This window comes from Poecilia mexicana, unplaced genomic scaffold (assembly GCF_051168715.1).
Source record: "Poecilia mexicana isolate PSO_F unplaced genomic scaffold, ASM5116871v1 scaffold_8, whole genome shotgun sequence".
Lineage (NCBI taxonomy): Eukaryota > Metazoa > Chordata > Actinopteri > Cyprinodontiformes > Poeciliidae > Poecilia > Poecilia mexicana.
The window spans coordinates 11,267,277-11,408,398 of NW_028263377.1; the positions used below are offsets into that span (position 1 = coordinate 11,267,277).

The following is a 141,122-nucleotide window of genomic DNA, read 5'->3' on the forward strand; positions in this document are numbered from 1 at the left end:
GTTGATGACTGTGACATGCTTCAGGGCGTCGACAATTAACATCCTTCAGCTAGTGAAAAGAAGAAAAAAAAAATTGTTTCATTTGTCACCGACCAGTTAGACACTTATTTTCCCAAGCATTTTCCTGTTTGTTCAAAACCATCCACAATGAAAACTTATGATCCTGTCAGTCCAAAGTGACGTAATGACGACTTGTCAGAACGTATCCTAATTGACGGAGTCAGTTTAACTCATGAATCCACAGACACATCTGTCCTAAAGACAGGAAAAGTGCTGGCAGATGTTTTGAATGGGTGTGTAAACAGGTTCTGAGGGTAAACTACAGAAAACACAATCACCACATACAAGTAAATGACATGTAGGTCTTACTGTGATTTGCCTCCAAGCAGTCTTTTGTAGAAAGACTCAAAATGCAAATTGTAAAACCTACAGTAAAAAGCCCAGGCTAAACGATTTAATACATTGAACATGCATGATTTATTTATTTATTTTCTGTTTTGAGATGTCCAATCACAAAAATCACAAGTTGCATCTATTTTCCACATGTAACATAGTTTATCATACTCATGAGAAGTGAACATGCAATTTCCGCATGCTTTTATTAAAAAGGAAAAAAATAAAATAAAATAAATAAATAAATAAATAAAATAAATAAATAAATAAATAAATAAATAAATAAATAAATAAATAAATCTACTCACCAGAAATGCTGACCGCTAAGGTGAACCAGAAAATAGAAACCCAGACAACACCAAGACGAGTCCATGGAGCACGGGAGGGTCTCATTGCCTTCAGTCGAATGCAAATCAGCATTTATCGCGTTAAAAGGAGCAACAACGACTGGATCTGAAACAGAACAAAGTTGTGGCTCTCTTCACAATTCAGCAGTTTTTTCGCTATGAGTAACTCAGCCTCACTAAAGGTACCAGAGCTCGAGAGGAAGGGCTAAACTGAGCCCAGCATCAGCCGCTTTGCAGACCTAAAAGAAACTTTTAGTCTGCGTGGAGTGCTATCGGGTTTTTGACTGAACATGAGCAGGCATGCCCTGGAATGGATGAGCGCAGGCAAAAACAATGAGACGGAGGGTTTCTTTCAGCTGAATGAAACACTAGCACTTCACTAAATGTTTCTGCTGAGATCCATGGATCATCTAGCAACTAGTTCTTTATGATTATCATGTTCTAACATAAATACACAATAGTCAATGAAATATTTTTTGTAGTTCTACTCTACAGTTCTTTCTTTGCAACAAATTGTTGTGTTTAAAATAAAATAGGGTTGGTGTTACTTGCTACATTATATCATGTGTCTAATGTGAACTGAAGCCAAGTTAAAAACATTTTTTTTAAAAATGTGAATATCAACTTTCTCTTCAATCAAACGTAGATTTTTTTTTTCTTTATATTGCAAAAGTATTTCCATCCCTTGAGCTATTTTATGTTTTGTCGTGTGAAAACCTCTGAATTCAATAAATTGTATTGGGATTTGGGAATATTTCACCACTGGTTCACTGCTACATAATCTGGGAAGCCGGATAACTGACATGGAAACCAAATGTGAAGAATCGAGAGCTGCCAGGCAAGACATGACAGAGGGGAAGTTTCCCCTTCAGCAGAACGGTACCAAAACATATCTAAATTCATTTGACGATCCCAGCAAAACCTTAAATGTAGATGCTCTCCATCCAGTCTGTATTTAAGCTATTTTGTGACGAAGCATTGCAAGCATTGCTGATGAAGGCACACCTGAAAAACTGTCCCCTGTAATTTGACGAGTTAAAACGTGTAAAATGTACCTCTCGACGTAACTTTTCGTGGCACCGTGGTTAATATTTTGATTTAAAAAAAAAAAAACTCTAAATGTTTGATTACGAATACAAAATAGTTTCCAACCAAAATCCCCCAAAATTGTTGCGTTGTATGATTTATATTTTTAGAGTCATTTTTATTGTCCTTAATAAATATGTTTTTTTTTATTAGTCTATTCTCTCTTGATTTCTTAAAACCCACAAAAATGACCGATGTAGCGTAACTGTTTGAGATTAGTTGGACATTTTTCACAAAACCTCGACAGGTTTGACTCACATTTATTCATAAGGACGTTATTGTCGTTTGCCAACTTGTTTTTATAGATCATCAAGTTGTATTGTGAAATCTTTTTTACGTTTTATAAGCTGTCACAGCGTGGCCCGGCATGTCGCTGCAATGAGACAGTGGAAAGAACTGCAGGCTGCAAGTAAACCAGAACAAAAACACAAAACCAATATTAACACTAAAACATCTGAGTCTGAACAGATTTGCACATTGTTCTGGAAACACATATTTATACAAATTATATTAAAACACAACTCTGTGCTATTTATAAAAAGATATACTGAAAATAGGATATAAAGTTACTGACAGAATTAAATAAATAGAATGTAATGATGCTGTCATTTCAGGCTCCAATGTTTGAAATAACGGATTCAGACGTTTTGCAGAATGAAGTAATACTATTCTGTTTTATTGCTGTATTGTAAAACCAAAAGTGAATTTCACATTGTTCGCATGTTCAAATATGAAAACACCAAGAGAAGAGAAGAGGAGACGAAAGAAAGTAAAGAACGGAAAAGAAAAGAAGAGAGAGAAGGATGAAGGAAAATCATTCTCCAATTCCAGGTTTACCTCTTCGTCATCTTTCTGCCTTTTCTCTCAGTTGTTTCTCTCCCACACTGTCTGCCTGTCACTCTATTTCAAAGTCTGTGTTGGCATTGTTGCTGCATTTGGCGCTGTAAAATTTTTGCCACTTTATGCATTAATTCACCCTGCAATTTCTGTCCAACTTGTGTTTCCTTATACTTTCTGAGACTTAAACTTTTATTTTTTTCTGCAATTTGTTTTCCACATCAAAACCACAAACTTCAAAGTCTGTCACACTAAGTTAGTAGCAGTGTGACAGACAGACTAACAGAAAGCAGCACTTAATTTTGAAGTGGAAGAAAAAGGAAAGAGATACATCCCCAAAAATGACATTACCATGAAAAGGTTTGTCATTCAGTTCAGAATGTGAAACTCATATATTCTATGTATGCCTTTTACATAAGCCGAAGCATGTCAACCCTTTGTTTCTTGTAATTTTGACGATTATTGCAGAAAATAAAAATCCAAAACTGAGTATCTCAGTTTAGGAAACGTGGGAAACAGGAAACTTTACATAGAAATGTCAGGCGTCTTTCTTTTCCCTCAATACTTGGACTTCCTTCTGCATGCATTTCTGCATCAGTGCGGCCTTGGCATGGAGTTGGGTCTGCTGGGATGTGATGGAAGCCCAGGTTGCTTTGATAGCACTCTTCAGCTCTTTTGTATTTGAGCCCCAAAGCAATGGATTTGTCAGCCAGAAATCTCTATAACTTTCTGCAGAAAATCTCCCCATCCATGATCTGGTTTCGTGGTGAGATCAATCATTTAATGTTTAATGCATTCTGAGTCCCTAATGAAAACGATTTAACTTCAGTTGTGCAGAATGCCCCTGTAGAAATAAACATGCCTCATCCTGCAGAAATAAAAAACAAAACACTCAATTAAAATGTCAGCCTTTCACAAAAACTTTGACACTATCTGCCAGATGTTCAAAGACTCTGCAGGAACAGATAGATAAACATGCTGAAACAGGCAAAAAGCAGCAGTAGCAGCCCTCCATACACTGCTAAAAAAAACCACTTCCCTTTTCCTGAGTTTTCATCACTGATTGGAGTGTGGAAGAAGAAGAGGACCAAATAAAGAATTTAATGAAGCACTGGGCTGGAACATTTTACTTGTCCACGACACATTAAAAAAAAAGCAGCTTAACATAAAAGTTACCTTGGAGAAAACTCGGAGGAATGAAAAACACTCAAAGTAACAGTTACTGGAAGAACGGGAAGACAACAGGAAGGTTAGGCAAAACAATCAAGTTCAGGTTAGTCATCAGCTGGGAGTGAAAAAATAACAATAGACCCAGCCGGGGATGATAAAGACGGATCACAGAACAAAGAAAACAACGAAGCGGATGATGTGGTACATCACATACTGTGTGAAGTGCACACTGGGGACACCTAGTGGATATGAGATGAAGAGCACATGTGAACGTGAACACTTTACAAACCAGGATTTTAAGAAGCATTTAAAAGCTAATAGGTGTCCAATGATGCTTAGAGTTTAATCAAAACATTTACATGTTGATGTCCAAGAATGTACAATGTCTAAATTAACACCAAAAATCCAGCTGATTTTGTAGCTTTCATCTCTCAGCATAGTCAATATAAACAATCGTGACCCGACAAATGTCACTTTTTTAATGTGTGCAATTAGGTGGCATAGTGCTGCAATAAAGCAGCTGCTCATTTAAAGCACAGGGGCAAAAGTAAAGGTAATAAGACGGCACGGTGATTGAATATTTCACCAGAAGACAAGGACAGCTGACAGTGTTGAGAATAAATTTAGAAATGGGGATTTTCACAAAGTCGGTCATTCAAGGTGAACACATAAAAATAAGTCAGTTCATGATGAACATAAAGGCTTCATGGTTGAAAGAGTTTAGTCATTGTAAAAAGATTGTCAAATAGATCACAGCTCCATAAAAAGCCAAGATTTTCAAGAAGTGGCTTCTTGAAGTCTTTTTTTAGCTAATGAAAAAAAGATTTAAAAAAAGTATTTTCTTCCTTTCTTTATTTTTTTCATTAGCTAACTACTTGATGTGAGAGTTTGCGGGGAGAGAGCCACTCATCAAATATCTCTGCGTCTTACTCAGTCTTCCAGCCACGACAGATGGAACAAACAAAGGCCTCAGCCTGCAGGTAGACAATATAATAAGAACATTCTGATACAATAACCCAGTTCTTTGAGATTTTCACTGAGAATCTGCACAGTTTGATGTATGGACGTTTTGTTGTTTTTTTCACTGCATGCTTTCAGAACCATTAACAAAGGGAATCTGCAAAACCTTGACAGCTGACACGCTTGCGATTCACTGGCTTGAACAGGAAATGTACATATTTTAAACACCGAGCCAAACTCAAGACTCTCCTCTGGGCTACGAAAGTTTGACAGGCTGTTCTAACTTGCAGCTGCCGCACAATAATAAAAAAAAAAAAAACTTGCTCCTAACCGAACCTCTGTTAAGAAAGCCAACTCATCTGAGTGATTGAGAGTCTTTTTGTGTTTGGTCATACGGGGTTTTGTATTATTGCTTTTCAATTGTTGCGGCACGAGGAGAACTCTTGGACCTCCGTTTTCATAAATTAAAATCTGAGAAGCCTGCCATTCATTTATATCCAGCCCCCTGATGAATTTCAAAGAGCTTCCAGTTCAACGTATTACTTTCAGAACAGTGGTGGGCGATTCAATCTCAGTATAAAAGCAACTGTTGTGCAAAGGCCTTGTGGGTTTGGTAGAGAACTTGCAGCGTCATAAAGACCAATGAACGCCACAGACAGATCAGGGAGAAAGTTGTAGAGAGGTTTGGAGCTGTGTTTGGTTATGAATCAATATTTCACAATTTTTTTATTTATTTTTTTGCTCTCCTTTGGTTTGTTTTGGGATGTGGAAAATAGATAAAATATCTAACATTTTTCTTCCTTCATACTCCTACACGCTCTTTTTTGTGTTGGTCTATAAACAAATGCTTTTTGTTTATAGACTTTTTGTTTGTTTGACTTGAAAATGTTACAAGACACTCTACGCTTTCTATGATTTGTATGTTTTTCAGTCATGAAAATAGACACAGAAGCCTGGTAAGTGATTTCTGTGCGATGACAAATAATGGCCCGAGTAGAGAAAGACACACAGCCACAAAAAGAGGGGGAATCAAAAGTGAATCTACAAAACATCATTCTGCAGTGGGTAGTGTCCTTGGTTCCACAGCCGTCAGACGTTTATATTATTTTTCTCTTTTATTTAAAAGGTTCAAAATTCTCTCCTCAGACTTGTGTTCAATAAACCAATTTCGACTGATGTCTCTGATAACAGTCAAGGAAGGTTCAGTGATGAATAATTTAGAGATTTCTTTTTGAAAAAAACAAACAAAACAAAGGTAAGCTGCTTGAGAAGCTACAAAAAAAGTGTTCCCTCAAGGAAAACACTCAAGGACAGTGAAGATATTTAATGTATTCTTTGCAAAGGTTAATTTTTCAACATCAAATTTTTCATGCAAAAAAAATGTGAGGGATTAATCTGAGTGTTTTTAACATTTTCCAAAGTTCTCCCAGAGGACCGGTGGAAAAGATGGCAGTAATCATCAGCTGCGTGGAATCAGTTTTAATAAACATGGCTTAGATTTCCTTCTGTTCTCGTTTCTACTTACTTGATTAAAGGCCAGGGGCTTTTTTCTTATTATTTCACAGCATGATGTTTTCTGTTCTTGGGATTTTCTTTTATTATAAAAAGAAGATATTTCAAACATTAAGAGACCTCTTCTTTTGTTGGCAATTCTTCTGAGACAGTTTCTGCCTCCGCTATGTTCACATCTTGAAGTTTTCAGATCCCTAAGTGAAAATCTGTTGTTCTGAACATAAAGTCACATCGTCACTTTACAATAGGGTAAGATAAAGTGAATAACATTATCACTACTATAAAAAAATTAAGTTACATTATTTATGACCGTGTGCCTCTTTGCAGATTACGACCATTCTATAATTAAAACAATGACTCCACATTTCTGTTGGGTTGCTATCATTGCAAGAGTACCTATGAAGTAGAAAGTTGTGCTTTCAGACGAGTGAGTCAGGACCCAGCACAGCAAAAAAACAAAAAACAAAAACTGTTTCCATGGTGAAGAAAGATACTGCTGCTCTCATGTTATTGTGCCAATGTTTTATTTAGCTCTTCAGGATTATCTTAGGGGTTGTTTTCTCTTTCTCTGTTGACTTCATTGTGTTTACCCTTCATCCCTACATACACAGGTTTAAGCACTGCAGTGAGAAACAAGGCTTTTTAGCAGAATTCATTAAATTAATGTAGATGAGTGAGCATGATGAGTGGCTAAGTGGAGCTGTTTTTTTTATTGCATGATTATAAGCAAATATTACTACAACTTTCAAATGACATACTTAATTTTTTTTTTTGCTTGAAATCTGTATTTATTTATTTATTTTAATTTTATTTATTGTTTTACATCTTTATTCCAAGATCCCTGTGAGAATAAACCCTGACATTATGGCTGCACAATTATTTTGGCGTTTCAATTTAAAAAGATATCAAATAGCATCCGTGGAGGTTGTTAAACTATTATTATACGTTTTTATGTTTCTAGAATTAAAATGAAACATCCACAGAAGCAATCAAATAAACAAACAACAAAAGGGGCATTTTTTTTCTACTCCAATGCTGAATCTCATTTGTCTGCCACTGTGTGTCGCTGCTGAGCTACATTCTGTTTTTCAACTTGGAGCTATCCACGGTGCTGAAGTGTCTCCGAAAGTTTAACCACACACCTAATTTGCTATACAGACATAATAATAGTAATAATAATAATAATAATAATAATAATAATAATAATAATAATAATAATAATAATAATAATAAACACGGAAGTCTGTTGAAGAGGTAAAAGTTATTGTTGAAGAACTAAAAATACACATATCTAAAACTTCTTTATACAAAAACAAAAATTTTACATGCAAAAGCGCCATTTTTTTTAATTTTCTTTTGTCAAAGACCAATGTTTTCCACGTAGAGTGATCATCTCTTTCAGTCCCTATCTCTGCTGCTGTGGTCTGTCTTTTTTTCCTGAGTCATTCTAGTGGCCAGCATCTTGTGGGACTTTGCTCAATAAAACAGCACCCACCGCAGCATCATGTTGTGGGAACATCCAGTGGGCACTAATCTCCTTTTCATCGAAAGGACATTCAATTCAGCATCTGAGTGCGTTCGACCATTTCTGTCCATTACAAGGCCATCCAAACAAAACCTCCAGCTGACGTCCCCGCAGTGCGGCAGTTTCATTTAAAACCCCTTTAATCATGTTTTTCCGGTTAGTGGAAGTGCCTCGCAGGGTAACATCGTATCCATTCGCCTCTGCTTAAAGGCCACTCGCAACAGGACTTTGTTCCACGCCGTTACATAAAAGATGACTCTGTGGGCACTTTGTCTTAATATACCGATAACTGAAGCAGCAATTACAGGGCTTCGATATGATTCACTCAGTTGTGTAGGCAATTGTAAAGCCATTATACTGCGGTTAGTCTTCCTTAGTACAGTTTTTTTTTGTCCTTCTGCTTCCAGTGATTGATAAGATCTTATCTGAGGAAGTAGTCTCCTGGATGCAGAGATATCAAACAACAATCAACTCAATCTCCTATTGTCCTGTTATCGTTTTGTTTCCTACAGAGTTAGAAAGTTTTCGTCCTCATAAATCTTATGTCAATATTGGACTTCTTATTCATTTATATATTTGTTTTTGCAAAATGGGTTGTTTGGGAGAGCAGGAGCGATACTTGTAGATTCAAAACGTGTTTTATTGCGGGGGGGGGGGGGGAGTATATTACTGTTTTAAAATGTCCGACTGTGTGACGCTAGTTGGGGAAACTTACTGTTGACGGTGGTGCTTGTTATGAGAAGTGATGGCCTTTGGTCGCCAGCGCTGACCGTTAGGTGGCGCTGTCAGTAAATGAACCGCAGCTGTTCTCTTTACAAAGACAGTAAAAGTCGGGGCTCCATCCACTCTGAGGATACACTGAACTCAGCAGCCTGCCCTCGCTGCGCTCCGAGCTGCTTCAGTCGCCAGGGAATTTGACTCGGACAACCCCTGAATATTTTTCAGCAGTCTACCCTGCCGTCTGCTGGCTGGAAGCCGCGGGAATCTCAACTGAAGTTACGGTACGTACGGGCGGCGGACCGCCGCGTCCCCCCTTGCGAGGTGAGGCAGGAAGTGTCTGAACGCGCTCTCCGCAGATTCGTAACGAGCGCGGCTGGGAACTCATGCTTTTTGACGCGACTTGAAGCGCAGATGAGCGGGATGTCAGTCGGACCCGACGCTGTGTTCACGGGTGGAAAATGACTGCAAGCGTCGGCGAGCTTTCCACGATGGTGAGGAGATGCCCTGTCACTTTCAAACCGTTCAGGTGAGATCACGCTGTTTTGTGGGTCAGAACCAAACTAGCAGCAAATCATTCCCAGGCGTTAACTAAGCTGGTCATATTAGATGGGTTTCAGTGAAATTAAACTTTTAAGAGATTTCTTTTTTCTTTTGTGGAAGAGTTGTTAAAAACAAAAATTATGAAAATTTCCACGCATTTTTTTTCTGGGTTAATTAAAGAGGAGGACTGGGATATGTATTAACTATAAAAAATGATTCCTTTTTAGCATGATCACGACAATAAACTGTAAATACAACACAAATTGCATATGATTTCTCAAATTGAAAAGGAATCACCTGTCAGTGCATGTCTTTGCATATTCTGAGCAGATTCTGCAAGACACGATGTTAGTGCGCTGCACGCTGCATTTTAAATTAGTGATGATTTATTCTTTTCAGTGGAGCAAATCTTGCAAGTTCAGACCATTTGGATTAATTGGGACGACAGGGCACAGCCTGCTCCACAATTAAGGTTTGCTTACTCAGCTCCAGAGTCTTTCACTCTCCCGGCTGCTGCATGGGGAATGAGTGAGAGCCAAACAAGCAGACACATCATTAAAACCACTGAGCCCAACAAGATGTCCCAAACTTTGTGGCTTGCAGCTTTGCATATTGAACAATCCAGGGACAATGCCTGTGGGAATTCAACTTTTCTGTATGTTTTTATTTTATTTTTTTCTGTCCAAAACGAGAGACATTAAACCTGCAATGCCCTGGATTTCAGAAAAACAAAGCAGTAGCTCACATACACTAAGCTTTTATATTATATCATATGTTATATTTTGGCTTATAATGATTTGTTTAAAACATTGTACTTGACAGGTGATAAGACAAAAGAAAGAAGTTCAGTGGATCTTAAAAATAACAGTCGGGTGAAGATTTTATTCTGAATTTTTGCTTATCCACGCAGGGCCATTCTTAAACTTGCAGATTGAAATCCATAAATTCTCCCTCACTACTTGAATCAATAAATGACAGAAACCACAAGATTTTTGTAACCAACAATGAGATCCTGACATTGTTCTTGCCAGATGTTTGATCATTCTTCCCTTCCAGATGCTTCACGTTACCTTGCTTTATTCGTTTTTTTTTTTTTTTTAAGATCTGCGCTTCAGATCCTTGTTCCAGTTGAACGCTTAATTTTGTCAAAGTTTCAAACATCTACCTGCTAATTTAAGAAGAAATTAATTTGGAACAATTGGTAGGAACTTTCTTCACATTGCACAAAGAACAGCCCCCAAGCATGACGCCACCACCACCATGCTTGACAGTGTTCTTTAGTTTGAAAGCCTCACCTTGATTTGTCTAATTATTTTTCTTATTATTGTGGCCACATGTCTAAATCTTTGTCTCCTCTCTCTGTAGAGCTTTTCTCCAGAAGGCTTTCTGCTTGTTTATGTAGGCAGGTGGAACTTCCAGTCAAACTCAATCGTGTCTGTTTCGGAGCAGCCGCGTTTTTTTCAGTCGGCATCATCCTCAAAAGTCCATGACCACATTAAACTCTCTGTGCTGACATTGCACCATGTCTCCAGTTTACAATAGACTTGAGACTTCTCAGTAATTTCCTTTTGATTTGACAAGGACCTTTTGGGTAAGAAGCAGTTTGATATAAACCAGTTTTGAAATTGATGAAGTGGGCAAAATTGGAAGATTCTGAATGTGGACCTGAATTCAACCCCACTGGAAATGAATGGACTATGCTTTCAAAGTCAAATATAATCCAATTTAAATCAGTCAATTTAAATTAGCTCTGGGCAGAAGCATGTTGAAGGCAACATAAAACATGTGGGTTTACAGTAATTTCACTAGAGAGAAGATATATGTTTGAGTCTGGGTGGATAAGAAACCCAATTCCTCTTATCAAAATTACTTGGAAGTTGTTTGTTTTGCCATTTTACCACTCTTAAAAATGAGAGCAGTGGCAGCCTAATAAGAGTATTTGATTCCTAACCAGGACAGATGTGTGTAAACTTTTGACCAGCTCATTGCCTCTGATTTAATTCAAACAAACGTCAAATTCTAAAGTTCAGTGGAAGGTGCACGCGGTTGCATCTTTAATCACTAATATGAGCGTTCATGTGTGAGTTTTTCCAGCATTTTAATGCAGATATTAGTTATGCTCTGCCTGGCTGACTTGTGCCCTCTCTTGTGTGAGGTTTCTGCCATGTGAGAAAAACTAAATAAATTTAAAAAAAAAGCAGACTGTTAGAGGAATGAGGTCTGCAGCAAAAAAAAAAGTGTGACAATCCATCCCGCAGCTTTGCCTCATGAAGGAATTGCTTCCAAACCTTTTCCCAGCACGACATTCGCCGGAGCATTCCAACGACTCAGTTTTTTTTTTGTTTTTTTTTCGGGAAAATTACTCCAAAGCGCGCGAGAAGTAGGCAAATGTTTGCCGCTTTCTATAAAACGCCGCACACATCCGTCTTCAGATGAATGTTTTTATTTCGTGCCGTCGCCCACTGAGCGCAGTGTGATGCTGGAAATCTGTCCACATAATGGTTCATTTCAAATGACACAGCCAGGCGAGTACACAATGCTTCCTTGCCGCTTTGGTCGGTACAATATGAAGCTTGAGAAATGCGTCCGTGCTTTGTAAATCCACACACACACACACACACACACACGCATACACGCACACGTCAGATATTTCACTCAACGCTCCACTTGAGCTTTTCAGCCGCAGAAATCATCTCCTGCCCCCATTTCTTGTTGTTTTTTCTTCCCCCCGCTCTCCCCTTGTAAATCGCTCGTTTTGTAAATTGATCAGCCTTCTTGCCTGTTTCCTGCAGGATCTTCGTAGTCGGGGTCGGCTTCTTCAGCCTGTGCTTTCTAATGACCTCTCTCGGGGGCCAGTTCTCGGCGAAGCGGCTCGGAGACTCCCCGTTCACCACGCGAGCTGAAGGTAAGTCACACATCAGTGCAGCCTGGTAGCCCGGTGGCTCCAGCCGAGCTGTGTCCTGGGCCGGTAATGAGCAGGCTGGAAACACGCTGACAGATCCGTGGAGCTGCCTTGATTGCTGCCAGCCGACTGACAGACCTGTTCACTTTTCCCATCAGGGGGGCACCGTGGGGGCACATTGCCCTGAGAGGCCTTTTTCTTTCCTCATCAAACCTTTTATCTTTTTTTTTTTTTTTCTTCAGTTTCATGTCGTGACCATGCTCTTGCCCATTTGGAATCATTTTGTCTGCAGCTGAAGACTGGATGTCTTGAGACCTTTAATGTATTTTATTGAGCGTCTGTGTCACAGAATGAAGTGAAAGATATATATTTTGTTACATTTTGTAAATACAAATCTGAAAAGCCCACCGAAGTCATCAAATTTTGAAATGGAGATGTGGAGATTATTAGCTAAAGAAGCAACCAGGTGACTCTGGAGGAGCTGTAGATATCTACAACTCAGTTTGAAGATTTTATACATGGTTGGGGGGTAGGGGAAGATTACCTTTGCACCCCACTAAACAAACCTTTGAGAAAAAGTGACTAGATAAGCAGTGTTGGAAGTCCGGTTTCAAGTTTATCGCATGTGGAAGAAGGATGAGTTCAAAATGTCCTACAAGCAAACACTGTTTAAAGGAAAACTAGCACTGCACTTTACTGTGAATTGACCATATGCACTGTGAATTTTAGTGATGGTAGGATAATGCAGTGGCGATACGTTTCTTCAGGGGTATAGATGAGTTCAGGTGTCTTAGAAGAAAAAAGTTTATGAGTGTAATCTGCCAAAACTAAAATTAGTCTCCCAGTGAGGAGTCGAGATGGTAATATGTATAATTATAGACCAAAAGTATAGATCTTGGAAGCCAGTGTGATAAAAGTGGAATACATTTTTTCCCTTGAAAGCTGCGTATTTCCGACTTGTCAGCTGCGGTTGAAAAGTAATACGGAAATAGATTCTCCTGCCCTCTCCGACATCAACAAATGAGAGACTCAACAAAGAGAAGTCAGAGTTGTTGACAACCCGTCCCCGAGAGAAACCCGACTTTCTTGGCACGTTCTTCGTGTTTACGCTTTGTGCCTCTGCACACAAACTGCTGGAGCTTGTGCCACTTAGTGGAGTCGCTGTTGGTTCTTGGACTGTTGTCTCCCACCTTTTTATCGCTGCTCGACACAATAGTGACATTAAGGGTCAATCTGTGTAACGGATCCCAGCTGGCGAGAGAGAGAGAGAGAGAGAGAGACTGTGCACCGCCTCTATCCAACATCACTCATCCAAGGACAGCAGTTGTTGGCAGCTTGTTGCACCGTTGTCGGTTTATTTATGTATAAATGCGGAGGCAGTGATTACCACAGACCTACTCAATGATGCCGTTTGTCCTCAGAACCGCTGGTGGCTTTTGATGACCGTGATATGGCTGCGTGGCGACATCCTCGCTTGATTCGTTTTTTTTTTTGTTTGTTTTTCTTTTAAAGACGAGAAGAAGCGGAGCTGTTGAGTTGTCGCACTGCTGCGTTGTTGACAAAGTCGACTAATAAGGGCCGCCCGTCGGCCCGGGCGTCTGCACTCTGTTTTGAAGAAGGGTGCCTTTTAATTGAATGATATGTGTGAAAAAAAAATTGGGGTACTTGACTTAGGAAGAAAAAAAAAAACAGAATCAAAACCATACAAATAGTTTGTGAAAATAACACAAACTGCTCAATTTTACTGGCTAAAGAAGCAAGAGGACGCATTTGTTTTCATTTGGGATGCAAGTAAAGGATTATTTCACAGGTTTTTAATGAGCCTCAACTCTTTGATCCTCTGATAAGACTGTTCAAGTGTAAACTAGAAGACTTTACGCTTCTCGGAGATTCTTTAAAGTTTGAGTTTTACGAAACATTTATTCTATTTGCGGAAAACAAGAAAAAGAGCATGTATGTCTATGTGACTACGTGGACTGGGTGCTACTTTTCTGCACTGCTTTAGCTGTTGTTTGTGTATATATTTCTCACAATGTCATCATTACGAGTAAGATGCCAGAAACATTGCCCAGTGATCGATTCCTCCTGATACTGGCTATTGCAGTGAAAAATAGGAAGGTACCAGCTGAATTCACCCAATTTGTGCACATATTTAAGTACTGATTCTCAAAAACTGTACTTTCCGGTCATTTTACCATACAGTACTACAGTAAATTTTCTTTGCTACTGCCCACCTCTGGCATCCACCAGGTCTCACAGATCATCAGAGACGATCCATTACAATCCTAATTCTTGAATTGACGGGTTCACACTGCATCGAGTGGCCCCAGAAGTTCACAACACAAAAACAAAGTTTTTTTTCTAAGTGTACTTCTCCCAAAAAATTTTTTTTTTTTGTGAAATCTTGCATCCCCATATGTTTAGAATAGATTTCCCATCATCGCGTCATGCTGCTGTGTGTTTGCTTATCAGTAAAAGATGCGAAAGAGCGAGTTAAAATGGCGACCCGGTGCCGTGGATAGTCGCTGTGGTATTTAAAGATATCATTTTTAGCTCCTTGTTTAAAGCACCAACCTCAGCTAAAACTCGCGCAGCTCTAGAACAGAGGTGTTGGCAGCCATGAAATGTTGCGAAGTGCATCAGGTGTCGTCACGGGAGGCAATTTAAAAGGTCTCACCTATTTATACGCTGCTGCAGGGTGAATGGAGGGAGGAGGCATTGTGGGGGGGGGGGGTAGGGGGGGAGTGGGTGTTAGACAGGAGAGCTGTCTGATTAATTAACCACTCACAGCCTGCAGTCAGGGGAAGGCATCCTGCCTGAAGCTCATTAAACACCGCCACGATGCTAACCTGAGCCAGGTTTGCTATGGAAATGCTCATCCTCCGTGTGGGTGTTTGTCCACACACCAACATGTTTGTAGCTGAGGATTAGTAGCATTAAAGCCGCTGTAATGAACGAGATGAAACGAGTCGTTCAGCGGAGCGGCACTTTGATGACGCTCGCCGAGCAGAGCAGAGCAGAGCCGAGGCTCGGCTTTGCCGCTGAAAGCTGTGAAGTGCTGCAGGATACATCAGTGCCGGTGTTGTCTGATGACATAACGTTCATGCTAAAAGTGTGAAGTTTTCATAAGAGCTTTTAGAAGTTCTAGAGCTCTGACAGTTTCTTTTTCTTTTTTCGGTGTTGTTGTTCTGGGAGGGAAAAGAAAGAATCAGAGATCGCCTGTGATTTTACTGATTGATGAAAGTGGGAAAAGTGAGCAGAGCATTCCCGTTTTTTTTGTTTTTTTTTCTTTACGACATTGCCCAGCCAATCACTTGGATCCAAACCTCCATCAAGATTTTTGGAGGCATTCATCACCTTCATTATTTTCCTTTGAAGGGAAGGCACAGGAAACTAATGATGTGGTGAATAAGTGTAAGAAGCGGGGGGACAGAGAGAGACTTTTTCTGCTAGAGAGGCGAACATGAATCACAAGGACGTTTGATCTAGGATATCTTAAAGGTTCCAGAAGTGCACTGGAGCTTTCTAATAAGCTCTTTGAAGACCACCTTCATAGACTCTGTCCTTTGACCACATTTCAATGCAGCTTAACCATAAAGAGAGGAGGGGAAAAAATGGGCTCAGAATTCTTCACGCTGTTCAAAGCACGACTAAAAGGTGTTATTGTGCTCTCAGTCCCTGGCTCTAAGCTCCATTACCTGGGTTTTTTTCAAGTGCGGTAAAAAAAATTTGCTGCAGAGTGCTGCTTCTCTCTGCAGAGGTGGATACCTTCTGAATTCCTGCCTTTGCCCCAGTCTTTCTGCAAAGTCTGAGGGCGCATTCGAGTCAGCTCTGCTGAACTGACGTCTAAGCGATTTGTTCATAAAGCCTGGTTCGTCTTGGGAGGTTTTGGATGTGCAATCAGACTTTTCACTTTTCCACCTTAAAACATTGATCTCAGTCTACTTCCCGTAAGCCGAATGCGGGAAGCGGGGATGGAAAATAAATCTGCATGTAACGAGATTTCCGGGAGCGATGGGTGACAGTCGCATGTGGTGAGAAAATGGCTTACAAAATCTTTAATTTGAACTTGGTCAGATGGAGATGAATCGCAGCTGCTTGTAAGCACTCAAGTAAACAAGTTTTTAAACTAACAAGTGGGAAAAGGACGCAGAGGGATTCATCCAGTCAGATAATAGTCATACTACAGACCCACAGACAGACTAAAGAGTTTATCTGTGGGTTTTCCACGTGTCTGCTTTGCTTAAATACAAAAATATTTGATTAAGATGTTATGAATAAGACAAACTGACCTCATCCAGGAAAGGAAGTAAAGAACTGTACGAGCTTCTTTCATCCACATTGAAAGGGAGCAGACCAGGCAAATAGAAGACGACATCATGGACACGTTGTTCAATCTGCAGTCACCTGACCACGTGGCACAGATAAGAAAGACTTAACTGGATTCATCTGCTGACATCTTTTTTTATTTGTCACTTTGTTGCATTCAGAACCTTGTCATTTATCACATCGGTCGTTCTTCATGCCCAAATTTTTCTTAGTGTTTTAGACGAAAAGAGATATTTGTCAACCGTAGATGAGACTTAGCGGTTGTGTTCGTGCTATTTGTTAATGTTGGTGTTGTTTCATGTGTGGACGTTGCATCAGTTAATTTGTTTTGGCCACAGGGAAGTGACGGAAAATTAAGCGCGGCAGCATTGATTAGGACTTTCTACAAATTAGCTGAAGTAATATCATTGCCTCTTTTGGACTGTGACCAACTGTGTTCGGGTTTTTGGTATTTGTCAGGGGTTTTCGGCACATTAAGTTAAATGTAAAATATTTTATTTCATGTTAGTTGAATAACGTATCACAATTGTCTAATATTTGATAAAATACATTTTTAAAACCCTTACTTTTTTTTTTTTTTTGACGAAGTTGGGATTTTTCTTAAAACTGTACTTTATTAAATCTTATGTGTCATCCACTCTCTGGTAGTGGATTTAGCACCTTATATGAAGCAGACATATGAAATATTAGGTCCATCTGAAATGGCTACATGACATAAAATATTTTAAAAATCCTTCGTAGATGACCTGTGGTGAAAATACTGATTATTCTTGAGGTGTTCAGATATATTTTATGGACCAGTGAATCTCATTCTCATTTATATTTTTAGATGGTTCCAATGGGTCAGACAAGTGATCCTGCAAGGTTCAGATTTTGCATTTGTATTTAGGCTTTCATATTAGAACAAACATGATACATTGGCTTTTAGGCATACAACACTTGTGTCACCTTGAAATTCATTACTTTTCTGTTGGAACTAAAACTGCTCTAACAAAGAACCTGCAGGACTTTTTCTCCCTGTTTTATATTCTTTCTCACATGCTGTTTATATTTTAATTATGTAAAGCACCTTGAAATGCCTTGCTGCTGAAATGTGCTGTACAAATAAAATTTGATTGATTGATTGATCCCTTAGAATGAAATAAATCAGAATTGGTAAAAATCAAAATTTGCAGAATAAGCCTCATATAAATAAGAAAACTTGGATCCGCCTAGAAAAGCTTGATTTTTTTTTATCTATATGAAATATTGTGTAATTTAATAAAATTTTAGTCTCTTTTTAGATGGATGAAGTCCACAACACATTTGTTTATAGTTACAAATGATATATATATGTTTTTTTTTTTTCCCAGCAGTTCTTTTTCCACATAGTTATGACACATATTGGTTGTCTTGGTGACACGTCTCATAAATGCAATCTCCTGCTAAGATGGCGTAACAAAGTGTTACTCTTTGTGCACAGCATTTTTATCTCTTCTTTCTCATCTCACAAACTGAGATTTTGTCCCAGATTTTCAATAGATCTCTTATTCCACGTTTCAACACTGAAGAACAGAAACTTCTTAAACATTTGGCTTAGATTTAATGCAAAGAAACCAGAGAAGAGTCATAATGGGGATTGCTTCTAGCTAGTTACCTTGAGTGTAATTTAAGAAATTCTTATATTTTCGTATTTTGGATCAACTGCAAAAGTATCTTTTGAGCTTTAGTTGTGTTTAAGGCTACTGTTAGGTAAAAATCCGTGACATTAGAAAACAAGTAAGCAGTTGTTGCTGTCAAGGGTGAAAAAACAAACTATTAGGTTTGGGAGAGCAATTACTTTTTGTAAGTTAATTTTTGATATCTTTTTCTCCTTTTGCTGAATGAAATAATTTCAAAAACACACTTTTCTGTTCACTTAGATTGGGTTTAATTATAGACGGTGTTTAATCTGGAAAAAAAAACTATCAAAAGATAAAAACAAAATAAACTTTTGCAGAACTTACTTTTATCTCACTCTTAAAATTTTTAGTATGTGTAAAAAACAAACTAACTAAAGACTAAAATTTCCCTCTTGCATAAAATAACTAATTAATAAATAGAAACAAACCAAAATGTGTCACAGGCAAGTTACTGACCAGTGATCAGACCAACTTTCAGTATCCCGAACAGAAAACTCTAAGACTGCAAAATGAACACCATTTATTTATCATACTTAATTTTGTGGTTCAGATCAGATCAGAGTTCACATGTAGCAAACTGTTTAGAGTTTGTGCTGTAAAACACAGCAGATATTTCTGCTCTGCTGCAGTTCCTTCAGTGATTAACTAACCCAAAATGCAATATAAAGTGCCTATAAAAAGTATTTGCCTCCTTGGATGTTTTACCCTGTTTTGATTCTACAAGTCATGATCAACAACATGTTTTTGGTTTTTTTGACAAAAAATTTACAAAAAAAATATTTTTAATATCAAACTCAAAACTAATTTCTTCAAAATAGAGACACCTGAGTAAAACCTCTTAGCGTAAAATAAGTGCTTGCATAACTATCCAACCCACATAAAGTCACTGACCTAATTCAAGAGAGGTCCAGCCAATTGGTGCAAATAACGAATATTCCTGGGTGCCAGTGTGAAGGCAAAATAACACTCCAAGCAAATCAGAGAAAAGCTATTAAAAGGTTTAAGTCATTGGTTGGATACAAAAAATATTTCTAAGCTGCTGAACTTCTGCAGGAATCCAGTTGAATCAATAACCAATAAATGGAGGGGATGTGTGTCAAAAAGACACATTATCCTGACCATGATTTTTTTTTTTTTTGTCAGTCTTTAGGTATGATTTTTAAACAATAAAATTTTTTTGAAAAATCCAAGAAGTGAATAGTTTTTATATAGGCGCTGTATATCTCTAATTACAGTAGAGAAACCTGTATAAAAGCTGTGCAGGTGATTCCTACTTTCCCTTTCTGTCAGGCGTAATAGAAAGTTTGAGCTGTTTACAGGATACGTTTTCTGCTTCCACAGCCTCTAGATCCATTAAATATCTCTCACATGTGCCAAAGAGACGAGTTACTCAGGCACAATCTGGTGTCTGCAATGTATACTTGAATTGTCAGGGAGGATCTTTTGTCAAATTTCTGTGCAGAAAGAAACTTAGTATTATTTTTTTCCCCATCTATTGCTGACATGACTTGCGGAGAACTGGCCACAGAAATCAGAAATATAGTCGGTCTGAGTCCACATCAGGCTTGACAGGATTTATTCAGCTTTAAGCAGCGTTAATGAGAAGCTGTAGAATGAACTGTTAAATATTAATGCAACGAGATATACTATACAGCAGCAATCAACTTGAAAGGCATGTCTATGTTGCAGCATTACTGTGCAAAAGTCTCTCGCCATCTCTGATTTCTGAGTCTGACTTCTTGGAGGAAAAAATAAAAAATACTTTCTTGCAATCTTGATGTTCTCTTGATCAACAGTTCTAAAGGCTCTCTGAAGGTCTTTCAAAGACTCTGTCTGCGCTTTACTTTTTCCACTTATTTTCAGCCAAGTCTTTGACAATGTTCAAAGAAACATATTTTATTTATTTATTTTTTTGTTTCAGACATTTAAATCAAACCTTTGAATCACACGCGCAGAAAAAGGCTCTTGATGTCAAAAGAGAAACCACTGTTGTCTACAAGTGACAATAGTCAATTTTAAATCTTTTTTTTTTAATGCATCACATTGGAAACATTGGTGTACCCATTTATCTAAAATCAGTCTTTGCTAAAGGCTGGTTTACTTGTAACTCACCACTTTGGGTATCATTTTTCTCCTCCCAACTGTGTGACCAGAATTTCTCATTTTATATGGTGCAGCACAAAGTGACGATGAATGGAAGCAGCTGAAAATCTCACTTTTCAACATGTCTGACTTATCATGGATGTCAAAATGTTGTTCTGAGATTACCATTAATTATGGCACTACAAGCTACTGTTATCAAAAATATGATAGAGTTTTCTATAACTACTGGTAAATATGGGGTAGTTTAAAGAGAAGTCGAAATAGAGATGTCATAGATAACACAATCTGTTGTTTATTTTAGTTAAGACACTAGGAAGAAATATATCTCAGCAGCAGCTGGAATATCAGAGGAAAGCAATGCAGGAGAAGGATTTTAAAGAAAGTGGTTATTGATCTAGGTTGCATTCACACCAGCTCTGTTGCACTGAACTCTGGCTTGTTTGCTCAGAAAGTCTGGTTCATCCGGGGAGGTGTGAATGCAAATTCACACCGTTGCAGTTTAAAGGAGGGCGCTCTGTGCGACACAAGCAAAGTAAACATTATTGGAGAAAGAGAGGTGTTAGAAATGACTCATGGTTTGAAGGGCTTACAGGGAAATAAACTTTTCAACCTTATTTTTGTGAAAAGAGTAGTAGCATTTTACAGTACTCTTAAAGAAATCTACAAAAAAAAACTCTGATTTGCTTAGAAGTAGAGGAAAAGAAAATGACAAGTTTACTTTTAATTAAGAACTAGATGGGACTATTGGAATTATCAGCGCCACCTCTGGCGTGGAGGGGAATATATCATTCAAAAACAAAATATGGGAATGCCCGAGGTCAAAGTGGGGGACACCCCCAAAGGTGGTGGAGAATGACCGAGCTAAGATCCTGTGGGACTTCCAGATCCAGACAGACAAGATGGTAATGGCGAACCAACCGGACATTGTGGTGGTGGATAAAGAACAGAGGAAAGCCGTTGTGGTGGATGTAGCAATACCAAGTGACCACAACATCAGGAAAAAGGAGCATGAGAAACTGGAGAAATACCAGGGCCTCAGAGAGGAACTGGAAAAGACCTGGAAGGTGAAGACCACAGTGGTGCCTGTGGTCATCGGGGCCCTCGGGGCAGTCACCTCCAAACTGGAGCAGTGGCTCAAACAGATCCCAGGAACAACATCAGACATCTCAGTCCAGAAATGTGCAGTTCTAGGCACAGCCAAGATACTGGAGGAGAAACCTCAAGCTCCCAGGCCTCTGGTAGAGGACCCGAGCTCAGAGGGTGAAAGAGCTATATATATATATATATATATATATATATATATACACACTGCTCAAAAATTAATTTGTGGTCATTTGATGTAAAATATACACTGGTCAAAAAAATAAAGCGAACACTCAAGTAACACATCCTAGATCTGAATGAATGAAATATTCTCATTTAATACTTTGTTCTGTACAAAGTTGAATGTGCTGACAACAAAATCACACAAAAATCATCAATGGAAATCAAATTTATTAACCAATGGAGGCCTGGATTTGGAGCCACACACAAAATTAAAGTGAAATGTTCCCTTTATTTTTTTGAGCAGTATGTATATATATATATATAATTAGGTAAATTGTGGCGTTTGGGTTATTTATATAATTTGATATCAAGAATGCTCTCGTTAGCTAAGAACGCCTGAGAAGAAAATATTTTTCTACCCCTGTCTCATTCTGAAATGTTCTCCTTCTTTGCCCCCAAATCATTATTCAGCTAAATGTGTTTTTTTTTTTTTTTTTTTTTTTTTACTGAATATGCTTTGGCTTTCTCTCTGACCATGGAATGAAGATTTGTTGTCAACTACTGAATAATTTAAAACACTGAAGCTACCACATAGAACAGAGCTTTAAAGGAAAACACAGTCAAAACAAGTCCAAGAAAATCCGTGGAATATCCAAGTGTCCTAAGATCATTGCAATATTCTTTGTAAATATCAGTCATGATACTGAGCTCGTCGCCTTTATTAAAACTCTCAAACACACACGTTACGATCGTTCTCTCTGTCTCTCTCTCTCTCCTGACTTTATTTACTGGTGATTTAATACAATTTCTGCTTTCCGGAGAAAGGTGACTTTTGCTCGGCCGATGATAAACGAGGTCTGACAAAGAAAGTGACTCTGCAGACACTGCAGTTTCTGCAACCTAATGCAATTGATGAGGGAGCGCTCAAAAGTTGGGCTTCGTATTCACTCTGTTTTTAGAAACAATATGAGGCTGTTATTTTTTTCTGTTTTTTCTTTTTTTCTCAAAATCTCTGACCAGAGGTTTACTCGAATCCCACATATTGCATTACATCTTGCTGAGATCCTGGCTGCGCCAACACTTTCTCTGTAAGCTTGTTGACCACTCACTGCTTCTGCTACCTTTTTTGGTATGGTCAGGGGTCATGTTTTAAGTCATTTCATAACTATTTAGCTTAACACACCGGGATCAAAATAAATGAAAATAATTTAAAACACCAAATTTTCAGTAAATATTATACAATTACCATATTTTTCGGACTATAAGCCGCTACTTTTTTTCTCACACTTTGAACCATTATAGCCCGGTGCGGCTTTTCGGTGGATTTTTCTTCAACCACCAGAGGGCGCTTTAGCAGGAAGTGAATCATTGGAAGTCAAAATTAGAAATCAAAGAAGAAAGCGCAAGAAGCATGTGCTAGCAGCATTGACGACTGAGAAATGTCTTCAAACTCGTATGATGCAGTTTTTAAGTTGAAGGCTATCGACCAGCAGTACATATCATAACCGCTGCACGTAAGCTCGGCGTGAACGAATCTGCGTTTGAAACGGAGGGCTGCGTCCTTAATAGCAGATTTATTAAGGACGCAGCCTGATAAATCTGCTGTGTCCTTGAGAGGCGGAGATATCAGCGGCTTATGTATGTACGGAGCCCGGTGAGGCTTATATGTACTTTTCCAGTTTTTTGTTTGTTTGTTTTTTAATTGTGTAGACGCGGCTTGTAGTAAGGTGTGCTCTGTAGTCCGGAAAATACGGTAATTACATTTGAGCATTCTGTTCCCCATGGATATGAAGTGGCTTGGTTACAGGAGTGAAATTGAAACGGGAAGGGATAAAATGGCAATGTGTAGCTATGAAATGCATTTGTGAAAAGGGGGATTGACGTGAAATCTGATGCGAGCAAAGGTTTTGACAAAAGTATTTTCAGTAGTCAGATTTTCAGAAACATGCAAACTATCCGAAGTTCCTCCATTGTGTTATCAATCTATTAAAAATTCATCCACTCTGTTAAAAATGTTGCTTTCTCATATTTGATTAACATAAAAGAAAGAGAAGTGGTTCAGACTGGTATGAATAATGCATCATAATGTTTTATTTTATTTCCATAGGGACTAGGTTTTATTTTATGCGTTAGATAAATGCTCATATATCTGATTTAAATTAGCTGTATTGAAAACATTGCATTGTATTCTGCTCCCTTGTTACAAAGCAGAACAGTTCAGAACAGCTGAGTTTTTAAAGAAACATTATTTTAAGCAATCTTTGTGTGTTTTGGAATAACGATCTAAAGTTGCTTTGTGTCTTTTTTCTCCTGACTCTTCGCCAACATATTGATTTAAAAATTTTACTGTCAAATACTCAACATTCTGTATTTTAATGAGTTAGTAGTAGCCTAAATCAGAAAATAAATAGCTGGTTAATGGAAGCAGCAAAGCTAATTAAATCTTTTTCAATTAAATCAATTTGATGAAAAATATTCAGTTTTTTTTTTTATTTATTTTTTTCCCAGAGAGCATTAAATCTCAGAGTCTTTCACATTTTGGTTTAGACTTTATCAGATTACTTCCAAAATGTTTCAGATAATTTATCCCACATGTTCAGCAATTACAGAATAAATGCTAATCTTTCCCATTTTCTTTGATGTCCGTGTGTCACAACCCGAGGACTGTTGCTCGCCGTCGTAGCAACAGAATCGGATGTGTCTTTAATTGTGCTCAGCGCCGCGCTAAGCTCAGTGAACAAAAGGAAATAGGGTCAGAACCTTGACTCACTAATGATGCAGTGAAAGGAACGGCTCTGATGTTATTATTTGTGCCTGCAGGCTTGTTTATGGAGAGAGTGTTTGTATCGAGCATCATTTACTGTAGGTTTACCTCCAGCGTGGTCATTATTAATTTGGGACAGAGAGGATGGAATGTCTCGCATCGTCGGAATAATTTTCAGATTCGTTTGTTTTGCTGGCACATCCGCTCCCAGCGTTTGTGCTGGGTTTGATAATGAGGGAGACGGATAATTGAAAAATTGACTTTTAAAGGTAAACCACGGGAAATTAACATCTGAAGATGATTTGTTTTTTTTTAAAATGCGGACTTATTTTTGTTGTGGTTTGGGAACAAAAGTTATATTAAAATTTGAATAATCAAATCAAAATAATGAGTAAAAATGTCATGTTAATTTTGGGCTTTCAGTGCTTTCAAGACATGCAACAATTTTAGTGTCTAAAACATTTTTAATGGGGGAAAACTTGAGCTAGAAGTTAAAATAAAAACACAGACCATTGTAAAAATTAGGAAAATGTCACTTAAGTTGCAAAACGGTCAACAACCTTTTGGTATCGTTTTAGTTGGAGTATTTGACCTCTCCTCTCCTCTTGGTATATTTGGTTGCTTAAATTTAAATTGATACAATCTTTGTCTTTTTTTTTAATGTTCAAATTGTTATTATGGGTATTTGTGTGTACAATTTTAGGAAAGAGTCATATTTACCAATTTGTCACAAAAAGTGAGGAAACGGTTCAGCGTTGTTGATGCTTCCTTTGTGCGCATGTATATATTTAGAACTTGTAGGACGGACTAATACTTTCTTAGACCTTTATTTCCATAATGTGCTTAAAACTCAACAAAAGACCTTCTGCTGAGATTTATTTAAAACTTTACCTCCTTCTTGCGTTTCTGTTAAATTCAGAGTATAACACTCTCCTTCCCCCATATGCTGCTCTTAATGACGGCTAAGCTCCGAGGGAGATTCTTCAATCACGAAGCTCGACTTTTGTGAATCCAGCTCCCAGTTTCAATTCAGCTTTTTACTCTTCGCTTCTACTTTTGTTTTTGATCAAGCTTGCTTGAGTGATCAGTGTCTTAGTGATATGCCGCTATAGGCATAAAAGCTGGAGTATACGGTCCAACGATGGTTGCCTTTTCACATTTAGGGTTTACATCGATGCATGGCTCCATGTCGATCGATTACCAGATACAGTTACCAGTAACATCTGTGGTTTTCTGATTTTATGTCCTCCCTACCTGTGGCTGCTTTGAGGCAGATGGACGCTCTTGCTGAACCTGCTTCTGGTGGAGATTTCATCCTGTTCACTTTCTCAGGACGTGGGATCAAAGTGAAAAATGAATGCTCCCTGGTGTTTTTACTTCTTTAGATAACTTTTCACAACTTGGCTTTTTATCATATCCTAAAAATTAATTTCATGGAGTTGCATTGTATCTGAACGTGGACTAAATGTATATTACTGTCAATTATACTGGATTTGAATTATACTTTTTTTTTTTTCTCAAAATAAAGGGCCATTGCACACAAATAAACTAAATTGAGCTGAGTTATGAAAAATGTGTGTGCAAAGTATGACTTTCATATACCAAATAGTTGACCCTTTGTTCTGTTATTATGTGGGGGTTTTTTGTGTGTTTTTTTTAATCATCACTTTGAATTGCTTTCTGTGTTATTTGTGTCATTTTTCAGTTTTATTGCATCTTGTTTCAGTTCTCAGTGGCCAGGAATCTCGAGGGGTTTTGAGGAAAATCAGCGACATGCTGGAGATGATTATGAAAAGGATGGATGCCTTGTCAAAGTTGGGGAACGCCACTGACACCCACAGGCTGGATGAACTCAGCTTGGCCTTGGACAGGTGAGGTACAACACACGCTGCCGTTAGCAATAGTAGAATAGGGGTGATTTACTTTTCAACTTACAGTGAAACTGAAAATATCCAAATGTCTTTAAAATGTGAAAACGAATATGTTTAAAGTTAAATCAAAAGGCAAACTTAGTTGGCCTGTTGGTAATTGGAAGACACTTTCTGCTGTGAATAGATCCAGAACTAACGTCCTACCTTGTTTACAAAGTATTGCATAATTTCCAGTCATATATTTGTAGCTTAATGTCTTCCTATAATATTGACAGTCTGGAAAAGCACAAGCACCATCCGACTCTTTGCTGAAGCAACTTTGATCCGGTTGGTTATAAATTACCAGTATTAAAGCAACATCCTGAGCATCATCAATACTAAAAACTGTTTCCACAATGCCAAAAGCAATAAACACAATTAATTCCTAAATGTTTGAAGCAATGGGTCAGGAGGATTTTAAACTCCTACATCCGTTTGCCTTCCTGTAGCCGCAAGCTAATGCAGTTATGCAAACACTAGTGTGTATACAGATGGAAACATCATGTGTAGCTGCAGTTTTCAGTTTTTTGTTTTTTTTTACTTCCTCAAATCCCTAAGAGGTTACAACTGACATTTTTTTTGGCTCTTTGCAGTTTCTTCTTGTGTTGAAAGCTTCTGAAGAGAAGGCTGCTTTTTTTTCCTTCACGTTAGTGATTAGTTTCCCCTCTGAAGGCTTTCACCTTGTTCTTCACAGGCATGAACCTCCTGACACATTAACATAACAAGTAATGTACAAAGAGATATCACGGTAACTGATATGGCAATCTCGGGTAACATTGAGTTTGGTAACTGCTACTGAGTGTGGACTGAAAAATGGCATTACCTCACCTGACCTCAGCCTCTGCTGTTTTTCTATTTTTTTTTAATTTTTTTTTTAAAGTACTTCTCTCCCCACAATGATTTTTACACCCACTGTATAATTTTCTTTGCAGTTTGCCCTGCAGATATCCTCTCAGCCACATACATCTTACAGTTTAATTGGCCTCTCAGGGACTAAACTGGAAATGTTACAGTGACAAAGGCCAAATACCTTTGGTGGGGAAAATAAATCATTGTTTATGGCACAGAGTCGGGTTGATCCGTTAGATTAGAGATGGGAAAACTTTGCTCACTTTAAAAAAAAAAAAAAAAACTAATTAAGATTCTTCTCTGCTCTTCCAAAAGCTGCCCTGTTGAACAGACGTAATCTCCAGTGGAAGACTGCATGGCTGTACAGTTCCACAGTTTATAGCTGGTCATTAACTTGTGCTGACCTGTTGCAATATCAAGTTAGTTGAATGTAAAAAGAGAAATTTAGTTTCGGCTTGATGTCCAGACTGTGTGTGCGTAACACTTGCGCTTTGGGATTGTGCAGTTATGCATTAAATAGCTAGATTCCTATTCATTGTTATACATAAACACAAATGTGCAATGATGATAACACTTCAGCCTAAATGGAAACAGACCTTTATTGCATGTGCGTATGAAGCGTAGCTTCTTTTGTTCTCCAGGGTTTGTGTGGTCAAAGCTGTTTAATGAGGAATCTTCACCAGATCACCTTCATGCACAGGCACTCATAATTTTTTTATTTTTTCATAAAAAATGTAAAATGTTAACAGTGCCCCAAAAGTACAGTTTTCTTCACCAGTGAATATTAGCCTGTTTCAGCACAAGAAGTGGCCGTCATTAACATCCTGTGTTGATGAGCGGAGGTTTGAAATTAAAAATGATTTTTTTGTTTTACATACAGTTGCGTTACGTTACACTAGGGATGCGGAAGCCCTGAAAAAAACACTTTTTTTTTAAAGACCCACTTTTAAAATCTGACCAAAGTTTGTTTTTCTCTTGACTTTAAGTCATTTTCAAGTTTATTTCAAAAAAAGAATAAAAAAATTGAAAAATAATATATTAGATTTTTTTTTTTCCCCCTCTTGAGATATTATATTTTTTCCTAAATGTGAGAATACAAAATGAGTGAGTAAAACTTGACTAGTCTGTTTTCTGTGGAGTATTTTTGACTATAAGAAATTTATTTATTTATTTTTTTCATTTCTACAGGGGGGGAACTCAATGTCTTGTGTTCATTTTTATGATTCAGCAGCAACAGAATACAAAATGAAACAGTTTATTTCCACACACAATTTATGGGTAAATTATTCCATTAGTCTGAGTTTGCACATAGCTGACCAGCTGAATTCCTGCTCCTCCCCAGCTTAGCTTTTATAAAGGCTGCTGCCTCATACTCGCTCCTTCCTCCCTGACTTTAATGTTGCTCCAAAGCAGTGAGTTTTCTAAGATGATCTAGATCTGTATCTTGACTTCAAGACTTCTAATGGTTTCCCAACATTTCTAAAATACAACATGTTTACATAAAAAAAGGCTGTTGACATAAAAGCATAAAAAAGATTTACATTTAGTTTCCCTAAACCCTCGTTTCCCGTTATCTGCTAAAAATCTATCTTGCTCCTACTCACTGACTTACAGCCTGAATAAAATGCTCATATTTCTATTTTTAAATAGCTAAAAAAAAATAAATACCAATTTGGTGTTCATTAATGGTTAAAAAAAAAAAGTCAGGCCTAATCAACCCTTAGTTTTTTCTGCCTTTAAAGATGTTACAGATTATGATTTGAGGTTGGAGTATAAGGCAGCAGCATGAGTCACATTTCAAACCCAAACGTATTCTGTTTGTGCTCTCAGCTTAATTAATCACTTCCTGATTACTATGCCAACAGATTTCAGGCTATAGTGGTCAGGTCAAATTAATTAATATTCGCCTGCAACATATTGTCTTCGGACACATTCCCTCCAACGAACCTCATTAAAAATTTCGCTTTACCCGACTATCTAAATTAACAAATGATCCGCATTTCAAGCGTCAAGTTCTTCATAGCAGGCATTTCCTCGTTTGTTTTGCCCCTTCAGAGCCGAAATACCCGGACACGGATGGACCCCGTAGGCTTTTACTTCAAGAGCGGACAGTAAAGACTGTGTGTGTGTGTGATTTTTAATTCCTCGTGTGCTTTTGTGTGTCCATGTGTGACCTCGTCGATCAGGATTCAGCCGATGGGGCTGGTGGAGCGGATCCAGGCCATAGCCCAGAACATGTCCGACATGGCGCTGCGGGTGGAGCAGATCCTGCAGCGCAGCGTGGCCAACAGCCGAGGTACAGCTTTGAAAACACGCATGGGTGCACATGCTGGAGGACGCAGAGAGAATATCAAACGCAGCTACAACCCGTCTGATAAACACACCTGTCAGTCGGCGGCACATCCACTGTGAATCTGGGCCTGCGCTTTAAGGCCAAGCGATCTCAACCTGAGCGCCTCAATGCATGCTGGTTGATTATACCATCTATGATGGTCATTATTTACTGAGCATCCTCTGTTCGGGCAGCAGTGTTGCTGCCATGTCGCACAGTAAACTGCCTTCTGCAGCACCTTCAGATCCCAAAGACGAACAGCCGTCTTGTTAATCAGGTCCGGGTTATGTCCGTTTTATTAATAGCTCTCATTCCCAGCTACTTTATAGTGCATAAAATAGAAATCAGGCGGCGTGATTGAATTCATGATTTAATTCCCCCCCCCCACCCCCACTTTGTATCCTCACCCTGCACTTGACTGAACACAATTTAACACACAGAGTCATTAAAATGTGTCAGATCATTTCTCTCTCTCTGTGTCTGATGCCATTAAAACAAAACAGGCGGTGAACCTGGCTGCGTTTTTTTTTTCTTTTTTTTTTTTTTTTTTTTGACAAAGAAACGAGGTGGCACTTTTTGCGACGAGAAATCTGTCGTTATCGTGCTAATCAGATGGACCGACTGGCAAGTATTTGTCTGTGATTGCGTCGTCTTAAGGCTTCGTAAGAAGCCGGCGGAGGAGCCGCAACCGCTCCTTAATTAGACGTACTCGCGCTGCGCTTCATGACGAGAAAAAATCGGGGAGAGGAGGCGAGAGGTTAACGCAGAGAGAGGAGGGAAGAATAGGTTTAGTCATCGACAGAAGTAGGGAAAGAGGATGTGAAGAGGTGAATAAGGAGGCAGGAAAGAAGAGAGGAGGTTTTTTTTTTTTTCGGTGAGTCACTCTAATGTGAATTATGTACAGAAAATGATGTGGATTTGGACATCCTTGGTCAATCTGGAAGGGAGCTTGTTATCTGGACTTTTTCTCCAAATTACCTCTGCTTTTCCTCATGGCTCATGATGCATTATTGATGCCAAAAGCAGGAAGTTGTCGCCTGAATTTACCTTCAATTCTTGCAGTGATTAATAATAAACTGGCAAGTTTCTTCCTTTTTTCTTCTTCTTCTTTTTTTTTACCTCCTAAAGGTAAAGGATTCTTGGAAATAATCTTATTCCAGATGAGGAGTTTTAAAAGAGTATGTAACACTCAGAATCTTTCAATATTAATGCAAAATTCTCACAAAAGTATGTCTTTTGTGGATTTATTTTTACTTTTGTTTAAATTTGTATTCTATTTTGAAAAGTGTGCAGTGATCTTGTGTTTCCGCTGGTGGACAGCAATCTGCAAGTTTACCCACAGGTTCTAAATTGGATTTAGGTCTGAGCTTTGACTAGGCCAATCCAATGTGTTTACATGTTTTCCCTTAAAACACCGGGGTGTTGCTTTAGCAGCAAGTTCTGGGTCATTATCCTGTTAGAAAGTGATCCTCCCAGTCTCAGATGACTGACGGACTAAAACGGGTTTTTCTCAAAAATATCCGTGAATTTGGCACCATCCATCCTCCCCTCAATTCAAACCAGTGTCCCAGTCCCTGCTGGTGCTTTTAGGGTGATGAGGGGTGTTGATTTTCTGCCAGAAAGAGTAGTTTTCTTATTGGCTGAAGAGTTCGATTTTGGTCTAATTTGACCAAAAGCACCTTCAGGGTTACCTTTTCTTCTCTGTGCTGTCTCTCTGATTAATGCCCTCCTCACCCGATGTGAAAGTTTTGGTGGGCGGGGCTCTGTTGGCAGATTTGTTGTGGTACAATGTTCTTTCCATTTGATGGTAACAGGATTTAGTGGCGCTCTGGGGGATCGTCAGGGATGCCGACACCCCACACCAAAAACCTGCAGCTGTAGTTGCAGAGGAAAGTCGTTCAATAAATGATCGGCTCTGGAGGCTGAATACAAATGCAAGCCCCACTTTTAACATTTATATTTGTAGAAACTTTTTTTTCGGAACACGGCGCAAATAAGCAACAATTCAGTTCAAAGTGTTTTCCTTCTCGCAAATACACACTAAATGTTGGTCTGTCCCTTAACATACATTGACCTTTGTGAATAAAATTTGAAAAATTAAAAGTTTCATTAGATTTCAATGCTTTTGCAAGTCACTGAAAACCAGTATAACTCTATATAATATCAGTCAACTTATGTGTGTTGTGAATCTTAATACAGACTTCGTATGGACCCTTGACCTTTATTCTGCTATATCACTGTTCAGATACAGAGTCTAAAAGCTGAACGTGATTTATCCCATGTCAATCAATCTTTTTCTGTAGCTTTATTGTTTAAATGAAGCCGAAGAAGCTGCACACTAGCTTGTACTCTCACCAATCTTTCACAAAGGCTCCACTAACGTTCATTCTTTCATTCACTTTTTTATATCTGATCACTTTATGTATTGAAACTGCATAGTTTTTTATTTAGATTTTTTTTTTTTAAAAGTGTGAACAAAAGTCTTTATGTTGGCTTAAAAAAATGTGCATTATGTGAAATTACAGCATTAACTAGCATGAATAAAAGAGATATCCTCAAAGAAGATCAACCAGACAGGAATTAATTTGAACTAAAAGCTCAAGTAGCCAGCAGGGAGTTGACTAAAAGACTCTCAGGCCACTTAAAGTAAAATGTTGTGATGACAAAAAAAAAAGTTTAAACTTTGGGGCAACAATCCCAAACCAGTGAGTGAGTATTGCCTCAAAAACAGGTTCCTAGCATTCTGATGTTGTAATGGCATACTTAAACTGTGTTTTACTGCTCCAGTGGCCTGCAGGCTTGTTGGCTTGGTGGGGAATATGAATGCATGCATAAGGAACAGTCTAAGTTGAGCCAGAAAAAGAAATGAAGAAAAATTACAAAAGTGTACGTAGATCCTAAAAAAAATCTACAAATCAGAAAATGAAATGTAAAAAATCCCAGGTTTGAGTAAAGATTTGCTTTTGTGTTGTAAGATAATATTCTCTGTATTGATGAGAGAGAAAAAAATCAAAGTGGAAATTCATTTTACTGTGATGCTAAAGCATAAAATCTGGAAACTTTTATTGCTCTGCATTTGCCGTCATCGTAAAACGCTGAACAAGAGAGACAAAAATCCATCTTGGTTAATTAGCGTTATTTCGAGTCGAGCAGAAGCTCCTAGAATGAGCCCTGCTTGCTGCCAGGAAAGTGACAGCAGAAAATGCTTCCAAAGAAGAAGACTTTTTTTTTTTTATAGTTACATTTTCTCATCAACACAGTTGTCAAAACAACATTTCCATTTCGTGGTCACCGTCCTGTCTCGACATGACCTGAAATGCCACTCATCATAAAACCTGTGGCGAAGAAGCGTCATCTAAATCTTAGATTTTGCACCAACATTTGAAAATGTCACTTTCAGATAAATCAGTTGCAGTGGAAAAGATTCTGATAGACTTCACCAACAACTAAGTTAAGGTTGACAATATTCATGACATGCTAGCATAGCAAAGACTTTATCTTATAGACTTGGGTGACCCTGATTCAACTCTTTAGATTGCATGCTGCAAATTCATACAAAACGTACATATATAGTTTATTTAGGCAAAATTCAGCATTAATTTATTTTTTTTTCTGGCTGACATCATAGCTGCTGTCAGTGACAATCGTCAGAGATTACCGATCTTCCTTGAGTTTCGTACTTGAGGTTTTATGATTAAAAGAAGTTCTCACTATGCTCAGGATAAGAGCTTCAATATAATAACACTGAATGAAGCTGTGGATATAACACTGATCTGCATTGAAATGACAGTAAATTGAATCACAACAGACTTTTATTTTATTAGACTTAAGTGAAAAATGCCCCGAAGTAAATACAGTAGGGATTTGAAAATATGCAATTTTATTGAATTGCAATAATTTGAATTAATTTGTGGTCATTTGATGTAAAATATACATCGAGTGAAATCGGCACGCTCTGTGACAATATAAGCAAGAACCTGAAGCAATTTCAAGCTCCTTGTCCTCAGTTGTGATGAAATTGGAAAGACGCATGGACAAATACCTTCTGGATAGAAGTTTGTTTTATGGTCAGAGGAGATAAAGATGGAGCTATTTGACCAGAATCACAAAGTATCTTTGGAGGACATTTATCTCAACCCCACATCAGAAATGATAAAGCAGGTAAAATGAAAAGTTTTGAATTGCCCATGAAGTTAACCCTTTTAAAAATGAATGAACTATGCATAAAAGTCGGGTTTCCCTAATTCTCTTTTTTAAAGATCATTAAAGCAGTGAAGCATGGGAAATCCTTAAGTCTGCGTGTTTATCTTTACAGGTAAAGATGGAGTCTTTGGCTCCTGTGAAACTCCCAAGGATCCCCATTACCCAGACTGCACCAGCAAGATGGATGTAAGCCTTCATGTTTTACTCACCTGCAGCATTTCACACAACGAGCACTCGTCCCACACCGACTCACCTTGCTGCAACATAAATTCTTAAAAATGGCCGAATGCTTAATGATACTGCAAAACTGACATGTCTGACAAGTCTGTTTGACAGCAAGAAAAGGAAGGAAAATAAAGCTTCATGGACAGACACATTGTTAACTTATCATTCAATGTCCTCAGTGTTTATTAGCAGCTGATAGAGATGCATAAAAAGACATAGATTACATCTTTTATTGTAGTAACAGTCACACTGAAAAACATTGTTTTTTTTTTCAGGTTGTTTGTAAGAGTTCTACTTTTTTTTTTCTTTTAAGTTTTATTTGTTGCTCTGTCTTTAAATGCATCCAGGTTTAGGTTAGCAGCTACTTTATTGTAGTAATTTTCTGCCTTACTCAAAGGGCTGTCGTCTTGTCTTCCTCATTTTGAAGAGTGACCAGGAGACTGCTGTGTTACTCTGCACTGCACGTATTTCAGATGATGAAATAGAAACACTGCAGAAGAGGAACACTGTCAGGAGCAAACATGCTCAGCTATAGGATACCTTCATAAATATTTCTTTTAGACGTACCTGTCTGAAAGCATGTGACAACTTTCCCAATGTGAGATGGATAAGATGTTGACTTATTATAAAAGCTAACATTTACTATACAGGTTCATCGTAGTAAATCAAGAGTTTTATTGAAAAGTTGAATTATTTCAGTAATTCAATTACAAAAAAGGAAACATGGCATATAAAGATAGTTCAGAAATATGTCTGTTAATTTAAATGATGATGACTTCCAGCTAATAAAACACCCAAATCATTTTTCTCAAAATATTTTACATTAGAGCTGTAAAAATAAAAAATTGCACACAGAAATGTGGGTCTACTGAAAGGTACCTCTGTGTACTGGAGAGTGTGTGCAATCAATTCTTGCTTGGCACCTATTTTGCATAAATTACTGCATCAGTGCAGTGTGGGATGGAGACCCTCAGCCTCTGGCACTGCTGAGTTGTTGAGTTGGCCTACGATGCTTTAGCAGCGAACCTTTGATCATCTGCGTTGTTTTCTCTGATGTCTCGCAGCTTTTTCTCGACAATCACGCATAGATTCTCTATGAAGTTTAGCTCTGGCTAAGGTTTTCCTGGGCAATTAAGTGCAGCGGTGGTCATGCCTGGTAGAGTGTTGTACTTTTTCTGGACTTGATAAAGCACATTAAGTCGACACCAGTGGATAATGCGACTGTGGCTCTTTGGATAGAGTAGTCGTCTTGCGATCGGAAGGTTGTAGGCTCGATTCCTCCTGGTTCGATTTTACATCCTTGAGACAAATAACTATCGTCCCTTTCCAGTGGATGCGTGCTCGTTGGACCTCGGACCCCTGCTACGCGTTTTATGGCGTCGACGGCTCCGACTGCTCCTTCCTCATCTACTTAAGCGAGGTGGAGTGGTTCTGTCCCCCGCTGCCCTGGAGGAACCAAACTGCGACACCTACTCTGAAGCCTCTTCCCAAAAGACAGGTACCGAAAAAAAGAATAAACTTCTAGATCATTAGTTTTATTTCCGCAATAAGACAGCTGGCTGGACGGGAGAAACAAGCAGACCGACGGGCGTCATTTAAATTGGAAGCATTCGCCTGCTAATGCAAACACATTTGTTCAGTCCCTGGAAAGAACAAATTAACAGTTGCTACCTCTTTACATGAAGTCTGGCTCCACAGATGAGCTAAAGAACATTAGCAGTTTGTTTCCGAGCAAATTAGAAGGAGATCTGTGGAAAAGGAATTATAAGAGTATATAATTATAAGAAAAAAAAACAATCTGTTGGTGGATAGGAAACTACAGGCAGATGTCTCTGCCGAGGTAACACATGTTACTTTGTATTCACCAAATGCTAAGTGCATTTTTGAAAACTTGAAAATATTCACAATATGCCACAGGATGATTTGTTTAATCCGACACTAGACAGTGCAGGAAGGCAGCTGTTTTTCCTCATAGATACCTGGCTGTCACCTCCAGTTTTCACCATCAGCTGATTTTCTGTCTCGTTTAATCACCGTATTTTCTGCATCAACAACATGATGCTCTGACCCGACACCGTCACTCCGCGAGGGCCTCCCCAGCTCTCACCTCCGTCTCCTCCTCCTTGTTTTCCCCCCTCAGCATTGCGTTCAGCTGCCACGTTGGGAACTGATGTTAATTCCCCTTGAAGCTCCTCTTTCTGCTCTAATTGCTGGCCTGCTTCCTCAGGGATAAATCCCAAAGGTTTTCCTTAAGGTGTTCCACGTCTTACTGAGCCGCACACAAGGCGCTCTTGGGAGCGATGGAAAAACATCTGTGACGGCAGCGTACAATGCCTTCGCAAGAATTTACATTTCCTAATAAAGAACGCGCTTTTGGCACCCGTTAGAGGAAATGTTTTCCCTTCACATGGAGATGTTGTGCTGCGATGCAGGACTGACACAAAGGGGGGACATGTGGACAGGCTATTTATGAGGTAAAACCTGGGATTCCCTCAGGCTTCCAGCTGGAAAAGCCTTCCCCCAGGGTACAAGCACATAACACAATTTGACATGCTGTCTGCACTGCTGGAGTTTTAACCGCCTCCAATAAAAGAAAACGTCTCTCTCAAAGAGAACAGACTCATCCTGTCACTTCTGTCTTTTCGCGTCCGTTCTGTTCTGCTTTGGGCGTACAGTCTTAAGGCTCCAGCTTTACACAGACGGACGTCTTTAAATTTTACACACCAACTTTTCACAGGAGCGTCTCTGCGCTCACATTGTTCTTCCTGCTCCTTCATCCAGGCTGTTTTCCAGTCCGACATCGGCAGTCTGCTGGAGCAGGTGGGAACCGGAAAGGAGTCCCTGAGCTTCATGAGGAGACGCATACGCAGGCTGTCGGCGCAGTGGGCCTCCGCCGCCCGGCGGCTGGATGAGAAACTCCGCAGCCTCTGGAGAGAGCAGAAAAGGGTAAACGGGGGGATTTTCTCTCACATACACACACACACACACACACACAGAGGTTTATTTATTTTTTTGTGCAGACACTATCGGATCAAAGTGTGAAATTCTTTTCAAGGTGGCTCAGGTGGAAGACTTTCTGAATTCATATGAGGGATTTTCCTAGGAGCCAATTTGAAAATAGCTGGACGCACATCTGCTGCGGTCTCGCTCCTGTTAGGAAAATCTTTGCTTATTTTTTTTGCTCCATTTTTATGAGAAAGATCAGGATGACCTTTGATGATGCGAAGAGATTTCCAGATGACCTTTTTCAGAGGAGAAACCACAAAACCAACTGCTGAGCGGACAAATAAGTAAAGAATTGTTTGCTGTGGAGCTTCCTGTGCCCTGCATTAATACGGTTTTATTATTATTTGTTAATATAGCTACGTTACAAACCGAAACATTAATGTGTTTTATTACAATTTTGTGTAATAGATGAGCACAAAATAGTGCATTACTGTCAAATAGAGGGAAAATACAGTCTTCAATGTTAATTTTTACATAAATATCTGAAAAGTGTGGCTTGCATTCATATTTAACCCCACTGACTCCTCTGACTAAAACCTAATTGAACCAGTTTTCTTCGTTCTTTGTTGGACAATGTTAATGTCTGACATGTTTTTGTAAACACTTTGATGTTTAGCAGAAACGTAACACTGGACATCATGATGAAAACATATCATCCCCATGGCGACGGCAGCATGCTGAGGCGATGTTCTTTGTCCAGTTAATAATGGGATGGATAAAAGCAGGGAGGTCAAGGAAAACAACCTGTTGGAGGTTGCAAAAGATTTCACACGGAGGTGCGACGACGACCTTCGACATTCAGTCAGAGCTATGCTGGAATAGATTAAATCAAAGTATTTTTCTGTGATGGAGTGGCACAGTAAAAGTCCTGGATTAGATTTTGAGGTTAAATGCAAATACATGCCGAAAACATTTAAGATTTTAATTATTAAAAGAAAAAATAGTGAAAAACACGTGCTCTTTCTCGTCCCCTTCACAATTAGTCATTATGTTACATTGGCCTGGTTTTATTCACTCTGATCACTCTCACAGCTGCCGTTATTATATTTTTGTGCGTCAAGTGATGGAGGTGCTGCTCCTCTACCAAATGCTTTCGATCTTCTGCCTCTGAAAGGAAACAGCGCTTCATAAATATCTTTCAAAAAGACAAAAATATTTTCATTTTTTAATTATTTTCTTATATGAATTGATGAGAAATTATTAGTTCTTGCTTTGTTGCCAGATTTCTCACTTTCTTTTCTTTAGTTTTCCTACAACTCTTGAAGTCTATTTGGTGATTCAACAGAGGAGAACAAAAGTCTCTCTCATTACATGTTTTTGGATGAGACACGTACGAGGAAACCAGACGGTCCTTTAATGCCCTTACGCCCTGAAGCTGCTGAGTTCCCCGAACAGTATGACATTTTCTTGGACTAACATTTTCCTCCCTTATCTACGGCCGCCTGGAGTGAATCACACAATGCTGAGTTAAAAGCGTAAAAAGATGATGACAGACAGGAGCCTCTCGCAGACGTTCGTCGGCTTTCACCGCTGACATTTACAGGGAAATTTCCACCGAGTTTCTAAGAAAGCCTCACCTGGAGGCACGCGTGTCTGGGGCAAAAAAAAAGTGGCCGTGACATTGGATGTTTTCCTCGTGTTTGTGTTTCAACTTTCGCGTGGTTGAAATTGTTCTTAAGGAATCAACCCTGCGTAAAATTTTACCCCAGATCTACTGTTACAGCTTTGTTTCTTGTAATGATTTGTTCGACAGAAGTAGTTACTGTCCATCAGCAGAACCTTGCAGGCGTTGCCGCCATTGCTCCGACACTGAGCTTTGCAACGGGAACAGAAATGAGTAGATTTGTGTGGTGTAGAGATGTTTTAGAGAACATCTCGGCCCCCGTCTGTCTGTTTATCATCTTTATGCTCCGGTTTGCTGCTGTTAGGATCTGGACAGCCAGTACTTCACTGAGCAGCCCGTATTTACCGCTTACTCTCTCTGCTGAGTCATATGACTTGACTTGATTATAAGTGATCATGTTCCTGTGGTGAGAGGCTGATGTCTGGAAGAACAAATCACCTGCCTCTGTCTACGCTGGCAAAATGTTCATTATCTGCTCTACGATGTTTTCCAAAAGCAGAAGTCCTAAAGGAAGACATTTTTCCTTGATTTCTCGTTAATGCCAGGTTCGCTTTGCAATGAGCGAAACGGCTCACATAACCGAGACGGACATCCAGCTTTGAGTCTTATTAGACTCCCTGGAAACTCCTCCATCTCCAGTCAAGCAATTGTAAATGCTCTAAGTTTTATAGCATACAATCAAAACAAATGTTAACCTTGGAAAAGTGCTGCACGTACATCTGTGTGCAGCTTTAGTAACTTTTTTTTTTTCTGGTCAGCTGCAGCTCATTAAACACATCATAAACATGGCTGTAAACATCACAGCCATGTTTATACCGAGATCTACATCTATCTACGCTGTGAAATACGCCAGTCCAACATGGACACACACTTTATCTGTCATCATTAGCTTCCTCCTACCATAGATCACTTTGCTTCCTGTGTGCATTGAAAGATGTTTAAAATAACAGAACTTGTGAACGTAATCCTTTAAATTCTGTATAAAAACTTTCACATTTTTTGTCTTTTATTGGTTAGGCTGGATCTGAAGTAAGATGTCAATAGTTATTTATTTATTGTTAAAATTATAACAGCAACACTCAGAGTAGTTTTTGCTTTTCAATATGCTAAAAACTCCATTTTTAGCATATTGAAATATTAAACTTACTTGTCAGAACATGATTGGAAACCAGGTATTTACATACGGCATGAAATCTGGTGATTTGTGCCACGACTCAGGTGTTTTATTATTTCCACGTAATGTTTTTTCCTCATGATACCTTGCACAGTGTAAAAAACACCAGTCCAACCAAAAGCAAAATACTCTAACCACATGATGCTTTCAACCCTCAGTGTATTATAAGCCTGGCGGGTCACCAGGCTTTACTTGTGCCCCACACCAGGCTTAGCATTGCTTATTTATTTTCTTTCTGTGAAAATGTTTGCATTTTTTAAGACTTTATAGTTGTTGTTCTGATGTTAATCTTCCAATAACGCATAATTATCAAATGATATTTTAAAATTTCCTGTCAACTTTAAACATTTTTTAACTCAAAAACACGAATAAGTTTTCTGGGGGAAATCTTGGGGATGGTGTCTTTAATCTGGCAAGCTTCCTTTTGTTGGATGTGCATGTCAACAGATCGTTTAACTTCAGTAATAAGTGACTTCCTCCCTCCCAATGTATCCATATGATTTGGCTCAAAGACCCATTTCCTTTCAGAAGACTGCTACTTGCTTAAACTTTGCGCTTTTATGATCAGAGCAACAATTCAAAAGCATTAAACAACAGAAACTGAGCCAAAGAAGAAAGCACTAGGAGCCAAGTCAATCTTACACACAGTGATGAGGATTTCCATAAAACCTTGCCAAGTTTATGTAACCTAAACTACTCACCCAACATTTTTCATTGCCCCTACCACTAACCTCTTCAGTAGTTATCGCTCCTTGTCAAAAAAAAAAAAAGTGTGAATAATCTTCGAATAATTCATACTCAATTGGCATAAAACTAGACTTTGAAGTTCTCTAATGCTGATCTTTGAAGATTATTCCTTTACATACGTGAAAATCATTTGACAAAAATAATTATCAGTATAAATGTTTTATTAACATTAAATTTAATGAATTCATTTGGACCATTTAAGAAAAATCTGAAGAGCTGAAGTTTATATTGCTTAGACAGTGTGATAAATATTTCCGGGTATGTTTGTGGGACAATATAAAAAAAAATGTAGAGGAGGCTCTTCTTGCCAACGAATGGAGAAATAAAATTGGCAAATATCACTTTGGATGATGAAAACCAGTTCAGAGAGCGGCCACGTTTTATTTTTCCCCGTTTGTGTTTTGCACTGTTGTGGCAGTGACTAATGCTGAGAGATTTTCAAGATTTATTGAACTTCATATCCAAACTGAAAGGGAACATTCCCCTGTGACTGTTTACTAAAGTTTATCTGAGACAAATGTGTGACTGTGGAGTAAAAAAAAAAAAGGTGCCAACATCTGTTAAAAGTCTAATTTCATTAAATATTTAACAAGCAGGGAATTGCATCCTTCCCCATCAGCAATTAAACTGCTCATGTATCACTGTGTGAAGAAATTAGCGCTCCACAGGTCAATTTTTATTTCAGACTCATGGAGAGTTGATCTTGTTTTCTTGGAGTTGGAGTAGGAAAAAACTAATCAGTCTGCGTTTTTTTCCCCACTTCTCTGAGAGTCACAATTAAATTAAAACGTGACCAGTGAGTCGTGTTTGATTTCTTAATTCTGATTGACTCTAATCTGGTCCAGTGTCAGTAAACAGAGAAAATAAACTGTAAAACTGCGAGGATGGCTGTTTTTTTTTTTGTTTGTTTTTTTTCTGTCTCGGAAAATGGAGGAGTCAGGAAAACTCTTCAGTTTGATTAACGTATTTTCCAGGTATGGACAGCCGTCCATACCTGGAAAATACGAATATGAGTCATTAAAGGATATTCGTATTATTAGAACTTGTCCATACATGTATCTACTCCTCTGTCAATCAAATGTAGTTATTTTTCTTACCTCAAAAATTGATTAAAATGTTGATTGGACCTGAAAAAATAAGAAATTGTGATCGGCGCGAACTCAATTTTTAGTAGCTTTCTTTCTTTTTCTTTTTCTTCAGATTTTAGTCCATGTGGGCTTTCTGACCGAGGAGTCTGGAGACGTTTTCAGTCCCAAGGTGCTGAAGGGCGGCCCTCTGGGTGAGATGGTGCAATGGGCCGACATTCTCACCGCTCTCCACGTGCTTGGACACGATGTCAAGATCTCCGTTTCCCTCAAAGAGCTGCACGGGTGAGCTCAATCGTTACCGTCGTATTTGTTGTGAAATTGCTCTGCTTTTAAAAGGTAGATTCATCAACGGTTTTCACTCCTTCTTGGGGGGGGGGGCAAACTGGAGATCTCTACCTCGCACACGCTTTGTTTTTTATTATTATTTTGGCTGCAGATCTTGTTAAATTCTCCCTCTGAAGAAAGCTGGTTAAGCCTAAAGGCTTCTCTTCTGCTCCTCCTTCTCGCGTTCGCCAAAGTCAGATCAGCGGAATCAGATTTAGTATTTATATTATAAAAATGGCTATTTTCCTGTCGCGCTGCGGGAGGCGAGAAAGACGAGTCTCGGTGCTGCCTCGGATGACCAGAGCTAGTAACGTGTCCCGGTTATTGAGCGCTTCGCCCAACGCTGTGGCCAGGAAACGCGTGTGTTGATGAGTTAGTGCCGCCCTCCGATCTTAGATTTCAGGCCGTGAAGAAAAGCGGCTCTGATCGGCTGGTTCCAGGGAGACCGGTGAGGTGGGGAAGACTCTGCAGGAAAAGCTTCTGCTGGCCGCGCCATTATTTATCCACTAATTGGTGTCGCGGTGTATTGAACCCCAACGGCCTGTCTCTGTTGGGAAAAGCAGCTGATTTTTCTTTTCTTTCTTTTTTTTTTAGAAAACCAAACAAGTTTGAAGGCCAGAACTTATTTTAACTGCTTCCTTTTTAGTGTGTGCACAGGCAGAAATACTTCATTGTTAGTGGTTTTTGTTACGGAGGTGTGGCAGGATAACATTCACGCTAATATTGGATTGTACTCAGCACCAAATGAAACATTCACCCTTTGAGCAAATCTAACAGATGGTGGTAACTAATAGAAAATGATTTTTTTTTTTTTTTTTTTTTACAGGCTCTGACCACCACTCTGTATCAAAAATGCAACCCAGTACACACATGCCTATTTATTTCCAGCCAGTTAATGACAGGCGCCAAACAACTATAAATCTGATTTCTGCGGCTATTAATGGGCAGGGGAAGAAAACATTTCTCGCCGTCTCTACTCTTACTCTCCTACACGCTATTAAATTGACAGATCGTTATGTGGGTTGTGCTCCCACAGAATCCCCTCAGGCTTGTGTCTATTTACATTTTCAACCCTTCGCCTTTCCGCTCAAGCTTTGAAAAGGAGCTTAATATCACTGGACAGGCTGCTGAGGTAGACAGAACCATTGATAAGGGCAGCGGCCTTTCTCATAAACAGATTGTCCACGCTGGGAATTTATTTACAGTCGTGTCGAGCTGTTGCGCTGCATAACACGCAGTAATTGCCTCTGATTGGCAACGTTCAGCCACCGAGGCGTTTCCACTTAGAGGCGTCTCCGGCTGGCGTCTTCTCTTTGGTTTCCTGCTAGGACAAGACGGTTATCTGTGCATCTTGAGAGGCAATTGTTACTTCTGTGTGAAAAGAGTTTGTTTGCTGGCTGTGCAACAATCCACATGTAGGTTTTTTGGAAAAAAAAAAAAATGTATATATTTCTAAGATTTGGCGTCAAGACAGTGGAAAACCATCTACAGCTTCGAAGAGCCGCCCAGCTCTTGGTACTGGAGACTTTTGAAAAAATGCCTGGTCGTTCAATCGTTAAAACATGTTTTCTGTTTTACAGATTTCTTCTGGTTTTTGTAACATTAAATATTAATATTTCAGATTATGAAATATGATATAATTAATTTAAAAAATGCACTAACCTGCCTCTATGTGAAAAAGAAGCCACCACCTGATACAAAATAGTGTTTTTTAAAATTCCAGTGGAGGAATATTTGCACAATTTTCTTTGCCTCCTAGTTAACTAGTCTTAATTCGCCGATATTGGAGAGTTACTTGTGTGACGTTGAACCACATCATCTCATTCAGATTTAAATCCAGACTTTAACTTGGCCTCCATACTTATGGAGGTGAAGACGGAGAGCTCGTTGCCAGTCTCTCTCCTTCAGGATTCGCTGGTAGCTGAACTCACTGATGATCATTTACAGCAAGCTGTACAAGTCCTCAAGCAGCAAACCTGCATCACTCTTCCACCACCAGATTTGACTGCCAGTACAATGTTCTCTCTGCTCTCTGCTTGTGCCACTTCACTTCACTGCAACATTTGATGCGGTGGATCGCAGAGTTTTACTCATGATGCTGAACGACTTGCAGATATTTCCTGTTTTTTTTTTTTTTTTTTTAAAGGAGTTTCTCCTTCAAAAAATATCCTCTACTGACTTTCTGCTAACAGCTATTAAAAAGATGAGGTTTAATATCTTATAAGATTAAAATATTTAAAAGCAAAAGATACACAAATGTGAGCTAGAGGAATGTTTCATACATCTTAAAAGGTTTAAGCCTACTCAGAACATAAATCCCAATTTATTCAACGGGACTGTTTGTTTTGTTTAGATTTTACATTTATGATTTACAGTTTTTTTTCTTTTAAAGCACTTAAGTTTGTTAGCATATCAACTTTGATACGTCTGACTCACATTTATCTCCCAGTAAAACAGAAAAAGTGATACTATCCTCACCTGACAAATGCTCTTACATTATTAGCCAAACATGCGTCACTCTGTACATCCACTGAGTCCAGTGTTTTCATTCCAACCTAATACTGGATTCTTAAATCCATCTCACCATCTTGTCCTGAAACTCAAACATTTTTGCTCCATTCAGTGAAGTAGAAACAATTTATTTATGGATTTGTTTAATGTTATCACAAAAGACACGACTAAAGCATGTGCAAGCCATCGAAAATGCTGCAAAATGCCGGTTGGTAAAATATTCTCATGTAGCTGTTTTATATGTATTAGCCTGGCTTCCTGTGGCGTTCAGCGTTCATTTTAAAATAGTAGTGCTTGGATTTAAAGCGGCGAATGGTTTGGCACAAGAATTTCAGTCTAATCCTCTGACTAAAGACTCAGTTTTCTCTCTTTTCATTTCCTACATATTAGTCATTCCCCATACAAAGCTGAAAATTAAAGGATATCGAGCTTTTCAGGTTGTGACCTCGGGGGGTGGAACAACATGTCTCCGCAGATGCATTTGGTTGAATCACTAGTTTCTTTTAAATATCACTTCTGTTTGTCCAGGCACTTGGCAAGCATTATACTAGCATTAACACTTATCTGCTTTGATTTCATAATATTTTATTTATTTATTTATTATGATTTTCAAGCTTTACTAGCTTGTCTCCTCCTGCCTTTATGCTCTTTTGTACAGTGGTTTATATTTTTATGATCTTCATATGTGGTACAGCACTTTGTGGATGCGTCTGTGAAAATTGCTTTATAAATGAATTATTCATGCATTTATTCATTGCTAGAACAAAAAAAATATGTAAAGGGGAAGAAATCAGATTTTAGAGCTGCATAAACGTATTTAAGTGACTGCTAATGGTGATTAAAATGATCTGGCAAATCGTTGGGCAGCCATTTGGATTCAGGTGTTTACAGCTACTCTGTTTTGTGGTTGCCACTAAATAAATCTTGTATTAATTGGTACAATGTGCTTTTCAGTGCTTTGTGGATAATTTTGTCTCACTGTATTTTCCCAGACAAGAAAACTCTATGAAAAATGGCTTCAACTTTTTTTTCTTAATACGTCTCAATTATTATTTTTTCATCTTATTTTTCATTAGTCATTTATAGATCGCAGAAAAATGCGTCGCATTCTCAGATCTTTTAGCCTACTTTGTAGCGACAACTTCTGTTTAGTTAAATTCTTGATGCTACAGTGATACGACCTTGATGTGCATCATGAAAAAAATCGAGTTCATGCAGTTAATCACAGTTAATCATCTAATTTAAACGTCGATGGCATTGGCAACTTTGTTCCACGATTAATTAAACCATAATTTGGAAAGTGCTCTTTGTATTGACTCAGGTTATCTTTGTCTGATTAAAAATAGAGGAAATCTGTAGAGAATACTTTTTTATAGCACTGTATTTTTTTTATTCTATTGTAAAATTGGACTTTCCGTACCTTCGGACCGTTACTTTCGCCATCGCTCGCAGCACTTCTGGTATAGTATGCGGCGCTCGTTGAACTTTTCAGGCTCTCAAACATAAAGATCTAAAATTTGTATTATTTTGTGAAGAATCAACGAGTGGGACACAATTGTGAGGTGGAACGACATTTATTGGATATTTTAAACTTTTTTTAATGAATAAAAAACTGGTTAACACTTTATTTGAAGGGGTGTGCATAAGACTGACATGACACTGTCAAAAACATGACATAACACCTGTCATGAACATAAAAAAGTCTTTATGAATGTTTATGACAGTTGTCATGAAGTGTCATTCGATAAGTAATGACACTTTTAATGTAAAGTTGCATTAAAAGTCCATTAAAATTGCCAACTTTGCATGATTTTGTAAATAATGACAATTTAATGCAAAGTTGGCGTTTTTAATGGACTTTTAATGCAACTTTTAGAGTAACTTTGCATTAAAAGTGTCATTATTTACTGAATGACACTTCATGACAACTGTCATAAACATTCATAAAGACTTTATGTTCATGACAGTGTCATGTCAGTATTATGCACACCCCTTCAAATAAAGTGTTATCAAAAACTGCAAGTGGGGCGTGCAATATTATCCGGCCCCCTTGCGTTGATACTTTGTGGCGCTGGCTTTTGCTGCAGTCACAGCTGCTAGTCGCTTGTTGTTTGTCTCTGTCAGTTTTCCACATCAAGAGTCTGAAATTCTTGCCCATTCTTCCTTAAAACAGCCGGAGCTCAGTGAGGTTGGACGGAGAGCGCTTGTGAACAGCGGTTTTCAGCTCTTTCCATAGATTCTCGACTGGATTCAGGTCTGGGCTTTGACTTGGCCATTCTGGATACGTTTATTTGTGAACCATTCCATTGTAGATTTTGCTTTCATGTTTGGGATCATTGTCTTGTTGGAAGATGAATCTCCGTCCCAGTCTCAGGTCTTTTGCAGACTCCAACAGATTTTCAAAGTGGCAAAAGGTTGGAAAGTTCAAGGGGGCCAAATGTTTTCGCAAGGCACTGCAGGCGTTCCCTAGTTCCAGGTCGTAACGTTAAATTTAAAAACAAAGCTCCGGTGTTTGTTTAAAAACGTAGCCGTTTCATATGCAGGCCTCTCTTGCAAGTCGTCGAGTCGTTGAGAAGAATGGCAATTTATGAGTAAACCAGTGGCAGCAGACGGGGACGATAAGCACACTTTTGGTTCCCGTTATGGATTTATTGGAATCGATGTCAAGAATGAAGTGGCCTTGAAAAGATTCGTCATTTACGCCGACACTCGCGGCGCACTCAGGAGTCCGGAGCGGAGGGCGGCGGGGCGGGTAGCGGCTGTTTACAGAGGGACAAAGACACCTGTCACTTCCGCTGGGGGATCTCCTCCTCATCTTCTTCTTTTCCGAGCAGCACAGGTAATTAGCCTGCAACAGAGCGTGGCGAGACGCCGCCTCAAAAGTGTATAACCGGAGGAGGGAAATGAAAAAGAGCAGGGAGACAGCTGCTGCATAGCGACGTGGATTTCTATGGGGGAAAGCAGAGAAGTGTTGTAAGCACAGTTTCACGCAATAGGTGCTGTCGTCCATAAATAATCTGGAGAAAAAAAAAACAAAACAATATTTCCATTCTCTTCCACACACACTCGCTGTCCTCCGCTGCAGTGAAAGTTGCTGCCACCTCTCTCGCAGTGTGACTCCACACTCCACTCAGACTCCCCCTTCTTCTTCTTCTGCTTTTTTTTTTTTTTTTTTTTCCCCTGAGCCTGAAATTCATTTTGACATGTTGTTGTTGCTTCGCATCACCCTCCTCTCTCTCATGTGCTCTGGGTTTCGCATGCAGAGTGGGAATCTGACTTACATGAGCTGTTTGCAGACTTCTGTCACATTTGCGTCTGGTGAGGGTCTCCATGGTGCGCCTCATCTCTAAACCGGCAGGTAAGGCGGGCCTCAAATTTGCCATCGCAGTCCAGTGGAAATTATTTGAAACCAGTCAGATCGAGGCTGAAATTTCCCGTCGCCTCGTCTTGAACGCTGAAGGTGACGGCAGGCATGCAAAGCCATTGTGATTTGTACAACCGTTTTCCCCTTTTGGCCCTTTCGACGATCCCTTTTACACGTCTGGTCTCAAGTTGTGGTTCTCTGTAAGAGCTGATGCACTTGAAGCCCGCAGCCTTTTGATTGATGTTTCTGTGGTTCGAGATGAAATGTAGAACGGCGGCCTTGTTAAAGGCTCGATCATCAGAGTGAGCAGCAAGGAGAAGTTTGGATTCACTTTTGAATTTTGGGATAAACGTTTCTTTATCCCAAAATTCTGTTGTTCTACTGACGTTTGGTTACCGTGGAGCTCTTATGTCCTGAAATATAACTTGTTTATTTTTGATATACACACCTCCCCTGACTGATATTGGGCATTAGGCATTCAATATTGTTCTGATGTTGCAGCACCTCACAAAAGTAATCACTTCCTTTGAACGTTTTTCAGATTTTGCCACTATACACCCACACATGTATGAATAGTGGGACTTTGATATTGAGCCCCCCTCTTACATAATACCATTAAAAAAAAAAATATATATATATATATATATATATATATATATATATATATATATATATATATATATATATATATATATATATATATATATATATATATATATTAGAGGTGTGCCGATCGATTGGTCACCGATCATAATCGGGCCGATTTTCGTGAAAAAGTGCATGATCGGTGATCGGCGATCATTGGCTCTTGTTGCCGATACCGATCATCTCATTTCGCAGCCTGCCTGTGCAGCTGGTCTCCTCTTTCCTTCACACTGCGCAAACGCGCAGCAACAAATCCTAAGCGATGTGTAACTATAACGCACTGAGTAAATGGGGAAGTTTGCATGTTGCGGCGGAAAATTGAAGCAGTCAAAATGCATCAACACAACGAAGCTAATACGACATAAAAACAATGCCATACTTGACGGAGTTTGGCTACATCGAGGCTCACTGCAGTAAAAAAGACATATGGAGGACCAGATAGCAGGTAAAGCAGCGCACAGCTACAAACACTCACCCGGATTAGCATGACGGTCAGAAAGCTAAACAAATAAACCGCAAAATTATTAAAGTCTTCGAGCTGCGATGTAAGACGCTGGTTCTGCTCTCCTGTTGAACCGCTGCTACGCTACAGGTAGTAATATTTGACAGACGGAGCTTCGCTTCTGCTCCACCCGGTAGTGACTCTCACACCGAATCTCTGCTTAAAGCTGCAGCATCTAACTTAAAAAATAAATTTTACATATGTTTTAAAACTTTCGCTGTCCTAACATGAGACAGATAATCTCTAAAAAAATAATCGATCTCCTCCCTGTCCTGCATAATTACTCCGCTCAGTCAGAAACAGCCAATCAGAGCTAGCAGTAATCAGCTAGCCGCCATGCTAACAGGAAGTTTTCATTCAGTAACTCTGAATTGTTTATTGTAATGGATCCTGTTTTTGCCTTTGAATGTTAAGTTTTATACTTGAACTTCTTGGCAATGTTGAGAGGTTTTATTTTGGCTCTTTGCATTATTTAGCCTCTTCAGAGCCTTCATATGTTATCAGTCTGTTAAAGATAGTATTACTGATAGCAGTACAATTTGCACAAAGCCTGTTTTGTTTAGTTTTCTTCTTGAAAAAAGTTATTAAAAACAAGTTTTTGTCTAAATTAAGGTGAATTCATGGTTCCTTTTTCCACATACTGTAACCGGTAGTGTTTATGATCAAAAATAAATAAATAATAATTATGTGATCGGTATCGGTGATCGGTATCGGTGTTATCGGCCCTCATGGGTGATCGGTATCGGTATCGGCAGGAAAAAACCTGATCGGCACATCCCTAATATATATATATATATATATATATATATATATATATATATATTGCACCTAGCCCCTGTGGATAAAATTAAAGCAGGGTTAAGTTGTGACATATTATCCCCTGCTTTTAAAATCTAATGGAGCACTGTTTAATTTGGCACCTGAAAAAGGAAAATGCTTAATAAAACTGCAGACCTGTGCAGGGAAGCTGGTCTGAGTTGGTAAGATGAGCGAAGCAATAAATACAGGAAGAAAACCTTTTTAGAAGATGTGAGATACTTTAAGGTGCTGGAAGAGGATCACATTTCAGCGGGAAAAGTTATTAAATTGGAAAGCTTTAGATGAAAAACAAAATATATATGTATTTATATTTTAGAATGACCTAGATAAAGTACAAATCTGAGTCTAAAGGAGGGGAAATCAATACGTATTTTCCAGGATTGTATGCCTGGAAAATAGCGACAAAATGTTAAAATGTTTTACTGGGTATGAGGGCTGTTTTATTATGTGGGCACAACTGAATTGTCGAGCAACAGCAGCACTCAAAATTATATGTCATCTGTTTGTGAAAACAAAACAAAAATCCCCATTAATGCAAAAACACCATTTTCATACACGCTTTTCTTTTTGCTCACCTAAACTGTATAACAAGAGGATAAGACAAGCATTTCATTTTTAATGAGTTTTTTTCATCATTTTCAAGAAAATAAAGTGCATATTTGTGACCACAGTTAGAAAGAACATCTGAGTTTTTCCCTCCACCTGTAATCTTCCTGACTCCAGCTCTCTCTTTCTCATGCCAGGCCGCTCTCGCTCCCCCTGACAGCCCTCCTTGTGGCCTGTGTCATTCCTCTCACAGTGAGAGGCCTCCTTCCTGCTGCCCCACATCCCTCTCTACGCTCCCATCCCACAGACGTGCCAGCCAATTCCCTTCCCTGCTGGATGTGCGCGCCCCTCCATTAAGAAGTCATCACGTGTCACCGTGCAGCGCATTTCCTCGTTTGTTTCTGCGGCTCTCTCTCTCTCTCTCTCTTTCTCTCTCTCTCTCTCTGTGTCTTTCATCACACCGAGCCTCTGTAGTTGTCGTGGCCAGCTGTGAAACAGAGAAATTGTGCCCAGCGGTTGTTGCCAAGTGGGCTAAAGCTACGCACGCCGCGCGCCGTCCCTTCTGCTTTCAGAGATCATTTCCCTCGCTCTTGCTTAAGCAGCCTGGTAAATCCTTAATAACTTTTAGGCAGACCTGAAGTTTTGCATGTGCAAAATATGCAGATGCTGAAATTTTCTAAAACACCTTGCGCTAAATATTTTTTTTCTTATTTTCACTATTAAGCACAGAAATAGAAACCGCAGAACAAACTAGTCAACTTGAGTAGTTTAAGTCCATTCAAACTTCGCTAACAAGGCACTTATGTGTTGTGATATATTTTTATTTTTCAAACAGCTGCCTTTCGTTTTAATTACACTTCTGTTCAGGATTTAGCAGCTAGAGAAATGAGCTGAATTTAGCAAAATGACTATTTTTTTTTTTCTTGCTATTCTTTTGGAAATTCTTTTCTCTTTCTGCCTGAAAACTCGTCTCCAGTTTCTCACAGCTGGTGATTTTTCTGTCTTCAGTATCACACACGAAAAAGTAAACTCAGTACAAGATTTGTTTTACTTCCAAATCATGTAGCAAACCTCTGCTGAGAGCAGCATGAATTTTATTTATATATATATATATATATATATATATATATATATATATATATATAAAATATATATTATTTTTTTTTTTTTTTTTTTTAATATTTTTTTTACTTTTTTATGACCTTTGATTGAGGATCCTGGATCTGCTTGTTGATCATTTATGTTGGAAATAAGATTTCAGTCCATCTGCAGGGAATTGGAGACGCTTCGAGTTGGAAACGGCTAATTCATTGTACCTAGTTAATGTTTCTTCATTTTAGTTTTACATATGTAAAGTAGATATATGCAATATTTCTAAGTACTTTTATTGACATATTGATGATTAAATCTGTTTCATGATTGCCGGTGCTTTTTGTTAAAGCCGCATGGAAAGCGATCTCCACCAAACTTTACATTTCAGTACTTAGTGATACATCCATTAGCAATTTTGGGCTTTTTACAGGATTTGTCGGCAATGATACAAAGATAAAAAGAACAAGTCCATTCTTATCCTTTAATCTGATGCGTTTTGCCCGGTGAATATTTCATAGATTTTGTTGTTGTTGTTGCCTTTTGGTGCATCTGTACTGTACGTGTGCATGAGCGGACTCCTGCATCCTTAATTCGTTTTAATCCTCCTCCCCCTCTCTCGTCTCTCAAAGTTTCTCCAAATTTGCATATATCCAATTAACCCCAGAACGGCGGCGGCGGCTTTAGTGGATCTGTGAAGTGGAGGGCCAAGTTCTCCTCGGAGTCACTGTAATACATGTGCTCAAATTCACGTCGGCGTGAAGCCATTAAAGCAGGCACACGGCTTGATTCAATACTCCAGCTCTGGTGTGTTGCGCATGAATATTGCCCACTAAGCGACAGGAAGTTGAATACATACCTGCGGTTTGTGTGAACTAAATCCTTAATTAAGGAGCTTTTGAAGATGCTGCTTGTTTTCATAACCAACATCGGTTTTCAAAGAGTTTTTAATGACAGCTTTCAAAATTGTCAGCCCAACACACCTTCACACCTGTTTGGGAGATAACATAATATCTCCCAAACATTTTATCCATGCAGCCCAAAACTATCACACGATTATCACACTTTAGTGCATCGGTGTCGTATTCTTAAGCACCACTGCCTCCATTTTCTATTATTCCTTCCACAAAACCGATTCAACTTTAATTACCAGCTGGTGAATATTCACAATCCCACACTCCAAAAAAGAAAAACTAAATGTCATACAAACCTAGAAGTTTATGTTCTTCTGGACTTGTTTAGATTAAAGGCTTATTGAGTCACAGATTCTGTCAGAAAGAAGAAAACGCACGACTCGGTCTAAGAGCTTTTCTGTTTGTGTAAGCACTGATTTACCTCGGGTGCGTATCCTCCGACAGGTAAAACCACTGCCTAAGCCGCGGTTGGCTCATGCTTTGCTCATTATCCCACCTCCTGTAGGAGAACTGACTGACATGTCAGTTTCCAGACGGCCACAGTGCTGACTGGATGCGTTTACCGTCCAAGGACGGATCGATAGCCTCTTGGTTTGCAGGTGTTTATATCAATGTGTTGGATTGTTTTTGAGCCAGATTTCTGAAGAGTAAAAAGGTCATAAATCTGTCTCCCAACTACAAAAATGCAAACAAAGGGAGTTGGACAAAAACTTTCTAAAGTCACCGAATCGATGTTCAGCATTGGTCTTCCACAGTATTGATGGACTACTTCACTTCCCCACTGCTTTCATCTGGATACTTTCAATGTTTTCTTTAATTTTTCTGTGAGTTTAATTATGAAAGTAGCATTTTTGGATGCAAAAGCAATGATTGGGTTGATTAATCCCAAATTCATCTGTTAGATTACAACATAGTGGTGTTTTATATATCAGAATGTAAAACTCATTTTCAAAGTTAAACTTAGGCCAGTTTTAAAAACAGGGAAAATGACACCATATTTTCATTCAGTGGGCTACATTGTGTGATTATTAAAATATTTACATACAGTCGAATGTTTATGTACACTGAATAAAAAAAGACAAACACACCTTTATTTCTCTCTTTTTTTAAGTTAAATCAAGCCAAATTCTCTAGTTTTGAAGATTTTAAAGACATTAATAAATAACAAAGACATTTATTTCACCTATAATCTGTTCCAGTTACAAAGAACCATAATCATTAACAGGAAAAAACTCCACAGATTTTACATCAGAATAAGTAAAGCTATGAGAATTAGATGGAATTTACCTTAACTTATGCGGAAAACGCACTTCACTGCACTGTTGTGACTTTTGCTTCAGTAAACTGTATCTGCCTTCTGGCAGAGCGGAGGCTTTCTCCTCGCAGTTCTGATCTCGGCAACATTGACGTTCAGTGTTGGTGGAGTCATGAATATTTATTAGACTATACAGAGAGGCCTTTAGGTGCTTAAAATGTATTCTGGGTTTCTTTTACACTTACTGATTATTGCACATCGTGCACTCTTTGGTCTGACTGTGGTTTATTTAAAGAGGTTTTGTAACCTCATTAGGCCTGATTGGTATCAACTAAAGCTTCTTCTTTGCTTGAAAATCTTTTTTGAAGGCGCTCTTAAATGTGTTTTACGGTAAACGGTGACGATGCGTCCTCCGTTTTAGGTTTTATGATGGGCTTAAGTCACGGTAGTTTCTGGATTGTTCATTGTAACCTCTTTTCTTTCATTTGGGTCAGATGACTGAAACCCAAATCCGTGTGGATGTTCCAAAGGAAAAGAAAATGATCCCAAACACACAGAGAGGCTGCTCTTGCACTTTACAGAAGGAGGATAATTTTAAGTTACTCAACAACACCGACCCTAATGGAAATCCTTAAAAGTCGTCTCTGTTCCAGTAAACCTTCTTAAGCTAACCCCAGCAAAAAATCCACAACAAATTTAAACGTATGCCCTCAATTCACTTATTTGCTTTTTTTTTTTTTTTTAGAATTCTAACAGATGTGTTTTGTCTTCGCAAAAGAACAGTTTAAATAAATAAAAAACCCAAACGGACAACATTCATGCTGATGACGAGTGCATGCAGCCTTCTGACTGGCACCGAGCGTCCTAGTTAAAGACTCCCTCGCTGTGTTTCTGTCGCAAAACAGCCGGCCTGGCCATGCGTGCGTGTCGGCCTGCAGCATTTCCTCTCCTCGTCCTCTTCTGTGTTTTCGCCACTCACAGGTCTGCAAAAGCATTTGTTGAGTTTTACATTCGGTTCGATACGTGACATTGAGCTGAACAATGACGGGAAGTCCAGCAGTCTGTGCGTTGTTGGACGTGCAATGCTTGGAGCTCTGAGGAACAGTCATTATGCAAATCAGATGGCACTTGATAGGGAGAGGATATGCTGTCGGTATCGGTTATTAAATTTCTGTGATGGCGCACATTAATGCGTTTCAGGGTCTTCTCTTGTCTCCCTGTGGAGTTTTCCCATTTTTAAGTCCTTCAGAGCCTTACAATATGCACAGAAGTAGTTCTAATAGAAATGCATGTTTCACTTGCACTGCTGCCTTATAATTCAATAAAAGCAGATTTGGAAAAGCACTTTGTTCCCAGGGGGAAACCAACATGTAAACCATATGAGTTTTATTTTAGGTTTGGTTCACTCTTTAAAGCATTTTTAGTCAATTTTGACTTGTTTGCCATATTTTTCTGTAAAACGCATTCATTATTTTTTTTTCTCAGTAAAGCAGATTGAACACTTTTTGTAAATTTATTTATTTTTTATAAAATATGTCTTTGTTTGAACTGGAACTCCAGGTTTTCTTATCAGACCTGAGCAGCTCAGACACTCGGATTCATTCCCTTCTGTCGCTTAACAAGCATAATCTCAAAAGGTAAACACCCGGATGCGTTATGCTTCAACTCTTAATGAAGTTAATTTAAATAAAATGAGCATGGCTGTCAGACTGTATGGTGTCCTACCTTTTCTGGAAAAAAATAGTCTTGCTCATTGTTCTCTTTTTGTTTCCTGAATGATCAAGATGAGATTAATTATTGCTTAACTACAATCGAGTAGCTTTCTTTTCCAGAGAAATAACTGAATATTTTCTGATGTATCCTTTTTACTGTACATTATCAGTCTTACCTCTGGTTTTCTGCTCTCCCAAATGCTCTCTGTTGCAATGCAAGCATATTTCTATTCACTGGTGTTGCTGTTTAAAAGAAAATCAAAACCTTTTGTTTGACTGTTTGAGGTTTCTTTTAGAAAACAGGAACGGGATGTGTTAAGCTGTGTGATATAGCAGACGTATGCAAATATGTACATACATTTGCATATAAAGGCTAATTGGCATGGGCCAGAAGAAGAGCAATCTTGCCACATCTAAAGCCAGCATTTAGCAGATTCTGCAAAAACTATTCTGGAAAGCTGTTGTTCCTTTGATCGTGCAAACTTCACTCAGAAAACATGAGTGCGAGGTTTACTTAGTCCATACATTTTGTGTGCAAATGTGAAAAGTTGCATAAAAAAAAAACCGGGAGCGTGGAATAGATTACTTTAATAAACATGTTTTTCAACACTTTCTTTTTACTGAAGATGCAAGCTAAAACCCGTTTTCGGCAGATTGAAGCTTCGGGCGTCAAAAAGCGGATATTCTCCAAAAGGCCGTGGATTGTTTAACTTTGTGACATTTACAACACATCTGACCTCTGTACAGGTTTCTGGGGGTCCCACCTGGAAGAGGAAGCTGCCCCCTCACAGGACCTTTACCCTTTGACCTCATCTACACAGACTATCACGGACTGCAGCAAATGAAGCAGCACATGGGTCTTTCTCTCAGGAAGCACAAGTCAGTCCACTTTATTTTCTCTGCTTTTCTGCACGCTCTTTAAAGAAACTGTCTCACTTGCTTGTCAATCAACTTAATTTTGGTCTCCAGTAGCTTGAGCGATGTATTTTTAGGTAAAAGTATCAAAGCTAAGGAAACATGTATATTCAGGGGACTGTTGAAACCAGACAACGTGCAGATATTTGGATCACTGAGCGAAGACAATGACCCAAGCTGCAACTGCGTTGGAGAATGTGGCACAGACAAATTATACTTATTTTATTTACCACAGCACAGAAAGTTAATTACATTTATGGATGCCCACTAAGTAGCAGTCAGATTCATTACTTATTAGAATATCCTTAAGCATATCTCACTGCAGAAATGAAGGAAAAACGGATGGAAGCTCGTTTGCTTATTTATCCAGTAATAAAATAATTTAGCTCAAAAAAGTATCGGCACAACACTGATCTGTTACATCGCCGTTACATTTGCACTGACCTGAGAAACACCACAGAAACACAAAAGCAATAACTGAGAGAAGTGTTGTTCCGGTTCATATTTAACAAGAACTTGTAACTACAGTTCACCCAGGTTAAAATCAATGCATCTTCATAGCTAACTACCTAAATATATTGAAATAAGTTTACAATTTGTCTGAAGTACTTAATTGTTCAAGCAATTCTTTGTGGCATTGAATCTCGTGCATACATATTTCTCCTTAAATTGTCCTACGTTTGTAAGGAAAACACATTTGTGGATCGAAAAACGTACCGAATCCTCTCAACCATCACCGAGCTGCTTTTCTCGCTGTGTTACGCAGCACCTTCTTTTACTGGGAAAAAATAAATAAAAAATGGCTTGTTGTCGTCGGAAAGGTGGAGAAGAGGTTCTGCAACCTGTAGGAACCACATACAGCCACTCTCAGGGAACAAGCTCTATGCTCAGAGAGGCCAATGGCAAATTATTCATAGACACAATTCACTAGTTTTTTCTTGCAAATGTGATCCTCATTTTGAAAGAGAGAGGGAAATAAAAATACTTTCAACAGGTTTAAGACTTATTGTCGAGCAGCGGAGAAATAATGGGCCACACAATCATTTCCTCACTCCTTGTGCTAAATTTACGCCGTGAAGCCGTTCAGCAAATGCATCATTGTCTTGGATTTATAACCCAGCCTCTTTTCTCCTCCTTCCTTTTTTACATCTGCTGTATTTCTCCCTCTTGTTGCGTTTGTGCACAAGCTGCTATTTATTCCACAGCTCATCTGCACTGTCTCCTGCAAGCAATGAATTAGAGCTGCAAAAAAAAGTTTGTGTAATCTGTTAGTTTTTATGGTTACAAAGATGAACTGCTAATTCCAATACAACATGCCGAAAATATAGATTTCTGGTTCAGATTTGGTGGAAGGATGGCTTCCATCCGAAATAAACGCTTCAGTTAACTTGGTTATATATTGTCCTCTGCAAATCCACACATAGCCAATTCTTCTCGTCAGAGATTTTTGTTTTCCTTCATTCTCACGGAGAAACAACGTCTCAGTCACTGAAATGTCGTTTCAAGAATAACATCTGCAACAGTTTTTATTCTTTTGAAATATTGAAACGACATGCGCGTGTTTTACTTCTACTGTGGACTTCAGTTTTTGCTGGTGGAGCTTTTTCTGAAAAGAAAAACAAGCTAAAATACACAAAAATGGTCAAATAATTTCAGGAAGAATAATGGAGAAAACCGAGTGTGTGAGAAAGCGTGTCCTCCATTTCCCACCGCCTGCATCAAATGATGCTGCTGCCATTAAAATAACAGCAAGTACTTAAATTTTACATTAACTGCAGCTACAAAATTCTCCACTGCTTGTAGTAAACTTCGGCTCGAGGTTAGGTGGAAAACCAGCCTGGCTTACCCGTCCATGAACGGAGCTGTGATAAATCTTCACAGATTAGATGACCTGTTGATTTTAACCTTCTTCATTAGAGAGTTAATGGGTCTACACAAACCTTACGGATTATCCAAAGTTCTGCTTTTTTTGAAAAATAACCACAGTTTGTGCTGCTGTGTTGAGAGGAACAATGCTTCCTTTGGTCTTATGCTACAGACAGATTTCTAATGAATTTGACCCCTTTTGAGGAAACGTGGCTCATTATTGTATTTGGAAAAAGAACAATAAATATGTTCAGAATGTTACCTTTCAGCGACTCATTTGTGGAACCAATTCTTTCTTTCTTTCTTTCTTTCTTTCTTAAATCTCAGATGCCACATCCGAGTGATTGACACCTTCGGCACAGAGCCCGCTTACAACCACGAGGAGTACGCCACTCTTCACGGCTACAGGACCAACTGGGGCTACTGGAACCTCCACGGCCAGCAGTACATGACCATGTTCCGTATGTTCAAGCTAATTTCATCTGTTGCAGATATGCAGAATCTTTCCTATCGGTTGATGGGAAGGATTCTGCTTCAATTTTTTTTATTTATTTTTTTTATTTTACTGAAGATCATAAATCAAAAAAAGTTGTTCAGATGAGCAGAAGTGAACAGATGTCTGTGTTGCCGTGTGCAGAGCAGATTGTACGAGTGTAAACCGCCTCAGGCCGTCACAGTTCAAGCTTTGGACCACCAGGCAGAGAGTTCACTCAGAACAGCTGGGCCTGCACAGATGCCTAGCGAACTTCTTCTGGCCGCAATCGCACAGGAACAACACCAAACACACACACACACTCACACACACTCATGTTAGATTCAGTGAAACTTCTGAGATCCAAAACTTCAGGTGGTCTCCAATTAATCCGGGGGCCACAAGCTGCAACCCCGTTTCCAAATTATAGTTATCGGCGAGATTGTCAGAGAAATTTCAGTTTGACTTCTTTGCTGTTTGCTCTAATTTTAGGGTTGTTTACTTGTCTGAAACCTAAAATCTGTGACAGATTGAAGCCTCGATCTGCTGAATTTCAGAACACGAAGACATAAAACGCCTCCTGGACGCCCGCAAGTAAACAACCGTTGTGCTCCTCCACTTTCGATCCTGGAGTATTATTCAATAAAACCAATCAAAAGGCATAATGACCTCCTGCTCTATCAAACCTTGGTGCTGTGTCTTTTTATTTCATGCTAAATTATGAGAACATCTGTATTTGCTGAGACATAAAATGGGTTTGGAGCCATGTATTGGTAATTACCGTGTTTGTCCTTGGCAGCCCACACGCCAGACAACTCTTTTATGGGGTTTGTGGCAGAGGAGCTGAATGAGACCGAGAGGATGCTTATTCAGAGGAACAAAGTCAACAACATGGCCGTCGTGTACGGCAAAGACGCTAGCATGTGGAAGGTAAGCGCGACGCCGACGTTTTTAACAAGCAGTGCTTGCAGTGAGAGCACAAGTTTGACCTGGTTGACCTTTTGTCAGGTTAAAGTCGCACTTTTAGTTGCTCCACTTTTAGCAACAAAACGTTGAGCAACAAGCAACAGTTTTGCTTAGTAATGGAAATCTGGAAAGTGTGGTGTGCATTTGGATTCATACCCCTTAAATCTGAATACCCAAAATAAACTCTTTTGCAATTGCTTCCAGGGGAAACTCACAGACTGGGAGGCATTTATCAGACGCAGCCTGGAAGAAGGTGCTCTGGTCAGATGAGCAAAGCTAGAGGTGAAACCAGAAGACCTGCTGCTATAATCGTAGTAAAAGCATCGACTTGTAGGGTGTTAAATACAAATGCACAGCACGAGGTTCAGAGTTTTAAAAATATTTGCAACCACATATCGTTTTCCTTGCTTCACAGTCACGTTCTTCTCCGTTAGATTAAAGGTTAATGGTTGTAAAATGTGATAATACGGAAAAGGAAGCGAATTTTCCAATAGACTGTGTGTTTCCCTTGGTGTAAGTCTTCGTAGCATAGCTCTAATAGGTGCCTTGTTTGTGATAAATACTGTCTGCAGGATTTGATTCATGTAGCTGTGAAACACCCACAAGATTTTACATTCCCTGCATCCGCTGCAAGCATGTTCCTCCTCCAAGAATCATCTGAAGTGTGATGCTAGAAGAACACTTGCACTTGTTCAGAGTAAACTTTCGCTCCAAGCTCCTGCCAGGGTTTCTCTCACTTGCTGTATCTTCGAAGTGCGCTGCTGCCTCCCTCGGGGTTGGTTTCTTTTTTTTTTTTTTTTGCTTGAAACCGGCTGCAGCTTTGCTCCTACCCTGCCAAAGACTTCCTTCTACCTTAGAGCAGTTTGAGCAGCGGTGTAACACTGGCGAATATGAGGGCTTGCAGTGTTAAAGAAACTCTTCCCTCTGAGAGATTACCTTGCTCCACCTCTGTTTTTAGGGCCACGTTAGAGATCTGAGGTTTGTTGGTGACTACACAAGGATGAGTGCTGAATATTTCATTTTTTTTCTCTTAATTTCCCTTTTTTTTTGGTGGTTGTTCATTTCTCTCTTTTTTTTTTTCCTGTTTTCAATTTGTATTTCTCTCCGTGCGCCATGCTGGATGCATCATTGATGGACCTGCGTAGCTTCAAGTAAGTACTGCTGCTTGGTTATTGATCGTCCAAATGCTGAAAGTGTGTAACTTACAGAGTGTAACTTACAGATATGTCAGGAAAAAAAAAATTAAATATTCATCACCATAAATGTAAGTCAAAGTTTGTAAACAAGATTCTCATTCTGGTCATTTGTTGATGGTGGGCATAGATGTCATATTCATTTTAGGCTTTTAATTATATACTTGTTCTTCTTTATGGTGATATTATATATTCAGTAACTGCAAAAAAGCAAGAATTGGGCATAATCCATTGAGCATATATTGTGATTTTTTTTAATTATTATTCCACAATGATGGGAAAAAAATCACTCATACAAATACGTGTATTTGGATAGATGTCTCACCTCATGAAGCTGAGAAAAATGGGTAAGAGTTTGGTATAATCAGGGCTTTTTTTTAATCCACTTCTTCTTTCCAGGAACAGTAAATCTTTTTAAACAGGTTGGCATGGATCTTGCCTTTAAGCTTAATTCACTTGTTTTTAATAGGGTTCGTTGTGGCCATTCCGAACGTTCGATGTTAAACTGCTTAGTCTCTTCCAAAACCAGTTGCGATGTGTGTTTGGGATCATTATCATGCTGAAACACTCAATTGTGTCTCAATTGTCTGTTGACTTGAGATTAAATGGGAGGCTTTAAAGCAGAGCGGCTGAACTCTTCTTCTTATTGAGTATCTGTCACAAATTCAGACTTGTGTAGCCAATTATTGTTTTATTTTTTTTTAATAATTGCAGTTGTTAGTTGCATGATTATCACTCACTGGGAAAAGAACAATTCAAATGCATCAACAAAACTCCATAATTAATGTGAGATCCGTGCCCATGGTGACTGTGCACATGCGTCTTAGGAAAAGGAAATAGAGCAAGAAAATAAACCGTATCTTGGTTATTATGCTCTCCTTGTGCATAAAAATGTGGAAATACTTCAGTTGCCTGCATAAATGATTCAAGCCTCGGAGACAAAGCTTATTAAATAATTTGCAGCATTTCAACAAAAACATGTTTTTCCAGTAAAATGGTTCAACTAAGCTCACCCATATTATAACACAAGGCGTAAACATTGCTAAAAAAAAACTAAATCATTTTTGTCAAACTCCACAAACACTGAGTTAGTCACCAACACCACGATGTTTGAACAGATGATTAGATCTGACTCTTGTCCTCGTTTAGTTCATCAACACCTCCGAGCTTTGTCCGCATCGCCCTTTTCAAGTGACTGCTTGTGGTTCTAGTATTCATCCAGCTCATTCATATAGTCACAGTGCAAGCATTGCTGCAGAAGAACTAATTTACAATTCATAAGTCACCGTAGCAAAAGGCACTTTCCTAAAGCTGCTTTAAAAAAATAGACTTGAGCTAGAGCATCCAGCTCAAAGAAACACAATAATCTTTGAAATTAACCGATATGGCCGACGTTATGAGAATGTACTTATGTCTTTGTTAAAGTAAAGTCTTATGTTAATTAAACATTTGGTTTATTAAAGGCTTTATGGATGAAAGTTAAGTTCAATGTCTTTGACAGGGACCTTAAATAAAACACTGCTACGATTTACCCACTGCAAAATACTGTACAAAAGAATTCATATCTGCAGTTTCTGTTTTTATTTTTATTTTTTAAAGAAAAAGAAGCTTCAAAAATGCATTAATGTTTTTGACTTTTTTTTATTGCCAAATGGGACCAACATAAAGTTATGTAATGCAAAGTTTGGTATTGGATGCATTGAGTTGCAACAAGGCTCCCTACAAATTCAAAGTTTCACCAGAGTCTGCAAAATTTTGTGGGAAAGAATAAAAAAAAACTCTTCCTAAATGAATAAAAATCTGTCTTTGGACTTTTTAAAGCTAAAGCAATACTGAGAAAATAGCTAATTATGCTAAAATAGCAGTAACTGACAGAGTCGATCTCTATTCTCTATATTTGAGGGTAAGGAAAATTTCCTGACAATCCTGCATCGCTACATGGAGATCCATGGCACAGTGTACTATGAGACACAGCGCCCCCCAGAGGTTCCTGCCTTTGTCAAGAATCATGGCCTGCTGCCTCAGCAGGAGCTGCAGCAGCTCCTGAGAAAGGCAAAGGTGAGGCGAACTACTAATGGTTGCATCAGCTCAGTTTATTCCTCAAAATGTCTTGCCTTGCTTGTGTGGACTCGCTTTAACAAATCGCCTGGATGTGAGCAGCCTGATGTACTCACAGGGAATCTTTTGTTTGTCGCTTTCCTTGCAAGCTATTCATCGGGTTCGGCTTCCCATATGAAGGGCCCGCTCCTTTAGAGGCGATAGCCAATGGCTGCATTTTTCTGCAACCCAAGTTTAGTCCACCTCACAGCTCTCTCAATCACGAGTTCTTCAGAGGCAAGCCTACCTCCAGAAAGGTAGGTGCCTGTTGTATTCACGCTACTGCAGCGATAAAAAGTAAACTCAGCCTCTTTCAATTGCAAAGTTTTACACATCAAGGCATGATAATTAAAGAAAAAATGATTTCCCAGCTTTGATGTTTGCTTCATTCATCCTTCTCATTTCAGTCAGTGAACAATACTCTGACACATTACAAGTCACACTACAGAAAAACTCAAGTAACAGAAAAAAAAAACTAAGTGATTTCAGTATCACCTTTTTGTTTGTCGCTCCAGGATTTTACACGCAACGTTTCTTCAGTTCAAAAAAATTTAGTGAGCGTTTGTTTATGCATTCTCCTCTCTGTAGATTCTGCCAAAACCATCATGTATCATATCGACTGGACCATCTTGCAGCGTCTTAACAGGTTTTGTTTACCGGCATGTTATATTCCTGATTCCAGCGGCTTTCAAGATGATGGAGATGCACACAGATTTCAAAAGGACCCCCAAAAATTAAAGGTGGTGTAATAGCACTGGGATTATGTAATCAAAGACATGCTAATCTACAATCCATCTTCAGCTGGTTCAGATTTATAGGCCCATAGGTTCAATTTCTTCATTTCGTGTTCGAAGGTTAGAGCCAGATCTGTCCGTTTTACGTTTGCAGCAGTAGCTAAAATATTGAATCCGTTTCGTAAATGTCAGGGATACATTCGGCCCCTCTGCATGACCTGCTCTAAGCAAGGGAGATCAGAGTTTTGTCTTTATTTGATCTGTGTTTAAACCCATCGTTCAGTGGGGAAAAAGGAGGAGATGATCACAGGAAGCTAAAGAAAGTATGTGGGGATGTGTCCTGGTCGCATGCAGGGATGAACTCTGGGTAAATGCCACTTGACACCAACGCAGTGAGATGTTCCGTCAAACAGCAATACCTGGATCTCCAGCGACCCGCAAAAACGAACAAGAGGAGCAGAACCTTATTACAGATGCGTGCTCAAGGAGGAAGAAAAAGAGGATGAAAGAGGAAGTTCAGAATCCTCTTCTCATGCACCTAACCTAGCCTCTCACCGTCCCTTGAGCCACAGCCGTCGCACCTCAATTATTTTCTCCTCCATCTCAGTCGTGTATTTTTGTTCCACTCGATGTTGTCTTCAGTCATGAAATGCCTGTGCCCCCTTGCCTACCTCTCTCATCTGTCTCCAGCGGTCAGTTGAATACACTTCAGCTCCGGTGCAAGTCAACACTTTACAGACTATGTAGAATCTACAGCAGATCTCCAACTAGAATAAAATGTACCGGTGCCTTTCAAGACCTGTCTTGTCACAGAACCCAAAGGAGCCCTTTCATTCATCTATCATTAGCTGTTGTTGTGGTAATGTGTGCTAAAGCTGGAGTTGAGGATACTGTTGTACACCTGCTCTCTCAAATCTTTCATCTGGGAAAAAAGCATGAAACGCTTTGAGGATCATGTTTTATAATTTCTCAGTTAAACAGTGAAATCTCTTCTGCTGCAAGAAGGTCTCGGTGTCGGAGCCAGTTGTGTTCTGGGTTTGGCTTTGGAGTCTCTGGAGCTGATTGTGAATAGAAAGAAGCCTAATAAATCAAAATCCATGATATAAACTCTGCGCATTCTTTTTTACAGCACAGTAATCTAACAATCAAATATCTACAAGCTGATGTTTAATCAGTCACTGCAAAACAGCCCACTATAGGAGAACCTCTTTAGACACATAAGTTATAACGTATAGTTTTTCTTAGTGCCTAACAAGGCATTACTGACTTGAACTAAACTGTAATGAACAAACCCAAATCATTGATTCTCCACCACCACATGTGAAGGATTGCTTGAGTCGAGGGGCTGTTTTTGGTCTTCAGCAAAATTGGGTTGTGCATAAAAACACACACACATCTGTATTTTGGTGTCATCTGTCCAAAGGAAATCACTCTACAAGATTTTATTGGTGGTTCATTAAGATCTCGCTTTGCAAACTTAAGACATGTTACCACATTCTTTCATAGGAAGGAGAAACTCATCTCTCCTGACAGCCCTCCGAAGCAAGCCGTACTTGTTCAGTCTCTTTCTTTTCTAATTAAACTGTCATGAACTTTAACATTTATCATGCTAACTGGGGCCCGTAGACTCTGAGATGTCGCTCTAGGGTGGGAGCATTGCTAGAAATAGAGCCCTTCTGGGGCACAAGCCCCCCCATCACTTAAATCACATCGTTTTTCATCATAAAGGCACAGCCCGCTGCAAGAATTGTGCAATATAAAATGTCACATTGACCTTCTTTGCCAACTCATCTTTGCCTTAACAACGGCTTACTATTCAATATGAAGTAAATAAGAAAAAAAAAGCCGCTATGGATTCTAATCTTTTATCAAAAATGTATATCTGCGGTTCACACTTTAGCTAATAACTTTTTTTTTAGGTTTAAAAAGTAATACTCTGCCAGCGCAAAGCCTAAGTGCAAAGAGATGTGTGCGACTGCAGGCTACTTTATTCTCATGTCAAGGATATCATTTCTTCTTTCTCCTCTTGCGTTTCCTTGACAGTTCTTCCAGCTCCTCCTGTCTCCCCATCCTCCAACTATCTACGCCTCTTCTTCAGCTGCACCAAAAGACAACCTTATGAACTGCAGCCTTTGTAGCCTGTACAATTTGCATCACAATTTGTATGCAGCTAGGTCACATAGTCATCTTGGAAGATGCACTGCGCTGAATTTGAGTGATAGAAATTGCTGCCATGCACTTGTAAATACACTACATATCCCCACATCCTTCTTTTATTTTATTCTTTGTCCTACTTTATTTAGTGTACTGTTACTACCCATCTTTTAAATATAAATGTGATGTCCCTTCTACAGAAAACATTTTTTTTTATACTTGTATATCACCAAATTAACATATTTTGCAAGGGAAGGTATCCATAATTTAAGCTCACCCAGATTTAGGCTGACTTATTTTCTATGAGCTTTATTTCCTGTAAACTGGTGAGCTTGTTCTCATATTGTAACTATGACAGATGATTTTCAGTATCAAACACCATGTACAATAATTGTGTGCAGAGCAATGATACACTATGCATCAATATGTGCATCTGCCATGAACAATTTAGGTCTTGCTGCTGGTTATGTTTACATCAGTAGTTGTTTTAAGTTGTAAAAAGAAAAAAAAAGAAAGAAAAGAAAAGATTTAAAAACAAGAGGAAAAAAATGTGCAATACATTCAAAAGGCTGAGTTGAATGGAAATCCCGTCAGATTTTACAGGGGCACATTTGATCGAAACTCCCACACGTATCTCTGTTAAAAAAATTTAATGAATAAAAAATCCTGGTCTCACCCACGGACATTAGTCTTTTGCAATTTCGTTTGGCTTCACACAGTCTGACCTTGGAGGGAAACTTGGTGGGATATTCAGCGTGAGGAACTTTTGCAGCTGACTTGAGTGTTTTTTCCACTCACTGAACTCCAGATTAATTTAAAAAAAAAAAGTCTTACAAATCACTTTTCCAGGCTAATGGGCAGCAGGAGTTTTTTTTTTTTTTTTTTCTACAGTAATTACTGTTTATTTTCAGTCGTGCTCCAGAGTAGCAAACTGCCAAAAGGGAAATCCTGATACATGAGTAACATGATAACGGAAAGATGGTGCACTTACTTAACACGCCTGTTTATTTACATATGCAAAAATATTCATACCTCTTGGTCCACTTCACATTTCATGAGGTTACAACCTCAAAACTCAATTTGCTCTGCTGGGAATTTATGTGAAAATAGAAGGCAATTGGAAAGGGAAAGAACGGTCCTAAAAATTCTTCTGTATACCATTCTGAGAGATTTGTTTTTGTATTTCATCTCCTTTTAGTCTGATGGTTTCTAATTGCTTGAAAACTCACTTAATTAATAACATAGACAGTACAACTATTAATCATGCATTTCCACAAATCTGTCTCACAAAAGTGGCAAGAAAACAAAATATTGTTGAAAGAAAAGAACATGCATGTGTGACGGAAAACTAGCTGAACCTCAATTCCCCTAAAACATGGTGGTGGCAGTATCGTGCTGTGGGGAGACTGCAGAGGCAGGAATACTGTTCAGACTTGATGGGAAGATGTATGAAGCTAAATGCATTGCAATCCTGGAAAGAAACTTGTTAAATGACGTTCAGTTTGTTAAAACAGGACAATAAAAGGTACATACAGTAGACGGAGACTTCAAAGAATACTTATGTGTTAGATTGGACAAGTCAAAGTCCAGTATTACGCTAGAAAAAACTTTAGCAAGACTTTGAAATTGAGGTTTATTGACACCAGCCGTAAAGTTCGACTGAAATTAAGCTTTTTTGCATGAAGTAAACAGAAAAAAAATCAGTCTTCTTTAGGGTGTGTGGCAGAAACACACCCTAAAAACATGTTTGCTGTAATTGTAGTACTGGAAAAATTATTGACACATAGGAAATGAATACAAAATGATATATTTTTTTGCTATCATGTATACTTTTTCCTTGCACGTTGCAGTTTTGGGATATCACACAAAATGCAAGTAAAACACACTGAAATCTGGGGATCCACTGAGAACGCTTCGTTTTAACTTTAATTAAACTGCAGTTGTGACTTTTTTTTTTTATTTATTTATAAATATCCCCATATATTTCTCTCCCAGGTGTCCTCCCAGCATCCCTACGCAGAGGAGTACATCGGCAGGCCACATGTCATCACCATCGACTTCAACAACTCTGAAGTGTTTGACGCCACCATCCGTGAGATCATGAAGATCAACGTATGTTAATCGCTTCCGTTTTCTACCCCAACCCTTGACTTATCCATCAAAGTAAAGGTTTTGTATTATCACCGGCAACCAAAGGTGCACCCGGCTGCATATTACACATAGGTGAGGTTATAATGAGCTCCTTCAGCTTGCATTGACCCACTTTTTTTAAACCCCGCAGCCGTTAATAAAGCTCTTAATCTTGGCATCTGACATTACAGCAGAATTGCTTAGCTGGCTTCCTCTCAGCTCACTTTGCTTCTAATTGCCTGAGATATTGAGTGGCTCTGCTGGTAAACTGTGCCCACACCTGGTTTTACACAGCAGCTTTCTGGAGGCCAGCCCCACAGGCAGCAAGCGTTGTTTGCGTTGCATCGAATGAATCAATCACGCTGTTCTCAATCTGTCACCAGAACAACCCGGAGTCGCTGCCAAACCTCTCGTGGTGCAGAGATGCATCTGCGCTTCCACCAACCAGGTGTTTCCTGCTGATAGAGGCAAAACAAAGTACAAGTCGTTGCCCTGTTAGATACTTGAAGTGCTGATCCAAGGGGAAGGAAACGCGACGCTCGACATGCAAGATGACTAATGGCGGAGCAGAAAGGGATGGAGCTTGGAGCGATGGAGTGATTAATTCACACAAAATCAAACAAAAATCTGATTTTTTTTTTTTATTCGCTCAGTATGAATGTTTGCAAGCAGCTGGTCAGTTTCATCTTAAGTCAACAATCCAAACAAAACGTTCCTGGCTTGACCACAAAATCTGCCCACCAAGACTTTTAAAGCTGGCTCATCAACACATCACATCTTATCTGTCCAACAAAAGCCAAGCGTTCATATTTCTCAAGGGGCCATGTGTTGGACCGTTTATTGACTAGCAGCAACGGGAGAAGTTCCCACAGCCTCTAGTTGCCAAGCAACTGGTCTACTTGGTGACATTTTTCATTTGTGCGGACGTGGTAATTGATGTGACGACGGGTGGTTTGTGTCACCTGCTTGCAGTACATAAAGTAAAGCTAGGTTTACCTTGCAAATGTAATTTAACACCCAAACGTTAAATTAAAAACATTTAATTCAATATTAAACTGGATTTTCAGCATTGAACACGTAACCGTTCACGCTCACTTTCAAGTCTCAAAAATGTGGCATCAACTGCACAATAAAAGCAAATGACACGGTTCAAGCAGCAAATAAAGTTTTGTCTACATGTACTGAAGGACCACTCGGACTTGATGAAGATATTACTCCATAATTGACATAAAAACAACAAATTTTAACAGCAAATGCATTCCGATAGAAAGATGTAATTTTTTTGGGACATTTCCTTTGGTCTGAAGAAACCGAAATTCAAGTGTTTGGCTATAATGACCAGCAATAAAATTGGAGAAAAACCAGCAAACGTGCAATTATTAAGACACCATCTCTTCTGTGAGGTATGACAGTTGTGTCGGTATTTTCCTTCACATCTTGTAGGGGATCAAATATTTATTTTTGACACAATGTCATTCAAGATGGCCATTTTTCTTTTTGGGGGCAGGGGGTGCATTTTTTCTACATTCATGAGTTTTCTGTCTCTCTTCATAAAACATAAACTGCTACAAAAGTTGCACACAGAGTAAACCCACCACATCAAAAGTAGGTCAGATTAGCATTTCCTCTACTGTACACGTCTCTGTGCGATCTCTTCTCCGCAGAAATTCAGCTCACCCTGCATGATTTGTTTTCCTCTCATTCTATTATAACAACATGCCCAAAAGGCAAATTGCATTGCACGACAGCTGATGAAGTGCCAGCTCCATTTCATTTAACTCGGATAAAGTAATGTAATAAGACGTGGCTAAGAGCAACAGAGTACTAGAAAGAACCATTTATCAATTTAAATGGAGAAATGCATCGGGTGGTCTGATGGTAAACGGCGAGTACGACGTCAAAGAGAGGAACCACCACTTTCAAACCAGAGTTCGTCCTGTTCCTTCATCATTCCTCAGCAGCTTCAAACGGTGGCATTTCCATACATCTAAAGACACCGTTGTACAGTGAATGGTCTAACTCAAGTGCATCTTTTCTTTCTGTGGTCTCTTCGAATACCAGAAATAGTATTAAGTGCTATTGATCAGCTCTTCTCAGGGAATTTCAAACCATTTCCTGTCATCAAACTGCAGAAGGCAAGTGACAGGCTTCCATAGCTGCTCCAGCAGGACCCAGATTACACTAACCCCCCCCCCCATCTGTGGCGCTCTACGACCTTTTGATCTGCTGTCAGCTCCGTCCATTGTGTGATGTATCGACGTAGTCATCGCCAAAAATAATAATGAAATTAATTTTCAAGGCTGCCACCTTTGATGTATGAGGTCATTGATTTTTATGTGAAGCCCGTGGCATGATATAAGTCTTCTACAATTACGCTAATGAATATGTCAGCTAGGATTAACTATCAGATGCTCGGTTCCTGTAATTACAATGGCTCGGCATTCAGACACCGACTTCCTCCGCTGCTTCTGTGTCCGCAGGTGGAGCCGTTCCTGCCCTACGAGTACATGTGCGAGGGAATGCTTGAAAGGGTTCATGCCTACATTCAGAATCAGGTGGGTATTTGAACTCACATCGACAGCCTGCTGTTTGTTCGTGATTGCACCAACACGTCGATGGCAAGACGAACGTTTTCGCTTTTTACTGTCGCAGGCTTGTCTGTTTGCATCCCTGTTTACCCGTAAAGTTTTGCAATCTTGCCAGAACAGGTTTAACGGTGCTTTGAAAGGAGGCGGAGAATGCAGGAAACCCCCTATAAGCTTGACATCGATTCAGATTCATGTTCAGTCAATGCTCTCTTTGTGATATTAAGCTTTGGCAGAGGTTGAAGATGGGCGCGCTTTCCCGTGCTTTTATACGAAGACTAATATATTGCCATGTATATTACATCCTGGCAGAGGGAGCTGCTCAGATGGCCTTAAAAAGACCAATAGATACATGGAAATTACACTACCAGGCTACAGTTGAAAGCCAAAAACCATGAAATGCTTTGTGTCAGTTTTAATATAAGTTATTGTGCGCATAGCACAAAAAATATGTATTAAATACGCTTTTAAAATAGCTTCTTTTGCTTCTGTATACAAGGAAATTCAACATTTACCAACTGTTTCACCAGACTTGTAATTAAATAAAAAATAGAAACAGTTTTCGGAAGGCACATTTTTCTGTTCGGTTGGTTTTGTTGTACTTCTTTCCACCTCATAATGCAACAAAGTCAAACCATCAGGCTTGAAAGATGAAAAGGAAAATCAAAGGCTGGAATCCAGATACCACTTCCTCTTGTTCCTAAGATGAAAAGATGTTTTAAAAATAGCTAAAAAAAAAAATAAAAATAAATAAATGCAATTAAATAATTAAAAATAAAAATAACATTAAAAAAATGTTTTTTTTTTCTATTTTTTCATCTTTCTCTCTCACTTGCTTTTCAAGGTTGAATAGAAAAAAAAACACTTTTTTCTCCTTCATAAATGAAATAATATTCTACAAGGAAAAATGATCAAATTTACAATATCACTAACATGTTTTCTGGGCACTAAATTTAACAACACTCTCCAAACAAGTTTAATTTCCACTGATGACATTTATTATCATTTATTATGATAATAAATGTGATAGCTGTTTGTCTGCAATAAATGTTTCTGTTTATTACAAATGTGAAAATAGGTTTGCACCTTAAAGTCTAAAAAATAGTTATAAAGTGATGCCTCCAGTAAGACAAAAATTTATAAAATGGAGCTTTTATTATTTATGCATTCATGATAAAAACATGCGAATATTTAAAATGTCAAATATGATGAGACCAAACTGGAAATAAATGCTTCTGTTTACTCATCTGTGAAGAATTTATTCCCGTTTCCTCCATTTAACCTTAAATTTAGGAAGTGTTACTTTAAAATGACCAGCATTTATTAACAATGTGTTATTTATGAGCCTGAGGTGTTTACATCTGATTCATTTTGATAATCACATCATCTGCCCAAATAAATTTGATTAAAACAGGTAAAGTGAAATTGATTTGGTCTTCTGCCAATTATACACCAACACACTGTACTAATCATTTCAAGATGAGTCTAAATGTTAAACAAGGAAGAAAAAAAAATCGCAGTAGTCAGAGGATTTATCCAATCTTAGTGCTCAGAGAAACCTTTCCATCTCCAGTATCTGTCTTTTTACCAGCACACGTACGACGCTGCTACTGCTGTGGTTTAAGACAAAACATTCGGATCGTCTTATCTGCTGCTCTGTTGCCTGACTTGCTGGACTTCCTTACTTTCCACCGCTTTGACCTTTAAAAAAATAATAAAAAATGTTCAGAGCCTAGCTCATTCGGCTGTGGCTTATTGGATAATCTCATCTGGCTTGTGCCGTGTACCTGCATTCACAGATCCTCGCATGTAACCCTGCTGCCGTCTGCGGACGAGGAGGACCTCGTCCGCAGACGAAATTGTTGTAAATAATGTTAGAAGAAAGAACAGAATAGAAAACAAACATAAAAACTAAAATTATAGATGCTGATAGAACATTATAGTTGACATTATTGAATTGGTTCATGAACTGCAGTGGTCCAGTTATGCAAAAACTCAAATTTCCTTGGTTTTGTTTGTAAGAGATGGAAAATAACTTGCTTTGTTGTACAGTCTGAGCTGCTCTGTAGAAACGTCACGTTTCATTCTACAATTCTGTCCTTTTGCTGTTTAACTTTCGTATCTCTAACACCTCCAAAGTTATCTTCATCCTTTATTATTTTTTAACCTTGAATAGATGCCAGGAGGTGGGAATATTTAGATCCTTCCTTTCTCCAATGCATCCCGGTGTCCTGTTGACGGTGGGTAATGCTTAGTCTGTTTGTGTGAGGAGTTACTTTATTACACCATGTGCTCTCACAAGTATTTTGAAGAATAAGTCATTAATTATGTATTTTTACATCTGCACAGTTCTTCTGTTTTTGTGCAGGCATATGTCCACTGGCTTGCTAATCTATATTTCTTTGTAATGAGGAGTTTCTCTTTTCCTTCTCGCTTCCTGTTGCTTTCTTTTAAGTTGCTTGCTGAAAGTAATATGCATTGCCACTTCCCACAGTGTTCTCTTAAAACTTTATGACAGAGAAAACGACATTGCCCTGACATTTACTGTTTTTGTATTGTGGGGGGGCTTTGCACTCATCCAAAAATCAGCTATTAGAACAAGGTGTATCTCCGTGTTCTGCTTCTTTACTCTAATTGGTATTCATTATAAAACCCCCAGCATCTACACACATCTTACATTTGTAGACATTGATCTCTTCCAGCCATATCAGGCTGCTGTTTAGAGAGTGTCTTGCTGCGCCCGGGTAAGGAAATATCCTAGTCTCTGTCACGCATTGTGGCCATCCCCCTGTGTCAAAAATAACACCAATATGCCGACTCACTGACCATGACCGACTGAAAGGGTGACCCCCTCTTGGTGCAGACTCCCAATCAGACTCTCATCCGTGTTTGTTCAACTTCTTTAACTTTATCTTTCCCATGTTTGGATTTTTCCCGGCTTTAGGCTCAACTTATCCTAATCCACACATCTTTTACCTTTCCTGAACCTGTCGTCCTTGATATCTCTCTCTCTGTTCACTAGCAGAGCTGCAGACCCTCTGTTACCATCACACCACATATTCTTACGGCATCTAAGTGATGCCTATATTGAAACGTAGAGGGACATCTTAAAGACATTGGAGCTTTTTTATGCTAAATCTGACATTTAAGGTAATGCACTATTTTGCAATTGTCTGAATAATAATAAATTAACTGGGGCAGGATTGAAAGGGGACATTGTGCCCATTTGTGTTGCTCTGATTAATTAAATGTCACTTAGGAAATCTAATAAAGCTGTGTAAAAATCAGGCACAGTGAATTTAATAACGAAGACAATAGTGGATTTGTACAACTCCAGAAGCATAATTATTAGACGCATTTATCCATAAAGTTCATTCATTCAGTAATGAACGCATCTAGACTGTTAATGGTATCTTATGAATTTAAAGGTTTTCTATTAATTAAGCCACATGGTGGCTCTGGTTGTTAATATTTTACCATTGCAGCTGAAGTGTCCACTGGTTTCTTTTCTCTGACTTATCCAATCAGAACCACTGTAATACCCTTCACTTCCAGTAGGAGGTGATAGAATCGACATTTACAATATTTAAACCGGAAAAGAAGGCCCTGATCCTTGGAAGAAAGGGAAACTCTATGAATCCATATTTCTCTCATTTACATAGAAATAGTTTGGGACGGAGGACAAAGCTTTGTGGTATCCCAGTACTAATGTCTGAATACATAACTAACAACTGGTTAACGTTTCCAACTGGTTAACGTTTCCAAAGGCAAATCTTTAGACTTATCTTTTAGAAAAGTAACCTTGAAAACGGAAGATTATCACTTTAAAACTTCAAAGCTTGTGAAAACAACCAAAGCGTTATATTTATAAGTATTAAAAAAAAGGGATAATTGAAAGCACATACATAATTTTACATGTAGAAATGACATTTTGAGGTCAGTATCCTTTCCTAACCTTTTACTTTTTCATGTGTGTGCGCGAGAGAAGAGGGATCAAAGATGTCGCCTGTGTTTAGGGGAGAAGGTGCAGCAGAGATTGGGAGATTGGAAGCTTGGTTATTGCCTGTGGGCACGGGGAGCTTGTTTAATAAACGGGTCCAGAGGCCAGAGGGACATGTCAGAGAAATGTTATTACCTTGGTTTTATTAATAGGCCCAGCTGGAGGGGGGAAATGTAATCTGGTGACTCGCCGCAAACGTGAGTGCTGCCTCAACATCTTATTTGTTTTTCGGAGACATTTTTGCATCCATGCAAATTGGCCGAGGTTTACGGGAACGTGTCGGACACAATTAGTACTTTTTGCTTTGATTACATTTAAAGCGGTGCGTAAACTGTAATTGCAAATAAAAACACATTTGTTCGGAAATCATACAGAATTCATTTATTACTTTAGTGCATGCTGGAATGAAAAAACTTGTATGAGAAGAAGCTCAGTTTTACCCATCTGTCACTGCCTCCTGGGGGGAGGACAGTGTCTTGCAAAGGTTTTTCATCCGCTTGAATATTTCCATCTTTTATCAAGTTGCAACCACAAACTTCAACGGATTTCATGTCACAGACCAACACAGAAGACTTTAGAGGTTTCTGAAAGAGCATTGGCCAACATAATTAATACCACAGCTGATCCAGGAATACAGGAACCATAGTTTACTTGTTTGTGCTATAAAATGGCACCATCTATGTGCCTGCAAACGGCTGATGTTCAGACAAGTTCTACATCAAATCTAAGAGCTTGAGCTGTTTTCCAAACAAGAACGGCCAAAACTCTCACCGTCTCTCTGTGCAAAGTTCGTAGAGACATGTCCCAAAGTACTTCAGTAACGTAAGGAAAGATTTATTTTATTTTTTTAAACTATTGACTGAGGAGGGATAAGGGCAATTCGTTGTCACCGATTTTACTTGTGGTTATCAGAATAAATAGGCCTGAATGTCAGTTTACAGGACAGTATTTTGGTTTCTTTAGAAAAACCATTCTTTCAGATCAGTTGGTTCATTTCATAAAATTTCAAGAAAACATCTCAAAGTTTGCCATTGCACTGCGACAAAACATGGAAAATACCTGGTGATATGAACAAGCTACAATATGTAATGTGTTCGACAGAGAGCCACTCAAATCTTTAGTGTCTCGCTTGTAATTTTTTTTTAAATTATCTTTACCTTTGCAGGACTTTTGCTCGCCTGAGGTTCCATTTCCTCCAGTAAACGCATCTTGGGCTTCGCTGTCAGGTCCCTTTCTGCCTTTGCCGAACTCCAGAGTGCTAACATGGGCCGCCAACACCACCTCCTTCCCATCGTGGCCTCCTCTTACCGCACTTCGACTTTTGACGTCGGTGCAAGGCCAGTCCTGTGTGGAAGCGTGCCAGAGTGAAGGACTAATCTGTGAACCTGCTTTGCATCGTTTCATCAACATCAAAGAAGCATTTAGCGCGTAAGTTTTTTTTTTTTTTCCATTTGGATAGTTAGTGAAAAAAACATTAAATTAAGTTACTTTTTACACATCCAAGGACAAGCTGTGAAGATATAACTTTCTTTTCTCTCTAAGAGCGTCTAAAGGCAGCACAGTAACATAAATAATAAATATGCATGTCAAATAATCATGCATCTCCTAAGGCGTTTGTGCCAGCGATAATGTCAAACATATTAAAGGATTTCCATTCATTTCTTAAACTTCTTCTGTGCCCAGGTTGGATCTCCAGTGTGAAGGAGTGGAATCCGAGATGAACCACCTCTTCCCCGCCTTCTCTGCAGAGCACGCCGAATGCAGCCTGCAGCACGATCCGCTGTTGTTCAGCTGCGCTGGCTCTAGTCCCAAATACCAACGCCTTTGCCCCTGCAGGGACTATCGGAAAGGACAGGTGGCATTGTGCAGGGACTGCTTATGACCAAAGAATGGCCCGGTATAGGGAGTTCTTTTGTAGTTTTATTTTTTATTTTTTTGTAAACAAAAAGAAGAAGAAACCCTTAAACAAGGAAACTTTGAGATGAAGGAGCTGTGCTGCATATATAGCAACTTACTCACTTGCCGCTGTCCTTGGACTTGCTGCAAAGAGTTTTATCAACCTCTCAGGGAATTGCACGATTGTATCTTTGAATTTAACGCTTTTGAAGTTTCACCTCGTTAAAGTACGACCACAGCCACCGTTAAAGAAAAACGATCTGTAATTACATGGGTGGCTTCGTAGAGAAATCATCAATGTCTACTTTTCCTTTCTTTTGAAGAACTGTCGTAAACGTGCTTTCATGTGAAACCTCGCTGTGTCGTCGTGGGGACCAGCTACGTGTACAGATGCACCCAAAGACATTCATCTCTTAGAGATGTACTATTTTACATGTACTGTGGAAATGTATTTGTAAATATACAGTAGGTGTTGTTTAATAAAACAAGAGGCACATTTGTTGCTAAATTTACATGTTTTCAAAAACACTCCGTTGAAATAAATCAACACCGAGCGCTACTGCAACCCAACAAGCACAAGAAGGCCGTGATTGGCTGATGATCGTCAGCAGCCGAAGCTTTTACTTGCATGTCGACTCAGATGATGGGGAACTCCCAACATAACTTACAGAGCTTCAAAGATTTCATTTATGTAGTCGGACAATGGGAGCTGGCTCAAGAGGAAGTACTTGGATCATTAATGTCACCTTAGTTTTCACCTGAAAATCTATGTTAGGCATTTTGAAAATCAGAAATCAAAAGTGGCGACAACAAAAACAATGAAGGGCTCCTTCAGAGCCTGCCGACCATAACGTTTTTTTATAAGCGTTATTGTTCCAGCTACACTGTTTTTTTTTTCCTTCCACTCAACTTTTTGTTGATATATGTGCAGACAACAGTTAGGGCGCAGGCATCAAACTGAATAGAGTTGCATATGAAATGCTCTTTTACTTCCCTGAAGAACAACAAAGAATGGAAATAATAATAATCTGTCTAAAATTAGAAGGTGTGTTTCTTCACAACGTACATTTACTGTAAGATTGAAAATGGCATTTTTCTAATTGAAAAATCACAATGTTTTCTTGACATGCCACTTGTCGGAGAATTCAAAACTATTTGACGGTGCAGAGGAATGCTGATTTTCACTTATTTTCTGAATCACCTCAAGTCATCCAGTAGATGCTGTTTTTTCAAAATATTCTTGGTTTAATTCAACTTAAACTCAAAAGTTATTAGTCCAAGTCGGAAATGAAATGTTGTAGTTGATATTACACAATTTTCTGAGTTGTTGTAGATGCTGATGGCTCTATAGCAGTCAGTATCCCAGCGGTTCTGAAGAAACCTTTGAAGACTGTCGTTGAATGACAGTCTGGTGAAGATGATGCTAAGATTAAGTGTGTTTTTGTGAAGTGATAAGGGAGGTTTTCTGGCAACAGTAAGCTTATTTTTAAGAGCAACTAAAAAAAATGTTACCTTTTAGTTAAAAATGTTCACCAAGGTTAATTGTCTTGCCCATGACTTTGTGTTCCAGTTATTCGTTTTTGCCTCATCCATGTGGGCCTCGTGTGAAACTATTAAAAGTTTAATTCTTAAAACTATTTAAATCACCTTTCAAACAGCCAATATAACATGGCTGCAGTGTCACAGAAGTCATTATCATGTACGCTGCTGCTCCACTAACGCCGAAACCATTCAGTAGGATAAGAGGATTTTAATGAGACATACTCGAAGACAGAGCTGGAATTTGTCTGTTTTTTCCCCCTTTAATGACAGTGCAAGTGTCTCTTTGACTGATGGTAAGGGCCATTTCACAATATGCCCATTTCTCCTCGCTAGTTTATAATCTCTAAGCTAATATTACATTTTCTCTTGATCCTCAGAAACCAATTGCAGAAAAACGCATGTGTGTGGCAGCAGTCAGTAGTGAGGCTTTGAATATTTAAAGGATTAAAGGTGAGGATATGGGGGAGGATATATATATATATATATAAAAGGTTCTGGGACTTAAATTTTTAAATATGAACAACCACATTTACCATATTCCACCTGGAAAGTTTATCTCAGTTTTGAGGGGGAAAAAATGCAGTTAAGAGAGAAAAACTAGGAGGCTGGTAGATGCAGCATGAATGACTCATAGGTTGTTTTGTAAAACTAGTTTTGAACTCAGTCCTCTGTGGACATTATTTGTTTAAAGCAAAGGACTTATTTTAATTAGGAAAACTCACAAACTGTTCAAAATTACTCTAACTTGTCAGGCTATTATGCTTTTTTTATTTTTTACAGGTTACCTCTTTCAAAATGCCTAACATAGAATTTTTTTTAAATAAGTGGTTTCATGTGGATCTCCTCAACTTTTTTGGATCTTTCTATTCTTTTCCACCTATTTCATTGCTTGTGCAGTTATGTGAAATACCTGAAGATGACAGATGGGCACTTTTCACTACTGGAACACGATTCTCTCTCTGCAGGACCTGTAATGGCAGCGCCTGCAATGGGAGCCTACAGACATTCACAGGGAGGGGTTGCAGTTGTCAGCGTGCGACTGAGTATAATCGGCCTGTCATAAAACGGCCTGTAACTGTGCAACAAGAGTGTCTGTTCGCTTCAACGCAGACAAAATCACCCGAAGTTCAATGCAATCACACAACACTGCACTTTTTTTCTTTTTTTTTTTCAGTTTTGTTTGTCCAAGTTTTATGATTGGCTCCTCAAAACTGCTTTAGATTTCAATCAAAACATGCTCTTACTTAAAGTGTTGGTTTCTTCTGATTTCTCCCCCAGTGCCGTACATTTGCTGGTTTTGGGTTTTTTTTGGTACCAGATTTTGTTTAGGATCTCATGGGAGGTTTCCTATACACTTTATCAACTGATGACTTCAAGTGATTTTCTGTAGTTTTCTCACAGTCTCTGAAAGAAAATGTGGTTATGGGTCTCCAAAGAGTTTTGGCTTTCTGTGAAGGTACATCTCAACAATTCATCAAAAAGTTCAAGGGGTTGGATATGGTTTGTTTACAGGTACAAAATGAAATAATTTAGACTCTGTGGAAACACATGGCTGAGAGTTGGGGGTAAAACTTGAATAAAGAGTGACTTGACCCAGATCCATCATATACTTATACCGTGATTGTTTTCAAACTTCCTTTTCACATTTTGTGCACCTTTCACTCACAAAAAAAACAAAAAAAACGATGCTTTTAAGTGGAACCACTTATAATTTTAAAATCTTCTGCTGAATAAGTCTTTTTAATGGTTATTTTATTTCTTTCAGTTAAGTAAATCTAATGTAACTTATAGTTAGTTAAATTAACTTGATTGTTAAGCAAAATTGTTGCTGCATTGCTATAAGAACAGACATCATTCTGTTTTGCATGCTGTCCAGAATGGCACACAGAAACATGCCATCGTGTTTTACGGTCTGCCTTTAACCAAGATCCTGCCACACAAAATATTTGAAGCACTCACCTTCGCTCTATGCCTGGGGCCAACAATAAAAGCCTTGAAGTACCTAGAAGTACTGACAGCAGTTACACAATCTTTCCCAAAAAATGCTAAACTCCAGATATTGTGGATGAAACCTAGTTATACTAATCTTCAGGATCTTCAGGATCTTTTCTTTTTAAAACCCCAAGAAAAATCCAAGTTAAAATATATAATTTTTTCTCTTAGTGTAGTTATAACCTGGCCTTTGGTAGCCTGGCAACCTGTCCAGACGCTATAGCCCACCTCTTTCTCTCTTAGTGTGACAGATAGGAACCAGCTGTCCTCAAGCAGGTGCAGACAATAGATTGACTGATTGATGAATAGCTGAAACGGAAACACTGGATCAGTAAGCTGCAGATCTGTAAAAGCCTTGCTTCATTGTCTACGAGACACTCTCTTACAGGCGAGTTATTTTTTATTTTTTTTAAATGAAGCACTATGAAGTTATCAGTAACATTCGATTGATCATTTCTGAAAAGATCGTTACGTTGCCATGTTTGGAGGATAGAAAGCTCTAGCTATGTTTCTACTTAAACACGTTTTTTTCTGAATCATATTTGAAAGATTAGACTTTCTCTCCTATTTCTGCTAAATCAGAGTTATGTTTGTAGATATGCTGTTTTGATTTATCCACACGATCATAAACTACCTGTTAACATGATTAAAAACAGTTTAACAATTAAACAACTTTACTTTTTTGTGTAATTATGCTTAGCAAGTCATATATTTTGAACTCGCACATCAAGTTGAAACAGATTACTGCAGCAATTGGAAAATATCCTAATAAGTTCTTGTACTCACAGAAACCTACAAACTCACAGATTTTTTTTTTTTTGCATTGCCATTTCTATTCAGACTTTGACACATTCAGCAGGGAACCTCGACCCCCACCACAGTAAATTGAAACATTTTCCATTTGACAAATTTCTCGTCACTTCTTCAGCTATGCATGTCCGCGGTGACAATTCAGACTACAATGCCCAGTCAAGAGGGTTCTCTAATGTCATTTTAAGCCGCCATTTCAAACTCTCGTTTGGTATAAAATGCCAGTGGGTTGCTGTAGCCCTGGACGTCAAGGCAGAAGACGGCATTCAATACCGAAGGCAATTCTGTTTCTGTATTCATAGAAACGAGCTTTAGGCTTACTTTGGACGTACATGAATCATCGCGCCACAGACTGTGCTGGAAAGACAGACTGTCTGGCAGAGGGGACAGATTTGAAATTATGTCTTACTGCTTACCTCGAGTCGTCCAGTCCTGCTGTTAAAGCAGGACTGAGAGGAGGGAAGAGGTGTAAGACGAATGTCCGCGTTGCTTTTAGACAGTACAGCCCTGGTGACGCTGCTGTCCGATTGGTCTGAAACGGGAAGTGATTGAAAAGGTGAGACGGAGTCGGGCGTGTTGGGCAGGAACGTGGACAAAGCTCTGGCCAATCTGCAGATATAGGAGACGGAAAATATAGTGGGACAAACTGAAAAAAAAATAGCTTATAGATCAAAGCTCCAAGATTAGCGACTGAAGATCGTTTACATAAATATTGCAGTTGAAAAAGAGGCAGAAGAGAGCGAAGCGGCTTGTGTACATAAACACTTTTAGGGCTGTGGTGGGAAAACTTTGAGAATTTCTGTTAAAATTGTCCTAAAAATACCTGAGACAAAATACATCAAAGAGTGGAGCAGAAAATCATGTTTATTTAGGTAAGACTTTGCGGGACCTTGACATAAATGTTTTCAGAAATCTCAGCATAGTTCAGCAGATGGCATGCCTTATAATCATGTAAGTTATTATCAAGACAGTCACGCTGAGACGTCAAAAAAGTGGTTGATCTCTGCAGAGTCTAAAAGGTTTATGTGAAGAACAAAATGAAGTATGCTGTGAGGCAGAATAATCTGAGAGTTTCCAAACCTTTCTGAGGCTGCACTTGCCCCATGACAGGAGCAGAACCTTATACAAGCTGGTAGCTCTCCAAATAATTATTGTGAGGCTTCAAACCATCTGATTGGTGCAATCTTTAAATTTTCAACTGTTTCAGGAACCACTGATCATTCCTGTAAGTTGAAAATTCTTCCTTAGAAAGAAAGCTTTGGGGTTTCTGTGCTCGTCTCGGCGTCTTTCGCATTGGGATGGTATTTTATCTTTGGTGAAAGGCCAACTCCTTTCTTCACAACCTGCACACAACAATAGTCTTCCCGTCAGATTTGAAGCAAAAGTTGACCTTCGGTGAACCAAGAGCGACATCTGCTGCTGTTTGGTGGACGTCGCTTGTGCTTCAGATTTATGGGCGTACCAGAAACGAGAGAATACAAAGGTTCCCACCTGGCAACTTTGTATGTAAAGAAAAAAAAATGTATACATGAATATCCACTTCTTCTGACTGGTTTCTATTATGGTCACCAAGTTTTCAATAAAAAAAAAGTTCTCTCTGGAACAAAACATTGTGTTTAAAATGGTTTCATACTGGAATAAAAACAAAAATAACTCCTCACTTCTCAGTACAGATTGTAAACCGTCAACTGTAACTAATGCCAAGTTTTTTTTTTTATTTGTTTGTTCGCCACAAGTTTTTGAACAGATTAGCTCATTTCAACGGTAGTCCTGTAGAGTCATAGAGTTATCAGCGTAGGATATTAATACATGGATGGACAACTAAAGTTCAAACGGATTTTTAAATCGGCTTCGTATAACTTCCTTCTTGGAAATCCTGTCGCTGAAGATGGCCTCTGAGCATCAACAGAACCGGTGCCAAAGTCCACATCCTGTGTGGTGAATCATTAAGATGTTTACCCTCAATTAAAGATGTTCTTTCTGCATGAGAGCCTTCAGATGTGAATCTAAGTATACTGATACGATGGTGTTGGATAAATGATTTAACACTTGCTTAATCAATTCCCCCTGGTGCAATGGCTGTTTCTGTGAATTTCCCTGTGACTAAAACAATGTGTGTGCTGGATTATTTTAGTTTTGCTGGCTTTGATTCATGTGCAACACTCAAGCTTTATATTTTTCTCCCTTATTTTCCTTTTATCTTTGCAAATCAGGAAAAAAAAAAAAGGTGCAGCAAGAATCTCACGAGATATTAGACTTTTTTTTCTAAAGAAAAAAATCCTCTTGATGTTTGCAAACTGATTCAAAAGTAGCAACACATTTTATGATGCGTTAAAACTTACTTACACAATTGGTCCAAACCGTGAACTGTACGTGAATTTTAATCGATTGAGATGTGCTTTGGTGTTTTGAAGATTATTAGTGTTTATCTCTGTAGTGTATTTAATCTAAGACATTAGAAACACACAAAGTCCACAGAGACTCAACATTGTAAACTTCTTTGGGGATTCATTTTATGGCTATTTTAGCGAAGCCAATCGATGTGCTTATTTTGACCAGCAAAAAATCGTTCAGTATCCTAACAAAGAATGCTATCAGGTTTAGTTGAGATAATGATAAACTAACTATTTCAATCCAGTGTTGCCTTTTGTGAAGACTTCCACACTATTTCAATGAAGTCGTGCTCAGCGGGAATGGACATGCTCTTCCAAAATGGTGTAATATTAAGAAACGGCAAAAATGCCACTGTTTGGTCACCATTACACTGTTGATTTACAGAGTTTCATCTCATAGGTTCACAGAATAATTAAAAACAAACGACTTGGATCTTTGCAACGACTTGGTAATTGCTGTTATTTCTTGTGAAACGGTGTGACACCGAAACCCAGCAGGGCGTTTGAATGCGTCTTTGTGAGGCAGTGGAGATGCTTGGATGTATTAATCAGGATGTCATGTTACTGTCATGTCCTGCCTGCCGCTACAATCTCTTCCTTTGACTGGTCCAAATCGATACCGTTTTAGGTGGTTACAGCTCCCACCCCGTCCACTGATGGACACATCTGTCGGCCGATGTATCACGGCTTAATTACACGTCACTTTACGACTCGGAGTTGGCCCGTGCAACAGGTGGCAGGCAGCTCGACAGCAAGGAGGGGAAGCAGTTTTTAATATCGCCTCTGACAGCTGATGAAGTGAATGCTCTGTAGCTAAAAATTAACACAACAGTAAATCTTTCCCAGCACAATCCGCTTGCTAGGTGTCGTTACAGAAGATGAATGATAAATGATGGTACAGTGTCTTATGCAATAATCTGCTCGGTGATAGCTAAATATGGAGGTGTGTAAATATTAAAGAGGCAGTTAACCCTTTGTGGGTACTTGTTTCTGTGGGTGGCAGCTGGGGAAATAAATGAAGATGCATGGGAAACGTGCAGCACAACAAGGGTTGGAGTTAAGTTTTTAAACTTGTCCAAGCATATTTTCATGCCCTTTCAGTATATTATTGATAATTAATTTTACAATACATACAGGTTCTGTTGTGTTTTTATTTTTAAACTCAGCCATCCAAATTAAGAAAATCAACCAAAATGTTTTTTTTTTTGTTTTGTTTTGTTTTTTTTCCACAGATGAACATACAGCTATTCTAAATAGGTAGAACTAAATAAATGGACATTTGACCTCAGGAACCAGATGTGTTCACAAGTTTTAAGTTGATCCTTATTTATTTTTTGTAAAATTTATTGTAAAAGTACCATAAAGGGGAAGGACAACGCTGCTATTTTAAAATGAAACGTCCTCCTTTAGTAGTCTGAATAATTTCTGTCGAGACAGTACAGCGGCACTGTCTTCCTCATTTGAATACGAAAGGCCACTGCAGGCGCATATCAGGATGATTGATCCTGAACAGATGAACAGACTTTTTCCCGCAGTGCCTCAGAGTTCTGAGTCACTCATCTTTACTTAAAAAGTTCTGCACATTAGGAATGCGCCAATTAGCCACATTTTCTGTCGTCATTACACTTTGGTCACAACCTACGACCCGCCACGTCTGCATGTTGTAGTAGAGACTAAATGCAGGGAATGCTGGAACGTGTTTGAAAACCAGTCGTCAATGCACATGCTGTGCCGACCCACGATGCTCTTTAGGAAGAACGGAATAATAAAACAAATTCACTTTTTTATATGTTGGAGTTATGCTAATCTGCAGTTTAATTACAATGCATCATGAAGCTAAGGTAGGCTGTTTGGTTTTTAGTCTTTTGTAAATGTGTCAAAGAATATGTTTTACAAATATAATTCGACGATAATGGTGGGGGGCGAGGGCATATTTGATTGAAATATTATCATTATATTTTGTGGGATTTCCAGTGTGATGGCAATAAAAGTGACACATTTTAAAAAAAACATTGTACATTACTGCATCTGTCAAAGCTCTACAAACTCAAACATTGTTTGATATTTAACCCACACATTATTAAAAAGGCCACTTGCAATAAATAGAACAGTTTGTACAGTGTATAATATATGTGCTGTTAAATGTGAAAAAAATGCAGCACTTTTTGTTAGTACTGATTTCAGTCATAGTAAAAGGTTTGGGGCATTGCAAACATTTTAACTTGTAGTTTAATATTACCTCATAATAATTCTTAGCACAGTAAAAAAAATGTGAACATATTTGTGAGCTTGCCTCTTTATTATTAAATTGAATATAATTTCAGATCTTTGTATAACTTTTCTTCAGATTAACTTAGAAAGTGAGCTATTATTGTTACAGGTCAATTTTCTAAACTATAAACAAGTAACTGTTAGGGATGCTCAAATATGAAAAATTGCACTGATATTAATATCTGATAGTAATACTGCTGTGATGCCAGATTTACCAATATTTTATTTTATCCATTTTTTTTAATCCAATTACTCGATTAATCGTACGAATAATCAATAGATTACTCAGTTACTAAAATATTTGTTTGCATAGCCATGAACAAACTCTGACCTATATATCAGTCAAACATAAAACACCAGCAATCCAGTCAATAATCACCTGTTTTTAAACTATTTATTAAGCAGCCTTTAAAAAGAAAAGATGGAAATCCAAAATACTTAACATGACGCCTTCTGAAAAACTTGTATGGTATTTTAGTTCCAACAATGTGACACCAAAAAAGCTTTTGTTTGACAACTTGGCATTCAGTTGATGATAAGCCAATGAATGAGGAATCTTTCAGGTTCTGTTCAGGTTTTGGCCTGACCTGGTTCTACTTCTTAGCACAACTTAAGTCATATTTGACAGTGAAATCCACTGTTTTCATGCAGTACATACACAATAATTATGTCAGTATCTGGCTTAATATCCAATTATAATCACATCTATACAGATTACACTTTGTAATTTAATCCAGTTGTAATTCAACATGTAATTTGTATTGCATCAACATAGATTACCACTAACAGAAAGTAGCAGCTGAAAGTGTCTTTCCAGCCACAATCCTACATGTTGTTATATTCCTCTCTCTTTTTTTGTTCAATACAAATACATTTTCAAACATTGGAGTTGTCTCTTTTTTAGGAAATATGTGCTTTGCAGAAATAGCGAAATACGGAGGTTAAAATAAATAACTGTAAGTAAAAGGGGGAAAAAAACAGATTTCTGAAATTATATTAGGAGAAATGATCAAAACCCAGAGTCTGATGCCACTGGTGAAAACTTTCTTACTCCTTCTCTACATCCACAAGGATCAAATTTAATCACACAATGTCAATTAGTAAAAAAAATTATCTATCTAAACAAGCCAGTCATTTGCACTGAATTTTGACTTTGCAGCAATCCCTTATGCTGAGCAAACATGTGGCAACATAGAGAAACAACTTCTGTTTAACAGGAAGACACTTACAGAAGAGCCAGTCTCAGTATAAATAACCATCTGCTTTGAACGTTTGGGGAAGAATAGAATAAAAACACAGACAAACAAAAAAAGCACCAGGTCTAGTCTGCCCCCAGAAATAAACCTGAAAAGAAAACATATAGTTTATTCCCCCTTATTTGCAAATAATACACAAATATAATAACACTTGTGGTCTGAAATGACTTCTTTTGTCTTCCATTTGTGCATGTTTCTGATTTGGGTGCAAACTTTGTTGCGATTGACGAGGTCAAGTGCAGAAAAAAAAAAAATCTTTAGAAGAACCTCTGCAGGTTCTGTAGGATTGTTGATGAAGACCATCGTCGACACAATAACAACTGGATACTTGGAGGCAAAAATATGAAAGGAATGCTAAAATCAATTTGACAGGATTTAAATATGGTACTCTAGGTTCTCAATCTGTTTCTGTCCAGTGCTGAACAATTTCCCTGAAATCTCTAGACTGGCACAAGAGCTTTCTGAGACTTGACGAAATAGGAAAGTTTCAAACCCGATCTTATAATCTTTGTAATTTTATTATTACTTTCAGCAGAAAAGGCAGCAGAGCCCCATATTAATATGAGGGAATCTCAACTATGTTTTATTGTTGTTTACCTTATGGGCTCTATTTTATTGCCTAAACCCACAAAGCGTACGACAATGGTTTCCTCTAGAGCACTGTTCAATAAAAATAACCCTGGTTTCATTCATCAAGCAGTATTATGGTCCCATTTTGTTACTCTTGTTATGAAATTTAAAACAGACAACACAGTCGATAGCACAACTGGTCTAAACAAAACAAGTAAACGTCAAAATACATAAATACATCAACATGTTCACAAACCATCCTTTAGTTATCTCCATTGTCACGTCAGAAACTGAAAAATATGAAAAAATGAAAGAAAAGCAGCAGGGACAAGGCAGCCATCACAAAGTTGAAAGTTGCCAAAGAATGATGATATTACTTTTGGGGGAGAACTTCATCATCCTCCCATTTGCCTTCACATGTTTCCTTTATAAGAGCCCTTTGCAGGAAAAAATATTTTTCCACTTTGCCAATAAACACACATTTGACATATTCCTGTTTGAAAGGTGTTTCTGTTTGTGACAGGCTTCAAGATTTATGGCCTTACATAGCCCATCACATCATCCACGGAAGTGCCACTGAAGTGCTTCTTGCCTTAAAATCGAGAGTGTATGACTTAAAAGTTTTTTTCTTCTTTTTTTTAATATTTATTATATATTATATTATTATATTTCAGATATTCTGTATTTTTAAGGTTTTGTGGGCCCTAAAATATCCGATATGCCTCTGAGTCGTGGTCTCATGACTCATATTTATTCCAAAAAGTCCCCTTTCACAGATCAATCAATTAAGCCAAGGTATCTTTTGATGACACCTTTATGTCGACAGTTGTGAAACAATAACACCCACTGTCCTTTCATGTGCCTTCGCCAAATAAATCGGCTGATTTGCATATAGTTTTGAAATTATTCTAATTTGATTATTTACAATACGGTGGTGGGGATGCCTCTGATTTGGACTATATCCAGGCTACTTGCTTGGCCCATTTAGCCTGAAGAATCAGAAATGTGACACATAATGTTGTTTTGCGTGTATAAGCAGTCTTCCCCTTTCATCTTGTCTCGATGCCTGTTGGGTCTATTTCCTATCCTCCACAGCCTCTTTAATCCGATGTTGGAATGCGTTCCTCACTGATGTAATTATTTTAGCCCACTGCCAGGATGTAACATAATTTTCTGTCCCAGAATGATTTTAGACGGCAAATTTCAAGTTTCCCTGCCGCGCTTGATCTTTTCTTTAAACGAGCTTTGCTAAAAGACTTTTTTTTTTTTTTTTGCCCTCTCAGATGTGGAGCATGTGATTTCATAAATCACTTCTCGCTTCTGCTCCGGTTCGGTTCCTAGCCTGAGGGGGTGTACGAGGAGCTGACCGAGCTCGATGTGAAGTTTTATGGAAGACGGATGGGATGTATTTCATTACCCTTTGTATGTTATAGTGCTGCGGTTACTGAATAGTGGGGCCAAGCTGGTATTTGGAGGGCTGGATACCTGACACTCTGCTGAAAGAAAGTTGACACACTGGCTGCCTCTTGAAAATTAAGTGCAATAGTTTGAGGTGAAATGTGTTATGACTCCTTGCCAGAGTAGCTGATATTTTTTTTTATATTATTGATATTGAATTTTTGTGCTAGCAGACATTAATTACTGTGACATTTACTTATTCTTCATGAATTTATGAAGCATTTGCATGCTTTTCAGATACATATTAACACAAAACAGAGCTGTATTGCAGTTGCACAATATTTAAAAGAACTGACTCTGAGGGTCTACAGTCAGTCTTAATTAGGGCCATAAAAAAGTATTTTCCTTGCACTTTTTGTGTCTCCAGCAGCTTCTATCAATGCAACATTTGTCCTGTCAACAGACTCTCCCCCTAGAGCTGTGGATCTCTGGTATCCTTGGTCTTCATGACAAACATCCAATGCCTTAACAAAATGGTTGAACTAATACTAACACAGAGGCTCTATATTTACTAATTAGGTGACCTCCAAAGGAAATTATTCTTTTGAATATCATTTCAGTAAATCAGAGTAGACAGGGTTGAACACCAAGTTTTCTACTAGCTGAAGTAAATTCAGTGACCACTTTTAGACTATGACATATTGGACAGTTGAACCTCTTTGGGTGTTATATAAAAACTGCAGCGGGTTATAAAAGGACCTGAAGAAATATTCAAGAGGTCCCATAAATTTTAATGTGATATTAGGCAGAGTTAACAGGCTGAGATATTTCAGCCTGGTGTTTCATCCGAAGTCCTAAAGAGCTCTGACTGTTGCCGAGACTGACGGCTCATCTATGCTTAACTGTAAAGATTTCAGAAATTACTGATATGTATTTCATGTTACTATATTTTAATAAATTGTCTATCCCTGCTGCAAGACCTGTACTCGCAGCTTTAACAGCCTTAACTATTTCAACTGGCTGCACTAGGAAAGGTGCATAAGACCTCCGTGGGGAGCCTTGCAGAACATTTTCACCTCTTTTGCTGCTATAAAAAGTGCTTTTGACCCACCAATTTGTCCAGTGAAGGGAAAAAGAAGGTTTCCACTCAGGTTCTCTAGAACTGCTTTTAACAGATGTAACTTTAAGTAATCTTTTGGTGAATTACAGTCTCTCTCATTTTCTTTTGAAGGTATTTTTGTTCACTGTGTTTTAAACACAGTGAACACAGTTTTAAGATTCATGCAAAATCCTAAGATTTTGCATGAATTTGACTCCCAGCACAAGATTAACTCAGCTTTAGCTCTGGAGTTTGACTGATTTTTTTTTTTTTTTAGCCATTTTGCTGCTGTTTTGAATCTCTGTTCTTCTGCATTACCCACAGTTTCAGATGTAACTATCAGACAGCTGGCCTCACAAATTCAGAGGATCTCAAAGCAGGCAAGGCGCCAACATGAAAGAAATAGCAGGGTTGTTGATACTTGAGGGGGTTCCTGTGTTGAAATGTGTCACGCAAGAAGAGTTTTAAGCTCATGTAACATGTTAAAACTAAATATATTTATGCCGATGAACTGCAGGATTCACAATAAAACTAACATGCATGCACCTTTTTCAAAATGTAAGTAATTATGTTATGGGTCAATTTGCTTTTTTTTTTTTTTTTTTTTTTTTGCTTTTTTTGCCGTCATCTTGTAACCTTTACAACCTAGTTTTTTGACAAGTTTTATTTGGCAAGTTGTTTTAACATAAAATTGATTTTGTCTGAATATTTGTAATTACATCCCTCATATCTAAAAATGAGTTTTAAACACAACTACATTTTGACGAATTAATAATTTAAGATGTCTGCATCTACATTTCTGGGTAGACAGAATAATAAATCCAGATATCTTACATTTTGAAGGATCAAAATGGCTTTCTAGATGTCTCAAATGACATGATGAGATTTGCTAGTTGAAGGGTTGCACATCTGTGACTGCAATTCAAGATATTTAAAATTTAATTATGACTTGTCAAAAAACTACTAAACTATTTCAGCTTTCACTCAAGCTGAAATGGATTAGTCCTTTTTTAAAAAAATTGTTTTGCCCTGAGCTTTAACATACCATACCTACTGAGGACTGCAGTCTTCCCCATATCTCCTCATGTTGCACCTCCACACTTCGGGGAGAATCTGCTGGGACGAACAACCTGAAAAGACTGAAAACTGTTTTGAATGTTTTCCACTCACTGTAGAATGATGGACTTGAAATTGTTTGAAAATAGCCTTATAACCTTTCCCAGACTGAAAGGCAGAAACAATGACTGTAATTCTATAAGGTTATTGGTGATGTCTTGCCTTCTTGACATGGTGTTAACACGCATGCAAGTTCAGGACCAGCCAGTTGTTGAAACAACTCTATTTAAAGAGGTGGCCACACCTGCTGACCATCATTTAGTCAAATGCATTTGATCAGGAGTATCTGACTGACACTTTACTGATCATTAAACACTTTTAGTCATTCTTCACCTCTGACTTTCACCACAACATCCAGTATTGTTGTGGTGAATATGTGCTGTATAGCTAAGGCTCTTTTTAAGTTTCCTTGCAGTGCATTCTGCTCAGTCTCTTTATTTTATCTTTACATAGTCTCCATAGTGATCCCTAGAGATAAACAAAAAAGAAAACAGCTAAGCTTCAGGATGTAGAAGATTAAAGCTCCTCTGCACTACTTTCAACATAATTACTACAGTAATACAAGATATAATTCTAGCAGAAATATCTGCATATATATATATATATATGCATATATATATATATATATATATGTGTGTGTGTGTGCGTGCGTGCGTGTGTGTGTGTGGAGAGCTTGTTTTTCCATCTGTTATTTCTTTGCCATGTTTTGCCTTTAAATGAAAGTAAAATTATTCAACTTGTGTATATTTTTTTTGTTTTTCTTGAATTGAATTTCTCAATTAAATTCAGAGTTTATTCATATAGCACAGTAGCAACAATCTCAGCTAACTAAAGCACTTCACCACCCAATAAAGTGGCAATAAAATTAGCAATAAAATAATAGTATGTATTTTCAGTCTAGACTAAAACTGACCTAAAGATTGAGCTAGCTTAATATAGAATATAATGAGCTCAGTAAGTAAATTTCACTTCCCACTTTTGTCTCCCAAGCAGTGATCACCTCATATGAGAGTACGGGTGATTATGCTAGTCCAGGCAAACAGATGAGTCATTATGTTATTGTGATGAGTTCCAACTACGGTGTGGGATATGGCAGGCAGGATATGAATTTGAAAGTATAATCTTCTTTGTCATAATAGAGTCAAGCATGCTTTTTATGGTGCTTGATCACAACCAGAGCGGAAAAAATGAAAAAGACACACCAAGATTTTTACCCTCAGTGAAAACACCCACTCATACCAAAAAAAAAATAATAATTCAATGTGAGAAAGGCCCTGAGAAAAGCATGCACTGAAGGATCACTCTTGACAGCACCAATCCACTGAACAGCGCTTTAGAAAAAGACAGTCTTCTCCTTTTTGTTGTTTTGTGAAAAAAGTAATGATTGTGCTAGTGATGCAAATTCATCCTAGATGCATATGGTCAATTAGTGAGAAGAACCATATCTGTGACATTAAATCAGAGGTCATTTGGGAGGAAAACTTGGCTTGTTCTGACTTCATTTCCCCCATTCAAGATGTGCCCCGCTATACTCCAAGAGCGTTTGCTGCCATGTCCATTAGCTTTTATTTTAGCCATGCCAATGTTGTTTCAGGAGTCTCAATAAAGCCCCAGCTGCATCGCCACGGGATGGCAAATCTGATGCTGTTGAGAGACAGTAATAATAGCGTGAGCCTGTTATAGAAAAAGTGTTTCAGCGATCATTTCCATGACACATTAGTCTTGTCAAACCTCATACTTTAGCAAAGATTAATGCTTATAATCTCCGACACAGATTATAGGATATGAACATGTCTGATTAAATATTGGTCACACCTTAAAAGTTTTTTTTTTTTTCTTTTCAGTCAACACTACCAAAATAACAAAAGCAATTCATAATTTAGCTTAAATAAGCAAAGTTTGATTGTTTGATAGTTGCTTGTAGTTACCATTAATCAGTAATAAAACATATTTTAAGAAAGACACATCTTAGTAAATGTGCTTTGTTAACCATGCAGACATTTAATTACATTCCAAGGACTAAAGTACTAGTTTAGACAGAGGTAGTCTGTGATGAATCCAGTATCTTAATGTGTTAAAAAGCAATCTCTTATAAGTCCTAATAATAATCTATGACTTACAAAATGCATGAATCCCACCCTGCAAATATTTAGGGATCAAATGTTTGTTTTTACTTGACTAAAAAATAACAATATGCCATCTTTATTCGATCCTTTATTTAATCAGAAATCGCATTCTAAATTCTGCACCAATAACGCCAATTTTATATACAAAATGACGCCACCTTTCTGTCAAAACACAAAAGGTTTTGATATGTCCTGAATAAGATTTGACCTTTTTACTGAAAGGTGCTATTAAAGATTTATTACTTGTCAATAAGGAAGCTGCTCCCTGTTTAGAATAGCCATAAACTACTAATAATTCAACACCCTCCCTTTTCCGCTACCTGGACCGTCACTAACCAATTTCCTGTGAGAGCAGTCATATGACTTACAGATCATCAAATGCTACAAATTGACTTTGAGAACAGAAATTAAAACAGTTTAACAAGCCAGTTATAATAATCAGGATCAATATTACCATACTAATTCATCCTTTTTGGATTTACAATTTTTTTTCTGTTTTCTCAGTCATGTATAATACTCAGGTCTCAAATTATATGCTTTCTCTTTATTTATTTATTTTTCTCCCGTTCACTCTTAAGATTAAACAACAGCAACAGTTTCTATGTAAGCATGGAGTAAGTTATATGAAATTATAAATACTGAATGAAGTTATTTTATAATTGCCATACAGGTGAAAGATGTCACATTTTTACTTTAATTTACTAAATAAAATCATATGATCTGATACTAAGTGTCATTATCAGGAGCCAGTCATTCGTATCTTAGTGAAACAGGAACATCCAAGGTTTGGTGGTTGACCAAATCTACTGCAAATAACTTAAACAACAAAAGTAGCAGGCAGACGTTGACCAAATCTCTGTGTTAAGTTACAGAAAATATGCAAGCCTTGGTACCGTTTTTAGAGGATGCAATTTTTGAATCATTACCAAGATCTAGTATTAGGGCTTCATGAAGAAAGTACCACTAGATGGTATATAGAGATTTAGTTTAGACAGAATTGCAGATGAAAACAAATGGTGCTCCTGTAACGGAGAGAAAAATGTAATTTGCAACAGGAAGAACATTTTTGTTTTTAAATTAAAAATGTAAAGTAAAATGTGTTTTAACAAAATTATTCCTGACATAGTAGGTGTACTAAAACGGTATGATGAAAGGGAATCAAATACTGTATATTAAAGTAGATTAAATAACTATCAAAAAAGCTACAATCAAACAGAGGTAAGTTTGAAACACACTCACTTCCTGTTTGTCTGAAGTGGGCGGAGTTAACTGGCCCACCGGTCTCCATGACAAACAAACTGCTGACGACACAATGTTTTTCTTTTAGCTGTACAACCTGCGGTGTTTTCCCCATTAACCTCATTTTCTCCTACTTTTTCCGTGGGGGGGTTGACATTATGGATGCACGAATAGCCGGACAACTTCACTGAGGCATCAACGTTTCGGACTGAAAAACAAGTTTTGCATTTTTCAGGTTCGTGTTTTCTGCCCTATGAAGTCCGTTAAGTGGGAACTAACATGGGGAATTTGTCGTTTGTCTTAGGAACGAGAACAAATTATACAATTTTACTCATAAATACCATGGGAAATGATCGTCCTGTAGCTATTGTGGCTTTTTTCTGTGTACAGTATCGCTTATGGCTTTTTGTCGTAAACTTTAGCACGGCTTTTGTAACTGGCTGCCGTCTTTTGATAAACTGTGTCATGACTATTCATTCAGCAGAGACAGCAGAGCTACAGCCATGGTGCAGCAGTACCAGTCCCCTGTTCGGGTCTACAAGCAGCCGTTTGAGTTAATAATGGCGGTGAGTGTTTGGTTTTCCTTCGGGGCCATATTGGCTCAAACAGAGGACATCTGGGTTTATGGTATGGCAGCGGACCAAACAGTTAGCAGGACATGTTTGTAGTCTTTTGTGCCTTCAGGGATATTAGTCGAGTAAGTACATATGATTTATTTTTAAACCTTAGTAGGATGTCAATGTGTGCGGAGGATATTCCCTCAGATGTACACATGCCTCTTCAAAAACTTAGCACACAATGTCTCTGTTGACTTCATAAGTGGCTAAGATAATTGTTTCTGAATCATTTGATCCTGAAGTGAGATGTTGGTTACAGATAAGATAACCAAAGAACATGTTAAAATCATTGATCAGGGCGTTCCTCTTTAGGTTTCATTATGTAACGAGTTTTAGTTTGTTTCTGGAGGATTGAGGAGTATTATGTTGTATATTCAAATAAGAATTGTAATATATTGAAGTTTTTGGGGGGGCTGGAGGGATGGTATACTGTTCCTAGTTTAAAATCCTAAAAGTCAACATGGAGGCCAGAGTTTTTTCCAGTCGAATGTAGCATAGTAACACATTGGACAATCTGTTAGGCATGTTGATGCACACTGCTTGTCAGGTGGCTGAAGGAAAGTCGTTAAGTCTTTCTCCCACATACAAGAAAGACAAATTCAGCCGTCTGGAATTATTTCCATTTGCAAAAATCAACAGTCCTGATACATCCTACCTAGATTTAGATTAGATTTCAGCAGCTCCAGCATTGTGTTACAGCTGCACAAGTATTTACCAGTATTAGAGAAAACTGCTCTCAAATAGAAAGAAAACTGGATAGTCATTCGACTGAAAGCTCATTACACTTTTCTCTTGAATAGAAGGGAGACAAAGTTTGGCATGGGGAAATATTCACAAGTTAAAAAGCATAACAAAATATGGTGTGGATACAAAAAGCCCTATATTTCCATTTTATTCAGGTATTTTTTTTTAACTAATTGTCCAGCACATACATATTTTTACACCGGTACTGTCAGATCTGGTTTAAGGTTGAATGGGGTTTGAAAAACAATTTAATTAGGAGGCCTTCCAACTCCCATCAAGCTTAGCCACTAAGTTAACATTTTTACATCATCCATTATAAATCTTGCATAGAATTATTCAAGTTTACAGCTACAACATAATTTCAAATGCATAACAAGCCAATTGTGTGTATATGTTTGATGATAAAAGACAAATGGGACACTTCAAAGTTTTAACCTGTTCAACAAAATACGTTATGTGAAGAAACTTATTCACAGATTGACTTTACTTTTAAATGCAAATCATTTCCTTTTTTTTCCCACTGATGTCATTTAAGCAAAAAAAAAAAAAAAAATAGACACATCTGAGTTAGCGGTGAAAAAAAAAATATTTTTACGTAACGTTATCTCACATCTATTCCAATTTCTCAACCTTTTTTTTTCCCCCTCCAGAGATTAAGCTTGGGTTTCTTTTAGCAATGCAAAAGTAGGACAGATATAGCAAAAATTTGGATTTCAGACTGAGGCAATTTTGTATATTGCCCTCGTTTTACAGCCTGTTCCCTGTTTATGTTTCTTTAAAGTTATATATTAAGCTAAAAGCTTATGTAAGTTTTGGAGCAAAGCCAGTGCTGCTGCTGTCACAATTTACACTGCACCTGCTGTAGTACTTATTCAATATGAGTTAAACTTTAGAAACATAATTGCATGGTTACCATTTGCAGAAAGTGGTTTTGGTGCCTTTTTAAAGAAATCACTGCTCCAAGGTCCCTTGTGTGTCGGGTTATTGAAAATAGACTCAGTAGAGGCCCTTTAGAAAACTAATAACAGCTCCTACGAGGAGACGGCAGAGAAAAGAGAACGTCCCGTCTACCACAGTCCACCGCTCCCATTTATCTCTCAGCTTTCTCATTAGCCCCTGGCTAATCCTGCCACTGACAGTTATTACTCTAGCTAACAGTCCTAATCAGTGTCCTGGATATTACTGAATGTGCACACAGTGACATCCTGGTTGTCCTTTTCATGACACCTCCTTATGACTCTCCCAGGCCTTTATAAAAAAAGAAAAAAAAAAAGGAATCTTAATGTTGTGGCCTTTTTTTTTTTTTCTTCCGCTTTTACAAAGGTTTACACAAAAGGTTGACACTTGTAGAATTGGATTTAATCAATAACACCTGAGGAGTGAAACACCGTCTCAGGTCTTCGGTTAAATTCATTAGATCATTAGGCGGCTGGTGCAAACGATAAGAGAGCGAAAGATGGAGGCTGTTGTTGCTGAGAGCGTTATAGGCGTTAGAAATGTGTGACCTCTTTATGCGTTTGCGGTTCGCAGCCTTTTAGAGCCTTGCAAAAGTATTCAAACCTCTCGATCTTTTCCAAAACGTTCCATCTCCGGGCGTCTCTCCGCCTCTCGGTCACCTGTCAGAACTTTGTCGCGAGAAGCTGCACAGACGCATTCAGCTGCTCCCTCAGATCCCGTTTCTGCTGTGACTCGATCGATATCGACAGGTGAGCCCTGCTCCCGTCGGCCCGGGCAGATGGTCGTGTGCTGCAGGGCCCGTAATGCGTAAAGCAATCATTGCTTGTAAAATCTGGCACAGCTGGGAGGTCGTCGCCGTGCACGGTGCATAAACTTTTATTATGCTTTTACATGAACGATTAAAGCGACTTGCTGTTTAAATGAGTCTGCACCTGACATTGGAATCACATGCTACCCACGCTGTGCTGTCAGCAAATTGCAGCCCAAAGTGGAGCACAGCGGGCAGACCCGGGGGATTGATGCTACGTGCAAAAGTGCAGCAATTTTCTGGTGTTTTCAGGCTTACGCCAGACGATTCCCAAAGTGCCCGCTGATCCCTGTGTTTGTGGACAGCGAGATCCTCAGCCAAAGTGAAAGCAAAGACGGCTCCGTGGTGGTCACCGAGAGACGCTGCACCATCGACGTGGAGGCCCCCCGGCTTCTCAAACGAGTATGTCTAATTGCTCCCTCAACAGAGCCGGCAGCCAAGAGTTGAAGCACAACAGTTGATGTGATCAGATCGTTTTCCCTCAACAGTTTGATGCTTCTCTTTGTTCCGCATTTAGATTGCAGGTGTGGAATATCTGTACTTTATTCAGAAGAACACGCTGAATCGCAGAGACAGGACGCTTCGCATCGAGGTCCACAACGAGACATTTTCCAGCAGAGTCATCGTCCGGGAATGCTGCAGCTACACGGTGAGCCGACCGAAACGCCTATTCAGGTCAACAAGAGCTCTGTGTCTTTACTTTTTCACTTTTTTCATCTTTTTTTTTTTTAAGTATGTTTTGCACTTGTGGAGCATTGTTTTAATGGGAAAGCAGCTTTGTTTTATGTTCCAATAACAATTCTGATCTTTATTATGCACCATCTCAGACCTCGTGGTCTTATCTCTTAAGGAGTTTGATTGAGTTACCTGCAGAAAAAAAAAAAAAATCTTGTTAAATTTACTCCATCATCATCTTCTAATTATGATTCCTTTCAATTTCTTTTATTTTTTTTTATTTGTCCTCCTCTGCAGGTTCATCCCGAGAATGAGGACTGGACCTGCTTTGAACAAACAGCTAGCCTTGATATTAAATCCTTCTTTGGCTTCGAAAGCACAGCAGAGAAGATAGCCATGAAACAATATGCTGGCAGCATTAAAAAGGTTGCTTTACAAAACCGGCCTATGAATATTTGATCAGCCTTCTGTATTTGCTTCAATTATTTATTTTTATTTTGTTTTCTTCAAACCTAAACAAGCTCGTGTGTCCTCCGCTTGTTCAAGGGTAAAGAAATAATTGAGTACCACCTCAGAGAGCTGGAGGAAGAAGGGGTAACTCACATACCTCGCTGGATGGCCCCCGTTGAAGGAGGCCTCCTCTCTGCTGTCCCAGTGAGTGGTGCCGCTGACGGGCTTCCTGGCAAAGACCTGGCCAATCCCACAGAGCTGCTGACCAGTTCAAATGATGGTCAGTAAATGTGATCACTTATTAGTTCCTTGCGAGTTTGTCGATAGACACCAGCGGTTGGTCAGTCCTGCACAGTCGGACAAATTATAGATCCATCCATTGACTTGTTCAGATCACTTTTGTTTTTGTCTGTTGCTTTTTTTTTTTTTTAAACCTATTTGATTCAAGTCAAGTATACATTTTTGATCTCAAAAGGAAATTAAATATACTCCTTTAATTACAGAGTTATTGTAGACGGTGATTGCTGTTGCCTGGAAAGATCTCCTGTAGCGATCTGTGTTAACAACAAGCTAGAAGAAACCTCTGACTGAAGACACTTTATTATTAATGAAGTCTCTTGTTTTGTCCATCAGTTCATCTCCTTTTTCATACATTTATTCATACGTTTGTCTCTCCATCATGCTATGTTTTCTACCCGTCTGTCCATCCATCTTTACAATCGAGGGATCGCAGGGATTTTAATAAGCCGACAAAACTGACCAATCCCCTGCAAAACTGCGATTGTAGCCCCTGGCCATTTCTCTTTGATGCATGCCGTATGTGCTAACTCAGTATCGTAAATGCGTTTTGACTTTTAGACAAGTTGGACGCAGACTACATCAGACGTTACCTTGGTGATCTAACGCCTCTGCAGGAGAGCTGTCTCATCCGACTGCGCCAGTGGCTCCAGGAAACCCACAAGGGCAAGGTCACATGAACACGAGCAGATGAGTTTGTGCTGTTGCGCTTAGACTTGAGCCAGTTTTACTGCTGACAGACCTCATTTTAAGCATAAGATGTTTTCATATGCATGTCAAGTTTTGATTTTGTGTGTGTTTTTAACAGTTTGGTTTCATTGGACAAAAATATGAATAAGCTGGTATCTGGTGTTACAGAGAACTTGCAGCTTTAAAAGATATTTGTATTTTGTACAGGCAGAACTTTAACACAATCATTTTTATTAAGACATATCTTTTTACACTGTAGGTCACATTAACTAAGTAACACTATTATTTTTGATGTTTTAATCATACTTTTCAAAACACCAGAGGGTGTTTTTTAATTACTATTATTATTTATCAGTTACTGTGTGGCAATTGTTGAAGTTTGTTTTGACTTCTGCTTCTCTGTGTGCAGATCCCCAAGGATCAGCACGTGCTGCGCTTCCTCAAGGCCAGAGATTTCAACATGGACAAGGCCAGAGAGTTTCTGTGCCAGTCTCTGACCTGGAGGAAGCAGCACCAGGTGGACTTCCTGTTGGACACATGGGAGCGCCCACAGCTGCTTCAGGATTACTACACCGGAGGGTGGCACCACCACGACAGAGGTAGGTGGTTGTCAGAGAGTCGGCAGTTAATATTTAATCAAATACAAGTTCTATTATTTTTGCTTTTGCAGTAAATTCTGATGCAGTGCATCATTTAGGCCGAAAACAATTTGATCTTCAAACAGATCCGCTAATGAACTGAGCTGGATTTAAATGGCATATTTTGCACTTTTCTTATTAGCCAAGACAACTTCCTGCTGTCCTAATTAAATCAGTTAGAAACTGCTGAACAGAAATAAAATGGAATTATGAAAGGCGTCGTCTGTGTTTTACTAAATCTGTTCATTTCAAACTAGCTTTAGTTGGTGGGCTGAGTTAGTCACCAACACTCCAATCTTCTTTTTCAGGGAACGTGTTCAAGTGCAAATCTGTCATGAATGTTTTCTGCAATATCCGTCCAGCCTTCCTTATTTGTTTTTTTTTCTTTCAGTGTTTATCTCTTTCTTTTGCACTTTAATGCTTCATGTAGTCTTATTATCAAACATCAAATTTTCATCTGTTGTTTCTGCATGAACAATCTTTGTCTTTACAAATTGTTACTCAATTCAGGCAGTGGGAGGTTGATTACCTTTCTCTCATCTGCAGTTCATCCGAGCCCGAAAAGCATTCTGGGAAAAAAAACGAATCCTGTAGATGCTTACTACTAATAAGCACTCTTGTTTTTCCACTTTTTACTTGCACGCGTGTTACATTTCTATGTATTCAGTTCTGCTCGGTGTGAAATGTGTTGTTCAGATGGCCGCCCTCTGTATGTTCTGCGTCTTGGTCAAATGGACACCAAGGGCTTGGTGCGAGCGTTGGGGGAAGAGGTCCTGCTGAGACAGGTAACAGGAACACACACACACACACATATGTTAAATTTAAGACAAAAACCATTTATCAAGACATGTTCACTGTGTAAACAGGTGCTTTCCATTAACGAGGAGGGACTGAAGCGCTGTGAGGAGAACACCAGACTCTTTGGTCGACCCATCCGGTGTCCAAACAATCATTTATACTAACATGTTGGGTGTTTCATAGCTTCCTTAGCTTGAATAAAGTTGCTAACTTTCATGTGTGTGTGTGTGTGTGTTAGCTGCTGGACATGCCTGGTGGATCTGGAGGGTCTAAACATGCGTCACCTGTGGAGACCGGGAGTTAAAGCCCTCCTGAGAATCATCGAGGTGGTCGAGGCGAACTACCCAGAGACTCTGGGCCGCCTGCTCATTCTGCGAGCTCCCAGGGTGTTTCCAGTCCTTTGGACTTTGGTGAGGGGGGAAAAAAAAAAAAAAAAAAAGAAAACTTGCTTTTGATGCGACTCTATCTATGTGTATGTATGAAGTTGTTAGCTACAGATGTAGAGTTTTTGTGAGCTGAAGTGCTTAATAGTCGGGTGAAAGCAAGTGACACGAAAGAAGAAGAGCAAAGAAATAAAATATTGTCAAATAAAGACAATTATAGCCACAGAATATGCAGGGACCGCGGCTTTATTTCATCATTGCCGAAGCAATATGCAGTTGAGAAGGATAATAACAGCACTAAACAAAAGAAATACCCATGAATATAACATTACGCAAGAAAGCTCTATGATAATTTAGCAGTTTGCTTCTGGTTCATGTAAATGATGCATCCAGTTATTGATGAACAGATAATGAAATTATAAATGAATATAGAGAATGCGCTACGATGCAGATGTGGGTGCTTAGTAACGCCATCATCCAGCCAACTCATTTATTCCTCCCACATGAATAATTCATTGCTTATTGATTACTTTTTTTTTTCTTTTCCCCCTGTCTGAGTTCATAATGAGGGACCCTGCTGTTTCTCGCATATCCCAATACCTGTTGTGTTCTCGTTTCCAGGTCAGCCCCCTGATTGATGAAAACACTCGTAAGAAGTTTTTGGTCTACGCTGGGAGAGACTACCAGGGTCCTGGAGGCTTAGTGGACTATATCGACAGAGAGATCATCCCCGACTTTCTCGGAGGGGACTGTCTGGTAAATTTCTTTCTTGCATATCCCGATACCTGTTGTGCTCTGGTAAATTCCCAGTTTAACTGAAACGGATTATTGGTGTTTTTTCCTATTGAACATATTGACATTTTGTCACATTTTAGTCCTGAAACTTGTAGCTTTTTTGACAAACCAGCTCCAGCTCATAACTGTTGAGTGAAAAAAAAAAAGTTTTTTTGTTTTTTTTCCCCAAATTCTTTTTGCACCACTTTTTTTTAAATCATTCGTCTTTGCAAAATTAGCTCAGACCCGGGTAGCGATCGTCTATACTCAGGAAAGCATTCACTCTGTTCCACAAATTCCCAATCAAACTGTACATCTTGACTTTGACTATGCCGTTCTAGCATGGGTATATACTCTGATCTAAAATATGTCATTGCATTTTTGGCTGCAGGTTTGGGGCATTTTGGGTTCCTCAGACAGGATTGCCATATATTTAGCTAAACCCATCTTGCAGTGTGGAATGGGATAAGGTTAAAGTTGTGTGATCACTTTCACTAAGTACTGTAAGATCAATTATCATTAAATCCTAAAAACCTTGGCTCTGAGGCAAGCTTGGTCTGTATTTATTAATAGTAATAAATACAAGTAGAAGAAATTGTTCTTTTATTTTCCACCCGATGCTGCTTTTATAACTTGAGCTGCTCAGTCTTTTGAGAACACCTTTGATTTATTTATCTCTTCATATTGAGCTAAAAGCTGTCAATGGATAACAGGTGGAGATGGGCCGATCAGGTTTTTTCCTGCCGATTCTGATCACACATGAGGGCCGATCACTGATACCGATCACATAATTATTATTTTATTAATCATAAGCACTACCGGTTACAGTATGTGGAAAAAGGAACCATGAATTCACCTTAATTTAGACAAAAACTTGTTTTTAATAACTTTTTCCAAGAAAACAACTAAACAAAACAGGCATTGTGCAAATTGTACTGCTATCAGTAATACTACCTTTAACAGACTAAAAACACCTGAAGGCTCTGAAGAGGCTAAATAATGCAAAGAGTCAAAATAAAACCTCTCAACATTGCCAAAAAAATCAAGTATTAAACTTAACATTCAAAGGCAAAAACAGGATCCATTACAATAAACAGCAGCGGTTCAACAGCGAGAGCAGAACCAGCGTCTTACATCGCAGCTCGAAGACTTAAATAATTTCCAGGTTATTTGTTTAGCTTTCTGACTTTCATGCTAATCCGGGTGAGTGTTTGTAGCTGTGCGATGCTTTACCTGCTATCTGATCCTCCTTATGTCTTTCTTACTGCAGTGAGCCTCGATGTAGCCAAACTCCGTCAAGTATGGCTTTGTTTTTATGCCATATTAGATTTGTCGTGTTGATGCATTTTGACGTGCTTCATTCAACACGCAAACTTCCCCATTCACTCGGTGCGTCATAGTTCCACATCGCTTAGGATTTGTTGCTGCACAGACAGGCTGCGAAATGAGATGCAGGTGATCGGCAACCAGAGACCGTGATCGGCGATCACCGATCATACACTTTTTCACGGAAATCGGACGATTATGATCGGTGGACGATCGATCGGCACACCTCTAGTAACAGGTCTGGACTGGGAGTTGCTCGCTTTGTCAGTCAGTTTGTTGTTGTTTTTTTTTACTATGCAGTGATTCTGTTATATTATCTATCTGCATTTTATCTTACAACGCTTTGCTTCAATAAACTCCAGCCCTCTGCTTCAAAAGATTAGCAAACTGCATCTACAAAGTGTAGTAATGCAAAGGAGACAGCGATTTTTATTTTATTTTTTATTTTTTTGGACTGTGTTTTCGGTAGGGTGACAGTATTCATAGTTCAAACAAAAATTAGCCTTTTATTCAAAGCACCGCAAGATGGATTTCTACTCCTTTTTTTAAAATTAGCTTAGGCCTGCAGAAGCTCGTTAGTGTCTAATGGCCTTGATTTTACTTTTTTTTTTTTTAAACGGTAATAGTTGACGCCGTTTTTTACCCAAACACCTTGCCTACTTGTTTCTGCAGTGCACTTAATCTGTGAATTTCAGCCAATCTAAGCCATTCAAACATTCAGACATACTGACCTACTGACCTTTTCTTAAATCAACCTTCTGAAACCTGTGAGGTGTTTTTTTTTTTTTTTTTTTTCAAAAGCTCAGCTGAATTACCATGACTAAAGCCTTTATTTGTGAGCAGCAGTATTAGCCTGAAATCACCTTTATGATTATAGCTGTTAAGCGATACGAGCGACGCCGGGCTCAACAACTTTGTTCTGAAGTATTTCGGAACAAAATAACGCCGCAGACAAAAGGGGAAGGAAGCCTTGAACCACTGAACTTACTGTTTTCATTGTATTTCATATATTTTCCACTAAATAAAATACTTGCAAACAAGCCACCACATCTTCACTGTGTACTTATTGTGTTCTCGTTTTCTTCTCTGCCGTCCAGTGCGACGTCCCCGAGGGCGGCGCTGTCCCCAAGTCCCTGTACCGGACGGCGGAGGAGCTGGAGAACGAAGAGAACTGCCTCTTGACCGACTCCATCTATAAGAGCGCCAGCATCTTCAAAGGAGCGCCTTATGAGGTGCACTGGCAACTTCTTCCACTTCCTTTGGCCAGCTTGAGTCCTGCCCATTAAAGTTGGAACAATTCTGTTCATTTAGTTTAATTTCTGCATTTTATTTTAGACTACGCTGCCACCAAGTGGAAAACAACGTACATTGCACAATTCCAAACCATCTTCCACATCCTTTTTCAGGTGCTGATCGAGATCACAGAGGCCTCATCTGTGATCACCTGGGACTTTGATGTGTGCAAAGGAGACGTGCTCTTCAACATTTATCATTCCAAGCGGGCCCCTCAGCCTCAGAAGAAAGACTCCCTGGGAGCTCACGGCATCGCCTCCCTCGGGGCGCCGAACGCTCAGCTGATTGATAAGAACTGGGTGCTGGGGAAAGATTACAGCATGGTGGAAAAAGCCCTCACCTGCCGCGAGGGAGAAAGTGTGCAGGTAGCAGATTTTCTGATAGCAAACTAACGGGATGTTACATTTGTCGTGTCAAAATACTCGTCACCGGCCAAATCCTCCTCATCCTCCTCCTCTTCCTGTCGAGACAGGGCTCCCACGTAACGCGCTGGCCCGGTTTCTACATCCTGCAGTGGCGCTTCCACAGCTCCGCAGCCTCGGCCGCCTCCAGCCTGCCTCGGGTGGACGACGTCCTGGCCACCCTGCAGGTCTCCTCCCACAAGTGCAAGATCATGTATTACACTGAAGTGCTGGGTTCCCATGACTTCAGGTAAACACACTTTGAACCTTAGCTGTGTTGGTTTTCTTTACATTGTTATTTATCTCCGATGTACAAAAATGAATTTTTGCTCGGATTTAGGGAGTGACAGAAATTCAGCTAAATGTCGGAGCTGATTGTTGAGGTCTTATAGACCGTGGTGGTTGTGTGAGACTGAATTCTTCTTTTTGTGCTTTGCTGCTGTTTCAGGGGCTCCATGACCAGTCTGGAGTCTTGTCAGAGTGGTTTCTCACAGCTCAGTGCCGCCACCACTTCCTCTAGCCGATCCTGTGCCAGCTCAACTGTTTCAAGGTAGCACCCATCCAAAGGCAAAAGGGCACAAAAACGTTATTCTTTTTAACCTCATTAGACCTGTTTCACATGTCTGACAGAAAAGTTTACTCATACTCTTAGATATTATTTATGCCATGAATTTAACTTGCTAGTAAATGTGTATTAACATAATATGACACTACAGGAAGGAGTTTTCGATGACATGAAAGGCTGTTTGAACAGCTGGTCCTTTCGTGACGTTGCTGTTATTGACCACTAGATGTCAGTGTTGTCTCTGACTTGGACGGCAGTCGGTTCTACAGTGTAGCAGCTTTTAATGTGATGTGAAATAACTGTTGTAATAAAGCAAATCTTCATATTCCTACTGTTCTGAAGAGTGTCTGATTTAGTCATGGTGTGTTGGGCTCACAATGTGAGAACAAGAATGAGTGTTTGGGGGTGGATTTCAAAGTGCATATAGCGCACTCTACAGATTTCATGAGACTTTTTTAGTTTTTAATTTTTTTTTATGCTGCTTAGTGTTCATATGCAGCTCATTTGAATTCAGTCTCGCAATCCCCTGTGATCTGGCACTGGGCCAGACAGTCGACTGATTTACATAAAACTTTAATTTCCATATACTTATCAGATGCTTCCAGCTAAAACTTAATTGAATTTCCTTGTGTTATGGTTTGTTTTTTTTTTCCACTTTCTCTATTTGCAACAATTGTGTCATGTATCCTCTCATCCTAACATTATTTAAAATCAGGTAACTCAGACTTTCTAACCACCCACTTGAACAAGATCCTTATCTAAGGCAGATATCACAGGAGATAAAGAAATAAAACAAACACATCATCAACTCCTTCTTTTAATATTACACAAACGTGTTGCGTAAAAATGTTTATGCCTCATTACAACCAAACTATTTTGTTATGTTGGTGACATTTTATGACTGATCAACACACAAGAGCTTGTTTCTGAAAGCCTGAGAACAAGTTACAGTTTTCTAAATGTTACATTCATTTGTATTCAACCCTCTTTATTCTGTTACCACTTAATAACATACATTGTATAAAACTGACTTTAGGGGAGACCTATTGTAAAATGTGATGTGAAACATGTATCATTTTCCTTCCACCTTATATTGGTGTACGCCAATATAAAACCTAACAAAAAAATAAATAAATAAATGGTTGCTAGGTGACAAAATGTAGAAAAAGTCCAAGCAGTAGGAATACTTTTGCGAGGCTTCGTATGCTCGATTATTTTTCACTGTGGCGCAGTCACGGTTTACCGGATACAGGTTTATGAAGGAATGCGTGCAGACCTGCGTGGTTCACGTCAAGCGCTGAGTCATTTCATTATAGCTGAACTCTGTGAATAGCTGTTGCGGTTCTGCATGCAGGCTAAGCTTCGGTACCGTTATGCCTCGAGGAAAACACCATCATAATTAGCAATGTTTATAATAGTCATTCTAGTTTGCGTTAACATGGAAACACTAATTAGGGAGCGCTAAGGTGTCGGAGACAAAATTCTTTTAGCAGATTCTGTTGCAATCAAGAAATTAAAATGACAAATTGACCGAGTGGTGAACTTTGGAAAGAAGGGGAGGTTCTTATTACTGGTTTGGACGACTTTACTAACTTCAATTTATTTTGGTGATATTTTAGTTGGTGATATTTTCTAAGGTTATTGATGTGTTCAGAGAATTTGTGAAAGCTTGACTAATATTATTATGCCCATTTTGTATTTAACCGTTGCATAATTACATTATTCATCCTGGTAGTAGAGTATTTTTGAAGAATTATGGGGATAAACATGTCAACATGCATGTCAAAAATCACTGAAAAGAAGTTTGTCTTCACAATTTGACATCTTTAAATTGGTCTCTGTCTCTTTAAGGAGCATCCTAGCCTTTCCGACACGGTGCCTTCATCACATCATCACAGCAAAGCTACTCCGTGATGCCATTTTCAGCCATTCTTACGAGCGTTGGACTGAAAAGTAGTTCGCACGAGAAGCTCAGTAGACCAGCTAATTGCTGCTGCCACTAGTCTGGTGGAGCAGAGCGAAGAAGGCGCATTAGAGGGGTGCAGTTTGCATTTTTATCATCAAAAAGTCTCTTTCTTTGACATTTTGATGATCTAAAAACATGCAAATGTGAAAAAAAGGAGGAAAAAAAAGGACACTTTTAAAGGGCAAATCCTTTTTTGACAGAACTGTATAGACTTACAAACAATACTGCATGTAAAAATGTCTCGGAAAATCTCCACCGGCTCCTGCTTGTCAATATTTAAACACGTCTAATTATCTGAACTTTGCTTCCTCAAAAAAAAAAAAAAAAACTGAAAATCCAATCTGCAAAGTCTTGCTGCCGTCCTGCATTAGCATTCCTCATAAGCTGCTAACTGAGTAAACTTTCCCACCACAATGGGGAAAGTGAGTGTGTGGCGGAGCGAATTAAAATCGGTATTGAATAATACAGCTGTCGAGAATGCGAGATCTCTTAATTCTCTGCTGAGCGCAGCAGGCAGAAAGAACCCCCCACTGAAAACACGCTGCTGAAATATTCTCAGGCTCTTTGTTTCACATATAACCTGATATAACCTTCAGATTAAACACGGATGGAAACCTGATGATGTTTTCTGTTTTCTCAACTTCAGCATTGGGATTTGTCAACACAGGGTTTGTTTCATTTTTAATTAATTATTTTTATTTTTTATTTTTTGCATTGACAATCAAAACAAAAAAAAGTAACAATGAAGGTTGTACTTTGCTAAATAGCTCACCCTGCAGGCGACCTCTGAACGTACGCTGCAGCTGACCGACGGACGCTGCAGCTGACCGACGGTTGCACTTAAAAGCACAAAAGGGGTCAAAACCAAGTTCAAGCCGTAAATCACTTGTAAACTACTTATCTTTCTAGTAGTTTCCCTCCATCCATCAGCCGTTGTAGGGCAAATGGGATGATTCCAACTACATTTGATAATGGAAATGAAAATCCTGTCGGCCAGAAGGCTGCGGAGTCTCGCTGTGGTGTGCAGGCTCATTAAAACTTAAGCTGTGTTTCATTTGCTTCCTTCTGACAAACTTGACCTTCCCACTAATTGAAAAGGAGAGCTCTGGATTAGTGCACTAAATTATCTTTTGCAGGCTCGATACACTGGAGCAGAAACTGTGCGCCACAGTTTAAACGCAATACGTGCAACGACGGCAACAAGTAACCGTGTGAGCCTCCTCTGAGGTCCAGGCGGTTCAACTAATCCCACGTCGCCAAGGCCGGAATTTACTTTCCGACTCGACGCACGGCAGGGTTTATTAACAAGTTCACAAACAAATAGACACGGTCACATCTGTTTTATTGCCGATGCTTCAAGGCATTCCTCATGTCTTCCAGCATTTTTTATTTTTCCCCAACCAGAAACATCATCAATCAGCCTCTGGTTTTGGGCATTTTGTCTGGTGGTCTACTCTGCAAAGGACTGCTGGAATTCTCTATAACTTGTTTTGATTTTATCTTTCTCAAAAGAAAAGGAAAAAAAAAAAAAATCAAACCTGGTTTTATTTCTGTGGTATTTTCTCTGCTCGCTGACCTCCACGGTTGACATTTCCATCTCTCTCTAAGTGGGTGCCGAGCTGTGCGGGTCACAGTGGGCCCTGGCCTCTTTAAATGTTACTGTGGGAACACACTCATTTATCCACTTGCTTGTTCGGACAGAATACCGAGTTTCGCCAGCGTGTTGTGTGCCTTGGGTAATAATCCAAAATGTATTGCTCGGAAATGTGCTTGTTAGATCAATCTGAAAAAAAAAAAAAAAAAAAAAAATATTTTGGTTCTATTACGTGTGAAATGAAAACTAGAGGATAATCTCTCTGAAGACTGAAGTTTTTAAGACGGTTTAAATTAATAGATTCTCTTTCATTTCCTGCAAATTCAGCTCTTTCAATCAGAAGTTTTTAAGTCCTGGACTTGCCTTCTGGAGGAGATGTTTAATGCATGACTCGGAAACTTGGATCCAAATGCAAACCTATGTGCAGGGCAGGCCCACCTCTGTACATCTACATAGGGCCAAAAAGTTCATTTCATATGATTACATGTTTATTACAGAACAAACATTGTTGAAACTGTAAAAAAAGATTTTTCTAATCTTTGTTTACAGCTTGTGAAGCCAGTCTAAGAATATCTGAAAATTGCACAAGACCAATAAAAAATATTTTGGACACAGATATGTGATTTTATGATCAGCAGAATCAGGGAAGACTGTTGACTTGACTGTCATTGACGACTTTCCTAATAGCAGACGAGCCACAAAAGGTCACTGCTACAGATCACGGCAGCCATAGCACTGGAACGGTGGGAATGTGGGCTGTAGTCACTCCTGAACCAGATGTTTCAGAAACATCTCCCCTGCGCTAAGAAGAAAATGGACTGGACTCGGTGATCCCAACTCGACGTGTCCGTTGTTTCGCACAATTGAATTAAATGGCTAATCTGCCTCGCTAGCATCCAATCAAGTTCTACAGAGCTCTGTTATTGGAGCTCTGTTATTGAAAGACCCCGATGCTAACCACTGTTCAGACCATTTAGAAAAAGAAAAGAAATTAGTCAATCATATTCTAATTCATTGAGAGGCATGTTACAACGTCTTATTCTTCGAGTGACATGGAAAAACCTTATTCCTGTCCATTACAGGTATTCCGTATATGTATGTTGGTCCTTAATACTTGGATAACTGTGTGGTTGTTTTTTTCCATCAGACAGTGAAGAGTGTCGTTTGAGGCATCTCTCTTTGGTCCTCTCGCCTGTCAAGCCTTACCACCCCTCAATGAACACAGGTTTGCCTTGCTGGAAGGCAGTGTTGTTGGCAGTATTCCCAGTGAGGTAGCCATGGCCTGAATAAAGAATAGTCTAACAGGGAGTAAAGGAAAACAGAAGACTACAGAGTATTAAGGAAAGAAGATTTGGATTTTCACTAGCTTGGATGCCAACTTGATTGTCAGTCCCTCCTTTTTTATTTTCTTTTTAAACATTCAGACTTTGCTGAAGAGTGATGGTGTTCAAGTGGGATGCAACTTGTCCTGAGCCGGGTATTTTTTTTATTTTTTTTATGTCCCACTGGATCAGAAAGTATACTAGTGCATAATGTAATGCTTTTTCATTCACCATGACAAGCTGAAATAATTTATCACCAATTCATTTTTAACTGCAGACTTACTTCACGATCAGACGGCATTGCTTTTGCTGGCAGGATCGTCGATCGATAAGCTTGCCTGACCCCACACGACCCCTCCTAGCTCCTATTTTTTCATCGCTTATGCTTGTATTTTGTAACGTTAAACTGGATGCTTTACGTCTGAAGTTAGAGCAATTTTAAATTAGGAAAAAATAAGAAGAATTCAGATTCATTTATTAAAATAAGCCTCTCCTAATTAGGTCTGAGGAGTTCAGATACATCTCTGAAATTTTTTTTTTTTTTTTTTTTTACATCAGTGAGCAAATCTGGCATGATTTTGTTTGCACTGGATACATAACAGCTGCCTACCAAACATGAGAAGGTCAAGACAACTTTATATCCTCCTTGTATGTTAATACAACTATTGTTAAAATAAATGTTTAAGCATCCGATGAAGAGAAAGAAACAATAAAAGCTCATTTAAAGCATATTTGTTTACTGAGAACTGTGACTTCTAAACCACAAGGTAATCCCGATCTAAGAAAATAAGATTTGAAATTACGGAACCCAACAATCAAAACTATTTTCTCCCAATACGTTATTCAGGATAAAGTGATCAGTTTTATTGAACGCAGCAACCAGATCCAGCAAATTAAAAACCTATGTCAATGTACTCTCAAAAATGTATACATTCTTGAAATTACTTATTATTAAGGCATTTAGTTTAAGCTTGTTCAAAAGAGATTTGATCCCTGGACCCTTTGATAAATGACCAGAGTATTTACTGTCCGTGGTATTTGAAGTGCAATACAGGTATGAGGGCTGTTTCTTTTATTAAATGTATGGGAACCCCATCATGGCACCGGATTGTAGATGTCAGGTTGTGGACAGTTTCTGTCTTAGATGCTTAACTGCAATAGATTTTGGAGGTAGAGGAGACATGACCGACATTTCCAGAGGTCGGGCGCATGCTTTTTGTCTCTTTCTCAGAGTTTTGAAAAATAAGAGTTGAGGCGAGAAAGCTGGGAAGGGGGTTTGTCAGGCTGCGGCTGGAAATTATCATTATTTTTTTTTTCCACCTACAAGTTTTACTGTATTGGATTTGCTTTTAGTGAACTTTCGAAACAAGGTGCAGGAAATAATTTTCGTGGCTCTGCCTTAGAGTGGTTAGAACGGCTCCGATGGGCATCTGGGAATATGAGTCTTGACAGGTTTGCCTATTGTATTTGCCAGAGGCAAACTCATCGCCTGTCAGAGCTAAAACGACTTTGACTGGTGTATTTCCCATGTTTGTATTCTTTGGATTCCTGATCCTGACGCAGAAAATGAACAATCTCTCGGCACGGCGGTCGCTGCAGACCGAATCCGACTGCGGGCCCTGTCACGACAGCCCCTGCTTTCTGCCATCCCTTCTCCATTTGCCCCTCCTCTCTGTCTGTCTGTCTGTCTTCTGTGTAGGGTGTGAGGCGTCGTGGTAGTAATTGCCTTCCAGACTGGCTCGGGTTCTGGAGCCGAGGATCTTTCAGCTGTGATCTGTTAAGCCTATTACATACTTGTTGAGAGAAGACACACGATCCTGCGTGTGTGTGTGTGTGCATGTGTGTAAAAGCCAGAATGTGAGAGCCAATTTGTGGCACTTGCTCTGGCATCCACAAATTCCCTCTGTGTTAAAATTTAGTTAAGCCTTTGTACTGTAGATTATCAGCACTTCAAAACAAAAACAGCAATAAATTCAGACAGCTGTGACTCCTAAAACCCACTGTGTGTCGCCAAAATGAGCAAACCATTTATCCCTGTTGTAAATTTGATTTAAAAGGACACACTTTGATGTTCATTTACAGCCCTACCTCCGATGGTACATGCACCGGAGATTTCATGACTAAAATGTTCATTAGAAAGAACGCAGTTTGAGGTTTTTTAATACTGTCCGTGTGACTTTATTTCAGAAGTAGACGTTTCCCTTTCTTAAACTTTGAGAATTAACGAACTCTTCCTTTCATAAAGTTCACAGGTGACTGAGCAGCTAACATTCAGAATCTATTAAGTGCAGAAAACTCTCTTCACTGGTGAACGGATCAAGAAGAGTCAGCTGAAGCAAAGAACACATTGAAGCATTAATAAAAGCCTTGCGCTTACTGTACAGAAATATTTGACATTTTGAGACAAATCAACGCATTTAAAAGTGTCCAGAATTGCAGATGAAGTCTCTACTCAGAACTTAACCACAGTGCTAAAAGTTAAGGACTTCACAAAATTTAAAGGAACTTCACTCTGATATGAAGCCTGGCATGTTACACCATTGATTTGACACAGTTTGATTTGCACAAACGCCACATGGAGTCCAGCATAGTGAAATAATTCTCATAAATTACTAACATGAGACGGAAAATGTAAACACACCTGAAATAATTAATCATAATTAGTTTAGATCTTTCCTGTGCGCCTTATTGAACGGTAACTAAGATCCTCCCTGCTGCTTTTAATAATCAAGGCAGCTCAGAGACTTGCCATGCCTCATGGCCACATCTACATGATAAGCTGGGAAGTTGTTTTCACAAAGTATGCTTAAGCTTTCTCTCTTGTGCCGTTGCTATGACAACACAGACATGAATAAAGCAGCTAGAAAATGAATGAACAGGTCAGCAAATCCAGTGCGAGTCCAGTGTACATATTTTAGGCTCACGCTAAGCAGGAGACTTTAGACTGCTACTGATGGTAACATTTATAGAAAGCGCCTCCATTGGCCTGCTGTGTTTTTTTTTTTTTTACATGTAGGTGGTGCAGGTGGTGGTAACCATATGTGAAGGAGGCGCTGTTGTATGTACGCTTGGACCCATATGATTAAACAAGGAAGCCTGCACAGTTTGGCATCTGTTGTTGCATTTGTGTAATTCAGTCTGGGAAATCTACAGCTACGGCTTAGCCTGCAGGTCATTTATTATGCATAAAGACAAGAAGCATGTTCAGATGCTTGAGTTGCAAATATGTTTCTGTAAACATATTTGCAATATCTTCCCTTGGGAAAAAAAAAAAAGAAAAAAGAAATGAACTACTTTAAATGCTGTCCTCTACAGATATATATGTTTCCCCCCCTCCCCAACTGGAACCAGGCTTTGTCTGATTTCATCAACGCAGAACTTTGTAGTGATACTCACTGAAAGTTTTTAAAGTATCACTTTTCACCAAGGCGACCTCAAACACACACCGAGAGCTACAGTGGGACCTGAGGACAATGAGATCCGGCTAAGACTTGCAAATTGCTGTTTGCATCTCCTATTCATCCTATGTGAATGAGCTTATTCAAAGAAAAATGGGCAAAAAATTGTAACTTTTAATTTGTTGTGAACCTTGGGACACTTTTATAAGTGATGTGTGAAATGTCACCCAGGAAGTTGACATGTAATGCTACAATAAAAGGGAATAACCTGATTTGAAACAAATAAGTTATGTTAGGCTCTGATATTTATGCAAGCAGGAGAACGAGAGCGGGATGGATGGGAGAATTGGAGTTTACCACAGGGATGGACTTCGGACTCCCTGTTTATAGAGCTTATTGTAAGCTGTGCTGATGTGCATGCAAAATGACAAATGCCTCTAAATAAAGCTGGAACGACGATCCGTAAAGGACTAGTTATCTCGCGGCGTCACAAGATGATCGGCCTTTGTTCCACCTTTTGCTTGAATCTGATCAGATAGATGGTTGTGTCGGCTCCAATCAAGTCCTGATCAAACAGTTTCTTACATCTGAATTCAGATTACCTTCCAGTCTGTGGATCAAAGGTTCCAGCCAGAGCCAGGATTACGCAGCAGGAGAAGGTGGGGGGAAAAAAAAAAAAAAAAACGAAGCCTTGAACCGTCGCAGATTTTCATTTCGAACTGATTACTCCCACGAAGATGGACTTTATAGTGTTCATTTGCAATCCCTTATTAAAAGAATTTCTGCCTCACCATCTAATGGACAACTCCTCATTATTTGATGTTTTTTGCAAAGCAATATCACGTAAAAAGGCAGCCTGCCCATTGACATGTGATGTCTTGAATCCAGCTATGATCCCTGTGATTATTTAAGCTTCGCTGCGCCTCTTTCACCTTTCCCACTTCAATGACACGTGGAAATTATTCCTCAGCTCCTTAATGGCTCGTGTCTTCTCTCAAATCCGCACTCGTCGACTGTGCAGCGATAGAAATTCATTGCGGTGTTTCGCCGTAGGTGAGCCAAAATTCATTCCCGTTCTCAACGGTTTTCCAGAGGCCTGCAAGATGGTCTGAGAGATTACAACTTGTGCGGAGACTGCAGTGCCACATGTGCTGCTGGGAACATCGATCCTGTACTCAGGTGGAAAAATACTTTACTGGTTGTAAGAGAATCTCTGCAACACTTTAGCATAAAGGGTCACTTTCATGGCAGATAAGAAAACCATGCAATGCAGAAATGTAGTTTGAATGTGAAAACAAGTGCTCCGTTTGCAGTACAGGTGGTGCAACTTAAGTTGTCTGTTTTAAGAAGAAAAACTCAGTTTACCTTTTAAAATAAATGGATGCCATGTTTAGAAATAGTGTAACCTGTTTTTACTATCGGTGTTAAAAACTAAATTAGAGAGGCTGCTTTAGCATGGAGGTCATTTTTCACCCAACCTGTCCAAAATAGATTGCATGTTAGTGGGAAATAAAAGTACTGCACTTGAAGATTATAAATCAAAGATTAACACAAAGCATCATGTTATTGTGAAGTGGAAGGAAGCTGATGAATGCACTTCAAATTCTAAAGTTGTTGGGTTTTTTTTAGCTCTGCTGCTGGAGGTCGAGACTTTTTCACAAGACAGATATTTTCATTTCATCTGAATATTTCCTTGGTTGGACAAATAAACAATTTTGTTTTAAGTACCCTTTTTTCTTTCTGCTGCATTTTCAGATTTAAGCAATGTAACATTAATTTGGATTCTGAAAGTTTTTTTTTTTCCATCTTGCAAGAGTAATAACACTTTAAAGAGCAATCGTCTTGCCTTTTTTTTTTTTTTCTTTCACCGTTCTAGTCAGACTCCATTTGTACTCCGTAGACCGCATCGCTCGGAGACAGTCAGTTGCACTTTCAGGGAAAGAAGCGGAGCGAAGGTGACTAATGAGTCTCCGCTACATCGTCACAAATTAGTGTCCTGGGTTCAGTTTGGCACAGCGGTGGCCACGAAGGCTCCAGAGGACAAAGGTAAGGTCAACCTCTTGGCCTGCCTGAACAGTTCAAGAGGCTGAGCACTAACCTAAAACAAGAGACACAAAGGTTGACGACGTTGATGTAACACCGATTGACCTTCCAGACCTTAACCTTCACCGGCGTGCTTGTAAATTAAATTTTCTATAATAGAACTGTCAGTCATATTTGTCTTGCTATTCTTCTCCTTTGTGGTATTTATTAATTTTTTTCAGTTTCATGTCCGTAGATTATTGCGATGTATCTAAGATCAAGATCTAATGAATTTCTCCACACACACACACACACACACGCACACACACACACGCACACACACCTCTCGCTCTACCTGACTTTAGATCTATCCGGCTGTGTTTTAAAGGACGAGCGTTGTCGTGTCTTGATGTGACGAGCCTGTCCTTCCTCCGGCGGACTGCAGACATGTTTGATGTGGTTGAAATATAAAAACAGCCTCAGTCACGAGCATATGCAGAGTGACTGAACTGAAGTCTCAAACAGTGGTGTCTAAAATCCTCAAGGTCTGGTATAGTGAATAAATCGGTTCTTACTTAGAATCTGTCAACTATTAATTGAATTTTTAGGTTATTCTTCCGGTGATATTTTGTTGTTTGCTCCCTGTTCTGTTTGTAGTAGCAGATTATAATCATGACTGCTCATTTGTTTGCTTAGATGTTCATGTTGTTTCCTTTGTCATTCTTTAAAAAGTAATATGCATTTTTATTACACTAAAGAACTCATCATAGTTTTTTTTTTATACTAATTTAGAGACTGATTGCTTTATGCAATGAATCATTTAATCAGAAAGCTGGTAAAAATCTTTTTTTTTTAAAGACAGGTCAATCCTCTCATTTTTCTACTGTACCTTCCTGCTACTGTTCTTCCCTATTAATCAATATTTCCTAAGCAACTCTAGCCACCTTCCTAAAACATGAACCCATTCTTGTCTGCCTACCATCTCAAGTAATTGGTCCACATTCAGTACACTTGTTCTTTTCTTTTTTTTACATTGCTGGTATCATTAGAAGCGAGTCTTGTTTGCCGCTTGGAGGCAGCTGAAAGAAATAGGTTATTAAAAGAAACTGAGGTCCAGGTGTGCAGCAAACAAAGAGGAGCTCTCGGAGAACCTAATCTTGATCTCTTGCAGCATCTCAGTCAGTTGATGAGTTAGAAATGATGTTGATGTTGGAAGTGATGGATAGCTGGAGGTGATAGAAAAAAAAAGCGATATGAAAAATGTGTGTAAAAACTAATCTAAGAGTTTTAACATGTTTAACCAGAAAACTTCAGTGTTCAGTTGTTGTCTTCCAGTTACTGGGGGAAAAAAAATAGACATCCTCTTTCTCTAGTAGCAACTTCCAGTTTACTCTGCCTCTAGACGTTGTCTGGGCAAAGTGGATGTAGAGTCCATCCAGCTTTGGGTTTTCCTATTACTGGAAAAGAAGAATCCAGCTACAGGCAAAATGAGCAGTTTCCATCGTCCCCACTAAAACCTCGACTCTTTCAAAAAATTTAAACTCGCCATATTCTCCTGATTGTACCCGTAAAAAACTGTCTACAGTGGTAAACTGTTGAACGTAGTCGTATTTATTATTCTGTGCCCAGTTGCGAACTGGGAGAGAATTTGGACACTTTCTGCTTTGTACACATTTAAGTAGAACGGACCATCAGGCATGAACTGAAAGGGGCATTTGCTGTGGGGCCTTAGAAAGGTGCTGGAGTTTAGACTAGAGTTGAGCTATCTGTTGCAGTAGGATGTGAGCAAAAGAAAAAAAAACAACTCAAGTTTCCCTGGAGGAATCATTAGATGTAGAAACTATTGATGTGTCTTCGAAACGTGAGGCCAGTAATGTTGACGATGAGTGTGATGATGTTCAAAGCCTTACAAGGTGTCCGTTCCACATGACTGATTCAGGAACTGGGTCACCAGTTTGCCTTTAAATCATAATATGAACGCTGCTCATTTCCCCTACGCATGTTGTTGTCTTGGGGTTGCTGTGCATGCATTTGGATCTTATTTGAGATCCTGTATTTGTGATGGACCCAGCAAGAAAAATGAGGTTTTCCCAATCTGGCAGCATTTTGACCTCATTTCTCCTGAAAACGTTTGCACATAGTAATAAATCATCACCAGTAACTACCATATTTTCCGGACTATAAAGCACACCAGATTATAAGGCGCACTCTCAATTATGGCGTCCATTTCTGTATTTAACGCATACATAAGGCACACCGCATTATAAGGCACACTGCTGATTTTTGAGAAAATTTAAGGCTTTTAAGTGCGCCTTATAGTCCGGAAAATACGGTACTTGAGTTTAAAAAAAAAACAAACACCAGAGCAAATCCTGGGTTCAGATTTCTTCCTTCTTGTCCCTGATGTTTTAAAAGCTGAAGTGTGTGTGTTGTGTTCAAAAGAACTTGAATGCGACAATACAACCTCGTCTTTGCTGAGACATTATAGAGATCTGCATGAAAACGAGCTCACAAACGAAAGTGGACCATGCTCAGCTAAGTCATTTTAGGCTATAACGATGAAGAAGCATCATGCAAACATTTGGTGACATTGGAAGAGCAGGAAATCTCCTAGACTAGAGTATTGGAAGGGAAAACATGTTTATCCCAACTTGTATAAACTTGTAGCTTTTCATGGCTACATCTGTGAAAGGGTGTTTTCTAAAGCAGGCAAAATCATCTCGAAACAGAGCAAACGCCTGAGGCCTCAGGTCAGTGGAAAAGTCTTTAATTTTAAGTAAAAATAAATAAAATATTCTCTCTACTGACATGGTTACAAAGTAAGACATGCACATTCACACCACGGCCCTCTCCATCCAGAATGTTTTCAAGTTTCCTTTTGATCCAGCCACTGGAAAATGGGGACAGAAATGAGATCACAGTCAAGAGTTTCTGTATTAGCATCACAGACATCATTCATTTATTTGCTGAACTTAAAGAGTCGCACCCCCAAAGTGTGACTCTTTAAATTGTAATCACTCTGCCTGTTATGCAATTAATGTAAAGCATCGTAAAGGTCTTGGCTCATGAATGGATCAGCAACACAGCGTTTCATCTCGGCATCATTAGTAGAAATCACCTTAGTTAACTCAATTCAGCGAGGATAAGCAGCTCTCGACCTTTTTAAGGCTCAGTCACAGAGGAAGCCATCTGCAGTCCCTTGAAGACAGGAATGTAGATGGACTGGTACATCAAGATGTGCTCTACAGTGTATTTCTTGTATTATGTATGTTTCTTATACTAGTCAGGATTTCAATATGTAAAATGTCAGTTGTACGTCAAAGAGTAAAAAAAATAAAATAAAAAAATCACACTGACAAAAGCTTAATGTGCTTTTATATTTCCTCCAAGCTGTGAACTGTGTCTTCTACAACGCTAGGTGAATAATTTATTCACTTACTGTGCTGCGGGTTGCTACTGTGGTGACATATTAAATCACAGACAAAATGCCGCACAACAGTAAAGCTCAGACGAAGCAATGCTTTTTATTGTGGCTGTTAACGTAATACAATAATACAATAAAATTGCGTGTTATGTTAAGACTCTAATTTCATGGACAGTCTTAGTACTTTCCATAAATGTTCCTTAATGCTTATTAAGTCTGTTAGCATTAGGGCTGTTGTAAACGAATATTTTAGTAATCGAGTAATCTATCGATTATTCTTACGATTAATCGAGTAATCGGATAAAAAAATTATAAAATGAAATATTGGTAAATCTGGCATAATACCGGTGTTACTATCAGATATCAATATCAGTCCAATTTTTCATATTTGAGCATCCCTAACAGTTGCTTTTTTGTAGTTTAGAAAACTAACCTGTAACAATAATATCTCACTTTCTAAGTTAACCAGAAGAAAAGTTATAGAAAAATCTGAAATTATATTGAATTTAATAACAAAGAGGCAGGCTCACAAATATGCTTATAAAAAATGTCTACAATCCAGCTTTTAGTTTATGTATTCATCTTCAGTGAGTTTAATAGATTAATTAAACTCACCTTGTCACCTAACCTGTCACGCTTTGGGTTTGAAAATACGGGAAATGCCGCCTGGAGTGGGAGGAGAGGGCGAATGAACGAACGTAAGATGGGGAGGAAATAGACCAGCGGACTGACGAACCGTTAGACCGGGGGACGAACACGGGGGGAAGCAATACGGGATATTTACGACACCTTCACTGGTCACACTCAGAAACTCATCTACCAGCCATGTACGATGCGCTCCGCCACCCGTTTCTTCAGACAGGGATATGAAATTTATTGTGCGGTTCGTCGGTAAAGCTACATTTACACGGTAAGCATCAGCTACTCAGCCGCCCGCCCTGTTCAGGCTATCCGCTCACCTCAGCGCTCTTCCCGCCGTTCGCTTTCAACCAGCAGCCCCGGAGGAGAAATGCTGCCGTACTCCAGGCATTCCCCCAGTCATTTTAAGGATGCTTATTGGTTCCCCAAAAACGATAAAAAGTCGGGCATTATCATCAATCAATAAAATCCCCACGGGCCAATCTTGAAGATTGGACTTTATGCTGCTGAGACTTAGCTTTTGTCAACAACTCAGAGGCGGAAGTGAGAGCTCCGCGCAACGCAAATGAAGTCCCGGCCGGAACACGGTGCGCTAACTAATAAAACATAAATTAACGAAGCTTCGAGACAGGTAAATTTTCCTCGAGGAATTTTAGTAATCGAGGTACTCGAATCATTCGAGGAATCGTTTCAGCCCTAGTTAGCATGTCTCAAATATCATCCATGGGACTTTCATTAGTACATATTTGTGCTTCTGCATATCTTTGTGCTTGTGGGTTTTTCCGTACATACGTAGCATTAGCAAGAGGTGTTCCCAGTAATGCACTGTCATTTTTCTCCAGCTCATATGTGATGCATCCCACTGTAACCCAGAGAGGCACTCGTGCGTTTTAGTTCTTGTATGGAAAGAACTAAAAAGTGACAAATTCTGTCATATTTCCAGCTGAGCTTCTAAGAGACCTACAGATGAAAACTAGGTGTGATCTTGTTTTCCAGGGATGTTTAAGAGTAATGTTGCATCAGAGTCTTTTGTGAAAAAAGAACAATCGTTGCAGGTCTCCTTTAACTTGGTACGAGATGACAGCTTCCACAGACAGGAGGCCACTACAATCCTACTGGAGCAATGATGTGAAACACGCCGTTTTCTAGTGTCCAAGTAAGATAATCACGACCCGTATGCATGTGAACATGAAATATTTTAGAATGATCTTTTGCTGTATTACATGAAAAGAAAATCATCATGCTAGCTATGCTACATGAAACTCTTGACATTAACAAATGTTTTTCGATAAAAAAAGAACAAATCCTGTCATATTTCCACCATATTTAATGTTTTTTTTTTGTTTTTTTAGAAAATGTGTTACAGTTTCTCAAATGTGAACTATAATGTACATATTCACATTTAAATACACAACTGCCATGTAGAGTCTTTTCAACCTGTTCTGTCCTCTTTATGGCTTTGAGAAAGGTACAGACTACCTAAATATCTCCATATTTATCATGTTGATGTTTCTAAGACCCATATTCACACCATTTTATGGGCTAATTTAATAATCCATAATCCTCCTCGTGTACATGTAGAAAAATGCTGTAATTCACAGAAAATATGCACACCACTGTTGAACTTTTACAATTTCTAACAATTATTCTTAATGTTGGAGATTCAGATCTGTTCATTAAAATAAAAAAAAAATTGCTGCATGTAAAAGAAAGGGGAAAAAAATTAAGGGGATTTATTTACTAATAGTTGTGCTAATCACAAGTCAGTTAGCGACAGAAGCTAACAGCATGTGTTGAAACACAAAAGGAAAGCTGAGCTCAGTTTCATTCGTCACACCATTTTATAATTGGATTTTACACAAAAATATCAATGACTGTGTATCTTTCAGTTTTGGGAAGAGACTTTGTTTCACTTTTCTTTCCAAAGTTGCCTCAGCTCAGTTAAGTCTGCAGATATCAGCTTCTCTGCTGGGTAAAGTCCCACACAGAGCATTTCTGTCAGGTCGAGATGTGAACTTTGACTGACAAACTGTAAGAGTTCCTGTGTATTACCAAATCAACATAACTTAAACTGGCAAAAATGCTGCCGACGTGGTCACACTTTCTGCTTATCAATAAATCAAGAGCCGTTACTTCCTTCCTTACGCCCAGTCCCTCTACCTTCCCTTCCCTGTGTCATTTCTTTCTTCATTCCTTCAGTCTTTCCATTTATGTTTCCTGTCTTCCTTCATGTCCTGCTCCTGTTTATTTTATTTTTTTTTTCAGATATTTACACTATCGCCAGCCCACAGTATCTGCCATAAATTGATAGTAAGCATTGATAGTTTAAATTTTAAGATTCCACTCTGCAAAGTTACGTCTGGAAAAGCCTGTTATTGCTTTCGGTTTTTAACAAGAGCCATACTGGAATAGAGACTTCATCAAAAACAACTTCATTCATCTGCATATTCAACAGCGCCCAGATTAGACTACACTCCCAGTGCTCCACACCTCGCTCTACCCAAGGCACTTGCACAACAATAAAGAACCGCGCTATTCACACGAGTAGAGTAGAGCCATCATTACCATTGTTGGCCAACAAAAAGCTCATGTTTTTCGCAGGAACTGAGTCATCTATTGAATTAGAGCCACAGCAGCCATGTTGCCTCTCTCCAGGGACGCTCTGTTGCTCTTTTCACCAGCTCATCTCTGTCTCATTCTAAAAAAAATTTTCAGGCTATTTTCCCCATATGTGTGCGTCTCTGCTTTGTGGGTGGCATTGTGATTTGTTATGCTGCGACTCCCTTTTATCTGCCAAGTAGATTAATTTGTGAAAGTTCAGTGCCCATTTATTAAAAGAGAGCACATATAAATTAAACCAAGACGGCAATAAACGGCGGAAAATGATGAAGAGCCCAATGAAGTGTTTATGAACACGGCTGTTTCATCAGCGGGTTGTCTCTGTTTGTCTGAGCGCGAGGTGCTGGACCCTCTTCTGTGCGGAGAGTGAGAGGCACACAGTACATTACTGTTTGTATTATTCCTGAGTGTTTTTGGAGATGTGCACTCCGAGTTGCGCAAGCTGTCCATATCGTTTAGAGCTGTGGATTAGCAGTCCCAGTTTTTGAAGGTATGACTGTTTGATTTGTTAAAAATGATCCGCCTGTAGAAGTACTGAAGGAGCCGCAGAGAGAAAAAATATATAGAGTCAGCTCTGACCATTGAAGCGGTCTTGTTTGTTTACATAGAAGTAATTTTTATCTGGAGTCGCGCAAAGTAGGGCTGAAACGATTCCTCGAATGATTCGAGTACCTCGATTACTAAAATTCCTCGAGGAAAATTTACCTGCTCGAAGCTTCGTTAATTTATGTTTTATTAGTTAGCGCACCGTGTTCCGGCCGGGACTTCATTTGCGTTGCGCGGAGCTCTCACTTCCGCCTCTGAGTTGTTGACAAAAGCTAAGTCTCAGCGGCATAAAGTCCAATCTTCAAGATTGGCCCGTGGGGATTTTATTGATTGATGATAATGCCCGACTTTTTATCGTTTTTGGGGAACCAATAAGCATCCTTAAAATGACTGGGGGAATGCCTGGAGTACGGCAGCATTTCTCCTCCGGGGCTGCTGGTTGAAAGCGAACGGCGGGAAGAGCGCTGAGGTGAGCGGATAGCCTGAACAGGGCGGGCGGCTGAGTAGCTGATGCTTACCGTGTAAATGTAGCTTTACCGACGAACCGTACAATAAATTTCATATCCCGGTCTGAAGAAACGGGTGGCGGAGCGCATCGTACATGGCTGGTAGATGAGTTTCTGAGTGTGACCAGTGAAGGTGTCGTAAATATCCCGTATTGCTTCCCCCGTGTTCGTCCCCCGGTCTAACGGTTCGTCAGTCCGCTGGTCTATTTCCTCCCCTCCACCCCATCTTACGTTCGTTCATTCGCCCTCTCCTCCCACTCCAGGCGGCATTTCCCGTATTTTCAAACCCAAAGCGTGACAGGTTAGGTGGCAAGGTGAGTTTAATTAATCTATTAAACTCACTGAAGATGAATACATAAACTAAAAGCTGGATTGTAGACATTTTTTATAAGCATATTTGTGAGCCTGCCTCTTTGTTATTAAATTCAATATAATTTCAGATTTTTCTATAACTTTTCTTCTGGTTAACTTAGAAAGTGAGCTATTATTGTTACAGGTTAGTTTTCTAAACTACAAAAAAGCAACTGTTAGGGATGCTCAAATATGAAAAATTGGACTGATATTGATATCTGATAGTAACACCGGTATTATGCCAGATTTACCAATATTTCATTTTATAATTTTTTTTATCCGATTACTCGATTAATCGTAAGAATAATCGATAGATTACTCGATTACTAAAATATTCGTTTACAACAGCCCTAGCGCAAAGCATCATCAGAAATGTATGTTTTGATTGAATGACAGAAAATTATTCATGGATTTCAATCTTCTTTACCGATACAAATAAAAATCTACACTGTGCTTTGCAAAGCCGATGCAGTCCCACTTTTGGCATCGGTTACAGCTGCAAGTGTTTCGAGGCGTTTCGACCAGCTTTCAAAAATGCGCACTGATATTTTTCCCCATTCTCCTTTGCTAAATCTCAGTCAGATTCGATGGAGAGTGTATGTGGGCAAGAAATAGGAAGCACTGCTACAGTTTCTGAACTGCATTTAGGTTTGAACTGTGACTGGGCCGTTCCATAACATCAATGTGCTTTGAGCTAAACCAATTTATTGCGAGTGCGAGAAGGTGAACCTGTGTTCCCCTCGAGTCTTTTGGAGAAGCTCAAAGGTTTTTCTTCCTGGATTTCTTTTAGCTCGGTCAATCGCTGCTGACAAAACTGTGGACTGATTTGTAAAGCACAAATTGGACTGATTCAGCCAAAGCGTGTTATTTAAATGTTTGTAACATCACCCTGCTTTGGACTTTACTCTTCTTTTTCTTTTTTGGCAAAATCGTTTTATGGACCACACTGTGTTAGTTTATGACTTGCAGTATAGTAGTAATAGTAATGGAGCAGAGCTGCTGACAGATCATATTCCTCAGAGGATGAAATAAGTCTGTCTTCCCTTAACTGTCACCTCAAAACACTTATGTGTAAGTCAATGGGTCCATGACAGTTAAAAGGTTAATATATGTTTATATGAAGACAACCGATCAAAATATTATAGTCTAGTCTACTGTATCAAATATAGCACTTCATTTTAAAAGGATAAGAAGAGTAATTTAATTTTGTGCAACATTCTGACTGAGATCACTAATTACTTTGGAAAGAGCAGCTCCAGAGCTGCGACTGGATCTAAAGCCTGACTGAAATTACTTACAAGATGTCATTTTGTATTAGAAATGCCATTATTTCCACTGGCACAATCTTTTTATGCACCTTTCTAATTATACAACATCTCAAATCATTACAGTAAGAACTATTGTTTTATATTACACACACACACACACACACACATATATATATATATATGTGTGTGTGTGTGTGTGTGTGTGTGTCATCATTCACCTTTTTGGTGAATGATGACCATTCAGGCATTACACTCCCTGTACTCGTCAATAGCATCACAGCTTGAAGACTGAAAAATAGTCATAAAGCAATTAAGAAAAGAGCAAGCTAAGAGAAAGCAAAGGTTAATGGAATGGATTCCTATTAGCATTTTTATTATACAGATCCTTCAGCAAAAGCATGTTCCTGTTAGGAGTAAATTTATAGTTAAAGTGGGCTACTGTTTTAAAAAAAAAAAAAGATATTAGAATGAGGGAAGGTTTGCATGTCATACGTCCTTAAGGTCTGATTTCATTGAACACACTCATGGGAATTAATTCAGTCTGAAGGTTGTATTTCACTATGGACAGGATAACAAGTTGTACATTAAAGGTATCTCCATTCTGAAGCTGCAGTTTATGGATGAGGAAACAATTAATCACATTCTTGGCATTAATACGTCGTCCACTTTGACCTTTGTTTCTTGGCTCTGCAGGCCTTTATTTGGCCGTGAGTGGACAGGAAAGTGGGCTGTGACAGAAGGGAGAGACATTCAGCAAAGTTCTCCAAGCAGGAATGACCGATTTCTTCCAATTTAACAGTTTCTTTCTACAGTGAAATGTTTCAGCGCATAAAATTTTAAAATCAGGGAAAAAGTAACCACAGTGAATACAAATGATGATTTTATTCATTAGTAGAAAGAAGCTATGTATCGCAGAAATAACTGCTCCCTCCTTTAATCATAAAATAACCGTGATTCACTTATTTGTTTATTTGGAAAGCTGAGAACTAAACTTAGTGAAACCACTTAAACAGAATCTCTCTAGAAATGGGTAGAAAGTAATTTCATAGGGTTTGGGACTTCAGCACACCACAGTAAAAGCCATTACCTAAAAACAGAGAAAACATGGAGCAGTGGCAAAACTTTGGGATTGCTTGCATCAAACAGTCATCCAGGAAATCACAACCAAAGCAGAAAATACTAATAAGAGTGTGCTTGGGGCAAGTACTGCAATGCACTGACCCGATCTGCTTGAGTTAGGATCGAAGAACACCGATTCGCCAAGAAGATCAGACCAAAAAACCCCTTCTGATCAAAAGGAACACAAAAGCCTGTCACACAACTGAACTAATTGTGAATTAATAGAATAACTAATTCTGCACCAGGGTTGAAAATCCTCAAGGATAGAGTCTAACCATCAGCTGAAGCACACTTGAGTCAGGGAGGAAGACAATAATCCACATCATGCCAACAAATACAACTCCCAGTAAAAATGCTGGTACTGAAGTAGCATTATGTTTAAGTTTAAGTCTGAACTTAAACATAATTGAGATGTCTTGGTCTTAGACAAGCTAATAATGTTTGAAAACCCTTTAATGTGGCTTAAGTAAAACGGTAAGACAAACATCCACTCATTGCCACTTATCACAAATGTCTGATGGCAGTCATTGTCACCCAGGGTGACACAGCCAGTTTTTAGGGGGAAAATTGCATTTCCATACATGGACAGGTTAGTGTGGCTCTTTAAGGGAGGAAGTACTCATGGCTTTGTATGTGTCTTTGTCAAGCTCCAATTTAACATATGACATTCTAGTGATTTCTAAAATGGGACCATTACGTAACATGATGAGTTTGAACAGACATGCGTGGAAAAAAGTGACCTTGGATTAGATATTATGTCCCTCCAGATTGACCTGTGGTTAAAGCCAATCTCATGGGATTAAAGAAAGCCACCGCTCCTCAATTTGGCACACGGTGTTATTTGATATTGCGTTATCCGTACAGGAAAGATCGCATAAGATCAAGTCCGTTTATCTGACATGTTTGTCCCTCAGACTCTTGATTCTCCCAGTGTGATATTTAGAGGTTTGTCTGGTTATATTCAAACCACAAATAATAATACTCGATATTTGTAACACCTGACTTCCCCAGGGCTTCCAAACCAACACATCAGCCACTCCATCATTATTTTTTATTTCATTATTTTAAGATCACCGATGCACAGGCTCCAAGCTGAGCTTTATTGTTCTGCATTTAATTTCCTCCAGGGCATTTATGTCAAGTAATGCAATTTCCCAACATTCATGTCAGCAAGGCACCGTAGCACTGTCATATGTTTGGATGAGTCAAAGTGAGATCTTTTATGTGCTACAGTTGAGTTTACATATTCATGTGCAATCAAAATAGCTCTTAATTGAAATTGCTTTTTTTTTTTATCTTGTAAAATTAACTAATGCATCACCGGAAGGTACATCAAGGTTTAAAAAGCTTAAGAAGTGCTAAAATGATACGTCATACCACATCAAGATTGAGTTGATACTCCATGCAGTAAGCATGTTGACTTGAAAATTGCTGAATTTAGAGACTGCTTAATTTATACTTATGATTCCTCCTTTTATGTTATAAATAAAATCCAGAAGTTGTAAAAAAAAAAAAAAAAAAAATTTTCATTGAAAGTTTTCTAATAATTCTGATGCTGTCATATTACACAGAGAACTGGTCAAAAGACTGTTATAAAAAAGTAACAGCATGTATTCTCTAATTTAATACTGCAATTTCCATTAATGAATTCAACATCAAGAGTATGCAGTGCTTTAAGCCTATGGTTATTCTGTTAGTTGACATGATGGACAAAAGTCATGAACAGATTAAGGGTCAATGTTAATTTGATGTAGAATATATATTGCTACTTTGTCTATTACTGCTAAGAGATAAAACTTGATTAATAAATGTAAATCCTTCTAATTAACTACATGCATTTAATCATATCCCACTTCTTGAGTTCTTCTTTTTTTTAATTATGGGTTGGATTTTTCTGCTGTTTACCCTGGCAGATGTAATATAATATTCCAGACTCTAGTCAGGCGAGTTGGGGGTAGAGATGCAGGCTTCCTGGTGTAGCTGCTGGATTAAGCATATAGAGCTGAAATCTTTAACTTTGTACCAGAGAGACTATTTGGGTAAACCTTCACTTTGAATACCGAGGAAACAAGGTAAACCACTGAAACTTGTAGTGAATTTTTTTTTCATGTTTTCTGCTTTTGTTCTCTCTCTTACAGGCACAGATTTTTGTCTCCAGCTTTTAGCCATAAAGATTAAAATTTTCAGTGGAGGCCGCTCTGGTATCCTAGAGCGGCAATAAGCCCACAGATATTCAGTATGTTGCGCATAATTAAAACTGCAGTCGATCTTTTCTTTGGTCTTTCTCATCTGCTAATTACTCGCTCAGTTTGTGTGCTGTGAGTTGCACCAAATATCCAATGGACCCAAAATAATTTAGGCAATTATTTCTTAAAAAAATGAATCATGTGTTATCGTGTCAAATGGAATATTCAAGTAATTAATCTCAGCTAATCTCCTCTTATCATTTCTTTTAAGCAGGTAGTTTTTACAGTACAAAACAAAACAAACACTGTTGTGGATGTAGCAACATGGTAAAAGCAGAGGAGGGGACTCGAGTCACATGACTTGAACTCGAGTCATTAAAATCAGGACTTGAGACATAACTTGAAAAAAAGCTCAAAGACTCGGACTTGACTTTGACTTGCACACCATTGATTTGGGACTTGACTTGAAGCTGTTTACTTGAAAAGACTTGATATTTTACTCAAGTCAAAAGTTTAAAACACATTATTTATAAAGTGGCCCCATTAAGTAATTTCTCTCGTTCCGTACTAACCGGCGCACATACATACGGAGTGTGGAAAAACAGAGAGACGGTCTGCGCCGGTGTTATGCCCAGAAACGCATGCCTGCCCAAAATTGCATCCCCTCTCGCGGGAGCGCGCATCACTCTGTTCTCTCGCATATTGACGAGAAAACGGACTGAAATATGACCGAAGAGAAAATTTTAAAGATATTTGTAACATTATCACGTTTCTTAACCATGTAATCCCTAAAATGGTGGGTTTTATTTCGCAAATTACTTGAAATAAATACGGTTTTTACACCTTTATTGACACATATGAGTCGAACTTTTTTTCAGCCCGTGTCTGTTGAAAACGTTCTCCGCAAATGGTTTGAAATTCTGTTTTTTCTTTTGATACCATAACAGCTTAAAAGCATTACAAAACAGAGGCCCATTATGTAGAACATTTTACATCATGCTTAACTTTCTAGTCTGTTAATGTAGGAGGGAATGCATTTTAATTCATGAGCCTGAAAATATTTGCATCCATCCTGTTGATATAAAAATTATAGCATTAGCTCAGAGAACAAGTGTCATTACATAAAAAAGGTGAAATCCTTTCAGCTCTTTATTTCTCCAAGTTAGCACAGGGATGCATTTTTTGGCAATTTGCTTTTCCAGCCTGCCAAAATATGCATCCCCCCTCTATTCTCCCCAAATATTATTCTAGTGATTTAAAACTTATACCAGATGTTCATGGAACTACTCTGATTATGTGGAAAAAGCTATTTCACCCTTAACTCCCTATTTCTCCAGGTTAACACAGGGATGCATTTTTTGGCAACATGGATTTCCAGCCTGCCAAAATATGCATCCCCCTTCTATTCTCCCCAAATATTATCATATTGATATAAAACTCATACCCGTAGTTTACAGAACTACTCTAATCATGTAGAAAAAGTTATTTCACTCTTAACTCTTTATTTCTCCAAGTTAGCACAGGGATGCATTTTTTTGGCAATATGCATTTCCAGCCTGCCAAAATATGCATCCCCCCTCTATTCTCCTCAAATATTATTCTAGTGATTTAAAACTTATACTAGTAGTTCATGGAACTACTCTGATTATGTGGAAAAAGTTATTTCTTTATTATCACTATTTCAAAGATACTGAAGGAAGTAAATTTGATATGCAACCTTGCTAAATGCATAGCATGTACAAATAATATTTATTTTGTTCTTACATAAATATAACATACATTTACATTTACATTTTTTAAGTACAGTCATAAAATCATTCTTAAACTCAGTTGCTTATGGTCCTAGAATTATTTTTTCGTCCTTACATGTCATGAACATGATGTCGCCTTCTCAAAGAATGATCTACGAAACAAATATTGATGATTAAGAAAAAGCTTTATGTTGACAAAACCCAATATCATCTTTAGTAAACAAATAAGAAACTAAAAATATTAATTATGTTGTTATTTGACCATTTTTATTTCTTTATTCACAGATCGCATGTGACAGATGCAACTGGTGGTACCACCAAAGCTGTGTCAAATTCCCACCAACCGACACAGACTACTGCTGTGCAATGTGCATCTAGATTTTATTTATATTTTAATTTTTTTATTTTATTTTAACATTATTTAATTAATACAGTTCAGTTCAGTTGTAGTTTTAATTTTTAATATAAGTATTTTGTTTTGTAAAAATGTTGCTGTTGCAAATATACTTTTGTTTCATTTAATAAAAATTTGATGTTATAGTTATGTAAGAACAAAATAAATATTTGTACATGCTATGCATTTAGCAAGGTTGCATATCAAATTTACTTCCTTCAGTATCTTTGAAATAGTGATAATAAAGAAATAACTTTTTCCACATAATCAGAGTAGTTCCATGAACATCTGGTATAAGTTTTAAATCACTAGAATAATATTTGGGGAGAATAGAGGGGGGATGCATATTTTGGCAGGCTGGAAATGCATATTGCCCAAAAATGCATCCCTGTGCTAACTTGGAGAAATAAAGAGTTAAGAGTGAAATAACTTTTTCTACATGATTAGAGTAGTTCTGTAAACTACTGGTATGAGTTTTATATCAATATGATAATATTTGGGGAGAATAGAGGGGGGATGCATATCGTGGCAGGCTGGAAATCCATGTTGCCAAAAAATGCATCCCTGTGTTAACCTGGAGAAATAGAGAGTTAAGGGTGAAATAACTTTTTCTACATAATCAGAGTAGAATTGGAATTCTCACAATTTTTGAAACTCCAACAGGAACATCAACCAGGGCAGGAAATAACTCCAACCCATCTGGTACGATGCTCTGTATGTCTGGTTCAAACAACATTACTCCCCCTCCTGGAAAAGTCCTGATGCGACATTTCACTTCACAGATTTGGCCACTTTGAACATTAAGACCCTTCTTTCCAACTCTCATTGTTGAACTATTTGATTCTTTTTGAGATGGCATAGTGCAAACCACAGAAACTAGAGTTTCAACACTACTCTTTTGGATTCTCAAAGCCTCTGACAGTAAGTCCACTAAGTTGATGTTGTATGTCTGGTCAGTGTTTCCCATTATGATTTCTTGTATCACATTAAAGCCTAGCAAAGGGCTACTCACACTCTCTTGACTTACAAGCAATGGAACATAGAGGGCAACTGAACCATATTTGATGCTTTTGATCTCGAGCAGGACTTCTATCCACCCATCAAATGGCACCTCTGTTCCATTAGCTGCTGTGACTTTGAGGGGGTGTTCTGGTAGTAGACTCTCAAGTGGTTGTATCGTTACATTTGGTAGAGCTTTCTGCACCCATGACTTCTCCACTATGCTCACTTGTGCCCCACTGTCCAACAGCATCTGCAACTTGACCCCATTTAGTTGGCATGTCACAGTACATCTACCACCAATCAGCTGTGCAACATGTTTCTTTTTAGTAAAGTTGTTTTGTTTGATGGGCCTGATGGAGAATGATGTACTCTCTTCAGGATGCAGCTTTGCAGTGGGGTGGGACTCCGCATTCTGTCTGGTCACTGGTGGTCCCGCCCCAGCGACCTCACCCAGTTTCCCGACTGGTTGTTCTTCATCAGACAGCCAACCGCTCTGTGTCCCTCTTTCCCGCACTTGAAACAGTGGCTGCAACTCTCAGTTCCTTGGGAGACACATTGCTGACATCTTCGTTTAGCTTCTGGCTTTGTTGGTTGTTTTTGGTGGGGAAAAGGTGTGTGAATGTTTTCAGTCCCTGAACTAGACATAGGTGTTAAAGCTTTCTCTAAACTCTTGGTTAGTGATGAAACCTGTGCTGTTAGCTCTTGTATGGCAGTACGATTAGCTTGGACTTCTGCCTGCATCTGAACTGCATTCTGATTTTTCTTATCCATCTGCACTGTACTGACACTGACTACCTTTGGTTTGAGAGCCTGACCTAGTCTATTCTGTCTCTCCGTCTCTTCACCTACTGACCTTGTTATCACTTCTAGGATAAAGTCATCAGTGACCTTCTCGTCTGAAATGTGGGGTTTAAGATCTCGTCGGACATATGAATATTTTTCATGTGGTATATCATATTGTTATGGCAGGAAAGGGGTGGCCACGTGGAGGGTTTCATGCACACGCTCGAGGGTCCCCCGCAGGAGCCGGCAGGCACAGAGGGCGGCGACCCGACCCAGGACCCGAGGGCGCAGGGCAAGACCCCCGACCACAAGAACCCAGAAGAGCCGATGACCCGTCTCCAGAGGCAGCACGAAGAGCCGGGGAGTCCGACGGCCGCAGACGCAACATCGAACACGGAGACCAGGAGCACAACCGCGGCCGTGACGAATCCCGAGAGAGACCTGAGCGAGAGGACGGAGAAGACGAGGGGGAAGACGAAGAGGAATACTACGACGAGGATCCTGGAGCTGGAGAGGAGTACACTGAGGCGGAGTCAGAAGAGGGTTACGTGCTCCGACGACGGTGGGGACCCGCCGATAACCCCGATATATTCGCTGCATTGGTCCAGGGAGGTGGGGTAATGGGTTGTATGTTTCCAAACCTAGATATCGCACCCTTCACGGCAGAGGTTATGGGCGGGAACGGGTTTATGATAGACCACTTAGCTGTCATTGGCGTGATTTGTGCTTTGCGTGCAGAGCGCGATCAGCCCGCAATGGTGCGACAACAAATAATTGCTGAGGCCATTGCACCAAACCTACCACTACGCCAGTTCCTCCCACAAGAGGAAGCCCGCGCTGAACTGGAGCGAGTACTTCGCGATACCCTCCGGCTACGAGATGCAGGATGGTTTTCCGATGGAATCGCACGACTGTCGGAGGCCGATCTTGCTGGTGTTTACAACAAAACCACTGGGACATGGGGCGATGATGCCACCCTCGAGGACAAACTCAACCTGATATACCGACTGGTCTCTCACCCGGAATGTCGTGAACGTCAACGGTGCCTGTACGGTATCTTTATACTCCTGATATCCTTTGCCACCCGAGGGAATCTGAGTAATAGAAAGGCAGATAGGATCATGGGTGAGTTGCGGCAGCTAATGCCAACGGTGGTGCAGATGTTTCAGCACTCAGACGTCGCCCTCACCTATCAGAATTTCGGGCACTTGATTCATGAGAATAATGCACACCTCGTGATGGCAAGATGGCTCAGGGAGGTGCCGCAGGCTGCCATCCGTCTGCGAGTGCTTCTAGCACAAGCAGCTGGATCTGGTATAACAGCTCTAGATCTAGTTGCCCGTGCAATACATCTACACCCTAAATTCGAGTGGGTAGTCGTGCGGAGACTATATCCCGACCAGTGGGAGAATGCGATGATGGCGTTTCAAGAGGTCGATGGCCGGATCTATTACGGGTTCCGTAACGATCTTGGAGCCGTAAAGGCAACCCGCTTCCGAGCCATCACATGGGTGGCGCACAAATTGCTAACCAAATTAGGTGACCACGAGCTGTCGGGGTATCGGGGGATCACTCCGGATAAGCGGCGTGAAGGAATGATTGACAGGTTAATTGACGCATACCTTAACGCTCGTGATGATGACACCGGCCTTCGCGATGGAGCTTCGGAAGAGGAACGTAACGCATTCGTTGAATGTCAAGCAGCGGTCGCGAACCACCCTAGTATCGCCATTGAGGTTGCTTCGCTGGAAGGTCATCCCGGACGAGCCCCCAAATTTGTTCTCTATTTGGAGAAATAGAGAGTTAAGGGTGAAATAACTTTTTCTACATAATCAGAGTAGTTCCATGAACAGCTGGTATAAGTTTTAAATCACTAGAATAATATTTGGGGAGGATATAGGGGGATGCATATCGTGGCAGACTCAAAATCCATCTTGCCCAAAAATGCATCCCTGTGCTAACTTGGAGAAATAAAGAGTTAAGAGTGAAATAACTTTTTCTACATGATTAGAGTAGTTCTGTAAACTACTGGTATGAGTTTTATATCAATATGATAATATTTGGGGAGAATATAAGGGGGATGCATATCGTGGCAGGCTGGAAATCCATGTTGCCAAAAAATGCATCCCTGTGTTAACCTGGACAAATAAAGAGTTAAGAGTGAAATAACTTTTTCTACATAAACAGAATAGTTCCATGATCTGCTGGTATAAGCTTTAAATCACTAGAATAATATTTGAGGAAAATAAAGAGGGGATGCATATTTTGGCAGGCTGGAAAAGCAAATTGCCAAAAAATGCATCCCTGTGCTAACTTGGAGAAATAAAGAGCTGAAAGGATTTCACCTTTTCTACGTAATGACACTTGTTCTCTGAGCTAATGCTATAATTTTTATATCAACAGGATGGATGCAAATATTTTCAGGCTCATGAATTAAAATGCATTCCCTCCTACATTAACAGACTAGAAAGTTAAGCATGATGTAAAATGTTCTACATAATGGGCCTCTGTTTTGTAATGCTTTTAAGCTGTTATGGTATCAAAAGAAAAAACAGAATTTCAAACCATTTGCGGAGAACGTTTTCAACAGACACGGGCTGAAAAAAAGTTCGACTCATATGTGTCAATAAAGGTGTAAAAACCGTATTTATTTCAAGTAATTTGCGAAATAAAACCCACCATTTTAGGGATTACATGGTTAAGAAACGTGATAATGTTACAAATATCCTTAAAATTTCCTCTTCGGTCATATTTCAGTCCGTTTTCTCGTCAATATGCGAGAGAACAGAGCGATGCGCGCTCCCGCGAGAGGGGATGCAATTTTGGGCAGGCATGCGTTTCTGGGCATAACACCTGTTAGTACGGAACGAGAGAAATTACTTAATGGGGCCACTTTATAAATAATGTGTTTTAAACTTTTGACTTGAGTAAAATATCAAGTCTTTTCAAGTAAACAGCTTCAGCGCATTGCTATCATGCAGGAAAAAAATTTTTTCGATCGCTATCTCGTTATAACGAGTTACGTATCTCGTTTTAACGAGTTACTATCTCGTTTTAACGAGTTACGTATCTCGTTTTAACGAGTTACGTATCTCGTTTTAACGAGTTACGTATCTCGTTTTAACGACTTACGTATCTCGTTTTAACGACTTACGTATCTCGTTATAACGAGTTACGTATCTCGTTTTAACGACTTACGTATCTCGTTTTAACAACTTACGTATCTCGTTAAAACGAGTTACGTATCTCGTTAAAACGAGTTACGTATCTCGTTATAACGAGATACGTAAGTCGTTAAAACGAGATAATTTTAGGTCCAGGAAGTGGCGGTATTATGCTAGGCTAGTACAGTGAGTAACATGAATTGGTCAGGTTTCCCTTCATGTTTGGTCTACAACATGTAGATATACGGATGCTGCTTTGCACTGTGGTTAAAACCATTAACAGCATGCCTACTCTGACAAGATCCTAAACAGAACGGGACTGCACAGAAGGAGACGTTAGTCCGGTCCTCTAGCTGTGGCGGCGTTCCTGACTGGATCGAAGCTGAAGTTGGCTTTCGATTGTAGCTTCTGATTCGGGAAATGGCTAAAGGGAGATTATAACGGAGGCTCAGATGTATTTGATGAACATTTTCTGGTCAGATTTTTTATTAGAACAGTACACTTGCTAAACAACGGCAACGGCTGTTCGTAACCAAGCAACCGAAATCAACAGAAGGCTAGGTAGTGGCAAAAGACAAAACTAGATCCTGTTAAGCATTCTTCAAAATAAAAGACTTCCGCTCTCCAAAATAAATCATAAATCAGCTAAAGCTGAATGGCCTCCTTTAAGCGTCCTGAGAAAAAACCACCTAATGATCCTGATTCATAAATCGGCTTGGCTCCAGCATACTTAAACTTTCTTTTACATAGATATGTTAATTCTCATTCTTTACATTTTAACAATATTTTTCTTTTGCATGTTCCACGTTTCCGAACTGAAAAAGGGAAGCAAGCTTTAGTGTGATGGCTCCTATAGCCTGGAATCAGCTCCAGTCTGAAATAAAGATATCAAAACTGGTTCCACTGGACTTATTTCGAGCAATTCTTAAAAACAGACGAGATTCTTTTAAACAGTGTCACTGTTTTTAAATTCTTTTCTACTGTTTTACACTTCTGCATATGTATTAATTAATTTTATTTTGTAACCAGGTTGCTGTGTGTTGCAGACTTCTACCCAGGTCCGTCTTGAAAATAAGATAAGATGTGTATCTCAACGGGGTTTACCTGATAAAATAAAAGTAATAAAATAAAAAATAAAATAATATTTGTCAAATATTGGTCAGATTTTTAATATTTGTCGACAAACAAGGAGCAAAGAAGAGACACCTCTCCTTTACCATATAGGTGACTTAAAATAATGTCTTCTAACGAAGACAAAGAGGGTAGATAAAGATTATTGTGTTGCTTTGATAAAATAAAACTCTGAACTTGAAGATAGTTATAGAAATATTTTGTAGGAATATCATGTTTGTTTTTCATTTCTTCAAGTTACATAAATACCTTCCCTGGAAAAAGATCAGACACTTTAGCTATATCCTTAGCAGTTTAAATCCTGCTCTACATGGATAAACATTACATTGGATAGTTGTTGCATTTCTCCCAAATAATCAAGTGTTTTTTGCCAGATCATCATTGTATTTTTCAGAAATGGGTATTTTGTTTGCTTAATTAACCTTTTCCTGCCTGATGAGTACATGTACTAGTCTATAGCAATAGAGATCCAGTGGGACACAATAGTAACCCATGCTGGGGGCTGTCTGGCAGTAAAGTAAAACATTGCTGCCCTGATCTGGGTTGAAATAACATAATAGGTTTGATAATTGTTAACACCCTCTGTCATATGGCAGATATAAGAGAAACAGTTTCATTATCGGGCGTTTACCATTTAAGTGAATGTTACCCTGCAACCTAGGATGGCTGAGGGTAATGTATGAGATGATCTTCCCTCAACGTGTGATGCTGTGGAATAGGAAAGACGAGACACACACGTTGAGCTTCCTTCTCATTCAACTGGAAGATTTATTCTTCTTGTGTTATAACACACTTCATATGCAACATGCTTCAGGTATCACATACTTCAGTAGAGAACTATTAACTTCAGTACATGAGAAATGACTAATATAACTTTAAACCAAACAATCACTCTTTCAATATAAACAGAAAAAAAAAAAGTGCAATGCCTCTTCAACACTGTGCCTCGGCGCTCAGCCTCACACAGATATGATTTATCAGGGTTTTCAACAAACCCATAAAATAAAATAAAAATAAAAAACATCACATCTATAAAATAGAGAAACCAGAACAATGTCCCTTGAGTGAGACTCTCCCAAAAAGTGCCAAACACAAGCTCAAATGAACTCTGCTGTCCGTCAGCTAGCTCCTCAGCTAGCTCACACCCACGTGCACAGGCCCGCTAGCATTAGCTCCAACCAGCCCCCAGAACAAGTCCCGCCCTCATACACAACAATTACAAGACGAACTTTGCGACTCATTAGTCGACAGCTGACTCAAGGACCTCCTCAACTCTTCCAAGAAACATATATATATTCATAAAAACACATTTTTACTGACCTGTGGAATAGGAAAGACGAGACACACACGTTGAGCTTCCTTCTCATTCAACTGGAAGATTTATTCTTCTTGTGTGCTCAATCTTTTCTGTGCCACTAACGCGGCAGCGCCCCTAGCGGTTGTGTGCGGCATTGCATAGGACTAACTAAAATGACACTACAGAACTTAGTACAAAGAGAAATTAAAGATACAAAAATAAAAATTATGTTGGGGTGCCTATTTTCTTAATTATTGTTTTAATTTACTAAGAGCTCATTTTTCACCCCTCTACATGAAGTTGGAAAAAGTTATATTTAGCTCCTTAAAGAAGAAGGGGAGTGAGGAAATTGAAACTGATTGGAAAACATATAAGAATTTTGGCAATATTGTAATTTTTATAATATTGATGTGACCAATTAAGGAGATGGGTATCATCTTTAACTATTAAACTTTTAAAGCTAACATACTTAGACACTTCCGACCTGGAATAGATTATTCATCTCTGATGCTATGTTGCATCACTATAAATCGGAATCTGAAAAGTTGTTGGCATTATTATCCCAGCTGATGGATCCTTGTAAGCCACACAAAAAGGCAGGTGCTCTAGGACAAAAAAGTGAAAGAAAACAGAAGGTTAAAATAATAACAAATATTGTAAATGTGATAGGAGTTTATTTCTAATGCACTCCAGATACAAAAATATTTTTAAATCTCTCATTACTGAGGTTTCAATTCAGATAAAGATTTCACAAATCACAAACTAGGTTTGAAATATTCTGCCATTAGCGTAGATTAGAATAATCTACTCCAGATTTGAAGTGTCAATGTATGTTCGTTTTTAAAGCAGAACAAATGATTTCTTAACATTTATATGTTAAATATAATTTCCAGTTACTTATTTACAGTCATATGTCAAGTCATATGTTAAGTATAATTTACATGATAATTATTATTCACCGAATTTAACTTGATTGTACACAATTCCAAAAGGTGACGTGAAAAATAATTAAATTCAAAGCTTTGTGTATGATTTATTTTGGAGAGACGAAGTCTTTTATTTTGAAGAATGCTTAACAGGATCTAGTTTTGTCTTTTGCCACTACCTAGCCTTCTGTTGATTTCGGTTGCTTGGTTACGAACAGCCGTTGCCGTTGTTCAGCAAGTGTACTGTTCTAATAAAAAATCTGACCAGAAAATGTTCATCAAATACATCTGAGCCTCCGTTATAATCTCCCTTTAGCCATTTCCCGAATCAGAAGCTACAATCGAAAGCCAACTTCAGCTTCGATCCAGTCAGGAACGCCGCCACAGCTAGAGGACCGGACTGACGTCTCCTTCTGTGCAGTCCCGTTCTGTTTAGGATCTTGTCAGAGTAGGCATGCTGTTAATGGTTTTAACCACAGTGCAAAGCAGCATCCGTATCTCTACATGTTGTAGACCAAACATGAAGGGAAACCTGACCAATTCATGTTAGTCACTGTACTAGCCTAGCATAATACCGCCACTTCCTGGACCTAAAATTATCTCGTTTTAACGAGTTACGTATCTCGTTATAACGAGATACTATCTCGTTTTAACGACTTACGTATCTCGTTATAACGAGATACGTAAGTCGTTAAAACGAGATACGTAAGTCGTTTTAACGAGATACGTAAGTCGTTAAAACGAGATACGTAACTCGTTAAAACGAGATACGTAACTCGTTTTAACGAGATACGTAACTCGTTAAAACGAGATACGTAAGTCGTTAAAACGAGATAGTAACTCGTTATAACGAGATACGTAACTCGTTATAACGAGATAGCGATCGAAAAATTTTTTTTCCTGCATGATAGCAATGCGCTTCCGTATGTGCGTAAGCTGCAGCACAACCAATCAAATTAACAGGATTTAAAAATAACAACGTGGGGAAAAAAAAAAAAAAACGATCAAAGCAGATATGCTCCAGTGAGTAATTTCTTTTGGGTACATCAATCATGGAATATCCAACTAAAAACGGAGTGAAACATGCAAAATCTGCAAGACCAGGATCTCAGATGGAGATACAACTTCCAACTGTTCGGTATTTGAAGTTGCACAGAGGTAAGAGGTACTTTCCTTTTACTGTGAGACAACGGACTAGCTAACGTCTTGTTAGCAACTCTGCTAACATGACGTTGCGGTGATACCGCTTCTCTGTATGCCATGTTTAGTCATGCTGTATAAATCCGGTGATTCATACGTATCCACATTAATGTGCACCGTGTTAGCTCAGGAAGCCGGTGGATCGTGAGCAGGGTCCGGATCTGAAAACAGGTTGTGTACCTGAACTCAGGGAAGAAAGTTTCTCTCAGTCCCATCATAATGATGAACCAAGTCCAGTTCCGTTGTTCTATCAGATAGCCCTACGCTGTCAGGATAGCATACATGCAGTTAGTACGCATGCCCGCGCATGCGCATTAAGAAGTCCGACCGTCAGTGGAGTTGTCAGTTCAGTATACGCAACAAGTTATGACGAAAATAAACCATTAAATTGTTTATAATATCATATAATATGATAACTAGACAAATATGCATGCGTTTTCGTGGTTTCAAAGTGTATTTAAAGCAGGGTCTAGCTGCAGTCAACTACAACTCACGCCCGTGTAAAACTCATTAACCTACTTAACCGCTAAGTCAGGATGCCATACAGCTGTTAATAACAAGGTGTATGATGATCTACGTCATGATTCTATGTTGCTGATTAAATAAAATCATATGGTAATGACTGCTATACATGTCTGAGCTAATTGTATGACTATCTGACAACGTATGCTGATCTGACAGAACACCGTCACAGGATAGATGCAAGTGCATAAATCCCATCTCATTATTGGACGATAAGAAGATAAGAAATAAAGGCATACTTTTTTTTTAACTGCCAGCTGATATATCAATCAATCAATCAAATTTTATTTGTATAGCACATTTCAGCAGCAAGGCATTTCAAAGTGCTTTACATAATTAAAATAAAAACATATCATATCAGTGTTTCTCAACCCTGGTCCTCACCATCCCCGTTGTCCTGCATGTTTTGGGTATTTCCCTTCTGCCACACACCTGAATTGTATCTCTGGGTGATTAACAGGCTTCTGCAGTACTTGATGGTCATGCAATCATTTGAATCAGCTGATCTGGAATAGAGGCACATCTAAAACATGCAGAGCAGGGGGGCAGTGAGGACCAGGGTTGAGAAACACTGTGATAGATGTTAACGCTCAGCCGCTTCCATTTCAAACTTTGCTTATTAAAGAGTTAGAGAGCTAAATATAATATTGGCTACCTTCAACAGAAAAAGGAACTAAGTCTATTAACCCTTGTATCTCTCGGTCCAACAGACCCCACACACGTAAAACTTGTATAATTTTCCACAGTCCTCTACGTTTGCCTCAGTCCTCGCACGCACAAGGGTTAAAGCAATGTAGCAGTT

The 141,122-nt window shown here is 38.9% G+C and overlaps 3 protein-coding genes across 4 annotated transcripts in view; 2 read left to right on the forward strand and 1 right to left on the reverse strand.

Moving 5' to 3' along the window:
* The window catches only part of LOC106906709 (uncharacterized), a 3,473-nt gene extending 2,457 nt beyond the window's left edge, over positions 1-1,016 (reverse strand). The window contains exon 1 of the mRNA XM_014972104.2: positions 702-1,016. Within this exon, the coding sequence (XP_014827590.2) occupies positions 702-813 (112 nt within the window). The 5' untranslated portion in view covers positions 814-1,016. The remainder of the gene's footprint in view (positions 1-701) is intronic.
* A 7,475-nt stretch (positions 1,017-8,491) lies between these two features.
* mgat5b (alpha-1,6-mannosylglycoprotein 6-beta-N-acetylglucosaminyltransferase B) lies at positions 8,492-76,474 on the forward strand. The gene is made up of 18 exons (XM_088008247.1): positions 8,492-8,831; positions 8,907-9,076; positions 11,883-11,995; positions 25,842-25,986; positions 29,061-29,170; positions 33,522-33,595; positions 34,965-35,132; positions 36,416-36,580; positions 41,386-41,555; positions 55,702-55,833; positions 58,063-58,196; positions 59,007-59,143; positions 62,269-62,424; positions 62,574-62,720; positions 67,347-67,463; positions 69,962-70,036; positions 75,232-75,494; positions 75,750-76,474. Exons 2-18 carry the CDS (start codon positions 9,009-9,011, stop codon positions 75,946-75,948), a joined length of 2,373 nt encoding a protein of 790 aa, XP_087864373.1. The 5' UTR covers positions 8,492-8,831; positions 8,907-9,008; the 3' UTR covers positions 75,949-76,474.
* Positions 76,475-93,808: 17,334 nt separating this feature from the next.
* sec14l1 (SEC14-like lipid binding 1) lies at positions 93,809-105,519 on the forward strand. Of its 2 annotated transcripts, none has more exons than XM_014972175.2 (16): positions 93,809-94,009; positions 94,256-94,340; positions 97,153-97,302; positions 97,418-97,549; positions 97,873-98,001; positions 98,122-98,305; positions 98,884-98,993; positions 99,422-99,611; positions 100,347-100,435; positions 100,517-100,587; positions 100,687-100,858; positions 101,453-101,587; positions 104,029-104,163; positions 104,338-104,589; positions 104,697-104,875; positions 105,074-105,519. In XM_014972175.2, exons 2-16 carry the CDS (start codon positions 94,278-94,280, stop codon positions 105,177-105,179), a joined length of 2,097 nt encoding a protein of 698 aa, XP_014827661.2. In that variant the 5' UTR covers positions 93,809-94,009; positions 94,256-94,277; the 3' UTR covers positions 105,180-105,519. The 2 variants fall into 2 exon arrangements, with proteins under 2 accessions (XP_014827661.2, XP_087864374.1); XM_088008248.1 differs by having other exon boundaries at positions 94,259-94,340.
* Positions 105,520-141,122: the final 35,603 nt, after the last annotated feature.

What these genes read in the sequence shown, in the direction of transcription:
- mgat5b (XM_088008247.1), top strand. Translation starts at nt 9,009, where the DNA reads ATGACTGCAAGCGTCGGCGAGCTTTCCACGATGGTGAGGAGATGCCCT. An exon ending in AGCCTCTTCCCAAAAGACAG is followed by an intron (nt 35,133 to 36,415) that starts GTACCGAAAAAA and finishes TCCTTCATCCAG; the next exon opens with GCTGTTTTCCAGTCCGACAT. An exon ending in CTTTCTCTCAGGAAGCACAA is followed by an intron (nt 55,834 to 58,062) that starts GTCAGTCCACTT and finishes CTTAAATCTCAG; the next exon opens with ATGCCACATCCGAGTGATTG.
- sec14l1 (XM_014972175.2), top strand. Translation starts at nt 94,278, where the DNA reads ATGGTGCAGCAGTACCAGTCCCCTGTTCGGGTCTACAAGCAGCCGTTT. An exon ending in TTCTCGGAGGGGACTGTCTG is followed by an intron (nt 101,588 to 104,028) that starts GTAAATTTCTTT and finishes TCTGCCGTCCAG; the next exon opens with TGCGACGTCCCCGAGGGCGG. An exon ending in CTGGGTTCCCATGACTTCAG is followed by an intron (nt 104,876 to 105,073) that starts GTAAACACACTT and finishes CTGCTGTTTCAG; the next exon opens with GGGCTCCATGACCAGTCTGG.